The sequence below is a fragment of the Prionailurus bengalensis genome, chromosome D2 (genome assembly GCF_016509475.1).
Source record: "Prionailurus bengalensis isolate Pbe53 chromosome D2, Fcat_Pben_1.1_paternal_pri, whole genome shotgun sequence".
Taxonomy (NCBI): domain Eukaryota; kingdom Metazoa; phylum Chordata; class Mammalia; order Carnivora; family Felidae; genus Prionailurus; species Prionailurus bengalensis.
Genome location: NC_057351.1, coordinates 51,647,894 through 51,792,072, shown reverse-complemented (window position 1 = coordinate 51,792,072; position 144,179 = coordinate 51,647,894). Strand labels below are relative to the sequence as shown.

Below are 144,179 nucleotides of genomic sequence, written 5' to 3'. Positions count from 1 at the left end.
TTTTTAACAGAGCACCTGGGTGGCTCAGTTGGTTAAGCATCTGACCGGCTCAGGTCATGATCTCATAGTTCGTGAGTTTGAGCCCCTCGTCAGACTCCGTGCCAGCAGGTCAGAGCCTGGAGGCTGCTTTGGATTCTGTGTCTCCCTCTCTCTCTGCCCCTAATCCACTCGTTCATGCACTCTCTCTCTTTGTCAAAAATAAATAAACATTAAAAAAATGATTTGGTGTGCCTGGGTGGCTCAGTCGGTTAAGCAGCCAACTTCAGCTCAGGTCATGATCTCGCAGTCTGTGAGTTGGAGCCCGGCGTCAGGCTCTGTGCTGACAGCTCAGAGCCTGGAACCTCTTTCAGATTCTGTGTCTCCCTCTCTCTGACCCTCCCCCGTTCATGTTCTGTCTCTCTCTGTCTCAAAAATAAATAAACGTTAACAAATTTTTTTTTAATATTTAATTTTTAAGTAATCTCTACACCCAATATGGGGTTGAATTCATGACCCCTAGATTAAGAATCACATGCTCTACTGACTGAGCCAGCCAGGTCCCCCATTTATGATTTTATTTTATTTTTTTTTATTTTTTTAATTTTTGGGACAGAGAGAGACAGTGCATGAACGGCGGAGGGGCAGAGAGAGAGGGAGACATGGAATCAGAAACAGGCTCCAGGCTCCGAGCCATCAGCCCAGAGCCTGACGCAGGGCTCGAACTCACGGCCGCGAGATCGTGACCTGGCTGAAGTCGGACGCTTAACCGACTGTGCCACCCAGGCGCCCCTATGATTTTAAATAAAAACAGGATCAGCAACAGTACTCAGGGAGGCTATATTGGAGCCTGAGGCAAAATGAAAACCAGTAAAGAATAATACTGTCTTCACTGAAAAATTTGATGGTTTGTTTATCAGGGATTGTTTTACATTAATTTTTATTTTTTTAAATATTGCATTAAAATATCATTTATCTTGATGGAGTTTGTTGGTAATCCCTTATATTTTGCACCCTAGGCAAAGTGCCCAGGAGGCAGCTCTTGAGATGTGGGCAAGCACTGGCATTGGAGCCAGAGACAACTGGTTTGAATACTAGTTCTGCCCACCTCTTACTCCGGGTTACTTTAAGAAGATTGCTTAATCTCTTCCTGTGTCTTTCTCTTCTCTTGTTGAATAAGGCTTACCAACTTCCAGGTTTACCGTGAAGAATAGACTCTGTGACGTGTTGGATACCGCCCAGCACCACGCAAAACTTGGCACATAATAGGTACCCAAGAGATATTACATCTTCATCCCCTACAGAACGATACATTTAAAAATCAATTTAACTAAACAATGTATACTTGTTGATACTGTGCCAGATGTCCTGGACTTCGTTTGGTGCTGAGGAAGTGGGGTGGGTACACCCTGACAGAGGACTAGCCTTCGACATGCTGGAATTTAGGATTATACACGAAACCCTTCGAGAACAATGAGAACAACAATAAAAGAAATTAGGCTTCTACATGTAAGAGATTAGGAAGATGAGCTTTTTTTCAACTTTTTTTTTTTGGTGGGGGGGGGACAGAGAGAGACAGAGCATGAACGGGAGAGGGGCAGAGAGAGAGGGAGACACAGAATCGGAAACAGGCTCCAGGCTCCGAGCCATCAGCCCAGAGCCTGATGCGGGGCTCGAACTCACAGACCGAGAGATTGTGACCTGGCTGAAGTCGGACGCTTAACCGACTGCGCCACCGGAAGATGAGCTTTAAGTGTAGGTCTGGTTATCTGGGAAGCCCACTTCGAAGGTGTTAGCTTGAGGTAAACTTGGGTGTACTGTAACTCAAAAAACAGTGTGGGAAGTGAATGAAAATCTAAATGAAATGATGAAGAGAAATGATGTAAATTTAAAATTCCTGGGCCACGTCCCAGTTCTGCCTCTAGGTCTAATCTGGGCAAGTCATAATAATTTTTGTGCCTCAGTATGGCATAAGGAAAAAATATATACTATGCCGCTGAAGGCTCCAGAAAACAAGAGCTCTAAGATAACATCGGTGGGGGTGTAAATTGGTGTAACCTCAATGGAAGAGAAGTTGGCAGTTTATTTTCTCAAAATTTGAAATACCCACACCCTTTAACCTGGATAGTTCTTTTCTTTCTTTCTTTTTTTAAAGAGAGAGAGGGAGGGACACACAGCATCCAAAGCAGGCTCTGTGCTGACAGCATAGAGCCCCATATGGGGCTCAAACTCACTAACCATGAGATCATGACCTGAGTCAAAGTCAGACACTTAACCAACTAAGCCACCCAGGAGTGGCTAAAGACAAATTAATACAAGGTTTGAGAAGTGAGATGATTCATTTTCAAAAATTCCAAATAAAAGCTGTGCTGTCTAGTTAACAATAGGTTTACAATCTATTGGAAATATGTACAACTCCCCATCCCCACCCCCTTGCACACACACACACACACACACACACACACAAATGGAGTCCCAAACCCTTAGACATTTCACTTCATGGTTCTTCTTCCCCTCACCATTTCACAGGCTTATTTTTTCATGGGCTTGGCAATGAGTATGCACCAAAAAAAACTGAAGTATCTGAGTCACCTCAAGGAATGTACATTTGTTCCAATCAAAATACTTTTTACTTTACATGGGCATTGGCGGCTTCCAGGTAAGACTAACCTCAGTAGTCCTCAGCCAATGAGGAATTGGGGGAGGGACTTGCACACTAGGAGATAAATTGTCTGCCGTGACTGCCCTGAGTGTGCCTGTCCATCAGTCACCCACTTTTTTTTTTTAATGTTTATTTATTTTTGAGAGACAGAGAGACAAAGCATGAGCGCCGAGGGACAGAGAGAGAGGGAGACACAGAATCTGAAGCAGGCTACAGACTGTGAGCTGTCAGCACAGAGCCTGACAAGGGACTTAAACTCATGAACCACAAGATCATGACCTGAGCTGAAGTCAGATGCTTAACCGACAGAGCCACCCAGGTGGCCCCAGGCACCTACTCTTGCAGCAAGAGCATTGATTAAAGCCTTGCTTCTCCATGCTCCGTGTCTCATCCCTCCTTTGATTGGGTCAGTGGGCTTATTTCTCACACAAAGACACATAGAAACACATACAAAGTTATTAATAGCAACATCGTTTATATTGGCCAAAAAACAGAAATAACTTCAATCAATGGGAAAGTAAGTCGCAACTCATTTATCTTTTTAAAATTTTCATTTATTTGAGAGAGAGAGAGAGAGACAGAGAGACAGAGAGAGAGAGAGATAGCAGGGGAGGGACAGAGAGAGGGAGACAGAGGATCCGTCTCACAAACCACAAGGTCATGACCTGAGCCAAAGTCTGACCTTAACAGACTGAGCCACCCAGGTGCCCCAAGCAACCCATTTATATGGGATTGAGCCATATTGTGTGAACCAAACTAAGGCCATCTTGGACAAATCCACCTTGATGACTGTGCTGTGACCAGAAACCTTCTTGAGCATCCCTGCCCCTCCCACATTCTTTCCTTTTGTTTAACCACACTCTTAAGTACATCCCAGGAGCATAACATCCTTAATCTGCCCTGGAGCTATAACTATGACACACAATTACCCTTAAACATTTCCTCTTGGGTGGTCCCCCAACAAGTACTCTCAGCTTCTAGGGCTATAGGAGTAGGTTTTTTGTTTTTGTTTTTGTTTTAACGTTTATTCATTTTTGAGAGACAGAATGGGAGCAGGGGAGGGGCAGAGAGAGAGGGGGAGACACAGAATCTGAAATAGGCTCCAGGCTCTGAGCTGTCAGCACAGAGCCCGATGCAGGGCTTGAACCCAAGAACGGTGAGCTCATGACCTGAGCCGAAGTGGGATGCTCAACGACTGAGCCACCCAGTCACCTTAGATGAGGGTAGGTTTTAAGGGAGGCGGGGTCCAGGAGATCTACTGGTTTTGCGGAGCCCAAGACATGCTTCTGTCTGTAAGTCCCCTTAATGAGCCATTTCTTGTCAAGCTAGCTTTTTTCTTCCCTTTTATGGCTCCTTCAGCCTTTGGAAGTCATTTTTCATATTCTTCCCTTTCACAGAGTACATGTGGACCTGTTACTTGACCATTCTGACCTACAGAAAAATGTCAATTTTATGTGGTTCAACTTAATACAATACTTAATATAATGGCCATTTAAAAAATGAAAGATCTAACTGGGTGGCTCAGTGGGTTAAGCTTCTGACTCTTGATTTCAGCTCAGGTCATGATCTCATGGTTCATGGGATCGAGCCTGCATCAGGTTCTGCATCAGGGTCCTCACAGGTGTGGAGCCTGCTTGGTATTCTCCCTCTCTCCCTCCTCTGCCCCTCCCTCACTCTCTCTCTGTCTCAAAATCAAATTTAAAGAAATATCTCGGGGCATTCACTTTCGAATGTCCCCGGTCTGTAAAGACAGCTTTCCTACTATTCTTCATTTCTAATCTTACCCTGGGGTAAGGTGGCGAGGGGAGGGGAGAGGATGTCAGAATACCACTTAATGATTATTAGTGAAAAAACTTCTTGGAAGAATGCAAGGAGACCATGTGACAAATACTTACTCCCAAGCTTGAAGTTCAGCCCTCATGGTCATTTTCTTCTTAGCAAGGTGGGATAGTTTTATTCTGAACATTTGGGTCCTCCATTTGGAACATATAGCTGCATATTACATTAAAACAACAAGTTGTTGGTCCTTACAACCTAAACACCTATGACTCCAAATGCTAAACAAAACAAAATCTATCTAAAAGAAATCAAAGTTGGGGCTCCTGGCTCAGGTGGAAAAGCATGTGACTCTTGATCCTGGGATTGTGAGTTTGAGCCACATGTTGGGTGTAGAGATTACTTAAAAATAAACCTTAAAAATTAAAAAAAAAAAAAAAAGAAATCAAAGTTAAATCCAAATTCTTCAAATAAGAGTATTTATTTTATTTTATTAACTCTATGAGTTATATACTGTGGCTGATGTATATGTGAGTATATAACTAATATAATTACTTATATTATCCTGCCTCCTAGTATTCACACCCCTGTGTAATCCCTTCTCCTTGAGTGTAGGCAGGACCAGGTAGCTTGCTTCTAATCTCAAAGGAATGCAACGAAGGAGATGAAATGTCACTTCATTAAAAAAAAATTTTTTTTAATGTTCTTTGGCGGGGGGGGGGGGGGGGGGTGCGCAGAGACAGAGGCAGACACAGAATCTGAAGCAGCACAGAGCTCCACATGGGGCTTGAATGCACGAACTTCGAGATCATGAGCTGAGCCGAAGTCGGCCACTTAACCGACTGAGCCTCCCAGGCACCCCTTCATTTGTTTTTTAATGTTTATTTATTTTAGGGAGGGGGGAGGGGCAGGGAGAGAGTGTCAGAAGATCCGAAGCAGGCTCTGTGCTGACAGCAGCGAGCCCCAAGATCACGACCACAAGATCATGACCTGAACCGAAGTCAGATACTTAACCAACTGAGCCACCCTTGCACCCTGAAATGTCACTTCTGTAACTACATCACATAATACTGTATCTTCTCTCTTGCTAGCTGACTCTTTTGCTGAATTTGATGGAGTAAAGCCACCATGTGGAAAAGCCCACATGGCAAGGAACTGAAAACAGACTCTAGCCGACAGCTAGCAAGGAGCTGAGGCCCTCAGCCTGACATTCAGAAGAAATTAAATCCTGCTAACAACTATGAGTTTAGAAGCAGAACCTTCCTCAGCTGAGCCTCAGATGAGACTCCAGCCCTGTTTGAGACTCTACAGGGTCATGAAAGAATGTGAAGCAGAAGACCTTAGCTAAGCTGTGTCTGACCCACAGAATATGAGATAATAAATGTGTGTCCTTTAAGCCACTCAGTCTGGGCAATTTGGTACACAGCAATAGATAACTAATATAAGTACATATAAATAACTTTAAAATTATTTTATCGTGTATACATGCAAGTATATCTGCAAGATAAACTTAAAACAAATTTTTTTTAACATTTATTCATTTTTGAGAGTGTGAGAGAGACAGAGTGTGAGCAGGGGAGGGATAGAGAGAGAGGGAGACACAGAATCCAAGGCAGGCTCCAGGTTTTGAGCTGTCAACATAGATCCCAAAGCGGGACTTGAACTCACAAACTGTGAGACCATGACCTGAGCTGAAGTCAGATGCTTAACCCACTGAGCCCCCCAGGCCCCCCAGATAAAGTCTTATACATGGAGTTTGTGGCTTAAAGGGTATATGCACTTAGGACTTTAAAAGGTATTGATACACATCTTCATTAAAATTTCCTAAAACAAGTAAAATGTGAAAACCTCTATTCAGCTTCTTTCTCGTCTCCTTCCTCTTCACAGAAGTAACCACTGACTGTTAGAATTTGGTAGGAACCATTAGGGTTTCATTTTCCTCTCTGGATGTGATAGATACTTAGACCACTGAGAAGTGGCCTGAGGTTCTCAAATTTGGATATATGTAAAGTTTCAGACTTTGTTCAATACAAAGTGCATATATGTATTTATTATTTTTTAAATTTTTTTAATGTTTATTTATTTTTGAGACAGAGAGAGACAAAGCATGAATGGGGGAGGGTCAGAGAGAGGGAGACACAGAATCCGAAACAGGCCCCAGGCTCTGAGCTGTCAGCACAGAGCCCGACGCAGGACTCGAACCCACGGACCGCAAGATCATGACCCGAGCCGAAGTCGGCCGCTCAACTGACTGAGCCACCCAGACGCCCCTATATGTATTTAACATATATGTTGTTTCTTTCGTACATAAATGGAATCATGCTATATATATTAAGCTACAATTTACTTTTCACATAATATATTTTCAAGATCCTTCTAAATTAGCATGTGAATATAAATATACCTGAGGCTTTGTCATCGATACATAGTACACAGTATGAACATAAAATAAGTAAAGTTTTGTTTAACTACTTCTCCCATTTTTCACTGAAGTATAGTTGACACACAATGTCACATTAATTTCAGGTATACAACATAGTGAGTCAACAACTCTATAACGTTATGCTATGCTCACCACAAGTGTAACTACCATCTGTCCCCATACAATGTTATTACAATACCACTGACTATATTCCCTATGCTGTACTTTTTATCCCTGTGACTTACTCATTCCATAACTGGAAACCTGTGTCTCCCATGCTCTTTTGCCCATTTTGCCCTTCCCACAACCCCTTCCCTCTGGCAACCACCAGTTTGTTCTCTGTATTTATGGTCTGGCTCAACTTTGTTTATTTTGCTTTTTGATTCTACATGTAAATGAAATCTTATGGTATTTGTCTTTGTCTGACTTACCTAGCATCATACCCTCTAGGTCCATCCATGTTGTCACAAACGTCAAGATCTCATTCTTTTTTGGTGGCTTAGTCGGTCGAGTGTCCCACTCTTGATTTCAGCTCAGGTCGTGATCCCAGAGTCGTGGGATGGAACCCCATGTTGGGCTCTGCACTGAGCGTGGAGCCTGCTTAAGATTCTCTCTCTCTTGGGTACCTGGGTGGCTCAGTCATTAAGCATCTGACTTTGGCTCAGATCATGATCTCAAAGTTTGTGAGCTCAAGCCTCGCTTCGGGTGAGCCACGGGCCCTGCTTTGGGTAAAACACAAGCCCTGGGTAAGCCCCACTTCTCTCTCTGTCTCTCTCTTTCTCTCTCTCTCTGCTTCTTGTGGGATTCTTTCTCTCTGCCCTTCACTCACTTGTGTCCTTTCATAATCAGCATGTCTTTATCCACTCATCTATCGATAACTCAGGTTGCTTTCATATCTTGGCTCTTGTAAATAATGCTGCAACAAACATTGAGGTGCATTTATCTTTTTAAATTAGTGTTTTTGTCTTCTTTGGGTAAATATCTGGTGGTGGAATTACTGGATTGTATAGTATTTCTATTTTTAATTTTTGAGGCAACTCCACACCGTTTTCCACAGTAACCACTTCTCACTTGATGAACAAAAGCTAAATCTGTTGGGGCACCTGGCTGGCTCAGTCAGTGGAGTGTGCTACTCTTAATCTCGAGGATGTAGGGTCGAGCTCTACCTTGGGTGTAGAGATTACTTAAAAGAAAAATAAAATCTTTTTTTTTATTGAGAAAGGGGGGGATGCAAGTGAGCAAAGAGCAGAAAGAGAGAGAATCTCATGAGGGACAAAGGGAGAGAGAGAGGGGGGAAAGAGAGAGAGAGACAGACAGACAGACAAAGAAGTGGGGCTCACCTGAAGTAGGGCTCCAGGTCACCCATGCGGGACTCGAACTCATCTGACCATGAGATCATGACCTAAGCCAAAGTCAGATGCTTAACCAACCGAGCCACCCACGTGCCCAAAGAAAAATAAAATCTTAAAAAATTATTATTTAAACAAACAAACACTAAATCTCTTTAGTTGCATAGGAAATGATTACAAAGTTGATATCACCTGAGTATTTCCATAAAGTTTTATTCTCTGCTTAGATCTTTAAATAACTGGGCTAGTTTGCTAAGGCTGCTGTAACAGAATACCACAAACTGGGTGGCTTAAACAATAGAAATTTATTGCCTCATAATTCTGGAGTCTAGAAGTCCAGATTAAGGTATCAGCAAGGTTGGTTCCTTCTGAAGGCTATGAGACATGATCTGTTCCATCTCTCTGTCCAGACTTCTGGTAGTTTGTTGGCATAATATTTGACACTCCTTGGCTTTTAGAGTCCTGCCTTCTTTATATGGCATTTCCCTTGTGTGTGTCTGGCTCCAAACATCCCATTCTGATAAAGACACCAGACCTTACAAAAGGGCAGATAAGAGGCCCACCCTCCTCTAGGAGGACCTCATTTGAATGGCATCTGCTATGACTCTATTTCCAAATAAGGTCACATTCTGAGGCACTGGGGATTAGGACTTTAACTGAATTTTACAGGGGATACAATTCAACCCATTGTAGTAATAAACCTCTGTGACCCCCTCAACTGCCACACACACACACAAAAACAGTCCTTTGTTGTTATACACAAACATATTCCCTTTTCCTATGGATATTGTTTTCATTTATTTTCTCTCTCTCTCAATTTTATTTAACTACAAAGAGATATCTAAGAGTCTAGCCCAATTTGACTATAAATTTGCTTGGCACTCATGGGAACTGGCTAATCACAATATGCTTGGCATGCTGTCAGTCTGCCCTGCATTTTCAATCCAGAAAGCAAATATGTACAGGAATATTAGTAGGCTCATAAATGCCAACTTTCTACCATATCTCATTGCCTGGGCAGATTGTCACTGAAAAACGTGTCTTAATTTTCTGCATTCTGATGACTCAAAGACAATTCTAGGGGTAAACCTCAACAGGACAAAGTTCAAGGCCAAAACAAGATTCCCTAAAAAGGTCAAACTAGAAGCAATGGGCAGTCAGGCCCACCTGAGAGAAAATCCACGATGGAGAATCCATTTCCTGCCCTTTCCAGTTTCTGGAGGCTGCCCACATTCCTCGGGTCATGGACGCCTTCCATCTTCAAAGACAGCAATCACCTCACTCTGACCTCTGCTTTCATTACGGCAACTCCTATCTCCCTCTCTAGCCTCTGTCTTTTACATAAAAGGAGCCTTGTGACTATGTTGGACCCACCCAAATAATCCCGGATAGTCTCTTCATCTCAAGGTCAGTTGATTAGCAACCTCAACTCCATCTGCAGCCTTAGTTCCCTAAAGCTATCCAACATAATTTATGCGCAAATTCTGGGGATTAAGACATGGGCATCTTTGGGGGACCATTATCCTGCCTACCACAAGGGGCTATGCTAATATCCAACAAAGTAAATTCCAACACAATGACAAATGATAAAGAGTGACATTACAGGGGCGCCTGGCTGGCGCAGTTGGTAGCACGTGCTACTCTTGATCTCGGGGTTGTAAGTTTGAGCCCCATGTTGGGGAGCACCTCTGAGTCCTATGCAGGGAGAGCAGTAGGAAAGAGAATTGGACAGGAAAAGGCTTAGGTCTTGCAGCTCTGAGGAGCCCTCAGCCAGGCCGGTGGGGAGCCCCAACACTGAGGTTGGAGGAGTCCCACAGAGAACAGGGATGGCCTGGTTCTAGCACTCCGGCAGGCACAGTCATTGGCTGGGAGTGGCCTGGGAAGAACATGTTCTGGGTGTGGACGCTGTGATGGATTCTGAAGGTGTTGCAGCTGGACACGTCCCCTAACTACATTGCTCACAACAGGCTCTCGCTAGGGCAGATCCAAGCAGCGCACTGCCACTGTTATAAAATAATATTTCAGTTTGGTTGAGGCATAATTTAGGTCTCTTTTTCTTCCACCACCACAAAAAGATATTACCACTTAAAGCTACCAACACTTTAGGTGACAGAGATCAATACTCCTGGGTTCAAACTTTGCAGTGCTACTAACCAGCTGTGTGACCTTGGAACAACTTATTCATCTCTCTGAGCCTCAGTCTTCTCCTGTGTAAAATAGGAAGGAAAAGGATAATTTCCCATAGGGCTCTTGGTGGGATTCAATGAGATGCTTATGGTAAAGCACAGTTCCTGGCACATCTCAAACAAGCATTAAGTATATCCTCAGTGCTCACACATTCCTTCAGTGTGGCCATGAAAGCATCCAAAGGGAACCTACCATCTTAAAGGGCACTTACACAAAATGGTGATCAGCAATGCTGCATCTTAGCTAATAACAGTGTGAAAAAAAAAATATGCAAGAAATGTGTGGTTGTGGAAGAGAGAATGATCTGATAATGTGTACGATACACAGTGATGGCGCCCGTAATGTGGAAGCGGGGGGTACATGACACCTCCTTGGATGGGGGTGACTTGAACAGAGACAAGGATGTTTGTGGTCTCAGAAGGCTTGGGGACCACATCTGACCTCCCAGCTTCCCGGCTTTGTCACAACTTCAAAGGGCAGCTCTCCTTACTTTTCGACCAGTGCTTACAGCCGCAGGGCTTTGATGAACTTACCCCAAGTTTGTCCCTCCTGTGACCTCTAGCTCACCACATTCAAACTCTTCCCTGTTTCAGTGTTTAAAAGCAGGCCAAAGCCCTCCTCTCCCTTTTAAAGTAAGAAGACCATTTCGGCAATATTCTTGGGTGGTCATCATATCCAGACAACAGCAGTTAGAAAAGACGATGGAAAGTGCCGTTAGTAACAGCAACACAAGGTAAAGTGTCTTAGAATACACTCAAGAATTTTGCAGGAGCTATGTGAGGAACACAGAAATACTTCTGAGGCCAGAAAAGGAAGGCCTGAATAAATGAAAACATATATGCGCTTAATGCCATAATTAAACAAAGGTCCTAACATTTAAAACAATGTCCATCTGTAAATAATCTACTCATTTAAGACAATATTTACATTTACGTCACACAAAATATTTAATCATGTAGCAATGGCTACAATAAAAAACTACCAACAGGATTTTAGAGTGTGAGGCAACTGCTTCTCGAGCACTCAGGGAAAACCAAAATGAATTTGGGGGCTGGAGGGATGCAGGACTGTATGTTTCAGAAGAACAAAAAAAAAAAAAAGAGAGAGAGAGAGAGAGAGAGAGAAAGGATGCTTTCATTAAGCAGACAACTTGAAATGGCTAAATACAGAATCTCCAAAGGATTATTAGCAGCACAGTGCAAAACAATGTCAATGACGTGAGGGGACTGTTTCTAGGTAACCATAGGGACTTTCCATGAAAGGCCAGAAGCTTCCGACCAGCACTTCAGTTGACAGTTGCCTCCTTTGAGCTGGGTGGTCATGTGATCGTGGTGGGGCTGACGACCCTAAACCTTTGATCCATATGTTCTTTTGTTCCCACGCACAATGGTTACAATGAGAACGATTCTTCTCCAAATCGAGACAGGGATAGGGCCCTTGTGCATTGATTTGAAGACGTGGGGAGAGGGGTGAAGGGAAGATGGCTAGTGTGGGATCCCCCAGGAGGGTGAGATGTCACAGCTGATGTTTAACCGTGAACAAGTATTCCTTCACAGTGCCCCAGGGTGAAATATTTACCGGCATTCAGAGGAGTTACTTACCTTTCCCTCTTCTTATCCCTTCCAATGACTGCCCAAGGCTCTCTGGAACGCTCTCAATTAAAAAAAAAAAAAAAAGGCAAGGCAAAACAACACACAACAGCACACATACACAAGCACACACAGGATTGGAGTATTTTGAAAACGTACCAGCAGCAAGCGCCTAGCGGAAAGACATTTAGGACAGCCTTATCTTGAATTCCTTAGTTCACACCAACAGCCTCAACCTGTGGCTATGCAACCAGTTCTTAAAAATGTGTTAATGTTTATTTACTTTTGAGAGAGAGAGACAGTGTGCAAGCAGGGAGAGAGGGAGACACAGCATCTGAAGCTGTCTTCAGGCTCTGAGCTGTCAGCACAAACTCAGGAACCCAGGAACGGTGAGATCGTGACCCGAGCTGAAGCTGGCCGCTTAACCACCTGAGCCACCCTGGCATCCATGCACCAGTCAGTTCCTTAGATGCGTTTAGATGTTCTGCAAATCCATGTTAAACTTTGCAACATAAACCCTCCGGAAAATCTGGAGGGTGAAACCACTTTGAGTAACAGTGAATGGCTGGAGCCTACAAGTGTTCTCCAAACTCTGAGTGAGTCGCCCAGAAGGAAGGAGCACCTCACTGCAAGCATGTGTGCCTGAAAGCAAGTAGGTGCCTTAAAAAGGCTGGGGGCAGATTGAAGGCTGAGCGCTGAAGTTATTCGCCAGCAGGATAATCGGCCTTGTGGAACCAGCTGGTGGGATGTAAGAGGGGAGGGGCAGGAAGTGGCTAGTGGGGGCATTTGGCTGCAGCCTTAAGTTACCAGCAGCCTCAAATTTGACAACTGCTTAGCGGTTAATTTGTTTAAAATAGCAGAAGAGGTCGTGTCTTGTAATAGCCACCCAGTTCCATTTGCCATTAAAAAAGTAACAACTACTGTTTAATATCTAAAGTATCTTCTTTGGATTTTGAAAAGCATTTGGAAGACAATTTAGGCATGTCTGGCATGTTATTTTGGTAGTGCAGTTTTACAAAATTCAATACTGATAACATGAAAGTTCCTTTGTTTATCATTTTACTGTTTATCTCAAAGTTTGCCATGAGATCCGAATTGAAATTCATAGACTTCCCAGCACTTGCTAAATATTGAAAGGGAGCACTCAGATCTAAGCGTGGGAGGGTGCTTAATGAGCTCTGTGAGTTTGTGGATGGGCCCCGGTGGCCTGTTCTCCAGGCCTGAACCCTGCCTGTGGTTGGGGAACAATCGCTGCCTATTAACCTCCCAGGTGTAAGAGCTGGTGGGGATCAAAGGCACCCTATGCTGTGTGGTATTACTCAGATGACTGGGGTCCAACCCCCAGTAAATTGTGCCAGGTCCCCAGGGAGGGATGGGCCACCCTAAACTGAGAGGCACACGTCAAAGAAGCTCTGTCCCATTAGTGTTATCTTTGGAAACCCAAGAGGGAGAGGGCAAGACACCAGGAGAGTTCTTGGAGGTAACGGTCTGAGAGCTGTGGAAATAGGGGTGGGCAATACTGAGATTATTTAGGCAGAAACCTCACACCAAATAGCAGTTGCCTCTCTAGGTCTCCCTCCGACATTTGCAGGACCTTTGGCAAAAGTTCCAATGGAGGGTAATTCACTTATATGTCTAAATATTAATCTAAATATCACATAATCATAACAAGATCTTACATATTCCATCCTATCTTGACTATACTTTCAAACAACAATTTTAAATATTTACATACGAAAACTATGATTTTACATGGATGAAAGTTGGCAAAATGTCCAAGACAACGAAATTTAATGATTATGGTGCATGTCTGGTGTTCTGTTGACAGGGCAGTGAACATAAGATGAATAATAGCAACATATAATTCACAAATTATTATGTATTTATTTTTAATCCTCATTTCAGCAAAATGGCTAATTATGTTGTCGGGATTATAACAGCATAACCCGTGGTCTATTGCCAGAAATGCCAAATTGGAGAATAATTTTTGAGTCATTATGGTTCTTAGATGGTTTTTATTCAATTCAATTTTGAGATACTTTATTCTGCTGAGGCAGTAGCAATTTATCTGTCAGTAGATTTCTTCAATTCAGAAATGAACCCGCAGTTTTACAAATTACATTCATTGTATTGGAATTGTGCATGATAAACTGACATCCCGGAAAATGTTATTAAATAATTTAATTTCATCATGTAAATTGCTATCACTTATATTGCAATGTTTCCTTTCTTGGAGTAATATCTAGAGCCATACAATATTTCTTCCTTTAAAAGTTTTTTTAAATTGAAAACTATTTCTTTTAGTAATCTCTATACCAACGTGGGGCTCAAACTCACAACTTGGGGATTAAGAGTCGCATGCTCTTCCGACAGAGCCAGCCAGGTGCCTCCATACAATAGTTCTTAAGTTCTTCTTTCAAAGTTTCCTGTTTGTTCAAATGTCTTTTCAGTTGAGATTATACCATTCTATAATGACCAGAAAATAGGCTGTATGAAATTAGTGTAGGGGTGCCTGGGTGGCTCAGTCAGTTGAGCGTCCGACTTTGGCTCAGGTCATGATCTCACGGTTTGTGAGTTCAGGACTGGCGTCGGGCTCTGTGCTGACCGCTCAGAGCCTGGAGCCTGTTTCAGAATCTGTCTCTGCCTCTCTCTGCCCATCCCATGCTCATGCTCTGTCTCTGTCTCTCAATAATAAATAAATGTTAAAAAAAATAAAAAATAAATAAATTAGTATAGGGTGTTTATCAATAAATCTTTCTTCAGAGTCATGCAAACATTTTCTCCTCCTTGTTTTGAATTCCTTGTTTTATCGGAATGTTACTTTTATTTACATATCACATTGCAATTTCATGTAATTAAAAACCCCGATTTTCAGGGTCCCTGGGTGTTTTGCTCAGCCAGTTAAACTTCGACTTTGGCTCAGGTCACAAGTCCTGCATCAGGCTCTCTGCTGTCAGCACAGACCCCACTTCAGATCCTCTGTCCCCTCTTTCTCTGCCTCTCTCCCACTCCTGCTTTCTCTCTCTCTCTCTCAAAAATAAGCATTTAAATAAATAAATAACCGATTTTCTGAAAAATTAAAAAAGCATTTTTATTCCTTTTAAAAGTGAAATATGCTTAGAATACTCTCTAGTTCCATCCACGTTGTTGCAAACGGCAAGATTTCAATCTTTTTGATTGCTGAGTAATACTCCATTGTGTGTGTGTGTGTGTGCGTGTGTACACACGCGCGCACACACACACACACACACCACATCTTCTTTATCCATTCATCTATCAATGGACATTTGGGCTTTCTCCATATTTTGGCTGTTGTTGATAGCGCTGCTATAAACATTGGGGTGCATGTGCCCCTATCATCAGCACTCCCGTATCCCTTGGATAAATTCCTAGTAGTGCTATTTTTGGGTCATAGGGTAGTCCTATTTTTAATTTTTTGAGGAACCTCCACACTGTTTTCCAGAGTGGCTGCACCAGCTTGCAATCCCACCAACAATGCAAAAGAGATCCTCTTTCTCCGCATCCTCACCAACATCTGTCGTTGCCTGAGTTGTTAATGTTAGCCATTCTGACTGGTGTGAGGTGGTATCTCATTGTGGTTTTGATTTGTATTTCCCTGATGATGAGTGATGTTGAGCGTTTTTTCATGTGTAGGTTGGCCATCTGGATGTCTTCTTTGGAGAAGTGTCTATTCATGTCTGTTACCCATTTCTTCATTGGATTATTAATTTTTGAGGTGTTGAGTTTGATAAGGTCTTTCAAGATTTTGGATACTAACCCTTTATCTGATATGTCATTTGCAAATATCTTCTCTCATTCCATCAGTTGCCTTTTAGTTTTGCTGATTGTTTCCTTTACTGTGCAGAAGTTTTTATTTTGATGAGGTCCCACTAGTTCATTTTTGCTTTGGTTTCCCTTGCCTCCAGAGACATGTTGAGCAAGAAGTTGTTGCGGTTGAGGTCAAAGAGGTTTTTGTCTGCTTTCTCCTCGAGGAGTCTGATGGCTTCCTGTCTTGTGTTTAGGTCTTTTATCTATTTTGAGTTTCTTTTTGTGTCTGGTGTAAGAAAGTGGTCCAGGTTCATTTTTCTGCATGTCACAGTCCAGTTTTCCCAGCACCATTTGCTGAAGAGACTATCTTTATTCCATTGGATATTCTTTCCTGCTTTGTCAAAGATTAGTTGGCCATACGTTTGTGGGTCCATTTCTGGGTTCCCTATTCTGTTTCATTGATCTGAGTGTCTGTTTTTGTGCCAGTACCATACTATCTTGATGATTACAGCTTTGTAATACAGCTTGAAGTCCAGGATTGTGATGCCTCTAGCTTTGGTTTTCTTTTTCAAGGTTGCTTTGGCTATTCGTCGTCTTTTCTGGTTCCATACAAATTTTAGGATTGTTTGTTCTAGCTCTGTGAAGAATGCTGGTGTTATTTTGATAGGTATTGCATTGAATATGTAGATTGCTTTGAGTAGTATCAACATTTTAACAATATTTGTTCTTCCAATCCATGAGCATGGAATATTTTTCCTTTTTTTATGTGTCTTCAATTTCTTTCATAAGCTTTCTATAGTTTCCAGTGTATAGATTTTTCACCTCTTTGGTTAGGTTTATTCCTAGGTATTTTGACAGTCATGTTCTTTTCACAGAGAATCTAAATATGTCCTTCATTGGCCAAAGCTAATCATGAAGATGGCTGTGAAAAATGTAAGGGGAGCAACAGAATACTTTGTCTTTGTTGCCTGGAATATAAAAGTTAGTTTCATAGGTTCTCCATTGGCAGCAATTTTTATGTAAAATGAAATACTAAACTCTGCCAAGTTAATACAATGGAAAATTGGATAATCATTTATTTGAAAAAAAAATTTTTTTTGCTAGAAACATTCTCATGCTGGCACAAGAATGTGATGACCATTTTTCCAGTATTCTTACCCCCAAAACATGGTTAAGTTCTAGAGGTCCTCTCCTTGTTACCTAGCTTGCTGGTTTCGTGGATGTTAATTTTCTTCATCTCCTAATAGTCCAGAGTAGTATTTGAGCTTTTGAATTGTGATTTAAAAGTAATAATTCTCTTTTATACTTTATGCCTCTTTTTTTTTAAAGATTTTATTATTTTTTTTAAGTAATCTCTACACCCAATATGGGGCTTAAACTTACAATCCTGAGATCAAGAGTTGCATGCTCTACTGACTGAGCTAGCCAGACACCCCAGAATAATTCTCTTTTAAAATTCTCATTGCTTTGATCAGTCATTATTTCTCCCTTTAGTGAAGAATTTGGAGATGCAGAGATTTTCATCTACTTATTCAAGCTGTAGATTTGATGAGAGTAATTTTCTAACTAGATATAATTTTTTTTCAAGATCTTATTTATAAGTAATCTGTACATCCAACATGGGATTCAAACTTACAGCCCTGCGATCAAAAGTGACACATGCCAGGGCACCCTGGTGGCTCAGTCAGTTGAGCATCTTACTCTTAGTTTCGGCTCAGGTCATGATCTCACAGTTTGTGAGATCAAGCCTCAAGTCAGGCTCTGTGCTGTCAGCACAGGGATTCTCTCTCTCCCTTTCTCTCTCTCTCTCTCTGCCCCTCCCCTGTGCACATGGGCATGTTCTTTCTCTCTCAAAATAAATAAACATTAAAAAAAAAAGCTAACTTAAAAAAAAAGTCACACATGCCACCAACTAAGCCAGTCAGGCACCCCCAGATTTCATTGTTTTGATAAGTTCTATACAGATAGCTTGGATATGTCCTCTTTGCACATTTTATGTGGTTATGTCCGAAGTTAGGGTTTAATTTATAAATAAATAAATTTTTATCTTTATTTTCTTTATAAATTTATTTATTTATTTGTTTGTTTATTATTTTTTTAAATGTTTTATTTGTTTTTGAGACAGAGAGAGAGAGAGAGAGCATGAACAGGGGAGGGTCAGAGAAAGAGGGAGACACAGAATCTGAAACAGGCTCCAGGCTCTGAGCTGTCAGCACAGAGCCTGACACGGGGCTCGAACCCACAGACCGCGAGATCATGACCTGAGCCTAAGTCGGACGCTTAACTGACTGAGCCACCCAGGCACCCCTAAATTTATTTATTTTGACAGAGCACGCGAGCGAGTGGGGGAGGGGCAGAAAGAGAGAAAGGAATCCCAAGCAGGCTCCAAGCTGTCAACGCAGAGCCTTATGTGGGGCTCGATTCCATGAAACATGAGATCATAACCTGAGCTGAGATCAAGAGTTGTATGCTTAACCAACTAAATCACCCAGGCACCCCAGAGCTTAAAATTTTAAACAGATCACTCTGAAAAAAATTTTTTTTCTTTTCAGTTTTTCTTTCTTTCTTTTTTTTTTTTTTTTTTTTGCCTGCTCTGATTGCATTTCATGTTTTCTATCACAATCTTGGCTACTATTCAGTCTCAATGATCTAAGGGATTAAAATATAAAATGTAGAGGTGCCTGGCTGGCTCAGATGGTGGAGAATGCAACTTTTGATCTCCTGTTTGTGAGTTCTAGACCCATGTTGGGTGTAGAGATTACTTAAAAATAAAATCTTAAAGGAGCGCCTGGGTGGCTCAGTTGGTTAAGCGTCTGACATCTGACATCTGCTCAGGTCATGATCTCACCGTTAGTGGGTTCGGCCCGACATCGGGCTCTGTGTTGACAGCTCAGGGCTTGAAGCCTGCTTCAGATTCTCTCTCTCTCTCTCTCTCTCTCTCTCTCTCTCTCTCCCTCTCTCTCTATCCCTCTCCTGCTCACACTCTGTCTCTGTTTCTCTCAAAAATAAATATTAAAAAACAATAACTATTGTTTAAAAAATAAAATAAAACCTTAAAAATAAATAAATAAGTGTAATAATATTATTCAGTGGCTACAAAATGATATATACTTGTTTAAAACATGTACATTTTAGGAGCACTTGGGTGGCTCAGTCCTTTAAGCATCAGACTCTTGATCTTGGCTCAGTTCTTGAGTTCACATCCCTAGTCGGGCTCTGCCCTGACAGGACATCCCTCTCTCTCTGCTCCTCCCCCATGCTCTGTCTCTCCCAAAACAAACAAACTTTAAAAAATATTTCTTTTGAACTGCGAAAATGGAAGTGTGGTCTACATTTTAAGAGAAATTATTTAATTAGGGTTAATTTTCTTAAGTGTGATAGTTGTGGTTATGAAGGAAAACATCCTTATTCCTAGTTGCTGTATGTAAAAAAGATGTCCTGAGTTCAGCAATTTACTTTCAAGTAATGCAGGAGAAAGAAACCTCTCTACACAGACGATAAAGCTAAGAAGGCAAAATACTGCCAACAGGTGAATCTAGATGAAAGAGGAATGTTCACTTCTTTTATGGCACCACATTGGCAACTTTTCTGTAAGTTGACTATTTCCTAAATAAAAAGTCTGAAGAAAAACTAACTGGGGGGGAAAAAAAAACAAAACCCAAAACTAACTGGAAACTGACCATGCCTCTGTTTAGTAAGATAATTTACAGAGAAGGGGAGAAAAGTAAGAGACAGGGCTTCCGCCTCAGGGCTCCCACGTGTAAAGTGTGGAGGAGGCGCGGTTTTAAGAGCCTGCATGGTCGCTGGCTCCCCTCTGACGGGCGCTTGTGCCGGGACTTCCAGTAAGACAAGCCACCAACGTTGCATTGGCTTCCCGGGGCCCACAATGACCTTAAAATGTTTTCTAAATCATCTGAGCTGTAGTGAGACTCTAGGGTTCCGGGAGACGCGATCACAGCGATTACATGACGAGATTAAAACAAAAACAAAAAGACAACAGTGACAGAGCCACGCGTCCCCGCGGAGACAACGAAACTCGGCGGGCGCGGGCTCGGCGGGCGGGGCTCCGCCTGGGGCGCGCACAGGGTTAACGGCAGGCCGAGGGGCCCGCGCCCCCCGCCCGCCCACATTCTGCCTTTGAATGGAGGCGATGGCCTGATGCCGGTGGGGTGATGTCGCTGCTCCGCGTCCGACCTTCCCACTGGCCAGGCCCGCGCCCCTCCCGGGGCGACCCCGCGCGGCGCGGTCACGTTACCTTCGCCGCCTTTCACGCGGCCCGGCGGGGTTACAAAGCGGGACATTAGCGAGTCTGCCGGCGTCGCCGAAGCTGGAGATGCGGGGCCGAGAACGTGGAGACAATTACGGCGGTTCTGAAGGCCCCCGTCGCCCGGCGGTGTAATCTGACCCCTTCGGTGATGTTACAGGGGGCCTGTGTTTGTAGATCTGTTTCTTTGTCTGATTTTGGAAATAAAGCGTGGTTCAACTTCAGAAATGTGCGCGCGTGCGCGCGTGTGTGTACGCGCGTGCGCGCGCCCTTTCATTAAACCCGTATGGGCTGGGCAAAATGTACGTTTTTACTGATTTGCCTTTACTTTTGTAAAACATAGCCTGTAAACTTTTTTTTTTAAACAAAAGGGAAAAACCAGGTTTCGAGTCTACAGAAACCCAAGTGAAGATAAAGATGTTTCACTCATAACGCTCCTGAACCAAGTCTAATCATTTAACCCCCTCTTGTGAAAAAAACAAAAACACATTTTGGGATCTTTTGATAGCTTCAGCTGGCAGTAGTTCCTAAAATATTTAATAAGCTACAGAAAAGATAAAATACTGCAAATGCTTTTTATTACATGATCCAATGACCACGAACATTGGAAGAAAGTGTGATTAAGTGGGCCATTCACAAATTTATTGTCACCAGAGAAAGTAAATCGGCATGTTCAGGATGAGTGAAATGAACTCTCTGCCCCTCCCCTGCTCTCACAAGCTCTCTCTCCTCTCTCTCAAAATAAATAAACTTTAAAAAAAAAAATTTCCCAGTATTCCTGAGGAAGAGTGTTGGTTAAAGTGACCAGTATTAGGAAAGGCTAAGTACCAGGTGCCGCAGGAGCCCATGGGAGGGCCACCCCACAGGGTCAGGGTCAGGAGTGTATGGAGATGATAAGAGAGGGAGGGAAATCAGGGAAGTCTTCCTGAAGGAAGAAATAGAAGTTAGGGTGGTGGTTCCCATTAGAATCACCTGGGGAGCTTTTAAAACTCCTGGTGGTTTATGTCACATCCCAATTAAATCAAAATGGGGGTGAGAATGTGGTGTCAGTATATATATATTTTTTTAAGTAGTGTCTAGGTATGGGGCACCTGTGTGACAGTCGGTAAAGCATCCTACTTCATGAGTTCAAGCCCTGCATGGGGCTCTCTGCTGTCAGCACAGAGCCTGCTTCAGATCCTGTCTCCTTCTCACTCTCTGCCCCCTTCTCCGCTCTTGCATGCACTCTCTCTCTCAAAAATAAACATTAACAATTTGATTTAAAAATAAACATAAATAAAAAATAAAATAAAAACGAATAAACAAGCACCCAGGTAATTAATTCCAACATACAGCAAAATTTGGACAATTACTAAGGCAAAGGGAGGGAAGATGATGGTTTTTAATTTTCTGTAGGAAAACATTCACTGGCAGGAGCTTAATAGGTGCTAATAATTGTTCTTTGCTTCCTCCTCCTCCTCCTCAGCCTCCTTTACACCGCCAGGTCTCTAAAAAGCATTCAGGAAATGTTTCCTGAAGTTGGAACAAAAGTAAATCAAAATCTAGGTGTATAAGAAAACCAGGTCTTCTTGGGCTGCCTGGGTGGCTCAGTCAGTTAAGCTTCTGACTCTTGATTTGGGCTCCGGTCATGATCCCAGAGCCATGGGATCCAGCCCTGAGTCGGGCTGGGCTCCGAGTTGAGCATGAAGCCTGCTTAAAATTCTCTCTCTCCCTTCCCCTCTCTCCTTCTCTCTCTCTCAGGAAGGAAACCGGGTCTTCTTAAAGAATGCCCTTCCTTTCACACTCACCGTGCACTAATTAGGGCAACATAGAGACAACGGGGGAAAATGTACTCTTCTCTTGATTTCCCTGCTTCACCTTCAGCTGTGTGCTATAATTGTTGCTTCATAGGCAACAGTTGACAGTCTACTGTTCCTATCTTCAAATGGCTTCCCCCCCCCTTTTTAAGGTTTATTTATTTTTGAGAGAGAGAGAGAGAGAGAGACAGAGCTCGGAGTGGGGTAGAGGCAGAGAGAGAGGGAGACACAGAATCCAAAGCAGGCTCCAGGCTCCGAACTGTCAGCACAGAGCCCAATGCAGCGCTCGAGCCCATGAACTGTGAAATCCTGAACTGAGCCCAAGTAGGATGCCCAGCTGACTGAGCCACCCAGGCGCCTCTGGCTTCCCCTTCTTTATTGAAAAATCGCCAGGCCTGCCAAAATGATGAATACATTAGTCAAGAAAGGTCAAGAACAGCCAGCCTGAGAAGGAGGCCACATGAAGGAAGAGTCCTTCGTGTTAGTAAAGGGAAGCTACGTGGGCTGGAATCTAGTGCTCTCCCTGCCCAGGGCCACTCTCCTTGCCCATCCCTCTCTTGTCGCTAACTAACATTCTTTGAGATTCGATACCACCTTGGCATGAAATGCCCTCTTGCAATGTATCTCTGGTTTTAATGGTAGTTCCAAGTCTGCAGGCACTTTAAAAGGGAGCGAGAAAAGAAAATCTTTTAATCCAGGCTGAGGCAGGCTGCGTTTTCATTCGATGGGAGACCACAGAGTACAAACTTCTTTTCTGGGAGGAGGGTGTGCTATTACCTGACATCCTAAGAGACCCACTGAAGGCCTGACTAAACTACCTCTGACTCAACATCACACCCCTCAGACAGAGCCCCAGGGAGCAAACCTCACTCTGGCTCCATTTCATTAACCTTTAGGTACTTTGCGTCTCTCTGTAGGAAAGGGGGAGAAGCAAATTTAAGGCGTTTATTCCGTTTCATTGGTCCTCCTCTGAAGCTCTGGGCACAACTGTGACCCCATGGGATTAACAAAGGCAATTTTGTGACCTAGATTCAAGCCAGAAAGGCACCCCTAAGTCCAGGAGGTATGGACGGGCCGGGCCACCTACAGGTCTGCAGGGAGAGGACCCTTCATTGTCCCATACCTGATGCCAGAAGAAGTCTGAGCCTCTGACATCGACCAATTAGCACAAAGTCCTGAAAACGGGAAGCTGACCCAAAATGAAGTCACAGGCAAAGCCCACCGACAAAGGAAGGAGAGGAATGTTTAGTAGGAAGATAGTGTGGATTCTGAAGCAGACTTCCCAAGGGTAGCTGGGAGCTGTTGCAGAGCTCTGAAAATAAATCAGGCTCTTCCAGATATCTTCCTCTTGGGCACAGTGAGGTAATGCCTCCTCACATTTATATGCAGCTTACACTTTGTCAAATATTTTCACAGACATTACCTCATCTGAACCTCAGAGCTCCCCTGTGAGGCATGATCTTTCTCCACACTTACCATTGTGAGAAACGGAGGCTCAGAGCAGGTGTCTTGAGGGAAAGAGCTGTCTCGGAACCCGTATCTGACTCTAGAATGCTCCTCCCAGTCACTGGTATTTTCTTCAAATCTGGGCTGAGCATTAGCTCTATTTGAACCACTCAGGAAGCTTGTGAACGCAGATTTCTGCACCCCCACTCTGATCTTCTCAGAGTGACCCTGGGGGGCAGCACCTGGGAAACTACTTTTAACCTGCAAATTGCCCAGATGCTTCTGATAAGAAAACCATGATCGGGGGCACCTGGGTGGCTCACTCAGTTAAGTGACCTTGGTTTTGGCTCAGGTCATGCTTCACGGTTCCTGGGATTGAGCCCCATGGGGATTCTCTCTCCCACTTTCTCTCTGCCCCTCCCTTATGCACGCTCATCTCTCTCAAAATAAATAAGTGAACATAAAAAAGATTTAAAAAGGGGATACCATGATCAGTAACTACCGGTGAAATTCATCTGGACAAGACCCAGAAGTGTTTCATTTTGATTCACGGATCTGGCATTTCTTTGGCCTCGTACTGATTAGACTTGTAAGCTACAGGGGAGACCGGAAGTCTACCCATGGTCTTCTTCTCCTAATGTTCTCCCAGAGGTTCTGCTAGAATGCCCCGAATGTCCAGTGTTCAAGCAGGTCTTTGGGCTCAAGTGGTGTCGGCAATAACACGCACACATGCCATCTGGAGGATACTGAGTAATCTTTTTTTTTAATGTTTATTTTTTGAGCGAGGGGAGGGGCAGAGAGAGGGAGACACAGAATCTGAAGCAGGCTCTGAGCTGTCAGCACAGAGCCCCATACGGGCCTCAAACTCATGGATCAGGAGACCATGACCTGAGCAGGAGTCGGACGACCCAGGTGCCCCTGGAGGGAACTGGTTAAATCCTCTGCTGCCATCTTAGGACACAACCTGTCCTGAGAAGGTAAAGATTGTGGCATGAGGAGAGAAGAAAGATGTAGGCGTTACTTGGGAGACCCAGGTTCTGGTCCTTCATAAGAAGGACCCCAGTGGGGTGACCTTGAATAAGGTCTCTTGTCTTCACTACCCTCTTCTGAAATCCAAGGGGGTATATCAGGCACAAATCCTTATTTCTAACAAGATCTTATGCTAAACACCAATGCATAAAGTAGGTGAAGGCTGAATGGGGTAGGAGACCTGCTGCAGCTTGAAGTGATGGATGGATTCCAGGAGTCCCCAGCTCTTGGCAAGTCAGAGAGTACAGAACATTTGGGAGGCTTCATTTCAGGTTTTACCTCCTGAGTCCTTCTTCCTCTCACGTTATGGTTCAGAGATGGAAATGCAAATAGGATATTTAAATAATAAGACAAATCCCCCAAATCACACACATCTTAAAAACCTGTAAGAGGGGCGCCTGGGTGGCGCAGTCGGTTAAGCGTCCGACTTCAGCCAGGTCACGATCTCGCGGTCCGTGAGTTCGAGCCCCGCATCGGGCTCTGGGCTGATGGCTCGGAGCCTGGAGCCTGTTTCCGATTCTGTGTCTCCCTCTCTCTCTGCCCCTCCCCCGTTCATGCTCTGTCTCTCTCTGTCCCAAAAATAAAAATAAAAATGTTGAAAAAAAGAAAAAAAAATTTAAAAAAAAACGCGTAAGAGTTTTTTCTAACTCTATGAGAATCTCGGGCTTGAGCTAAATTGCTTTCTGGCTGGATGAGAAAAGAAATTAAAAAGAATGATTACAACTGTACCACACTGAGTATGGCTAGAAAATTCCCCTTTAGACTGAGGCAACATTATACTGACACGGAAATATCTTGGAGATTTATTGTAGACAGAGAGAGAGAGAGAGAGAGAGAGAGAGAAAGCAAGGTGTCTTGTGTACTACTATTTGGGATAAAAAATAAGAATAAAAGAAAGAAGATATATATATATATATGTATTTGATTATGCACATAATCTCTGGGGAAATACACAGGAAACAAATAATGCTGGCTGATTCTATGAAGGGAGCTGAGTGGCAGGGATGGTGTGGGAGGGAGGCTTGCTTTTCACTCTATACCCTTTTATACCTTTTGCATTTTTCACTAAATCCATTTGGTTCCCCCCAGCACTCCCTCTGACCGTTTGGCCAGCAATTCTACTTCTGGAAATTGATCCTAAAGATGTACTCACACAGGTAAAATGTGACCATATAGTTGTTCTGAAGCATACTGTTTTTTTTTTTTTTTTGTAATGACAAATATTTGAAACATTGTCCATGCCTATCAGTACGAGTCTGCTAACGTGGATTGTAGCACATCCACAAAATGGAATCCCATGCATTTGTCAAGAAGCTGGGGATGCTGTCTGTATACTAATATGGAAAGATCCACAAGATAGTCATTGAGAGAAAACAGGAAAAATCAGACTAGTGTGTACAGGGGCACCTGGGGGGCTTAGTTGGTTAAGCGTCTGACTCTTGATTTCGTCTCAGGTCATGATCTCAGGGTTTGTGCTTGAACTCTGTGCTGACAGAGTGGAGCCTGCTTGAAATTCTCTCTCTCCCTCTCAAAATAAATAAAGATTAAAAAAAAGAATAGTGTGTATAATACAAATTTTAAAAGGGGGTTAAAGTATATTTGTACATATACATTCGTATTTGCTTGCGTAGGTAAAAAAATCTCCCGTAGGGTTACACTAGAACCATGATAGCATTAATCAACTGTGGGAGAGCCGGGTGACTGAGGAATGAGGATAGGAGAGAGGCTTTATTGAGTATCTTTCTGTACTTTAATGATTTTGAACCATGGTAAATATAATACCTATCCAAAATTAAACAATGAATATTGCAAAACAAGCCAATATATATAAAAATCACGCCTTGGTGTCCCCCTCCCTTACACCAAGCACCGCCATTATGATTTTGCTTCAGGGCCAGAAACAAAACAAAATAACTCTTAAAGAAGCCAAGGCTTGGGCCTCCCTTCATCCTTTCAAACAGGGACTTGCAGAGAAAATCCAAAGCAGCATCTCTTCTAGTCTTTGGAACTGTTCTATGCCAGCGTTTTATCCTTCTTCCCCTACCCATCCCCCTTACTCAAGTCTCATCAATCTTCCCTGGGTGTCTACTCTGACACTGCCGTAGGCTCTACAGCTCTGATTTACAGCACAACTTCGTGCCTGGAATTACAGGAAAGCAGAAGCAGACCTCTGCACACGGGTGTCTCCACAGCTCCCTAGGTTTGGCCAACTCCTGTCTCTACTGCAGGCTCTTAGCTGGCCCCACATTTCACTTTTCTCATGCAGTTGATATCCCAGGGTCCTTCAAGGAGCAAGTAAATTCAGCCTTTCACACCGAGTCAGTTTTCCCGCACTCAAGGCCGGCTGAGCCTGCCCCCAACCCTTGCTAAAACCCCCACATACCCTGGTCAGCCATGATGTACTCATCTTCACTTGCTTCCTCCAGGTACCTCCACACTTTGCTCAAACTGGTTCTTATAGCCTACGGTCCCTCCACCTCCTCCCGCCCCTCCCCCAAAGCCAGCGCTGGATCTAAACACGCTGCCATTCAGGCTTTAAAAAAATCAGTGAACTCCAAAGGGCATCATTATATTCATTTAATACCAATGTCCCTGCCATTGGGCTGGGTGCTGGGAAGATAGTCATGAACAAGACTGATGTGGCCCCTGTCTACATGGAGCCGCGGCCCAGTTGGAAAGGCAATTTGAACAAGGAATGAAATACTGCAGCTTTCAACTCTGGCTGCACATTAGAACTGTTTGGGATTTAAAAACATACACCAATAGTCTAAGTCCATACTTTTTTTTTTTTTTTTTTAGATTAAAAAAATTTTTTTAACGTTCATTTATTTTTGAGAGACTGAGAGAGACAGAGTGTGAGCAGGGAAGGGGTAGAGAGAGAGAGGGAGACACAAATCTGAAGCTGGCTCCAGGCTTTGAGCTGTCAGCACTGAGCCTGATGCGGGGGGCTCCAACCCACAACCGTGAGATCATGACGTGAGCCGAAGTCAGATGCTTAACCGACTGAGCCACCCAGACACCCCTAGATTTTTTTTTTAAAGTGTATTTCTTAATTTTGAAAGAGAGAGAGCTGAAGGGGCAGAGAGAGGCAGAGAGAGAGAATCCCAAGCAGGCTCCACATCATCAGGAATTGACCTCGCAAACCGTGAGATCATGACATGAGCCAAAATCAAGAGTCAGATGCTCAAGTGACTGAGCCACCCAGGTGCTTCGTGTCCATTCTTGACCAACTGAATCAGAATCTCTGGAGGTGAGGCCCAGGCCCAAACAGCATTCTTTTCAAACTTTCCAGGCGATTCGAATGGCAGCTAGCATTGGGAACCCCTCTCTAGCACAATGGATTTACACAACCTCCCACTTAATCATACAATCTACATGACTCCTAGATGAAAGTCCTTATTTGACTAATAAAATTCGGGTTTATTTTCCATAGACACAAAGCTAGGAACTAGGGTAGTATTCTGAAAACCCATTTCATACCACAGACAACAATTTAATCCTGAAAATAAAAGACAAGAAGCCCAAACACGTGCTTTAAAAAATATCCAATGGCAGACATACAATCTTCTAACATGCCATAGAGTGATCGGGGCTTATGCATGAGACAGGATGGACTACCATGGTGGTAATAATGGGAGAAAAAGAAACAAAGGCCAGACTTGGCTGCAGTTCACAGTCTCCAGGGAGATTTCCTGAGGCTTACAGATTGTAACCCTCCCACAGCTCTCTCAAGGACTTCCCTGATTGCTTTACCGCTACAGCTTTGCTCTTGTTAGTGTCCCTTTCTCTGATAGCCATAAACACTCCCCAACGATATGTTAGCGATCGTCTCAAACACATGGCCCACAGAAGGATCTCAAGGCTGATGTTTTTCTAGGCAAGAGTAAATAACCTTATCTTAGCAGCAGCTAGCCCCTCATGGTCCTGAAAACTTTATTTCCAAATTCCTTCAAGACTTATGCTGTCCTTAGCCCCCATTAACTAAAACATATTTAATCAGTCACTTCTCACAAGACAAGTGAAGCTCTTTCTGAGCACGGGTCCTGCCCCCAGGCTATAGTAAAGGCACCTTTTGCACAAACACGGCTCAATAATTCTTTCTTGATCGTTCGCTCCCAGCCCGTGTTACATCATTTTGGCACACGAACGAATGTGGGCTCTGAACCTTCTTAACTGGACCCAGAGCCTCGTTGCAAAGTCGGTGAGTACATTCTCTTCTTTTCCTTTCCTTTCATTTCAGGGCCTTTTCAAGGAGTACGGTCCTAGTGGGAACACGTTCACGTCTGGTTGCTCAGGCTGCAATCCTCTAACTCTACGGGGAGGAATAAAAGCTTGCCTTTGGGCTGGAAGTTAGGACCCTGGCCTGAATGGTAATGAGACCGGGAAACTTGATGCCCTCTCTTTATTCCTATTCTTACGCAAATTGTCTTTCTGGGGCACGGGACAGCCACCTGTCACTAGGATGGCTGCCAATCTTAAGACTCCCGCGTAAGTTTTCCTCCTCGTTGGTCTAATGTGATCTTCCTATCCACATCTATGGAGGCCAAGAGACCTCCCCTGGGAACCGGCCGAAACAGTACCCGATTAAATTAAAACCCAACCAGGGACCGTTCTCTAGGAAAGTTGGCTGAAAAGGCTACATGACTTGGAATGTCGCTTACAGCATGATGGATTTCCATCCTTCCTGTTTTTCATCAATGTCCCCTACTGACTGACTAACTTGCAATATTGGGTAATTTCCCCTTCTAAAGTTTTTCTTGTGTTTTCCATGGGTTAAAACATCAGGTTCTTCTTCAGTCCATTCACTGGCACCCATTTGGAGCCTAGGATGCAATGGGGAAGCCACGGGTGGTGGGGGGGGGGGCATCCCTCCTATAGGACAAGGCGGTATTCATAGTGATTTTCTTTTTTTTTTTTTTAATTTTTTTTAACGTTTATTTATTTTTGAGACAGAGAGAGACAGAGCATGAACAGGGGAGGAGCAGAGAGAGAGGGAGACACAGAATCTGAAACAGGCTCCAGGCTCCGAGCAGTCAGCACAGAGCCCGATGCGGGGCTCAAACTCACGGACCACAAGATCATGACCTGAGCCGAAGTCACCCAGGCGCCCCCATCGTGATTTTCACTTGAGGGACGCCTCTGGTCTCTTTGACACCAGGAACCTCTGACGTATCCTGCATGGGACACCTCCCCGGAGTTGGGAGGGATTTTCTTGGTAATGGACCTTCTCTGCTTTTCTAGGATCACGGATCGTCTTCCTCAGTTCTCAAGGACCCTCCCTTGGGGTGCCTTTTAGCCCACTGGAAACAATTTGGATTGCAAGATTTAAGAAAGAAAAAAATTGGGGACGCCTGGGTGGCTTAGTCGGTTGAGCAACCAACTTGGGCTCAAGTCATCATCTCATGGTTCGTGAGTTTGCATGAACCCCTGTGTCAGGCTCTGTGCTGACAGCTCAGAGCCTGGAGCCTGATTCAAATTCTGTCTCCCTCTCTCTCTGCCTCTCCCTCACTCACGTACTCTCTGTCTCTCAAGAATGAATAAATGTTAAAAAAAATTTTAATTAAAAAAAAAACTGATCTTCTGTAACAGTGCATGGCCTCCCTACTCCTTAGGAGAGAAGAAAAAATGGCCCCGCTAATGGGACATTAAACTTCAGTACTATTTGTCAGTTAGATCTCTTCTGCAGGAGACAAGGCATATGGACTGAGGCACCCTATGTCCAGGCCTTCATGGACCTAAATCAGGACCCCGATATAATGGCCTCTTGCAGAATGTTAGCTGGTAACTAGGCTAACAAGCTCTCTCCTGATATATTGGATGATGATTGTCTCAACAGGCCTCTTCCTCCTCCTGACAAGCCCAGATTGCCGGAGGAATCACAGGCCATCCCTAATGAAGGGGATGCTGACTCTCTCACTGTTCCTCCTCCTAATGAACTCAGGTTACCAGAGGAATCTCAGGACTCTCCAAATAAAGGGGACGTTGATTCTGTCACTTCTCCTCCTCCTTACGAGCCCCCCCCCCCGCCCCCACTCCTCTGCACCTGGCCCTACTGGACACACTAGGAGTGGGACTCCTTATTTCCCTGGAACTCCCCCTAAATCAGGATTTTATCCTTGCAGGGAGGTTGCTAATGGAGAAATGGGCGGTATCAGAGTCCGTGTCCTGTTCTCCAGAGCAGACTTGGTTCAAATAAAACAACAATTAGGATAATATTCCAAAAATCCTTCTCAATTTATTTTTATTTTATTTTATTTTTTATTTTTTAAAATTTACGTCCAAATTAGTTAGCCTATGGTGCAACAATGATTTCAGGAGTAGATTCCTTAGTGCCCCTGACCCATTGAGCCCATCCCCCCTCCCACAACCCCTCCAGTAACCCTCAGTTTGGTCTCCATATTTATGAGTCTCTTCTGTCTTGTCCTCCTCCCTGTTTTTATATGATTTTTGTTTCCCTTCCCTTATGTTCTTCTGTTTTGTCTCTTAAAGTCCATACGAGTGAAGTCATATGATATTTGTCTTTCTCTGACTAATTTCACTTAGCATAATACCCTCCAGTTCCATCCACGTAGTTGCAATCTTCTCAATTTATTGAGGTTTATCAACAAAGTATCCATTATGCTTGATTTGACCTAGCAAGATATCATATACATCATATATATGATATATATATCTTACTAACTCATTTCTGCATCCCTGAGGAAAGAGCGGGGTCTGGCAGGGGCTCAAGAGTTTGCTGATGGCCTGGCAATGGCGATAGGGGACGCTTTCCAGTAGGGGGCGCTGCTGTCCCAATTACCCAACCACACTGGACCTAGCAGGAGGATAGTCAGGGAAGAAATCAGATGATCACCTGCCTGATGGAAGGAATGAAAAAAGGACTTACTAAACTTGTAAACTTTGACAAAATTTGAGAAGTTACGCCAAGAGCTGATGAAAATCCCACTCTATTTCACGGTCGCCTAATAGAGGCTATCTGTAAATACATAAACCTGGACCCAACTACATCTGAGAGAATAACTATCTAATTATTAATTATTATTTTTTTTAAGAGGGAGAGGGAATCTTAAGCAGGCTCCATGCCCACCGTGAAGCCCTATGTGGGGCTCGATCTCACAACCCTGAGATCACGACCTGAGCTAAAACCAAGAGTGTCGGACGTTTAACTGGCTGAGCCGCCCAGGTGCCCCTATTTTATTTATTTTTATTTTTAAGAGTTATTTATTTTAAGTAATTGCTACACCCAACGTGGGGCTTGACCTCACAACTCTGAGATCAAGAATTTCACGTTCCTCCAACTGAGCCCGCTAGGCACCCCAGGAGTAACTATTTTAAACATGCATTTTATGAGTCGGTCGGCACCTGACATCTGCTGAAAGTTAACTAAAAGGGCTTTAGGCCCTCAAATCCCCCACTCAACGCCTCCTAGAGGTAGCTACAGTTTTTAATAATAGAGACGTGGTATTAAGACAGGAAAAGGACCAGCGTGTGAAGTTACAGGGCAAGATACAGGCTTGAGCATTGACTGACACCCTTGCAGACTCCCTCCCCACCACATCAGAATCACCAGGGGCAAGGGCCAACTCCAGACCAGAAGTCAGGTAAGACCCCATGTTTCAGATGCGGCCAGATTGGACATTGGAGCAGAAAATGTCCCCACAGAGGCTTTGTTCCTGGGCCATGTCCTGCTTGTAAAAAAAGAAGGGCATCGGAAGAGAGACTGTCCTTGTCTTCAGGGAGAGGAGATTAGGCACTCACTCCCCCGTCTGGGTCAAAACCGGAGGGTCTGGCATGATGGGACCCTAGGCTGGTCCAGCTCCTTTTACATCAAAATGACTGAGCCCTGGGTTACCCTGGATGTGGGAGGTAAGCTCACTGATTTTCTTATTGCTACAGGAGCCACTTACTCTGTCCTTATTCAGAACTCTGGCCCTACTTGTCCTTCTAATCATAAAATTGTTGACACAGAATGGGAAACTAAAACGTGCCCACCCGACAACACCTGTAACTTGTACATCCAAAACACCATCGGTTACTCATGTTTTTCTGGTCCTTCCGTCTTGTTCCGCTCCATCACTTGGATGAGACGTGATGTAAAAACTAGGGAGCAAGTCTGCTCTTATTAAAGAAGAGGATGGCTTGTTCTCTTTAACACTTGGAGAACCAAGACCTTGTACCGATCTCCCTTCTAATATCTGGAAGGAAGTAAACCCACAGGATGGGATTGTGACGTCCCAGGCTGGGCTCTTAAAGCTCAACCAGTTAAAGGGACTTTAAAGAACCCGACCATTATACCTCACAAAAGACAATACCTTTTAAACCCTGAGGAGAAGCCTGAGTTACAATCACTTATTGATAAACTTCTTAAACATGGTATTTTAAGGCTTTGTCAATCTCCTATTAACACTCCGATTTTACTGGTAAAAAAGCCAAATGGAGAATATTGGGTGGTACAAGATTTGAGAGCTGTGAATGAGACAGTGGTGCCTATTCCATAGATCCAAATCCATATACTCTTCTCACCCAGGTCCCTGGTGATGCGAATTGGTTTACGGCACTGGATTTAAAAGACCCCTTCTCTTGCATCCCTCTAAGTGAAGAGATGCGGCCACTATCTGCCTTTGAATGGGCCTCACATTCGAGTCCACAGGCTGCTCAATTAACCTGGACGGTCTCTCCGCAGGGATTTGGAGACTACTCATTTATTGGGGGCTGTACTTAGTAAAGACCTTCGTGATATATCCCTGCCTCCGGGGACTGTAATTCAATATGTGGATGTTTTCATCTGCAGTCCCACAAAGGAAATGTCTGACAGTGATTCTGTAACCTTACTTCATTTCCTGGCAGACAGAGGGTGTCGCGTCTCCCCTAAAAAGGCACAAATATCTAAACGGAAAGTACAGCATTTAGGATATGAGCTAATAACACCAGGTCACCATACTCTAGTTACTGGCAGAAAAAAAGGCTATATTAGACCTTGAGCCCCCAACTACAAAGAAACAACCCTGCACCGTCCTAGGCATGGCAGGCTTTTGCCCTCTGTGGGTTCCTGGATTCAGGCTCTAGGCCAAACCACTATATGATTCAGTTAAGGGCCCTGATGAAGAGCCTTTACTCTGGACTAAAGGCCAGCACACAGCCTTCAAGACATTAAAAGCTAAGCTTTTATCAGCCCCAGCCTTGGCTCTACCAAATTAAGAAAAAAACCTTTCACTTTATATGTAGCAGAGAAACAGGGTCAGGCTTTGGGAGTTCTTACCCAGAAATTAGGAAATGAAACAAGAGCAGTGGGTTATTTGTCAAAGCCACTTGACAACGTAGCACAAGGGTGGCTGGCTTGTCTCTGAGCGGTGGCTGCCACAGCCCTCCCGGTAGAGGAAGCCTGAAAACTTACTATGGGACAGTCCCTGACTGATGGCTTCACATCAGGTCCCAAGTATTTCAGCAAGTAAAGGCCATTCATCAATAGATGATGGAGGTGCCGACTTAATGGCAGTCTATACTTGTAGATACACCTGAAGTCGTCTTTAAGACCTGTCAGACTTTAAACCCAGCTGCCCTTACACTTGGATCTGACCATTGTACTTCTGTAGAACATAACTGGGTAGAAGTTATTGATCTTGTTTATTCTAGCAGATCAGACTTAAAAGATTCTCCTCTTGGTAATGCAGATGACCACTGGTTGACCGATGGCAGGAGTTTCATAGAAAAGGGGATACGAAAAGCTGGGCAGGCTTTAGTCAGTCTAACCCCAGACTATTGAGGCCAAAGCCCTTCCAGCAAATACGTCCGCCCAGAAACTGGAGGTAATGGCACTCACTCGTGCTTTACGATTGGCAGAAGGGCTCAAGATTAATATCTATATTGCCTCTCACTATGCCGTCCTAGTCCCACACGAGCATGCGGCAATTTGGAAAGAGGGTCCTTAACAAGTCATAACTCTCCCATCAAACGTGGACCTAAAATAATAGCCCTTTTAGACGCTGTACACAACCCCAGCCCTAAAGAGGTGGCTGTAAGTCACCTCAGGGGACATGTCTATGGAATCTAAAGGATATAACATGGCAGAGCACACAGCCACCCAAATTGCACAAAGCCTGAGTCTCATACCAGTCCTAACACCAGTAAAAGATATATCCCCTGTCTGTTCAGATCATGAAATCCGAGTATCCCAGGAACAGGGATTTTTCAAAAAATGCACAAGGCTGGGTTTATAAATAAATGATAGAGGAAAAGTCTTCAGACCCAAAAGCAGTTAACAGAAACTAATGCAGAGGGTATACATCAGGCTACTCACCTGGGTAAAAAGGCCCTGGGACAAATGGTTAAGAACACCTTTAATGGAATTAATGTAACCACTACCAGGGCACCTGGGTGGCTCTGTTGGCTGAGCATCTGACTCTTGACTTCAGCTCAGGTCATGATCTCGTGGTTCGTGAGTTCAAGCCCCACACCCAGCTCTGCACTGACAGCACAGAGCCTGCTTAAGACTCTCTCTCTCTTCCCCTCTTTCTGTAGCTCCCCTGCTCTCAATCTCTCTCAAAATAAATAAATAAACTTAAAAAAAAAAAAAACCACTAATCACTACCATAAAACAGGTCTGTCAATCATGATCAATTCTTACCAACCCCCTTTCCAAAGGCAGGGGGCATATCCTGGGGAGCAATTAGATTTTACACAAATGCCATCTTGTAAAGAATATAAATACTTATTGGTTATGTAGACACCTTTATAGGATGGATAGAGGCCTTCCCTTGCAAAACAGAAAAGGCCACTGAAGTGACAAAAACTCTATTAAGGGAGATTGTCCTTAGGTTTGGACCTAGTTCTTACAAAGTGACAAAGAACTGTCTTTTATTGCAGAAATAACTCAGCAAATAGCTCAGGCCCTAAAAATCAACACCTATTTGCATTTGGCCTGGCATCCACAATCTTCCGGAAAGGTGGAAAAGGCTAACCACGCCTTAAAAAGACACCTTACTAAACTAAGCATTGAGACTCAAGAAAATTGGATCGCTCTGTTACTCATAGGGCGTCTCAGAATGAGAATTGCCCCCAAACAATCAATAGGGCTAAGCCACTTTGAATTATTATACAGAAAGCCTTTTCTCACTCTAGACCTATCAATAGATGCAGACTATAATGCTCCGTTAAATTATTCGAGGCTGGGTTAATTCATACTAAACAGATACTAGACCATACCCTCCCCAACCCTGATTTAACTGTTACTAACAACCCACTTCATGTAAATCCAGGAGACATGGTTTATTGAAAGGATTGGAAGTCGAGGGGCACCTGGGTGTCTCGGTCAGTTGAGCGTCTGACTTGTGATTTTGGCTCAGGTCATGAACCTAGGGTCGTGGGATAGAGCCCTGAGTTGGGCTCCGTGCGGACCATGGAACCTGCTTAAGATTCCCTCTGCCCTCTCCCCTACTCGCACTCTCTCTCTGAAGTGAATGAATGAATGAATGAATAAATAAAAAATAAATGATTGGAAGTCTAACACAGTAGGGGATTTAACTCCAAAATGGAAGGGCCCCTACGAGGTCATTTTATGTACTCTCCCGGCCATAAAATGAGAAGGACATTCCTCATGGACTCCTATATCAAGAACTAAATCTGTTATCTTTCTCACAGGGATCCAGTGTGCCAGCTAATGTGTCTTCTTACTCCTGTGAACCTGTGGAAGCTCTCACACTTCTCTTCAAAGGACAATGAAGGTTGTACCTGTCTTTCTCATTCTCTTTGCCCCGGTTTACACTGGTAATTCCTTCTTACAATGGGCTATGCAGTATGCTTCAAAATCAAACAGCTTGCTGGGTAGGTGGAATTCCGCTGGTATCGAGTACGTCCAGTCTGCCTTGTTGGGTCTCCCCATTTCAGGGCGCAGATTGGCATTCCTTATGTAACCGTGTCTTAGATGTCATCTATGACTCAGACACTTTGTGATAGCTCTGTAACAAAGCGCAATGTCACTCTCTGGCCTATAGTCAGTACCACCTGGAATCTCCCAGGCCACAAATCGGACCTTTTCATACTCTTGAACCATTAAGGTTCTGACTGGCTTCACTCACGCACAAATGCACAGGGCAATATGACGAAATAGGATGGCATCAGACGTTTTAACTCCTGTACATGGTAGAATGCGTGTTATCATAAAAACGGAATGCCGTGTATATATCCCGGCTTACCACAAAAATATTTCTGGGTTTCTAACTGTCACGAACACTCGAGTGGGTGCTCTAAAAGACCCCTCCCTTTCTCTTACTGACTGGTGAAGCTCCTGGACAGGAGGGGGATTTTGGTCATCAAAGGACTCTTGTTTGGGCTTCTTTTTCTTCTTGTTACTCTAATCATGTTTTGCTGTTTCTCCGATGCCTCTTCACCTGGTGCCGAGACTCCTCCACTGACATAATTTCAAGCTGACAGATGATCCTCTCTGTTTAAGGAGACTCCTATATGTTATCAACTCTAGTTACAGAGAGAGAGAGAGAGAGAGAGTGGGGGCGGGGGGGGCATAGAGAGAGGGAGAGAGAGAGAACCCCAAGCAGGCTCCCTGCGGTCAGCACAGAGCCTGATGTGGGGCTTGAACTCACAAATGGTGAGATCATGACTTGAGCTGAAATGGAGAGTCAGACGCTAAACTGACTGAGCCACCCAGGTGCCTCTCCATAACTCCTATTAAATTCCCAACTGACCAATGTTGACCATTAGGTAGGGACATTTCTAAGCCCCTATTCAGTAGGAGGAAGTCACAGAAGACAGGACCTTCCATTGTCAACAACCTTAAGGGTCAAAGTTGTTCAGGGGGGAAAAAGGATGGGAGAAAAGGAAACCAAGGCCAGACTTGGCTGCAGTTCACAGTCTCCAGGGAGATCTCCTGAGGCTTACAGATTGTAACCCTCCCACAGCTCTCTCAAGGACTTCCCTGATTGCTTTACCGCTATAGCTTTGCTCTTGTTAGTGTCCCTTTCTCTGATAGCCATAAACTATATATTAGCAATCATCTTTCAAACATGCGGCCCATTGAGGGGCACCTGGCTGGCTTAGTTGGAGGAACATGCAACTCTTGACCTGGGGGTTGTGAGTTCGAGCCCCATGTTGGATGTAGAGTTTACTTAAAAAAAAAATTAACAATCTTAAACAACAACAACAACAACAACAACAACAAGAAACACCATCTGGCCCACTGATATACATCTGAAGGGTCTCAAGTCTGATGTTTTTCTAGGCAGTAGTAAATATAGCCTTAACTCAGTAGCAGCTAGGCCCTCATGGGCCTGAAAGCTTTAGAGACTTATGCTATCCTTAGCCCACACTGACTAAAAGGTATTTAATCAGTCACTTCTCAGAGGCACAAGTGCAGCTCTTCCTGCCCATGGGTCCTGTCCCTGTGATATAATAATAATAACAAAAATAAAATAGTAATTTAAAAAACCCCACCTTTTTTTGCCCTGAAAACGTTTCAAGAATTCTTTCTTGACCGTTCATTCCTGGCCCACTATATCACTAAGAGTCCTGGGGAATCAGGAAGGTATTTTCCAATCCTCTTTACTCAAAGTTTTGGATTTCTTGGCTCCCCTCCATTTCTTAGAGGGTTCCAATGGAATTTAAACTACATAAATAACCTACCACCCAAATCATCCCTTGCCTCTCTGATGGGGACCCACATATATAGTGATGTCGTGATGTAACTCTTCAGTTGGGGGGGGCTCACAGTATAGAAAGTGGGTACTCTTATATGTAGGTGCGAGTATAAATTGGTGTAACCTCTCTGGAGGTTAATCTGTAAATCATAAAACAGCATTTCCCAGACTTCCTTTTTAGATATTAAAAGAAGTAATAACAAATATCATCTACTGTGTGGTATTATATATCAGACTCTTTACCTAAATGACAACCATTATTATTATTATTATTATTTAATTTGAGAGAGAAAGAGAGGGGCAGAGGGAGAAAGAGAATTGTAAGCAGGCTTCACGGTCAGTGTGGAGCCTGATGAGGGGCTCAATCCCATGACCCTGGGATCATGACCTGAGCTGAAATTAAGAGTCAGGTACACAACCAACTGAGCCACCCAGGTGCTCCGATTTTGTTAATTCTAAAGTTGAACTTTTTTTGTCATATTTCTGGTCCATTTTGAATTTCTTTTTTGTATTTATGTATTTTTTTTTACATATCAAATTCAATTTAAAAATGTAACCATATTGCTCAATCTTTTGATCTTTAACTTATTTTTTTTAAGCTTATTTATTTTGAGAGAGAGTGTAAGCAGGGGAGGCGCAGAGAGAGAAGAGAGAGAAAAATCCCAAGCTCTCATCTCAGAGCCTACCGCAGGGCTTGAACCCGTGAACCATGAGATCATGACCTGAGCTGAAACCAGGAGTCGATGCTTAACTGGCTGAGCCACCCAGGGGCCCCTTGATTTATAACTTCTTAAAGAATGCTTTTATGCTTCCTCATCTTGAGATCATATATTCACCCTTATTATTTAGTTCTATTTGAAACATTTTTTATTTTAGAAAGAGAGAAAGAGAGCACGAGCAGGGGATGGGGGCAGAGGGAGAGAGAGAGAGAGAGAGAGAGAGAGAGAGAGAGAGAAAGAATCCCAAGCAGGCTCTTCACTGTCAGTGCAGAGCCCGAATTGGGGCTCCGTCTCCCGAATGGTACGATTATGACCTGAGCAGAAATCAAGAATGTAGGTTGCTTAACCAACTGAGCCATCCAGGTGCCCCAAAGTTACCCATTTCTAAGAAACAGGATAATGGGTGATTTTCACTTTGCTGTAATTTTCAGCCTTTCTCAAAGTTTTACAATGAATGTGCTTTACAGTCAGAACAATTGGTAATTAGTATTATGTAAATGGATGTTTTTAAGGCTCAAACTCTCACACCCTCCGGGCTTGTTTGGGCAATTGGGAGGAGTCAATCCCACCCCAGAGAGGAGACGATCTCTCTCTCTCTCTCTCTCTCTCTCTCTCCCTGGGGAGTCATGCACAGTAGCTAGCCCTGAAAGGGGATGCATTTACCACTTCAGCTCAGTCCTTTTGATTGGGAGATGCTGCCATTAAAAGATGTTAAATACCAAATAACATCATCTGGAATCTCACTGTGACCCTTTGTGTTGCCAGCTCGGAGAGGGGACTGTGGTGTCACCTCCTACTCGCCCTCTCCACACCCCACCCAGAAGGGCTGGGAAGGCACAAAGACTTGCCCGCTGTATCTGGGTGGTATGCAAATGCAGCCTTGTCTCCGACTGCCTAATCCTATCAGGAATGCTTAGGGTGTTAATTTGACCATCTTTCACAGCTCATAAATCTACTTGGGGGCAAAACCAAGCTGCCAGACGCCATCAAGCAAAACTCCTCCTGAGGCTGGCAGTTTCAGTAAAGCAGTCGGGATCATGCCTCAGTAAAGTCCAATAAAGAGCTTTGTATGTGGGGGACTGGAAAGCAGCTTCTCACATTTGGATACAATAGAACAAAACAGTGGGAAATGTGAATGTCTGATTATCCGGACTGGTGGCCTCCTCTATGCTCTGCCTGCCCACCGAGCCACGGATCCTCATTCATTCGCAATTCTTTGCACGCAGATGGATCTGTCTTGCTCCCGAACAACTGCCTGCAAAGAGTCCTGTCGGATTAGTTTATTTAATCCCTGTCTATAAATACAAATTGACTATATTTGCTTCCACTGCAATCTGCTAGCCTTTTTATATTAAAATCTATTAAACTTCAGCCAGCTCATTTCTGCCTAGATTCATTCTCCCTTTATTTAGTGGTCAGAACAGAAGAAATCTTTTCTTTCTGAGACAGAACACTCCCCAGGAGAGTTCCCACTCGCTCCTGACAGGGTTGAAAGTGCCAACAGAAATCAGTTTCAACCTCTGGATTACAGCTTCATCCAGAATCCATCTGTTCTGACGATTGGTCAGTTTAAAATTCAGCTGATTAGAGATCCTCAGTAAAAATAGCCTTTCCAGGGGCACCTGGGTGACTCAGTCGGTTGTGTCCGACTTCAGCTCAGATCATGATCTCGTGGTTCGTGAGTTCAAGCCCCGCATCGGGCTCCGTGCTGACAGCTCAGAGCCTGGAGCCTGCTTCAGATTCTGTGTCTCCCTCTCTCTCTGCCCCTCCTCCCCTCATGCTCTCTCTCAAAAATAAACAAAACAAAACTCCAAAACATCCTTTCCAGCCTCTGTGAGGGAGGCACTGAGGGCACACTGGGCTGGTGTTCTGCCTGTAGGGACATGAAGCTCCTCTGAACCTGCACAGAGATGGGAGGAAGTGTTGGCTCTGGGAGAGGAACACAGCAATAACTCCGCATGACCGCAGACTGGAAGTACCAGAAAAGTCAGAGATTTATCCATCCGGCATCTCCGCACGGTTCAGGCAACAAATAGCATTCCCCCAGAGTCTCGAGGAAAGACTCCATACCGCTTGCCAAGGGCGCTTACAAGGTCGAGGAACACGGAGGGAAGGGAATCTGAAAAGATTTATCAGCTTTGGCTCTGGGCTCTAGTTCCCTTATCTGAAAGATAATCTATGTGGGATTATCTGGCTCGTGGTGTAAGGACTTAATACATGGTAACTGGGATTACTGATATTACGTTACTGGTGGTGAACTTTAAAAATAATTATTGATATTATTGCTACAGTGAATTGGATACATAATTATGACAATTGATATTATCATTATTGCTGGAAGTGGACTTGATAAATAACCATGTTGTTACAATTATTACTACTGGCAATGCCACTATTAGCTATATGATGGTAAGTAGACTTTAAAAGAATCGAGTGAAGAACATACAAGACCACTCATTAACCACATGTTTATTATGTGTGTCAGTCACTGTTCTAGGCATTGGGCTACATCACTGCAATCCATCCTTGTGAAGCTTCTCTTTCAGTGGGGGAGATGGGCAATAAATATAATAAATACACTATGTTGAATTTATAAACTGTTTAATTGGAAAAACAGAGCAGGGTAAGGAGGATTGGAGCGAGTTGGGGAAGAGGGAGGTTGCAATACATTTAAAATAAGATGGTTGCGGAAGGCTTCCCTGAGAAGGTGACATTTGAACAATAAGGAAGGAAGCAGGGGAGTAAGTCACGGGGAAAGCTGGGCATTCTGGGCAGCAGAAATAGCACCTGCAAAGGCCAGGGCTGGGGGAAACATGTTCAGAGAGAGAAGCATGTCAGCCTGTTCAGAGGCTGACATGGCCAGGGGGTAGAGTGGGACATGGTGACACAGGGGTGGCAGAGGCAGGTCATATATGTCAAGCTGTGCATTTAAAGGACTTCACCCCCCTCCCTTTTTTTTTTAGATTTATTTTAAAGTAATCTCTACATCCAATGTGTGGCTTGAACTCACAGCCTCAAGAGTCACATGCTCCACTGACTGAGCCAGACAGGTGCCCCAGGACATCATCTTTTTAAGTGATGTGGGGCGTCACTGCAGAATTTAGAACAAGAGGCACGGCATGGTTTGACTTATGCTTCAACAGGATTACTCTGGTTCCTGAGTTGAAAATAGACTAGAGTTTAATAAAAAGAAAGAAAGGAAGAAGGAAAGAAGAAAGAGAAAGAAAGAGAGAAAAAAAGAAAGAAAAAGAAAAGAGAAAGGAAGAAAGAAAGAATAAAGAAAAAGAAAGAAAGAGAAAGAAAGAAAAAGAAAGAAAGAAAGAAAATAGAGCATGGGATGTGCAATGGGGGTGGTGGACAAGGGTGAAAGCAGGGAATCTAAGTGGGATGACTCGGGCTGTGAGGGAAACATGAGGACACAGGGTTCCTGTTTTGAACAACGGGAAGAATGGAGGCTATGAACCAGGAAGGGGCAGATGGCAGATGAAGCAGGTTTGGGCGACTTCTCAGTTCGTTTTGGTCACATTTTAGCAGACTTGGAGCTTAAAAGAACCCTTCGAGGGGCGCCTGGGTGGCGCAGTCGGTTAAGCGTCCGACTTCAGCCAGGTCACGATCTCGCGGTCCGGGAGTTCGAGCCCCGCGTCAGGCTCTGGGCTGATGGCTCAGAGCCTGGAGCCTGTTTCCGATTCTGTGTCTCCCTCTCTCTCTGCCCCTCCCCCGTTCATGCTCTGTCTCTCTCTGTCCCAAAAATAAATAAACGTTGAAAAAAAAAATTAAAAAAAAAAAAAAGAACCCTTCGATATTACCTAACTTAAGCCTCATCTTTAAACAAATACTACCTATATCTTTATTTTTATGATATTATTTTTAAGTAATCTCTACATCCAACGTGGGGCTTGAGCTTAGAACGCCAAGATCAAGAATCTCATGCTCTACCGACTGAGCCAGTCAGGCAGCCCTAAACAAATTATGTTTAAATGAGCCCCTGTAGTACAAAATTCTAAGTCCAACGAATACAGCATGGAAAATTAGCTTTCATTTCCGTCTGTAGGTACCCTGCCACCCAGATCTCTCAGATTACTGTTACCATGTATTTGCCATTTATTCCCCCCAACTCCTAAGAGATAGCCTGTGGACAAATAAGTCCGCATGTTGATATTTCTCCTCTATTTTTTTTACAATGGTAAGTTACCATGCACACTGCTCTGAATCTTGCTTCCCTTCCCACTCCCTTCCTCAATAATTTGCCTTCATCAGTACACACAGGACTGACCCATTCTTTTCATGACTGCAGACTTTCTGGTGTATGCATGCACTGTAATTTACTTAACCAGTTCCCTACTGATCCATGTGTTACTTACGACTCTGTCATTTCAAATAAGGCTGCGATGTATTTCCTTACCATGGGTCCTCTCACGGAAAGGTATGTCCATTTACAATTTGGGCAAACAGTGTTTTCCGAGGTTGTTTCTCAACAATGCAAGAGAGGTACTCTCCACCAGGTCTGATAGGTAGCTGTGCTGCACCAGTGGGGTTGTACTGGTTAGGTACCATCATACTTGCATACCCACTGGCAACAAGCTCTGTCCCAAGCCCCCTAAACGATCCGTTCTCTCGGGTAGCTCAGCAGCTCCGTTCCCCCCCGCTCCCTCCCACAAGCCACCATCTAAAGGACTGGCGCCAGGCAGAAGAGGGAGTCTTGAATCTGTCCTGATTGACAAGTGTTCAGGGTGTTTATTACTTTGAGTATCACTCCTTGATCTTTGCTAATAGAGGTGGTGTTGTAGTGTATGAGTAAGCTGAATTTCTCTCCCTTAAATGGCATTATCCTTGCCTTTTCTGTATATTCATTTTCTGTTGGGTTATTGTTTTGCTTCTTGATTTTCAGGAGCTTTTTATGTAAAAGAGAACCGATTCCTTGTCTACTGTGCACACTGCCAATATTTGTCAGTTTGGCATTTATCTTTTTGTTTGCAGACGTAACATTTTTCTGAAGTTGGATTTATCAATCCTCTCGTTCATAGCTTCTGGGTTTTGTGTTACATCAGAAAGATCTTCCCTACACCCAGATTAGCAATATTGTGTTTCTCTTGTGACTCTGCGGTTTCATTTCTACCATCCCACATTTGACTCACCTGAAATATTCTGACGTAAGGAGTAAGGCTTGGGTCCAACTTTGTTTTTTCCAGATGGCTCCTCAGTTGTTGCAAGACCATTACCTTTCCCACAATTTCATAATATACTACCTTTATCACATACAGTGGATTTGAGCCTTCTGGGCTCTCTTCCATTCCACTGTGATTATCCTATGTGTCAGGATTACTGTTTTAATAATAGTTGAAGAACATTGTTAAGATGTGATACGGCCAGTAGCCCTTCACTCTTTCCTTAAATATTTAATAAGAATCCTCGTACATTCATTTTTCCATGGGAGCTTTAGAATCAATTTGTATGGGTTTCTGCTCCTTCCCTCAATAAGGTTGATCTGTAGACAGAGACAAAAACCAGATGATTTCACTTACATGTGAAATCTACAAAGCAAGTGAATAAACAAACCAGAAGCAGAAACAGACCATTAATAGAGGACAAACTGGTGGTTGCAGGAGGAGGTGGGGGATGGGCGAAATGGGTGAAGGAGGGTGGGAGACACAGGCTTCCAGTTACGGAATGAGTAAATCAGCAGGATTAAAGGTCCACCATGCAGTTGTACCGTATGGTGACACACGGTGGCCACGCTGGTGGCGCACACGGCGAAGCAGACTTGTGGAACCGCTGTGCCCTACACCTGAAACTGTCAGTTTATTTCATTAAAAAAGAAAAGGTTTGATATGTTATTAGGTCATGGGAAACTTACATGTTAATTAAGGGAGAAACGAAATCTTTGGAATAGTGAATCTTTCCGTCCGAGAACAGCATATGGTACTCTATTTGTGCCAACGTATTTTGTCTCTAAGTAGCATTAAATGTTTTACGTATTTTATATATATATATATATTTATTTATTATAAATGGGATCGTCCTTCCATTTCATCTTAAAACTGCTTTTTGTGTATAAATAGGAAGCGTTCTACTTACTGCTTATTAATTTTGTACCTACTCATCTTATTGAATTTTCTTATTCTAGCAGTTTTTCAGGTGATCTTGAGTTTTTCAGTGTATCAACTGTAAGTAAAAAGAGCTTGACTGTCCCCTTTATCATTTTCCAGAAGAGTGCTAAATAGCGATGATGGACAGCCCTCGTCTGATTCTTGACTTTTGTTTCTCTCATAAGCAGGAGGCTGGCTTTTGGCTTATATAGAAAATTGATTTAAATATATATTGATTTATATATGCAGTTTTTAGTACAGGCTGAGTTTCTCTGCCCTTTACATGTGCTGCACATGTTTTCTTCCACTTTGTGACTTGCCTTTTTACTTTCTTCACAGAGGTTATTAAATGAACAGATGTTCTTAATTTTAATATGATTTTATCAATCTTTTCTTTTAGGGCTAGCATTCATTAAAGCTCAGTTAAAAGTTCTCTTTTGTCTCCAAATCAGAAAGTCTCCCAGAGTTTCTTCTCGACATTTAACATACTTTACTTTTCCTACAGAAGCCCTATAGAAAATACATTTAGAATTTTTGTTTATGCATCCAAATACATGTGTTTTTTCATATGGTTATCCATAACAATTTGTTGACAAGGCCCTTCTTTTTGCATTATAATGCTGTCATGCTATCTCTGGTATGTATAAAAATCCTATATATACTCCATTCAATTGGTCAAATGAGCCTATCCCTGCACCAATATCACACTTAGTTGCTAGAGCATTAATTCTATTTTCCATCTCTGGCCCTCTCCCCCAACCCCCTTCAGGCACGTCTAGCCTATTCTTAGCCCTTTATAGGTATTTCCTACCAATCCTGGATTCTTTTACACCTCTGGGGACAAAAAGGACATGTGTTGCCTGTTATTTCCATTTCTACTGGAGTATTCCATTTTTTCTACCCTTTTTTCACCTTTACAATTCTATTTCCACTCTGATTATCCTTAAAAATGTAATATGCACACTGAAGTTCATCAACATTTTAAGGTTTCTCTTATCTTCCTATATCATTGTCAAGTAGTACTTTAAATTCCACCTTGTTTTTGTTTTTTAGTGTTTATTTATTTTTGAGAGAGACAGAGACAGAGCGTGAGGGGGCGAGGGGCAGAGAGAGGGAGACACTGAATCTGGAACAGGCTCCAGGCTCTGAGCTGGCAGCACAGAGCCCGACGCGGGGCTCAAATTTATGGACCGTGAGATCATGGTGTGAGCTGAAGTTTGATGCCGAACTGACTGAGCCACCCAAATGCCCCTAATTCCTTGTTTTTAAAACCTCAAATCTATTCTTTACTTCTGTAGTATTTTTATAGACAACACTTATTTTAAACAGATATATAGTGAAGTCTTTAACACCTTTGGTGTCCTCCCAAATTTATGTGTATCCTGGAGGCATTTTATGCATAAAGAATCAAATGTATATTGTATTTTTTCCTTTTATAGAAATAGCAGTAAAAAACAGGAAATCATATATACTGGTCAACCTCTTACTTTTGTTTTTCATTTGTTATTTCTTGAAGATTATTTTCTATCAGTTAATAAAACAGTCTGTTTTTACATGAGTATTTCAGTCTGTTTACCAATTTTTTCCCCCAATGTTTATTTTTTAAATGTCTATTTTTGAGAGATAGAGAGCAGTGGGGGGACACAGAGAGACACGGAATCCAAAGCAGGCTCCAGGCTCTGAGCTGTCAGCACAAGGCTGGGCGTGGGGCTCAAACCCAAACTGTGAGATCATGACCTGAGCTGAAGTCAGAGGCTCAACCAACTGAACCACCCAGGTGGCCCTACCAATTTCTTTGTTCACTCTGCTTCTTGCATTTAACTCCTTCCTTCTGGACTCAATTGCCTTTTGTCCTAAAAAACGAACCTATGAGTTCTTTCAGCAAAACCTGAAAATGTGTTTTTATCCTCCCTGCCCCCCCCCCCCTTTAAATGTCTACTCTTCCTCCTGCAGCTCATTTTAATTTCTTTTTTAATGTTTATTTTTTAGAGAAAAAGAGTGTGTGTGTGTGGGGGGGGGGGGGCGGGGCACAGAGAGAGGGAGACACAGAATCTGAAACAGGCTCCAGGCTCTGAGCTGCCAGCACAGAGCCTGATGCGGGGCTTGAACCCATGAACTGTGAGATCATGACCTGAGCCGAAGTCGGACGCCCAACCAACTTGAGCCACCCAGGCGCCCCTGTTAGGTTTTTTTTTTTTAGAAGTTTTTATTTAATTTTGAGAGAAACAGAGACGGCACACATGGGGGAGGGATCGGATCCCAAGCAGGCTCCATGCTGTCAGCACAGAGCCCTATGAGGGGCTTGATCTCACGAAACCATGAGATCATGATCTGAGCCAAAACCAAGAGTCTTAACTGACTGAGCCACCCAGGCGCCCCGTATCCTCCCTTTTAAATACTCCTTTATGTGTAGAATTCATAGCTAACACATTTTTTCCCCCTCAGCGCTTATTTTATTGTCCCCTGGCCTATATTGCTGTCACTGAAAAGCCTGCTGTTAATGTCATTATTCCTTTGCAGGTAATGTCTTTTCTCTTTGGTTGCTTTTATATTTCTTTTTTTTTTAAACATTAAAAAATTTTTTTTTATGTTTATTTTTGAGAGGGAAGAGAGAGACAGAATCCAAAGCAGGCTCCAGGCTGAGCTGTCAGCACAGAGCCCGATGTGGGGCTTGAACCCATGAACTGTGAGATCGTGACTTGAGCTGAAGTCGGACACCCAACCCACCGAGCTACCCAGGTGACCCTGACTTTTCTCGCCTTTCGTGATTCCACTACATGTCTAGAAGTAGATTTGTTTTCAGGCGCTCTCCTGGTATGTCATGCTTCAACTTTATGTCTTTAATAAACTGCACAAAAATCTGCAAATCTCTTCCCTCCTATATTCTTTTAAGTTGGATCTTCTATACTCCATCTCTCTCAGCCCTCTTCTATTTCTCATCTCTTTCCTTTATGTGGGTATTTTCCTGATTTATCTTGTAGTTCTCTCCACTTCTCTGTGGCACTGCTCCACCGGCAGACCATGTGGGGGGCTCTGTGCCTCTGTGTGACGGGGAGGGCAACTGTGGGTGGATGATGAACTAGGAAGACAGTTCTGACAGTGGTGGCTTGTGAGGAGCAAGAACCACCAAAAAGGGTGTAATTAAGTATTTTAGGTCACTGTCTGCCTAAGCTAGTAAGCATGAAAAGGAGGGGCGGGGAGGAGATTGAGCAGTGAAAAGGCCACATTATAGTCTAACTTTATGAGAATAGGACAGGTCTCCTGCCCTCCAAAGGAAGAAGGGGAGGCAGAGGATGGGTGGGGAGCTCGAGTACAAGCAACCTGGGTCTCTGAGACACCTCCATTCTGCACGCCAAGCCAGGATGCCTCCAGTGCACAGTTTTAGAAGTTTGATAATCCATAAAGCAAGTCAAATATTAAAAACTAAACCGAACTGGGGAAAGAAAAAAAGAGTCTGACCGTTCTCCTGGTGAAGAATCAGTATTCCTACTTGCTTTCTTCGTCACTTTTGTTCTCTAACAGAGAGAACAAAAGGTAAAGGGCCAGTCAGGAATACTAATTACAAAAGCTTATGGGAATTTATTTACATGTTTTCTTTCCTCACCACCATGAAAAGAACTGGATCGTATCATATAGTAGGATGCTTAGGAACTAGCAAGCAAACATATTGTCCTAACTAAAGGAGTAAGACTAAGCTGCTAAAAAATCTTCCAAAGCCAAATGACTCATAGGTTATTTGCACCATTATTCTATTATTATGGAAAGCAAAGAATTGATCACACACACACACGTGAACACTTATACTGTAATCTAAAATACATATATTACTATAATTTTTTTAAATGTTTTAATATTTTTGAGAGAGAGAGAAAGAGAGTGCGTGTGCAGGCAGGGAAAAGGCAGAGAGAGAGGGAGACAGAGGATCCAAAGCAGGCTCTATGCTGGCGGCAGAGAGCCTGATGTGGGGCTTGAACTCATGAACCATGAAATCATGACCTGAGCTGAGGTCAGACGCTTAATGGACTGAACCACCCAGATGTCCCTATACTTTGAGAGTAATAAATACCACTAACTTTAAGATTTTAAAACTTATAAAAATTGTTTTTAGGGGCACCTGGCTGGCTCTGTGAGTACAGCATGCAACTCTTGATCTTAGGATTGTGAGTACAAACCCCACGTTGGGCCTACAGTAGCTTACTTAAAAAAAAAAAAAATGTAGATATATATTCCTCTTTAGAAGAAGATAGATTTCCTGGGAATGACCTTTAAGGTTTGTTGAAAGTTGTATTGGATGGAGTGTATGTCTAAAAGCATCACATATCAAAGCATCTGAGAGATTATGGTCACAAAACTCAATATTTCAAATTTTAAACTGCATTCTATCACTGTTAGACTCAGAACTGCATTGTTTTCCTGCAATTGTGGTTTATTGCGATCTTAATCCATTTTCTCAAGACCATTCAAAACATTTATACTATTCCAGTAATTACCATGCTACCCAGAAAAGCAAATGAACACTTTATTAAGAATTAAATGAAGGTATGGAATGTGATACAGTACAAATAAGACACCCAAGATGGATATAATAGTACTACCCACACAAAAAGTTAATTCTCACTCCCCCCCCCAAAAAAATCACAAGACAAAAGAAAAAGCAATTCCATCATTATAAAGTAAGATATTTCATGCAAAAACTCCAAAAAAAAAATCCCCCCAACCACCCCCCAAAATCCCTCAAACTGTCAACAAACCAAAAGCTATTTGAAAATATTGCCATGCTAACATATTAACCACAATATAATCATTCATAGAAAAATAACACACTAATTAAGCAATGGATTAGATGAAACAATACAGGCTGCAATATCATAAACTCATAGATCTCGATGATTTTCCATGAAAAGTAATTCCAGATTCACCTACAGGGTGAGTAACGGGCTCAATGCTGAGAGATAAGGTAGGTAAATATAAATTCCATTAACTCATCTCATTAGCTTCTAATTATAAAATCTGGAAGCTTCCAGAACCTGAAAAATTATATAAAATTTGGCATACTCCATTGTGTTCCAAGAAATTACTTTAGGATCATAACTGCAATTATTAGAGAACTGTATAAAAGCACTTCCAGGTCAGGAACTGACCTCTTAAATAATGATCACAATTTACATCATAGAAACAACTCCAGATATGCATTTACTCTGATTAACTCTCACTTAGGACAAGAAACATGATTTTCTAGCACTTTATGTACAAGTTAATGCAAAGGGCCAGGTAATTTAGAGACGGAATAAAATGTAAAACAAAAGTGAACTGGCACAGAGACTGAAGAGGAACATGCCCACTTACAGAGACGTAAGTCGGTAAAAATCTTGCCTTGCTTTCTGAGGGAGCGAGAGTCAACGACTAGACTGACAAGCTATAATTCATGTCTCTGTACCAAGATGCTTTCTCCTATTTCATGGAAAAGACAGTTTTACATTAGAAAACAGGAATGGCATTTTATGGGATAGCATTCCCCTCCACAGCTGCCAAACAAGCCTGGTCACCATGTGGTGCACACACAAAGTGTATTTCCAACTGACTGTTAGTGTCATGATGAGGCAACCGAGGACCAGGAAGCAATGGCTCACAGCACCTGCCCATTCAGGCGACCTGGAGAGAACTGGGACACCTATATTTCATGGTTCTGGGTTCAGTTTACCTATGGTGTAAAGATCGGCTCTAACAGTTAGGCCAAGGAGAAAACACAACAAAAAGTTACTTAGGATAAAAAACGACCCACTCTCATTCGCTTCCCCTTCCATCCCCCCACTTTAGATTTCGGGTAATTACAATACATTGGAAAATTAGTCAGAATTACCGTTCCTACCTCTGAAATGTAATTTCCTATTTACACTCCATGAAAAGAACACCATAATTTTCACTGGCAGGATTTAGCCTCTAAAACACAGAAGCACTTGCTCTAATTTTTACAAAATGAAATGACAGAATTTTCCAATGTGAAACCCGGGAGTTTGAAGCCAGTAAAGAAGTGTCTTTAATTATCAGGACGTTCATAGTTAGAGCTCTTTGGAATGTGTCTTATACAAAGGTACCAGAAATTAAATCCCCAGAGTATTTATGAAGTAAGTTCTAAAATGGGAAAGATTTCTAATGAGAGATAAATGCTTCCATCAGCAAATTAAATCTGATATATCAATCTTTCCTAACTGACAAAGTCTTTGCTAATAATAGCTCAACATAGCCTCTGGAATCAAATGTAAAGATCACTCAATCATGATGATGCACGATGAAGTACAGATGGGCAGTACATATGAAAAACAATTTGTAAACCGCTGCAGTTCTAAAACAGATTTATATTACAAAGCAATGTAAATAAATATTGGGCTAGTACAAAAGCTCTTATTTACAGTTTTACAAATGAAATTGTATTCAGTGTAAATGCTGTGTTTTAAAGAACACAGTACTGTATTAGTAAAATGAGTTCTGTTGAGGGGATTACACTTTCTGTTAGAATCAATGCATAACATATAAAAGATTCAAGTTAACTTTGTTTATAATTTAGTACAGACAAACCCAGTTTAACCTGGAATGGCATCTGTTAAAGTGCTGAAAAACAGGAAATACTTAGAAAACACTGTACATTATTAAAGCTTTATCAAGTCAGAATGTTAAACTTCTTTCACATTTTTTTATCCTTTGGCCACAGGCTTGTGGACAAGATGATACTTCTCAGCAAAGGAGTAAAACTTAATAGGCCACCAGCTGCTTAGATGACTTTAGGTTCAGCGGATTTAGTTTCCTAAAACAACTATTTATCCATCAACCATACCTTCGGGCCTCACAATCTGGTAAGTAATTAAATATTCAGGATAAGCCTGGAAGAGAAAGATCAATTTAAACACTGGTAAACAAACTGTTTTAAACATTTTACTATAAGGATTTCCAAACTTTAGAAAAGAGGTTCTAAATTAGTGCTGTGGATCAGAATCATCTAAGGACATTTTCTCAAAACATCCTTACCTTGATTCCAATCACTTAGGTTCTGAATCAGAAGGTCTAGGATGAATACTAAGTGTGTGTTTGTTTTTAATAACTGAGGTGATTCTGCTACATTTCCTCAGTTAAGAACACTGCTCTAGAACACAAGCATCTAGAGATGCTTTTGACTGGACCTGTGTCACTAAGAGCAAGAGGGAATTGTTTGCTTCTTTGCTACAGATAGGTTAACTACTAAATACAGGATTCTGATTAACTATATTTTACAGAAGGTAAGAAACAGAAAAAAGATCCACTGTAGTTGGCAAAATCTGAATAAAGTCTGTAAGTTAGATAGAATATTGTAACAATGGTATTTTCCCGATTTTGATAATTTTAAGACAATATCCTTGTTTTGGGGAAATACACACTAAAGTACGTAAGGGTAAACCAACAAGCCTACAACTTCCCCTCAAGCAGTTCAGGAAAAACAAAACTGTATTCACACACACGCGGGAGAGAAAGATAAAATGTTGACAATGGGAAAATAAGGGACTTCTCGATTATTTTTGCAACTTTTCTGTAAATGAGAAATTATTTCCAAATAAAAGTTAAAAAAAAACAACAACAACCCAGTTCTCAGGGCAATATGCCGTGTCAGTTTAAGAGATTAGTAAGAAAAGGTTAAAGTATGGCTCTAAATAATTTCTGAAGATGAGCAAATAAAACTGAATTACCTGTTCTCCTCTGTAAATAACATATTCAGCTAAAGCTAGTCCATTTACACTGGGTCGACCAGTGACTGAGTGATGTCCTGGAGGAGAATGTGCCATTTTCATTGCACTGAACTGCAGGAAAGACTTTCCAAGGGTTACCCGGCAAAAGAGCAGCTGCCTATAACATGGAAGGGAAAAGATCTCTCTGAAGACAAGGCAGAAGACATTGTCTGTGTAGACTGCATAAGCTTTTTAATGTATTTATACATAAACACAAGTTGTTTTGTCATTTCACCCTTAAAAGAACTTTGTGAGAATGTCTTCTACTCTCATTAATGAATCTGTCACTTTAATCCTTATTTTAACTATAACAACTGAGAATGGAATGACCTTATAGAGACGGAGACTCCACTTGTTTGTATCCTAGCAAAAGCACAAACCACAGCCCAAGTGAGAAGGAGAAGCAAACTTAAGGAACCCCCATGAAGTGGCTTGCAAAGTTGGACATTTATCCAACTAAGTCTAGTTGATTCCACCTTCAAATTATATCTGAAACTCATTCTCTTAATTCTATGGCTACCATTAAATTCAGATCACCAAAATTTTCAGTTGGATTGGGAACAATGGCCTCTGAACTACTCTATTTCTACTCTAATTCCTAAACTATTTTCCATCCAAGCAACAAGTTATTTAGGGGGAAAAAAAATCCAACACATAAAACATTAATCGAATCACATCACTTTTCTGCTTAAAACCTTGTAGAGGTTACTCAGTATCCTTGGAAGAAAATCCAAATTCCTTACAACGGCTCCAAATTCTCTAATCTTACCTTGTGTTGTGTACCAGGAGCATTAATTTTCTTTCTTCACACAAACCAACTCTCTTACCTAGTGACCATCATACACAGTTTCCTTTACTATAGAGAATGGTATCTATTCTACCACTCTTCAAACTGGCTAACACTTGGTTTTTTTAGGTTTCGGCTGCAATGTTAGTTCCTCAAATATGTCTTCCCTTACCAGAAGTTTAAGTGGATTACTCTCCCGATCCCCAGGCATATATATGATTGACTTGCCTTATTTCCAATAAGCCTTTTTTTTATTACTTCATGGCTTTTCTTCTTTTCCAAGGACAGAAAGAGATTTTGGTGAATGAGTTAATTCTATTCTCCAAAGAGAGGTTATCTATACTTTTTATTCTAAATAAGCCTGTTGGAAACTTTAGCATTGCTAATCAATTTGTATTATAGTCCCAATCAGCCCTGTGATAATCCAAAGACAAAAGTCTTTTTAATGTTTATCTATTTTTGAGAGAGAGTGAGCACGAGCAGGAGAGGGGCATAGAGAGGGAGACACAGAATCCAAAGCAGGCTCCAGGCTCTGAGCTGTCAGCACAGAGCCGGACACGGGGCTCGAACCCATGAACCATGAGATCATGACCTGAGCCAAAGTCGGACACCCAACCAACTGAGCCACCCAGGCGCCCCCCAAATTTTTTCTTTAATGTTTATTTATTTTTGAGAGGGGGGGGAGGGAGAGAGGGAGGGAGACACACAGAATCTGAAGCAGGCTCCAGGCTCTGAGCTGTCAGCAGAGCCTGATGTGGGGCTCAAACCCACGAACTGTGAGATAATGACTTGAGCTGAAGTCAGATGCTTAACTGACTGAGCCACCCAGGTGCCCCTAAAAATTTTAATAAACTTATTTCCAGACAGCCAACCACTCTGTTCTAAAAAGTAATGAGAGGTGGTACTAGAACATTATTATAATCTGAACTATTTTACCTCCAGATAATATGACAGCAGAGTTGAATTTACAGAATCTCAAGAGATTACAAGCTTTCTAAACTGTCCAATTTATGATCTAAAACAGAAGTGGATGGGAGTTCATATCCAAAAGGGCTGATTTCAGGCACCTACACAAGTCTAAACTTAGGGGGAAAACAAGAGTAATACAAAAACAAATCTTGTTTCTCCCCAGGACCAGAGTTCTTTACCTCGGCAACCTTTCAAAATCAGCTGGGAAGCCTTTACAAATCCTAATGCCAGACCAATTATATGAGAACCTCTGAGAGTGGGACACATGCATCAGTTTTTAAAGCTGCCCAGGTGATTCCAATGTGTCACCAAGGCTGAGAACTACTGCTCTAGGGTTTTCTTCAAGATCAGTGATCAGAAACATTAGCATCACCTGACGACTTGGTAGAAATTCATATTCTAGGGCCTCCTCTCAGGCCTACTAAGTCAGCAACTCAGTAGGTAGGGCTCAGGAATCTGTGTTTTAGCGAGCTCTTTAGGTGATTCTCCTGCTTGCTAGTATCTGATGAAGATTGCTTCAGATCTGTATAAGCAGTACCCTAACTGTTGAGTGAATTTCAGTAATTAACCTTACTTAATTTTTCAAATGACAAAAGATAATTTATATTTACCTATGAGGATTAATTAGGGGCAAGTTATTTGAACGATTTTAACAAATGAGTTAGGCCAGAGTAAAACCGGGGGGAAAAAGTGCAAAGTAGTTATTTGATAATAATGTGCTTTTTAAAAGGAATGTGTTTCATGATAAGTTTTTCAAGTAGCAATATCACAAATTCAGGATCAGGATCATATCACAGTGGAAGAGAGACTCCTACAGGCATTCCTATGAAATACTAGACTTGGCAAAGGAATGCCATTTTAGCATTTGAATACACATTTTTTTTTTAAATTTTTTTTTCAACGTTTTTTTTTTAATTTATTTTTGGGACAGAGAGAGACAGAGCATGAACGGGGGAGGGGCAGAGAGAGAGGGAGACACAGAATCGGAAGCAGGCTCCAGTCTCTGAGCCGTCAGCCCAGAGCCTGACGCGGGGCTCGAACTCACGGACCGCGAGATCGTGACCTGGCTGAAGTCGGACGCTTAACTGACTGCGCCACCCAGGCGACCCGCATTTGAATACACATTTTTAAAGAATCCACGAGTCCTATAATATTTAAGGGCCACAATAATATCTCTCATGCCCAATGATATTTTCTGCTTCATATTGTTTAAAGCACTAGGTGTTCTAATGATTAAATGAGTTAAATAGGTCAAGTGGTTTGAACTGTGCTTGGCTCACACAGATCATTTAATAAACACTGGCTCCTGTTACAACTGGTGAGAGAGCCAAAAGCAACCTGAAAAATACCTATCTTGGAGTCCTAAAGTTGTCCAAGATGATGCCTTGCTCCCCTAATTTCTCAAATATGAAACTAGTTCTTATTAAATTCTTACCAAACTAAATGAGAACAAGTGATCTCTTACCTGTGGCAAATGTAACAAGATCTGTCTTTGTGAACTGGACACCCAGTACCTCCTCCAATTCCATATACATACTGATTGCTTTTGGAAGAGTTTTCAGCAAAATAAATCCCAGCTCCAAACATGCCACCGATGTAGGCATGCCTTTCATCAAAGCCTTTATGGATAATTGCATTCACAAAGGGAGATCCTAAAATAGATGTAGATGGATAAGAATTTAACATTATCTTAGAAGAATAAAATGAAATCTTCATTGAAGTTAAATTCCTAAACATACACACTGACCACCGATATAAAGAATATTAAAAAAACAAGGATAACAAGTTACCTGTCACCTAGTTTATTCCTTTAGAATAACTACATTATTTTATTAAATTTTTTAACGTTTATTCATTTTTGAGAGAGAGAGACAGAGCGTGAGTGGGGGAGGAGCCGAGAGAGAGGGAGACACAGAATCTGAAGCAGGCTGCAGGCTCCGAGCTGTCAGCACAGAGCCCAACATGGGGCTTGAACTCACAAATTGTGAGATCATGTCCTGAGCCGAAGTCGGACACTTAACCCACTGGGCCACCCAGGCGCCCCAATAATTAACTACTTTAAAAGAAATGCTAATGTTGATTGACGTTTCTAATAAGGGGGTGGATGAAATGCCAAAAAATAGGACACACAAAGATTCAACTAGAAAAAAAGATCACTTAAAATATAAATGCTAAAGTTACCAAATTCCAGACCTTAAATCCAGAACCAAGAGTCTCATAATTCATCTCCTATAGCAAGGCTGTATGCAATTAAGCCTTACAGTGACATCCCATGTCTGTGTGCTTTTTCTAGATATCAAGTGGCCAAAGTGGTCTTTTCATGTTTATTCTCTTCTTTATACTTCCTTCTCATCTCTCCACTTCGCTGCCTTTCATCCTGTCACACCAGATTCTATCTGCAAATGTGTGTTCCTTCACTCTCTGCATACTGACTATTCTCACCCCCTTCCGTGCATGGGTGCCAAGGAGAGCTTAGCCAAAGGAAAGGAGGTAATCATGGGAACCAGGCCAGAGAGTAGGGTGAGGGGTGGGCGTTAGGAAAAGCCAATGTAACAGTTAACTGATTCATTAAGATTAGTGTCCCTGTTCATAAAGGAATAGGAAAATACACTGAATTCCACTACAGAACTACAGAAGACCAGAATCACTTATTTCAATTAATTTGGAAAAACCAAAATCATTTATTATAAAACAGAAAAATCATTCATTATAACCATCAAGTCAGTACCTAAATGAATATTACACTCTTTGACAAGAGAGCATCATGATGATTTTTAGGGTTTTAGAATGAGAAATACCATTTAGATATTATCCACCAATTCAGTCTGCTATAGCCATTCTTCCAGGGGACTATAAAATTTAAATGTTGTGTTTCATAGAACTTTACAGGTCTCTAAAAATTTTCTGCAATCAAGGCCAAATGAAGAAAATACTGGAGTTACTATGTGTTTGAAGACTTGATAAACACTACGTTAACATTTACATTCATCTTTGCTATAAATCTCAAAGACCAATCAACACCTGTCAATTTGCAGCATAAAAGAAAACAGGAAATTTCAAGACAAATAGTGCTTTCAATCCAACAGAAGTTCTTAGAAAATTCCCTAAGTTCAATGACAATAGCTCTTTATTTTAAAGATTTCATTAAAAAAATTTTTTTAAGTAATCTCCACCCTCAAATTGGGGCTTGAATTCATGACGCTGAGATCAAGAGTCACATGCTCTACCTACTGAGCCTGCCAGCGCTGCCCCCTGCCCTGAGGAATCTTACCATGAAATAGCATTCTTTCATTTGCATGGTTGTGGTTTTCTTCAGAAACTTCTTTTCTTCTGTGGGTGTATCTTTCCCATAGTTTCTTGTTACAAACTTTCTGAATCTATAAAAAAGAAACCAGAGGAATCAAAATCTTTACGTCATAATTACTTACCTACTTTACTTGTTCATCTTAACCTAAATAGGCCACATAGTCAGAAGAGAGGCAAAACTTCTGTGAAATATAAACTATGTTTTATTTTAGTCAGCTAAAAATACTTGGTCTCAAACATAAAGATAGAAATATAGCTACATTTTGGAAATGAAAAACTTCAAAGGGAAAAAAGCTATATATGGACTTATGGGAAGGTCAAGAATACCATAAACTAAAATACTTCCATTCTCATTAATTTAGAATGATTACTAAAACAGCTCCAAATCAGGTATACTGAATTCTGTATGTAAGTATTAAAAAGAGAACGGTTATCTTTCACCTCATCCTATTTTATTTGGCTCAAAGTATCATCTGTATCTGCTTTTAATGAAAAATATTTGAAATAACCCCCAACAAAAAACATTCTTAAAACACACACACACACACAGACACGCCTCTACTACTCTCTCTATCCTTCCCTATCCCTCCAATTCCTAAAATTTTTGTCTTGAGAAGAGTTAAAGATGGATGCTGGTCTCACTGGGAGTATTTCTAGGATCAAAATTCACAACCCTAGAGCTGTTTCTTGGCTCTGCTTAAAGGTGTTACAGCCCCCTGCTGGTCCTAGAGCACATCTGGGAGCTGGTGGATTTAGTCTTGGCTTAAAAAAACTCAAATACGGCTACAGATGTAATCAAGGAACACAACTGACACAGCGATCTCACTTATATTAAGAAAATAAAAGGCATGATTATTTGCCTTATTAAAAATATTACATATGTTCATGAATGGAAATATCAAGATGTCACTCTTGTCACACTATGATATAAACTAATAAATAGGAGCTCCCAGGATTTCTTTACCTTAAATCATCTAATAGGATGAACGCAATCTCCTATAGTTTTAGTATTCACTAACTCTAAAATACAACATCTAATATAACACTTATAATAGTATATATATGACAATAATATAAAACAGCTGAAATATTTGATACTGTTCACTTTTGAGTTTAAAATTTAGGTATTAAAAAGATATTTGCCACATTTTGTTTTATTTCATAATTATTAAGAATATATCAATGTAGTTAATAAAAAGATTTATTCATCTCAAGTAGAGCGTGCATTTTTGTTTGCTGTAGTTCAAGAAAAACACAGCAAAGTTGGAAAAGGCCCTGAGAAGAGTACCTGGTATCAAGAAAAGACAGGACTCTCCTTTGAATGACTTAAAACCTCAGACAATTTTTGGAAAAGATGAAGGTACAGAGGGAGTACTATTAAAATTATAAAAAAGTTGTATAGATGGGGGACTCATGGACACACGGCGTAGTCACAGGACAAATAAGTATAAAGATGGAGTCTTTTCTTGAGCCACAAAGAATATTCAGCTTTGCTACAAAGGAGTACTTGAATAATTTATATATTTAAGGTCCTAAACCTAATGGATTTGTCATGATCTCAAGATAATTCAACAAATGCTGAATTATTTGTTACGAAAACAGCACAAAAAAAGGAAGAAAGAAAGAAAGAAAAAATGAAAAATAGTACAGGGATTTTGAGAATCTTAACCTTTAAGGATCCACCCTTTCCCCAAATATCCCTTGATGCTATGTCAAAGACTTACTAGGCTAGACAGATTATATTCTTATGAAAGTTAATTACTGTTTCAGGCTTTGAAAACTACGGTCTCAGAAAACTTTATTTTCACTAACTTATTACCTTGAGAATATTGTATCTGTTGAAGATTCCACCTGCATGACCTCCATCTCTGTGCTCTCGGACTGTACTTTGCATCTGATGGAAAAATATGTCAAATATATGTGTATTAACTTTTGTTTTTCCTTCAAAAATTTGTTTTAATGTTTATTTTTGAGAGAGCAAACAGGGGAGTGGCAGAGAAAGACACACAGTATCTGACGCAGGCTCCAGGCTCTGAGCTGTCCGCACAGAGCCCCATATGGGGCTCAAACTCAGGAACCCAGGAATTGTGAGATCATGACCTGAACCGAAGTCGGATGCTCAACTGACTGAGCCACCCAGGCACCCCCTACTTTTGCTTTTTTTGATTTGGGGAAAATGGTTCTTGACGCCTATGATTCTGTTTTTGAGAATACAAAATGAGATTTTAATATTTTTCTTGTTTATATGAGAGTTCTTCTATAACTTCACAAGTACTACTTTCTAGAGATAGCTGTTAGCTAGTCAATCTGGAAACAATACTTTTAGGCGAAAATTATATAATGCAAACTAAAGGAAGAAAAAGGAGCAGATGCATGGGTGAGTTAAACATACAAAGCTAACCACCTCACATGCTAAAAAATAAAACAATCTGGGAGTGCAAGCCGGTGCAGCCATTCTGGAAAACAGTATGGAGGTTCCTCAAAAAACTAAAAATAGAACTATCCTACAACCCAGCAATTGCACTACTAGGTATTTATCCAAGGGAGACAGGTGTGCTATATCAAATGTTTATATGTTTATAGCATATAAATGTTTATATAGCAATATCAATAATAGCAGCACTATCAATAATAGCCAAAGTATGGAAGGAGCCCAAATGTCCATTGATTGGATGAAGGGATAAAGATGTGGTATATATACACAATGGAGTATTACTCGGCAATCAAAAAGAATGAATTCTTGCCATTTGCAACTACATGGATAGAACTAGAGGGTATTATGTTAAGTGAAATGAGTCAGTCAGAGAAAGACAAATATCATATGACTTCATTCATATGAGGACTTTAAGAGACAAAACAGATGAACATAAGGGAAGGGAACCAAAAATAATATAAAAACAGGGAGGGGGACAAAACAGAGAAGACTCATAAATATGGAGAACAAACAGAAGGTTACTGGAGGGGTTGTAGGAGGCGGGATGGGCTAAATGGGTAAGGGGCACTAAGGAATCTACTCCTGAAATCACTGTTGCACTACATGCTAACTAATTTGGATGTAAATTAAAAAAAAAAAAATTAAAAGAAAAGAAAAAAAATAAAAAAATAAAACAATCATTTATTTGCTCCCATTCATTTTGCCCTAGTAAAGCACAATATGTATTTCATTGAGAGCTGGAGTTTCTGGAGTATTAGAACTCAGTTTCACTCAAGTTTCTATCCCTGTGTTCCTCACACGTACAGGATACGTGTTCTTCAAACTGTAAAGCACTATTCAAAGATTTCAGTGGATCCAAGAGTTCCGTGAAAAGAAAGCTGGAAGAAAAACTTCCTGGAAAAGTAGCATCCACATATTCTGGGTCTTGTATGAGATACTGGGGTTTGCAATTGCCTTCATGAAGGGAGGGAATATTTGCATCTCCCCCGCCCCCCACCCCCCCCAAATGACAGTTAACTCTTCTCCAACAGAATTCTGTGTCAGTATTAATTGTAGTATTGAACCAAGTTACTGGATTCAAGGTTTATTGAGGAGTGTACCTTGAACGCTGATTTTGAACATTCATCCAGGTGGTAAAGAGTTAGGGACAATTAAAATCCTATTATATTTTCAAGATCTGGAAACCTCTAGAAGTTCAGCTATTGAACCAACATTTATTTAAGGTATATGAACATACCTCTTCCTCCACAGACTGAAACTCTTTATCATCAGGAGATAGATCTATGAGAATTGTTCCACTTCCAGAGGTGTTCAGAGTTAAGTACGGGTTAAGACCTAGTAAATAAAATTTGAAGGTAAAAAAAAAATTATGCCAAGTCCCCGTCCCCTCCAATTAACATCAACCCAAAATGGCCACCTGATTTATCTGATGCTTACTACCTTTTTTTCTTGCTTACTACCTATTTTTAAAAACTTTTAATTTTGGACTAATTTACATTTTCAGAAAGACTGACATTACATAGAGAGTCCCTGTGTACCTTTTACTCAACTTCCTAATGTCACCATTAGGAATATTAATGCTCCTCCAATGTTCCCATTTTATATAGCCACAGTACAACACTGGTCACACTTGTTAAGTAAATTACAGAATTTATTTGGATTTCATTAGATTTTCCCATTAATGTCCTTTTTCTGTTTTAGGATCCAAACCAGAACACCACACTGCATCTAGGTTGCTAATTTTGACACAACAAGTTGTAAGGGTTTTGTGGGAATAATGAAGAAAAACCTTTCTATTCTTTACCCCTTATCCTTAAGGAGGTTGTCACAAAATTTCTTCTTCAGATTATTTCCTTTACTAACTACTCAGCACTTTCAGCATTTAGTCTCTTTAATTTCTGTAAATATGAGGAAGAATTATGACAGAAATTTATACAGCTTCAGGTAATTTTAAATCATCCTAGAATGACACTCCATAGTTTACCGACTACTGAATGCTTATTCTGTTTTTCATTTTTCCAATTTATTTATTTACTTAGAAGTTTGTGTGAGAGAGAATGTGTGCACGCTCAAGAGGGGGAGGGAGGGGGAGAAAGAGAGAATCCTGAGCAGGCTCTGCACTGTCAGCACAGAACCCGATGCGAGGCCTGAACCCACAAACCAGGAGATCATGACCTGAGCCAAAACCAAGAGTTGGACGCCTAACCAACTGAACCACCCAGGCGTTCCCTGAATGCTTATTCTAACCCCTCACAGTCACTAATTCAGCAATGAATGCTGTGTTTACTGAATGTCAATGGTCAAGACAACTATGTATTTTGTACCTTTACTCTCACAAAAACTTTTCAAGTGGAATTTTAAACAGAATTTTCTAATTTCTTCCATGTATTTGTAACAAACCTTTCCTTCAGTCTCTACAAGATCTCTAAAGCTCTGCTGTTTTCCCAGGTAGGGCTCAAGTCCATTACTGCTGGGTCAATGCATGGCAGTGTGAGTGTAGAGACTAAGAGCACTATTCTAGTTCTGGGTCTGGTCTGAATAACAATACCACCACCAGCATGCTAAACTCTGATAAAGACTTATCAGGTATGTAATGTGAATTACATTGTCTGAAGTACATTATCTACAGGAAGTATGGAGACTTTACAAAGAAGAATATTTCAGAGACTAAAGACTTACCAGAATAAAGACCATGACACACGCTTGACCAAAGCATCTCTGGACCACCCCAAGATGTCTTATAAACACTAAAAGATCAGGACAAGTAATGTATTGACTTGATACACTGAATGAGAGCTAAGGCTAAGCCAGCAAAATGAGAGACTGTCAGAAGACTGCCACGGGTTCCACTTTGCAAATGAGGTAGAATGTAGGTATAGAATCCTGGCTTCAAATGAAGACAAGGAAGGTGGTAACTTTATGTAGGCAAGAGACCCTGACGTGCTAGAGCAGACATAGTCATTGTGCGTCGTGACATTTCTCCTCCACGTGGGAGTGGATGATCCTTTGCGACTGCAGCTGTATGTATCAGAATGACCACAGACCAGAAGTGGCACAGAGTTACACACCTCTGCCACTTGGAGGCGGTGTGCCTGTTTCTGTCATTGTTTCCTGAGCCTTTCAATGCAGTCTTAATAACTGTGTCCCAGACACTATATGTTTAATGAACAAACACTGTCCGATTTCCTTTTTAACCTGCCTCTTTCATAAGTGACCCTTGTTATTCCAGTACTCCACCGTAATTTCTATCCTACCGGATTGGTATTATTCTAGTAGAGTCATGATGGCTGTCTACAACTGCAGGTTCTAGTTTCTCTTCATTTTTGATACTTTTGATATTGTATACTAACATTCCAGGGAGTCACAGGTTTTCTGCCTTTATCTCATACAATTTTGTCATCTATACTAGACATATCCCAGACTACCTCATATTTTAAACATTTTGCCCTAGTCCCTACCAGGAAAGTAAAGTGCATCCACTTTCAATCGATTCTATTCCAGAATTCCAGTGTAAAGTATTGCTTAGCTTCAGTCACCTACTTTTTAGAGGTAGTTTTTCCTTTTCAAGAGATGACCCCTACGCTGCCTACCATACATCCTTCCCTGAAAAGCTCTTCATTTTTGCTAGTCTTTTTCTTCAACTCCAGTTGTACAGCCAGGACTTCAATGACAGGATGTGTCTGTCCGCAGACAGGGTAAATCACACCCTTAGTTTAACAATTAAGTTAAAAATGCGGCCTTGATATTTAGAACAATTCACCTTTTCATACCTGGGACTTGGTACATGGGAAATGTTAACATCTGTTGAACAAATGCAATTTGCATTTTCTTTAAGTAATGTTCAGAAGAAATAAAGATATTATTCAATGCTGTTCTGTCAAGTGTTCTCAGTTACAACACTGTTTCCCAGTACTTTCACAGCCAAGTGCTAAAGAATTTAGCCATTTACATACAACAAAAAAAGAGAGTTACAACATTATTTTATGGGCACACCTCAATGCCTAGGCATTGCCTATTATATTATCATAAGACAGAAAGATATTCAAGTTTCTGATCTTTTAGACTCATAATTTTAGGGCTAGAATAACTTCAGAAGTAACTGAATACTTAAGAGAAATACTTCAGAGCTAAAGCAATTCCCAAACTTCTGAATAGCCCAGAAATTTTACTTAAGTTCACCTACTAACAGCAGAAGCTCAGTAAACTTAACAGTAGCAGCATTAAGACCTGATACCAGGTTTCACAAATTCTAATTACTGCTCTTCCTATTAAATGGACTCTCTCTCATAGATTTTAAATTATCATTTAGTGGGGCGCCTGGGTGGCGCAGTCGGTTAAGCGTCTGACTTCAGCCAGGTCACGATCTTGCGGTCCAGGAGTTCGAGCCCGGCGTCGGGCTCTGGGCTGATGGCTCAGAGCCTGGAGCCTGTTTCCGATTCTGTGTCTCCCTCTCTCTCTGCCCCTCCCCCGTTTATGCTCTGTCTCTCTCTGTCCCAAAAATAAATAAAAAAAAGTTGAAAAAAAAAATTATCATTTAGTAAGTTGAGCGCTGCCTTTATACCAACCATTAAATTGTTAGCACTGATTTAAAATGAAATACCTTGTTGTCCAGAGAGAAGTCTTTCAACTCCTTTGATTAGTTTGTGTCTATGTCCATAAGCATTGATTCCAATCTCCTTCAGCTCCTTGTGCCCCATCTCAACTAACACATCCAAGGTGATCTTACAAAAGAGGATGAAACTGTTTAGAAGACTTCTATTTGGTAGACATTCACATACTGGTGTTCTCACAATGTATTAGATTCAAACATTTACTTTAGATTTTTTTGAACAGCTTAGAAATGAAAGCAAACCAGTTGTTAAACAGAAACCGAAAAGTTGCAGCTAACTGAAGTTCAGTCATGCACTACCAAAAAATAGTGTTATTTTCATTTAACATAAGAACCTGAACCGAATTAAGCTGCGAAACAAAAATGTACTTTCAAGTTAATCACATTCAGGTATTCTATTTTGTCTTTTCCACTATCACTCCACAACCCACCGATTTATACAAGGCCTTCACTGGTTCCTCCAGACTCCAGACTATGCTAACTGGTACTTGTGCCTCAGGGTTCAAATTATTTCTTTACCCTCTAATATTTTATTTCCACTTTGTGAAACTGAGGACATTCTAAAGATCCTGTTTTATTTATACGTCTCCCATGAAACTTTTCCTGAGTAGTCCAGCTTGCAATAACCTTTTTTTCCCCTTTGAATTTCTAAAATCTATGCCCAAAACTTATTTCTTCATATGTTGTTAGAGCTCCATAAGTAGATCAAAAGTTCCTTAGGAGTACAAGTCTACACTAACTATGTTTTCTGAACCAAAAAAATAGAAAAAAAGAAAAAGAAAAAACGCCAGTATTCTGATGGCATAAATTGGGACTACTCTGGAAAAGCCCAGATACATACTTAGCATATCTATATACCTTCCCATAGTGGCTAGCGAAGTGTCAGACTCAGAGCAGGCAATGAGTGACACAACTGAACTAAACAAACCAAGCTCAAGGATAACTTATTTTAAGGGCTAAATAAGCTAAGCTTTCCATTTGGGAAAGCTATTTTACTATTACTACACCACAGTCCATTTTTCCATATATTTTTAAATTTCTTCTTTGATTTCCTGGTTGACCCATTCATTGTTGAATACATGTTGTCTAATCTCCATGTATTTATGGTCTTTCCAAAAATTTTCTTATGGTTGACCTGGTTTCAAAGCGCTGTGGTCAGAAAATACGCATGGTATGATTTCAATCTTTTTGCATTTGTTGAGGCCTGATGTTGTGACTTAATATGTGACCTATTCTGGCGCATGTCCCATGTGCACTTAAAAGAATGTGTATTTTCATTTGTTTCAATGTACTTCTTATTTCATGAGAGTCCATTTTTATGTGCTAATAAACTAAGCAGAAATTCCAAGATCAAGCCCAATTAGAAGAGTTAACTGATTTCCAGTCCCTTAAAAAAACATTCTCCTCTCCCCACAAACAGTTGAATGGTTTAAGGCACTTCAAGGATGTCCTAATTTTTTCTTGAGGTCTCACAGAACACCAAACCAAGCAAATCAATTCATTTACTCACCTGTTCTCTCTCAAATATATCCATCAGGTGCTCAAGCCCAAGATTCCTTACAAATTGAGTTATGCTAAAATCTACTGCTGGAACTGGAAGATAAAAAGTCCAGAACAAACAAACAGAATAAGGTATATCAACATTTTAGCAACAAGGTTATGTGGTATTACTATACACATCAAGAATGCAAAGACGAAGCAAAACATTGCATCAAAAATTGCAAAAAGAGAAAGCTACAAAATCTCAACATCATAGAAGAAACAGCCAATGGGGCACTTTCAGGTTAAAAAAAACATTTCATTTAAAAAAATTTATTTTTAACTGTATCTTTAAAATAAGTGCCCATACTGAAACTAGTGTGTCAATTATATTTCCACTCAAAAAGTTTCCTTATCTTTGAGGATATAAGCTACTTCACAAAAAAGTTTATGAAAACAAGTTCCACAATGTTACATAAGGTGAGATGAATTTTGACAGGTAAAAGGTAAAGAGAACAGCTTTATAGAGACCGCAAGTATGCTTTTTCTTTCCTTTAAAAAAAAAGATCTTCACAACTGGGTATTCTGATATGGAGTAAAGATATTTCCTAACTCTAATAATATACTGGACTAGGTAAAGGCATAACTACTCAAGCACAAGCCATCTAAACCTTTTGAAAGCATAATGTAAAGAAAACAATGAAAGACTAAAATGTTAAGGCTATGCTAATTAATCTGATACTAACAGTTGTATTTAAAACATGACTTGTTTGCATTCTAAATGACAACTAGGCGGCTACAATACAAGTTAGAAAGTTATTCTCACCCTCCTTTTTCTCCAAGCTAGAGGCACCCTCTGTTCCACTTGAACTAACTACTGAAGACAGTTCAGAAAAACTCCCAGATAAGTTGTCAAGACTGCTGGCTGCAGAAAGACTTGATGGGCTGGATGGACCTGAAGACAGAGCATCTCCGGTAGCTCCTGGGCTTCTCACACCATTGAGCACTTGAGGTTTATAACATGAAGGCAGAGCAGAAGGGGGCATGGCTGCTGTCAGGAGAGCGCTAACATCATCTGCCTAGTGTGTGTGTCAGAGAGAGATTAAATCTGTGATAAGCAAGTTTTAAAATTCTCCTGTACCCAACAGAATACATTAAAAAATATGACAAAAACTCAGATTTGCACTAGAACTGCATATAACATAAAAATGATTATTTTAAAAAGTAAAGCAAATAAGTGACATCCAGCTAAGCTGTTATTAAATATAAAACATAATTCAGAACATCTCTTCCAAGACACAGAGAATAAGAACAAACCTGTTAAATGTGGCTAAGCATAAAAAACCCTAACTTTCATACTATGATTTTCTGCAAAGCACTGAAATGAATTATAGTAACAGCAATTTTAATTTTTTTTAACGTTTATTTATTTTTGAGACAGAGACAGAGTGTGAACAGGGGAGGGGCAGAGAGAGAGGGAGACATAGAATCTGAGCTGTCAGCAGAGCCCGACGTGGGGCTCTTAGAACCCATGAACCATGAGATCGTGACCTAAGCCGAAGTCACATACTTAACCAACTGAACCACCCAGGCGCCCCTATAGTAACAGCAATTTTAAAAGGTAGGAATTTTTTAACACTATCGCAATTACTCTGAAAGAAGCAGTAAAACCCTGGATTGCGAGTAACTTGTTCTGTGAGCATTCCTCAAGATGAGCAGTACGTGATGCTGAACATCACATGATCAAAACGGAGCCAACGGTTCTTGAAATCCACTTTAATATACAAGTGCTCTGGATTATAAGCATGTTTCTGGAACGAATTATGCTCCTAAACCAAGGTTTTACTCTTATTCAATCTACATGGAACTTGAATCTACATGGTGTGTTTATATTTCCTGGAAAATATTCAGTGATACATCCTTAAAATTGAGTTATTTTTGGGGGGGAGAAAACAAAGATAACCATTTTAATCAAATCTACTAGTACGGGAAAAAATCCTCAAATTTACTAGTTTTAATTTGCTTAATTAGTGACATATATTATTTTTTTTCACAATGCTCAAGACACTAATAGCAAGAAGTAAATCAGTACTTGTTTTCATGGTTAATCACATTTATATTGCCTATTTTAATCCTTATCTTTTTTCTTCGCAAGTCTGAGGACTTCCACAGCACCCACATTTTAAAATAATATTAGCATCATCTATGGGGTGCTTTTTATGTATCTGCTATCATGCCTGGGACTTTAAGTACATTACTTTAATTCTCGTATTAACCAGACACACACACACACACACACACACTCTCTCTCTCTCTCTCTCCCCCTCCCTTTCTCTCTCTCTCTCTCTCTTTTTAAAAATTTTATTTTTAAGTAATCGCTACACCCAATGTGGGGCTCGAACTCACAACCTTCAGATTAAGAGCTGCATGCTCTTCTGACTGAGCTGGCCAGGCACCCCTTAACCAGACATTTCACCCCCATTATAGATGACATGACTGAGGCTTAGAGATTAGGCAAGGCGAAAGACCGTACAACTACAAGTGGTAGCCAGAATTCTAAGGCAAGTCTGTTAGGCTCTAAAGCCCACACCTGTTCTCTAGAGCACTTTGTTTCATGTCAATTATGTCTGGTGGACTAACAGATGGGTGGAATGAATTAGAAAAGTGCGTTCCCAAGGTAGTTTGGGATTGGAAAGACACTTCCCTGAAGAAATGTTACAAATATGGTTGGGCTGTCAGCCTGCTGAGAAAAATCTACTTAACTCCCAATGAAGCTGAACTGAATCAGCTTCTCAGTGTAACTTGTGACAGTGAAATCTCTCTCAGTAGAAAGCAATCTAAGGGACTGCTTTTCCTTTGTATCTCAACAAGAATTTCTTCTCTCTTTCCCTCCAGTGCCCTGGCCAATTTCCTCAGTGGTAGAGGTGAGAGAGGAGCCTGTGTCACACTGGCCAAAGAGGAAGTGGAGGCTACAACAGAGACTCCTACATGAGTTCCCCTGGGGGGGGGGGGGGGGGGGGACCACAACCCCAAAAACTTAAGGAACAAGCTTGTTTTATGAACACTTTTGGGGAAGTAAGCACGGAACCGGAACTCTGGGAACAGGCAGTGTGGGAGGAACTGGAATCCTGACAAGAAGCAGGCTTTGTGGCTGTAGCACTCTGAGGGCAATGAGGGGAAATTCATCAAGACCAGTGTCCTATGTGACCTTGCACAGTATGCCCCTTAACAGCCTTCACTGAGGGCCTGTATTTGGAAATTTTATTTCCAAATTAACGTAAGCAGCTATACCTCATACTTCTTTTTCCTATTTCCAAAAGCACTCAGGATACAACAGCTCATTGATAGTCCTATTATTTACATATTACATTTTAACACCAAAGAAATCCTATATTTAAACTGAGCTAAAAAAAGATTTTGCCACATTCACCATAAAGATATTTTATATGTACCAAGCAAACATTAAAAAGTTAAGAAAAGCACTGAGATTTTTCAAAGAGTCCATCACTTACTGAAACTAAATCTAAAGGCGTTTGTCCTTCCTGATTTTTAAGAGTAGGGTCGGCTCCGTGGGCCAACAACAAAGCACAAAGCTGTGTTCGTCCCTTTTGGGCTGCTTCATGCAAAGGTGTGAAAGCCCACTTGTCCGTAGCATTGACACACGCATTATACTTTATTAGTAAAGCTGCTACATCTACATGCTGTAAAAGAAAATACTCCTGTTACAGTCTGAAATGTTATCACATTTTAGTTCCTAAGAAGAAACTAGCTACATACTTATTTTTCCATATTTTCAAACCTACTCTGGAAATGAAAAAAAAAAAAAAAATCGTGTTTCTCCCCAACATCATAATTTATGGGTAGTTGATTAAAAATTACAGTAGACATTTTAATAACTTGAGAAATCAGAAAACATTTAAGAATTCTACACAGGACAGGAACTAAATAAATGAATGCGACTTAAACAACTTCTCATTTATCCAAGTGTTGTAACTGCTGAACATCAGTTTAGAAACCAGCAACCTTCCCCAATTATTCAAACTACACCTACTGAAAATGGTCAATACTAATTGTAATATTTAGGGCTGTTATAAACTCAGGAACAATGCACCTGAATCTCTATGGACTCTTAGGAGTACCAGTGGTTTTCCTGGTACCAACAAATAAACAAAATCATTAACATCTCACTGAAAATAAGAGGTGCTAAGGAAGATAATAAAATGAATGACAAATGTGCTGCATGTCACAGAGCAAGCTTACAACAGATTCAGAATTGAAACCTGGACATTATTTAATCTCTTTAGCCCTCATATTTATTCCTCTATAAAACGAAAAAGTCAAACTAAATGCCCTTTGAGAACTGCAATATTGATTTCCACTTTGAAAATTTTAGAGATTAAAAAAAAATTTTTTTAACATTTATTTTTGAGAGACAGAGTGTGAGTGGGGGAGGGGCAGAGAGAGAGAGAGAGAGAGAGAGAGAGAGAGAGAGAGAGTGAGAGAGAGAGGGAAAGAGAGAGAGAATCCAAAGCAGGCTCCAGGCTCTGAGCTGTCAGCACAGAGCCCAACTTGGGCTTGAATCCATGAACTGTGAGATCATGATCTGAGCCGAAGTCAGTCGCCTAACTGACTGAGCCATTCACGCGCCCTGAAAATTTTAGAGATTTTTTAAAGGTAATATAAAAGAACTTACCCCGTAAGATGCTGCATTATGTAAAGGAATAAGTCCTCCTTTGTCTTGGGCATTCACATCGGCTCCATGTTGCAACAAATACTCTGCAACTTCTAAATTATTATAACCAGCTAATTTAGAAAAGAATTAAAATTACTTCCACTTGTTAATATAAAAATTAAATCTACGTGTCTGTATATATCTGTATAAAAAGCATAGACATGCTTTGAAAAATAAAGCAAGTTTACAGAAATCTAAAATTCTCCACTAGAATATATTAAAACTTTATCTTATGAAAAAAACTGCCCACTGGTCTCAAGTTGGAAGCTTTCAGTGATATGCATTCCACAGCCTCTCAAAAGTTATACTGACTGATTTGCTAATATCTTTCCTTTTAAAACCTACCTAAGTCCCTGCCTTTATGGTTGTTATATACAACTTCCTGTACTCAGGTACATGGTCTCAAGGGCTACAAATAAAAGGCATTTAAGCATATAAAAGCCAAGTTAGAAACACAAGTGGCCAGCAGAATAGGAGACAGCACACCAGCATGGGTCTCAAGACTCCATTTTCCCGGAAGGCTGCAAAGACATGCTTTTTGTAGAGTGAGATCTTAGGGATATACACCTGTGCGTGTCTGATAGTAGAACCTAATGTTGCTAAAGCCATGAAGTGAAACTTAGTATTTTATAAATATACCATAACTTCTTAGCTGTCATACTGGGAACTGTTAGTTATCTTAGTACATAGTCTTATGGTAAAGTATATCTTATTTGACACACAATCATAGATTGAAAGCAAATTGGGAACTTTGCCAACATAAAACCAGGTATCACTTGAAACTTTAAAATAGTTCAAAATATCTTATTCACATTTATTTTTTTGTAGCTTTTATTCTTTTGCTAAAGGATTTAAAGCCAAAACATTTAAGATCAAGAAGGGAGAAACAAAACCACAGAACTACCATAAACTAAGTATTACAATGAATCCAAAAGTTCTCTCAGGTCTCAAGTTATAAAACTGCACAAGGAGGCAGAAATGTTTTGCATATACAACTTATTTACCACTTACAAAGACAACACAGATTTAAATAGTTATTGTTAAATGTTCTAGATAAGCTACCATAAAGATACAGAAGAGCTAATATAAATAAATATACACATCATAATTCAAATCGGATGTCACATCACATCCTGTCTTGTATGGATGAAAAACTCCTGATTACCAGTGGAAGTATAAAAGCTTTCTGTCATCATGTTAGCACTTGTGGTTATCACTACCAAAATTCTCTAAAGACATAGAGTAATTCTTTTCCTTGGACAGTGGGGTCCCAACTTACAGGTGGTGAAAGTTTAAAGGTAAAAATCACATATCACCAAAATTGTCTTAAAAAAATTTTTTTTAACGTTTATTTTTCGAGAGACAGAGAAAGACAGAACATGAGCAGGGGAAGGGCACAGAGAGAAGGAATCACAGAATCTGAAGCAAGCTCCAGGTTGTCAGCACAGAGCCCAACGTGGGGCTCAAACTCATGAACCACGAGATCATGACCGAAGCCGTAAGCTGGATGCTTAACCCAGTCGGAGCCACCCAGGCATCCCCCAAATTGTCTTTTAAATACTAAGAGCACACTCAGTTATTCACACTATGAGACTAACATAAACTGAGAGAGAGAGAGGAAAAAAAAATAAGAGTAGACATCCATCTCCCATTTTACACAAAGTGGCAGAAACACCTGCATTACTCTTTTCTCTGATTTATTTTTCTTTCTAAACTCTGTATATTTAGATAAACTTGTATGAGTCAAATTATGCCTTTAATGTGACACCAATGAAGCAACAGCGGTAAGTTCAGGGATTTTAACGGCCCGTTCCCTAGCATCTTCCACGCAGCTAAAGAAACCAGGCTGTACACCTGCACTAAAAAGCAATTGCACTGTGCCAATTTCATGAGTGAAAACTTGTAAAAATGTTATGTGCTTAACTGTCTCCCAAATTCCTATGTTGGAGCTCTAACCATCAGTACCTTAGAATGGGACTGTATTTGGAGATGAGGTCTTGAAAGAGGTAGTTATGTTAAAATGAGGCTGGTAGGGAAGGTCCTAATCCAACCTGGCTGGTGTCCTTATAAGAGGAGATTAGGACATACTGTGAGAGACACCAGGCATGTGCCCACAACAGAGAAAAGGCCATGTGACGACACAGTAAGAAGGTGGCCATCTGCAGCCCAAGGAGAGACTAATCCTGCCAACACCTTGATCTCCAGACTGTGAGAAAAAGTTTGTTGTTGAAGCCTCCAGTACCTTCCTATGGCAGGACTAACAAATACAACAAATTACTTTGGCAATAGGCTTACGTAACTTTTTAGTCTTAAGATTTTTTTCTGCTTGTGCTTAATAGCTACCCCAAGGGTGGAGAGCTTTAGCACGAGGAGGAAAGCTGGCTCAAGCAGGCTAATTTTTCAAGTTTATATGGCCAAAACTCAAACACCAAAGAGGATTTAAAAATTATAGTGACCGGCAGAGCCTCTTTCAATTGTTCTTACCGAATGAAACACACTAGCACTAAAGTGAACATGAAATACAGTTGCCCTGTACAAATATACTCAGGTATAACGGTGGTAAAAGACGACATCTGAGTTGCATCTTTTAAATTTACTTGCAGGAAATATTTTACTCCAATAAAATGAATCTTAGATGTCACCAGCTTAAAGGTATGCAACTTCATTCACTTACCTGCTAAATGTAAAGGTGTTGAATGTCGGCCTTGGGTATCACGGCAATTTACGTTATCAGGAGAAGACAACTTCTTTACTCTGGCTAAACAACCCTTCTTGGCAGCATCTAACAAAGCTGCGTCTCCCCGAAGCAGATCTTGGATGTCTGTATCTCCATCTTTAACAAGATCCAAAGGAGTATTTCCATCCCTGTTTTTCTTTGTAGGGTCCGCACCATGCTGGGCATGTGAAAAATAGACAAAGGGGTACTAGCTTAAGTTTGCCCTTAGTCAAGAAGAAAATAGTCAATGTAACTATACCAAAAAAAACCTATCCTATTTTATATGGAGAGACTCTACCTTAAAGATGAACATGGTTGTTATATTTGATTTAGTACACAGAAAATTATAATAAAAAGAATACAGAGGCAGTTAAATATTATTGGGCTTTAACAATGCAATTAAATTATTACTATTATTATTTTATTTTTTAAGTAGGCTCCACATCCAACTTGGGGCTTGAACTCACAACCCTGGGATCAAGAGTCGCATGCTCTACCAACTGAGCCACCCAGGGACCCCTATAATGCAATTTAATAAAAATTTTACATTACGTTCAAAATAAGGTAGTATTTCATTAACAACTGACTTTCATGTATGCTATTTTTAATTTTCACGAACACTGACATAAAGTATAGATTTAATTTAGTCATATGCTCTACTGACTGAGCCAGCCAAGTGCTCTAACTTTTGTTTTTAGTGTAAAATATCTACACTGGTACCTGTATTAAACCAGTACTATCACTTTTATTAGTGCCAAATAAATCTGGCTTATAAATTACACAATCCATCAAATGTCTTGAGGCTAAAGTACTATATAGAAAAAATTAAGACAATCATCAGAGAACTGTTACATGAAGATAGCTGACTTTATATAATAAACCTGTGTGTGGTAAACATCCTAGCAGATTAAGATATACAAGTGTTCATGACATTTATTCTGAAACTGAGGTAGAGAATTAGCTGTTTCATACTCCTTTACAAGTTTAAGTTTATATTAAAAGTTATTAGAAATATAAACATATTCTATGTAATTAAACCCAGTCCATAGTAAGTAAATATACCTGGAGTAGGAGTTTGCAAATTTCATACTTTCCTTTTGCTGCAGCTTCATGTAAAGGTGTAAATTTCCATAAATCAGCTACATTAACTACTGCTCCATGCTTAACAAGAAGTTCTGCAACTTCATAATGTCCATAAGAACATGCATTGTGCAAAGGTACAAGGCCTCTGAAATGAAAAATTACATAAGGAATGCAACACAAAGATATATATATATATTTAATTTTTATTAAAAAAATCTTTTAAAAAGCTTATTTATTTTAATATGAAGTTTATTGTCAAGTTGGTTTCCATACAACACCCAGTGCTCATCCCAACAGGTGCCCTCCTCAATGCCCATCGCCCACTTTCCCCTCCCTTCCACCCCCCATCAACCCTCAGTTTATTCTCAGTTTTGAAGAGTCTCTTATGGTTTGCCTTAAATGCTTATTTTTGAGAGAGTGAGCGAGAGGGAAAGCGAGCGCATGCACAAGCAGGGGAGGAGCAGAGAGAGAGGGAGACACAGAATCCAAAGCAGGCTCCGGGCTCCGAGTTGTCAGCACAGAGCCTGACACAGGGTTCGAACTTGTGAACCATGAGATCATGACGTGAGCTAAAAGCAGACGCTCAACTGACTGAGCCACTCAGGCACTATTTATTTATCTTTCGATATTTATTTATTTTGAGAGAGAGAGAGAGAGAGAGCGCGCAAGCAGGGGAGGGACAGAGAATCTGAAGCAGGCTCCTTGCTGTTGGCACAAAGCCTATGCGGGGCTCAAGCCCACGAACTTTGAGATCGTGACCTGAGCCGAAGTCGGACACTCAACCAGTGGCACCACCCAGGCGCCCCCACAAAGACAGATTTAACTTAGAATTACATATAACTGATATATTTCTTTTTATTATTTTTAAAAATTTTTAAACTTTTTTTTTGAGAGAGAGAGAGCGTGTGCGCACGCATGAGTGGGGGAGGAGCAGAGAGAGAGGAGACACAGAATCCAAAGCAGGCTCCAGGCTCTGAGCTGTCAGCACAGAGCTCAACGCGGGGCTCGAACTCACAGACCGTGAGATCATGACCTGAGCCGAAGTCAGACGCTCAACTGATTGAGTCACCCAGGCACCCCTGACATATTTCTTGAACTGCATAAGAGATTACACTGCTTATTATTATTTTATAGAACCTAAATATTTTGAAAACAGAAATGGAATTATTTTTGGAGGGTCTGGGAGGAAATTTAAAAAATTTTTTAAATTGCAGAGAATATAACAAACACCTGTAGACTATCTAGAATTGAGAACTGTATACTTCTGAAGAAAAATACACAGGAAGAATTCAAATATCCTCAATGCATACTGAAAAATTCACTATATTAAAAATCAAACACACTCATCTCCTTAGTCATTATAAGATTACAAAGCATTATACAAATAAGGCTTTATATAAATGCTAACCATTATAAAATCTATTTACTTACTTATTTTTAGAGAGAGAGAGAGAAGAGTGTGCGAGCAGGGGAGGGGCAGAGGGAGAGAGAATCTGGACATGGGGCTTGATGCCAGAATCCTAGGACCATGACCCGAGCCCAAATCAAGAGACAGACGCTCAACCGACTGAACCACCCAGGCGCCCCAGATCCCTCGTAAAATCTTAACTGAAATTAAGAAGCTACATTTAAGCCAGTGTTAGGTAACAGACTTCTCTGAAAATAAAAGCGCTACCAACCCAACTATCCGAAAAAGATTTTCAAAAAAAATTTTTTTCACACTTTCCTAGAAAGGTCAGATAAAGGAAAAGAGGCCACAGCAATTCTTGGTACTTGCCCTTTATCTTTAGCATGCACATCAGCTCCGTGTTGCAGCAGATACTCCACCACAGACACCCTATTGTAGCCAGCTGCAAAATGGAGTGGTGTAGACTGACGCCCTTCAATGTCTCTGCAGTTGACACTCTGAACAGTGCACAATTTCTGTAGGATGGAACACAGTACACATATGATGCTGACTATCCTGACTTGTTTTCATTAGTTTAGTAGAAATTTCAAATGTCTGATTTATTTTCTTGTCTCATTAAATCAATATTCTCAGAAACTACTTATTTTCTTTTTTTAAATTTACTTACTTATTTTGAGAGAGAGCTGGGGAGGGGCAGTTAGAAAGGCAGAGAGAGAATCCCAAGCTCTGCACTGTCAGCGCAGAGCCCCACACAGGGCTCAATCTCACGACCCTGGGATCATAGCCTGAGATATTAAGAGTTGGACACCCAACTGACTGAGCCACCCATACACCCCATTATTTTACCTTGTCATTTACAGGGAATTATATTCTTATTTTACCTTGTCATTTATAGGGAATCCATCCCTCTGGTCTTCTCATCTATGCCTAAAGATGAGGCTAAAGCTAGTGGGTAAATTTTATCATTATCACTACTACTATTTACACAAAGGTAATCTAAAGTACCAATTATCAGCAATCGTTCATGGCAAATATACGTAGAGGTAGACCGGGTCACAGAAGTATTGGCATCACCTGGGGTTTGTTATAAATGCAGAATCTCAGACCCTCATCTATGGAGCCAGAGCCTGCATTTTAACAAAATCCCGAGATGATCTGTAAGCACACTACAGTCTGTAGTGCTACAAGTTCTAGAAGTACTGCTCTAGACAGGGGTTCTCAAATTTTCATGCATACTGGATCCTATCTCCAGATTTTCTAATTCAGTGTGTCTGGGGTGAGGCCTGAGAACCTGCATTTCTAACAAGTTCCCAGGTGATGCTTGTAGTCAAGGAACTACACTTATAATCCTCGGGAAAATTAAGAAAAGAGTCAAATAATTTTTTTGCGTTCTTTGCTTTAGATGAGGAAGCCTAAATGAGAAAAGCTGTAAGAATAACATTTTTATTCATGCTTGTAGGAAAAGTACAAATGTTTGGGGGGAAAAAAGAAACATAATAAATTGTGGTGCTTAAAAAAAGTCCAAAGAATATCAATATTAGTAAAAACTCTTACTTTTTTACTATCTTACCTTAAAAGCAGGGATAACTTAAGCCTAATAAACCAAAGTAGGTAGCTATCCATGGGTTTAACTTCAGGGGGTTTAATCAGAGGACTGATAAAGCTTTTTTACACTTTCAAGCAAGAGGTTGACAGATCTACAGATTCAGTGTTGCATTTGAGACAGTATTTCATGGCTTTGAAAAATGAATATTTTTAATACATGTGCCATGTGCTGCTAGTTTGGGTAGTTATCACCAGCCACTTTACTCCCTACCTCTCGGTTTAGTTTTGTATACTCTGAGACAAGTTTTCTAACACCTAGGAAGAAATATCTAGCCTGATGTATTTAAACAAACACAACTGAACACATAATTGAATGTTCATTGGGTAATATGCACATGTCACTGTCCCAGTGATTCACACCAAGTCCCCTGTCTACGGACAGATAAGGACTAGGAAGGCTGTGGAAATAAATTACCATCAGGTGATTTTAAAAGCAGAGATTAAGTGAAGACGGCCTAATTCTTATTCCCAGAGAATGAGAAAGGAAGGGCTCTCCTCAATCCAATGGCATTATTTTGTTCTCTAAGTCCAATTCCTGCCCCCATCTCTTCTCTTTATCTCTTGCTCTGGACTCCTTTTATCTTTACAAAAACAAAGTCTAGTCTCCACTATTATATATACTGGATATAGCTTTATGCTCTTGAATATATGTAAGTGAATGAATAACAATTTTTTTAATGTTTATTTTTGAGAGAGAGAGAGAGAGAGAATGCGCGAGCGAGCATGAGTGGGCGAGGGGCAGAGAGAGGGATACACAGAATCCAAAGCAGGCTCCGGGCTCCAAGCTGTCAGCACAGAGCCCAACGTGGGGCTTGAACTCACAAACTGTGAGATCATGACCTGAGCTGAAGTTGGACACTTAACTGACTGAATCACCCAGGCGCCCCAAGTGTTTAAAATTAACCCAGCACCCTCACCCCCACTCAAATCAGCTGGTAGCCCTTTAACTAGTTGACTTTAATTTTTTTTTAAAGTTTATTTATTTATTCTGAGAGAATGAGTGAGCAAGAGCACATGCACAGGGGAGGGGCAGAGAGAGAGAGAGGGAGACAGAGAATCCCGAACAGGCCCCATGCTGTCAGAGCAGAGCCTGACTCAGGGCTTGATCCCACAAACCTGTGAGATCATGACCTGAGCCAAAATCAAGAGTCAATGCTTACCTGACTAAGTCACTCAGGAGCCCCGCCTTTAATTTTTTTAAGTGTTTATTTATTTTGAGACAGAGAGAGAGAGAGAGAGAGAGCACGCGAGAGCCAGTGCGAGCAGAAGGGCAGAGAGGGGGAGAGAGACAGAGAATCCCAAGTAGGCTCTGTGCCACCAGTGCAGAGGCTGGTGTGGGGCAGGGCTTATACTCACAAACTGTGAGATCGTGACCTGAGCTGAAACCAAGAGCTGGATGCTTAACTGACTAATCACCCAGGCACCTTGCTTTTACTTTTTAAATCACTTTTCCAGAAAAAAAAAGAACCAGCTCACTACTTTTAACTCAAGTGACTTGTTTTTCTATAAGTCAGCAGTATTCAGTAATAGAAACCAAATCCTCCTTTCCGTATCTTATTTAACCTCCTACTTAAATGAATGAGAATGTAAATATAAAACATACCAAACAATAAGACTGCATTATAGTGGTGTTTTTTTTCTTTGAAAAATGAAATTATTTAAAAAATAAAATCTAAAGTTACTTGGAGATGATTATACTACTATCTACCCACATAAAGCAGCAGGAAAAGATTACATGCACATTTAAATCAACTTTCAGAGGTCTCTTTTATATTTAAAAGGACAGTGAACAAGTTTCCTTAGAGCTCAAGTTCAGATGACACCAACATATTTCATTCTCAGGAAATCTTTGTGTGGTGAGTCTGTTCAGGATTGAGGACACAAAAGAAATACAGTGAAATTGTTTTATTTGGCTACTTCTGTCACACATCAACAAATTTAGTTTATAAAACTTATTACCTATCACTGTTCCCTCAAATAGGACCAGCACTGTTTTTGAAAAAGTCTGAGGGCAACAGTGAAAAAATAACACCCATTGCATTACTGAAGAATTATTTAATTCATAAAACATGTTAATTTTAACCTATATTAGGTGAATTGAAAAATAGTCTTGCTCTTTCAGAATGTTAGGCTCTGAGTTATTTACTGGGATATACCATTTCTGTAGGTAACAGAAATATCTGGTACAGGCATTCAACTACTACCTATGACTCTATGGTAAAAAGTAAAGCAAAATGTGAAGAAGGGTAATTCAACAGAGGATAACCACAGGAGATGGGCCGCGTACGAACTGAAGCTGGCTAGATGAACTGAAGATTACTAGGAGACCGTGGATCCGAAAAGTGACAACACAGTGGTAGAAAAGGGCAAAGAAATGAAACCAGAAGAAATACGTAGACACGGTGACACACTGTTTAGTTCTTTTTCCCATTCCTGTTTTATGAGTCATGTAAACAATGGACAATAATTTGTTATCTTATTCTTTTAAAGGGACAAATGAATAGGTGCTTTAAACAAAATGTACTTCCATAAACATGCAGTTTACTTAAGTTTGTGATTGTGAGGTATTTACTGAGATGAATGTGAAACTAAAGTTTTTCATTGCACAATGATCCTTACTTGGAGAGAAGAACTAGATTATCATTATTTACCTTTTTTTTTTTTAAAGGGTTTTGTCTTTTTTAATTTGAGAGAGACTGTGAGTGGGGGAGGAGCAGAGAGAGATGGAGAGTGGGAATCTCTGTGCCGTCAGCTCAATTTCGTGAACTGTGAGATCACGACCTGAGCTGGAATCAAGAGCTGGACGCTTAACCGACTGAGCCACCCAGGCGTCCCTCATTATTTACCTTTTAAAACAAGGCACATATACATAACTAGGCTCTTCATTACAACAGTATAGATACATTAAACACCGTGAAAATAAAACCCAAAAGTTAACAAAAACACAAGATCATATCTTACTTTTACAGTTTCTACATCGCCAGCCTTTGCAGCTTCCAGCAATTGTCTGTCTGCCTCTGAATTGCCTAATGGGATGCCCTCTAAAAACAGAGAAAGAAAGAGTGATTAGCTCTTATTTAGAAGGTAGGACCAAGCTTTAAGGGAGGCATCTTATCTCAAAGTAAAGTTCTTTTTGCAGTTTGGTAGATTACATAATAAATCTCCAAGGTAGTAGGGGAAAACCATTAAGACACTGTTAAAGGGGCGCCTGGGTGGCGCAGTCGGTTAAGCGTCCGACTTCAGCCAGGTCATGATCTCGCGGTCCGTGAGTTCGAGCCCCGCGTCGGGCTCTGGGCTGATGGCTCAGAGCCTGGAGCCTGTTTCCGATTCTGTGTCTCCCTCTCTGCCCCTCCCCCGTTCATGCTCTGTCTCTCTCTGTCCCAAAAAAAATAAATAAACGTTGAAAAAAAAATTTAAAAAAAAAAAAAAAAAAAAAAAAAAAAGACACTGTTAAAAACTTTCTCGAGACAAAAAAAGAATTTTGGGAAACATTAAACATATAAACAGGCAAAATGTTTATATACATATAAACAGGCAAAATGTATGTAAATGTGAATAACAACTATAAACTGTGATTTAAACAATATAACGGAATGTAAAATAGATGAAAGATGGCATATTCTACAACCAAGGCCACTGGATGGTGGAAAAGCTTTACATTAGGAGAGCAATGGCCAGAGATCTAACCACGGTTCTGCCTTTAACTAGCTATCTGAACTGGGGTGAAGGGCCTCAGATTTTTTCAGTTCTAAAAAGAGAAAAGATCGACTAGAAGATAACTAAAGTCATCTTCAGGTCTGAAATTTTGGTTTATAGCTCACTTAAAATCTCATAGAAAAGAAAGAAAACATGTACTTTGTATCTTAGAACAAAAATTCCAATGGATTGAAGACTGAAGGATAAAAAATTAAACCTTAAAAATACTCAAAGACAATCTAAGTGAATATTTTTATACCTGGAGTAAAAAAGCATCTTAGAGTAGTACACCAAGGCAGGACCCAAATCAATTAGGAAAAATATGTCAGGCAATACCATAACATTAAAATTATGAAGGCAAGGGGCGCCTGGGTGGCTCAGTCGGTTAGGCGGCCGACTTCGGCTCAGGTCACGATCTCGCGGTCCGTGAGTTCAAGCCCTGCGTCAGGCTTTGTGCTGACAGCTCATAGCCTGGAGCCTGTTTCAGATTCTGTGTCTCCCTCTCTCTGACCCTCCCCCGTTCATGCTCTGTCTCTCTCTGTCTCAAAAATAAATAAACGTTAAAAAAAAAAATAAAAAGAATAAAAATAAAAAAAATAAAATTATGAAGGCAAATAAAAAAAAAAAGGAAAAAATACTGCAACCTGTATCTTAGAAATGCAAATTAAAATACTGCAATACTAGATTTTTCTTTTTTATCCATTAGTGGCAGGGTGGAAATGGGGGAGGCTACCCTGACAATATTTCTATATTTTGCATTAAAAAAAAGCATCTATTACTTCTGAAATTCACACACATTCACCCAACAAAAAGATTAAGAATCATACTAGCGCTGACAAACAGGTCTTGTCATACACTGTCAGTAGGAGTATAAAATGGTACTTAAAAACCTTTCTAGAAGATGATTCAACAATTACATGTTATCCTTTGACCTGGAAATTCTACTTTGATAATTTAAGAAACTCGCTGGAAAGGTAAGAAATCGCTTAGCACAAAACTAGCAAGACTATAAATGTCCGTCACTATGCAAGTGAATAGGACCAGTGTTATAACCCCAAACCTGACGCCAGAACAAACATATCGTATACGGGGAACTAAAGAGAATCTTCAAAGAATCTTGTAGTTAGTTCAGCTTTGGCAGTTTCCAGGAGGTTTTACCAACCTGCCTTCATCTATTCAGTGTTTTTCTCAAAAGCTGGTTTCTAAGACCACAGGCATAAGGATCATCAAAAGTGACTGTTAAAGATATAAGAGGCTTGATCTGTTAGATTTCTTCTCATTTGAGCCCTGAGATGTCAAAGTCACTTTCAAATTTATTGGACCAGATTTTTAGGCTGAAACGTATAACCTAGGCAAAATGTAGATATTTGATCTAAATATTTAAAAATGTAATGAATATGCAGGTATTCAATAAATGTTTTAGTAAGTCAAATAGCTGGTTACCTGGTACAAATTCTACATGCCTCATATATGAAGGAGATAATAAAACAGTGAAGCGGTAGGGCAAGTCTTTAGAGTATTATTTATCATTATGGATCAACTAAGAGACACCTCCCTTTTTATGTTTTCCTTTCTTTAAAGAAATAGCAACTATTATAGCTCACTCTTAAACGTTTTCTAGATAAAAACTTAAGAGAAACTGGGCAGAAAACACTATTGGAAAATCATAACTAAGACTTCATGACATCTGGAGCACTGAGTAGAAATAGTTATGAAATAACAGCCAAATTCTACATTTTCTTTTTACTACCAACTCCCATGTAATATGTGAAAAAATTTAAAGGATAATTTTATTTTTATTATTGTTTTTTAACATATATTTATTTTTGAGACAGAGAGAGACAGAGCATGAACGGGGGACGGTCAGAGAGAAAGGGAGACACAGAATCCGAAGCAGGCTCCACGCTCTGAGCTGTCAAGCACAGAGCCTGACACAGGGCTCAAACTCACGAACCGTGAGATCGTGACCTGAGCCGAAGTCGGACGCTCAACCGACTGAGCCACCCAGGCGCCCCTAAAGGATAATTTTATTTATTTATTTATTTATTAAAAAAAATTTTTTTTTTCAACGTTGATTTATTTTTGGGACAGAGAGAGACAGAGCATGAACAGGGGAGGGGCAGAGAGAGAGGGAGACACAGAATCGGAAACAGGCTCCAGGCTCTGAGCCATCAGCCCAGAGCCCGACGCGGGGCTCGAACTCACGGACCACGAGATTGTGACCTGGCTGAAGTCGGACGCTTAACCGACTGCGCCACCCAGGCGCCCCCCTAAAGGATAATTTTAAAAAGTTGATTTCATGAAAGCATTTAATACCTTGAAGTAGTTGCTGCACGTTTTCATTTCCCATCTGTAAGGCAGTAAAGCCCTGAAGGGATATGATGTTAGGATCACACCCATAGCTCAGGAGTAGGCGGCAGGTTTGCAGATGACCACAATGTGCAGCTCTGTGCAGAGAAGTCTGACCAAGATTATCCAGGGCATTAACCTTAACAATGCAGACAAAGCCAAAATTAGCCTGCAACACAAAACTTAAAACCATCCAATTATGAATTTAACACTTGCTACTGATTTAAAAATCCTAATTATTCTCTTATGAAGCCTCTTATCTGGTGCCAAAACAAGTGTTTTTGCTCAAATCTAGAGCATAAATTCACTAATTCATGAAGGCCGATACCAGAAAAGACCTTTTTTTGGGTTAAAAGCAGGAAATGTTGAATAACAGTTGTGTTTGACATTAAAGTATTAGTAAATTTACTGCATTTTGAGGTAGACACTGCCTAAAAAAGTTTAACTCGTGTGTTCTTAAAGATCTCTGAGGTCCAGAAACGCGGAGACTAACCCTCAAGATACACGACAGTAACAAAGCCAGAGACTAAGTTAGCATTGAAAACATTTATTCCTATCGGCTTAATCTTCTACCTTTTTAAATCATCCAAATATAATCTGTATAGATACACAAACACATTACATACATTTACACAACAGAATACTTCTAAGCAATAAAAAGGAACAAGCTATTGGTACATGGATCAATCTCCAAAATATACTGAAAAGAAAGCCTTACACTGAGTATGTATTGTATGATTCCATAGACATGAAGGCCTAGAACAGGCAAATCTAATCTATATAGGAAATCATCAGAATGGTTGTTGCCTTATGGGTGGAGATTGCCTTGGATGGGGCCCTGCTTCTGCCATGAAATAACATTTTATATCTTGGTAAGTTTTGGTTACACAGGTGTTATGCGTTAGTCAAAACTCAGCAAACGTACATTTAAGATTTGTGCATTTCAGTGCACGTAAGTTTTAAATCCCACCAAAACCTGTAAACAAATACTAACCTCTAGATAATGCCTATATGGAAATATTTAGGGAGAAGTGTATAGCAATTTGCAAATTATTCTGAAATATGTAATATGTATATATACACTTATGGACAGAGGGAGAAACTGATGGGTATGTAATAAAACAACATAGTAAAATGTTAATTCCCCCATCTCATCTCTACCTGCAACCCTCCCTACCAGGGAAGTAATTCTTTAAACATAAGTGAGAAATTAAGTTCCTCAGTAATCAATCCTGTGGCCACTAGTGTGATTTGAGACACATCCAATTCATATTCATAGAATTGGAGAATATTTGAACAGGAATATATTCAGACTTTCTCAATGAATCTCAAACTAGATTATAGAGAGTTAGTCTCCATGCTTTTGGAAACTGAAAACTGATTTAAAATGCTCAGGACAATTAATCTATTTATTCCCAAAACAAAACTCACTGAAATGTGAAATACATCCCACTTGACAACTTTATTTGGGTACCACTTTGTGTGAAGATCAGGGTGACAAACTTGTCCTGGTTTGCCTGGGATTTCTCTGGTTTTAGCACCGAAAATCCTGTTTCTGGAAATCCCACAGTTCCTGAACACACCTGGATAGTTTGTCACCCTCATCAAGATTGCTTCGTTGAGTTTCACAACTCAAATTTAGTATGTATCCAGATATTCTTCTAGTAATGCACCACATGTATGAAAAAAGCAATCTATGAAAAGTTATAGAACAGACGAGATATGCCAAGCAGTCAAGTAGAAATAAACTTTATTTTATTCAGTAATTTACAATAGGAAAGACTGAGATTATACATTATCAAGAATTCCCCCAAATCAAAGAGAAATTAGAACAGTGAAAGGAAACACAAACAAGAAATTGTAGAAAGAATTCTGAGTGATTCCTTGAGTGGGATCCCACAGAAGGACAGATCAGAAAACTATTCTGGCAAAGCACATTTAGGGAAGAGCCTTGGGGCCACCCAAGGGCTAAAGGGTCTCTACTCCTTTCTTTTCCTTTCATTCAGAGCAGCTCCATTCTTTGTTACATAATGAGTTTCTACTCAAGATTCTGTTTGGAAAAGGCAAGGTTCTGTGGCTAAAAACTGTGAGAGCTGTTGAATTAGATGACTGTCATCTCTTCCAATCTGGGATGCCATGTGTATCTTTTACTGAGTGGTATTTTTTAAAGTTCCTGGGTAACAAGTGATGATCTCTAGCCTGATGAAAACATAAGTATTCTAAGAATAAAATGCTTTGTATACAAATGTCAACTAAAGAATACTGACTTCCCAATATGGGGAGCTATGAATGGGGAGTCGAATTTTTTAAATAATTTACTTCCTTCTGTTCCAAGTCCTTTGGCTTAGTCACAGAAATAACAGAGAATAAGAAAGACTGTGGCTGGGGATAACAAGAGTATCATGGTAACCAAGGAACAGAAGACATGAGTGAGAGAAGACTGGAGATGATGGGTCAGAATCAGTGTGTCTCCAGCTGAGGATATTCTCAAGAGTATTGTTAAAAAAAGACCTCAAAGGTAAACTTGACCAGTGGGGTGTGGGTAACGGGAATGGAGAAGGAAGCATGTACTTTTGAATAAATCCTTAGGTTTCCTAGCAAAAAATCAGATAAAGAAAAGTACCTGCTAGTCTATTTTTAAGTATAGATTAAGACGAAAGAAATAGCACTTGTGAGAGAGAATACAGTTTAGGAAGCCAGGTATTTCATCTGCTAAACAGGAAATAACTCACTAGATTACCAAAGATTACCAAAAAGGAAGTATACCTTTGCTTCATGTTTCACTACTACTTCGACAACATCATTATGAGCTTTCTCAGATGCCACGTGTAGAGGAGTCAAGAATCTTAAAAAGAAAAAGTCAGCCAGACAGTGAATATATTATCCAAAAAATAAAAGGTCAATAATTTTTAATTACTAAATGTATACTTACTCTTTAGTCTTTTCATTGATGTTTGCTCCTTTTCTTAGCAAGAGTTCACATATTTGCTTTCTTTTGGGGTACGGAGATGCGGCAGCACAATGCTAGATAATTTAAATTGCAGCATTAATCAAGGACTATACATGACTGATTTTTATTTAAGAACATTTGTGTTTCCAATCAAGAGCAACCAAGAAGTTATTTAATTTCTTTGTTTTATTTTTGACCTAACTTTGCTACTCAAAGACATTCTATTGGATAAAATGTACAACAGTTACCAAATTCTGGCAGGGCCTGCAAATCCTATTTACGAGAGGGTATCTGTTACTAAATATTCTGGTTGAGTTTTACAGTTGTCCTACATCTTTGAAAAAGTCAATAGTGATGTGATGAAAATTCAAAGTACTGTGACCAATGCTCCTTTTAAAACTATTCCCACATAACATGGTATTTATGTTATTTTTAAAGGTTAATTAATGAAACACCCCAAAGGTTGGAGTTTCTTTACATGAAGAAATAAAAGACACTCATCAGCTCTGGAGGCTGCTTGGTAACAGCACGGATCAAATAGCTGCCAAGATTAGTATTTACTTCTTTCTCAACTAGTTGCTTCAACAGAATAAGGAGCTTGGATTAGCTTGGATTTGTCAAAATCAATGGGAGAAGATGAAATGCTCTACAATGAAGGCTGTAGCATCTATATCTATGATACGTCAAAGAGGAAAGGAGTCAGGAAGTGGGGATTTGCCAGTTATAAACCTAGTATGTATCTCATGGTCATGTCCCAAAATCTTTGCATCTCTAATATCCAAGATAATACTCCTATACAATAGGTGTTCAACAAATGTCTGAATGTGTGAATGACAAGATCAATGTAAAGATACTAAGTTCAATTGAAGCCTGAGAATTCATGGGATAAAAGTTCTGGATAATTGTTAAGCTAAGTTGTTCTATATATCTAAATTCAAAGTACATATGAAATTTGTTCTCTTACTTTAACCTATTAATTATAAAGCTTATCTCATTCTTCATGACTGCTTCAGATTCATTCTGTGTTGCTGCTGTCACCAAAATCATTCCTTTGCTCTCAATAAAAACCATTTCTAACTGGTAAACACAGCTCCTTTGGTATGTCGGGAGTTACCATCCCAGGACATCTATCTATCAGGGTAGCACACAAAATAGAAATAGTTTATTTCCAAGAATTCTTGATCACATCCATCTCAAAACTGCACTCCTACTCCTCAGCCCCATCCTGGGGCAGCACCTGTAATTTCTGGAAGCCTGGAAAATACTGCCCCTCCCTGCACCATAACTATCCCCCAATACTTAACTCCTAGTAGGTTTTAACGTTAGTAACAGAAATAAGTTGTTTAATAGCAGACTACTTACAGGGAAAATAATATATAGTATTAGCTTTTCAGACCAGAAAATTTTCCTGTCAGTCTTTTCAGATTTCTCTGCACCATCTTGATAATTTGCACTAGCATTTCTTATTAGTCTGCAGCTTTACTATTTTTCTTGCTTAGATATTTTTTACAACTAGAGTGGCAAAAAGGCCTAAAATGTGTTATAGACAGGCTCCTACATGACCTTCACATAGTTTACATCATGGCATAAGGAAGGAAATTAGCCAATAACCAAGAAAATGAATTATCTACAAGATACTAGGTAAGTAGGACTATGAGTTAAATTTGCCCCTAGCCATATTTGTTTACTTAGGGTCCTCTTCCCTCACTCAAAGCACATTCTGCAATTCATACAGCAGCACTGACTTTGTTCCTTTTAAACCGTTAGTTCTAAGACAGTCTGATTACACCATTCTCTTCCTATCTGCCATCACTTTATCCCTACTGGATCCCATTCTTTTCTGCTTTTCCACAGACTGCCCAATTCTCATCTACTTTGTTACAGCTCCACAGAAGTGTTACTACCTCTATCTGAGAAGCAGCCTCTACTCACATAGACACATTATTCACACAGTATAGAGGGGATATATACAGACCTTAGACTGATTCTGAAAAAATTATAATACTGGAAGGAAAAGCAAGTGGTTTTTATATGGATGGCAGAATTATTTTTTTTTTCATTACCCTGACTGGGTTCAAAATTCTCAATCACAAGCATTTACAATTTATATAACAAAAGAGGAAATGATATGTACTATTATGATAGTAAAAAGGCTACCTATAATATATGTCAGTATATGAATAGTTTTTTTTTTCTGGAAGGATACTTAAATGAATAATACTATTGCCTTTTAGAGGGGTGAGGTTGTCTATTTTTCTGTACTGTTTGAAATTTTTTCTTTATACATGTTCAGGTACTAATGACAAAAAAACAAATCTTTAAAACAATTCTATTAGTAAAAGTAGGACATTATGTTATTCTGTGTCATCAAAAGAAGTATGACGTTATGATTAGTTCAGCATGTTTTTGGTTATTGCATCTTAAAAACTTTAATCTGAAACATTACCAATGCTGTTTCATGTGTTTGAGGATGCTTGAAATTCACCATTTCCAGAGAGAGATGTTTTTTGATTCGTGTAACATCAGCTTCCCGTGCAGCCTGCAGCAACGAGTGGCCTTTAAATTCATCTAGATGAAGAAAAAGCATGTAAATTATTGAGGTTCTGAAGATATTCTCCAAATATAACCCCCCAAAAGGAAGACAGTGCTATACCAGCTTTTCTCAGTTATGACCCAATTCATCCCCAAATGTATACACAGATTTAGCCCATGGCTGACTCAGGGTCTATTTTGGTCTGTAGGGACCCAGAGTACTGCAATGTATTCCCAGACCTGAGAGTTCTAAGAATTTTCCAAAGCAGAGAATTTTTCTCAGTAAACAAATAAAACAAAAAGTGATCATGGTCCCTACACTAGCATGGCAGCAGCAGGTAATTTTGCTCACACATCAGAGAACTGGTGACCAGAAAATCAAATATTTTTAAGAGCCACCTACTGATGAACAAATTAGAGTATTTTCTCAACATTCCTTTCATGCATCAGATTTGTGACACCACCCATTAGCCTTTATTGTTCCAGAAGAATACAAATGTTAACATCAGTTTCCTACTTCTATGTAGTAATACTGTATCTGAACCAGGTGGCTGTTTCTCACTACATCTGTATCAGTTATAGACCGAAAACCATAGAACTGCCTACATACTAAAGCATATTAGATGGTAAAATCTGGGGACTATGTTTACAAGACAGCAATCCTACAAATAACACTGTAACTTCATGGCAGATTAATCAGAAACTCACACCAAAGATAGGAACAAAACCCAAATTCTTTCTTTTCAAACCCATACCAACTATCTAGACTAACACATATAAAAAGCACTGAACTTGACTTGAAAAAACAAACACAAATATATTTTCTTTTCACGGCATCTTAAGACTAGAAGTTCTCGAGTAGAAACCTCCAAGTGACTAACGATACCCATGGCTAAGGGTATCATAGCTATTATTTAAAAATTTCTAAAAACAGTGAGAAAGAACAAATTTTTAGTTTATTGGTATCTTAATATTCGAGGTTGAACATTCATCATTTTATACTCACATGCTAATCTTTCTTTTAACTGTGGTGTGGGAGCCAAGTCTATAGCACTTTTATTATGACAATTCAGCAGTGTTGGATCTGCACCGTAACTTAGGAGAAGAGAACACACTTCAACCCTGTTCTTTGAAGCTGCCTCATGAAGAGGAGTGAATTGCCACAAGTCCATTGCATTTACACAGGCACCATGCTGAGGGTTTGGGAGGAGGGTAGAGCATATATTTAGTGTTCAATTTGTAAGAGAGTTTAGAATTATTAGTACTGTATAATTTAACATCATGCATACTTAAACAAGTTATGTTCTCAAAGTTCACTTTTCAAACTAATTATTTCAGAAATACATTTCTCCCCCCACGGAAAACCAGCAGCTTGTTGCTAGGCCTATGCACAAGGGCCTTATTTAACTCTTTTATTGTTAAAAACACAGTTAAGAATGAAGCTTTAACTTGCATCTTTTCCAATTTCTAATTTTTTTTCTTTTTTTGTGGTATAATTTACATATGGCAAAACACAGTTCTTCAGTGAATAATCTGACAAGTTTTGACAAATATATACAGCCATGATAATATCACCCAACTCAAGATATAGGATACTTTCATTACCCCAGAATGTTCCCTCACGCTTTTATAGATAATTCCTGGCCCCATTCTGTTAGCACCATGTTAGATTTACTTGTTCTTGAACTTCATAAAAATACAATAACACAGTATGTACTTTTGTGTCCAGCTTCTTTCACATACAGTGTTTCTGAGATTCATTCATGTTGTATCAACAGTTCATTTTTATTGAAGAGCATTCCATTGTACAGACACACCATAATTTACTTATCCATTACTCTGTTGATGGGCATTTTTTCTAGTTTTTGACTATTATGAATAAACTGTTACGAACATTCATGTACGAGTCCCTTTATGGACACATGCTATGTCCCTAGGAATGGAATTGCTGGATGATACGGTAAGTATAGGTTTACTTTTATTAGAAACTGCCAAATAGTCTTCTAAAGTGGCTGTATTACTTTTGCATTGCCATCAGCAATGTTTGAGTTCTAGTGCTCCCCCATCCTTGTCAGTCTTTTTAATTTCAGCCATTTCAGGTAATGGAGTTGGACAGAGCACAGAAGTCATTCCAGTTCAATCTCATCTCTCACAATCCCTTCCACAGTATTCCTGCACAAGACAAATGAATTCCTTACCCTTTTTGGTATTCTCAATAATGGGAAACTAATTCTCAACTAACATGATTTTTCATAATTACCAGGTAAATCTTATTACAAGTTATCTTCTATCTTAAGTTAAACATGTATTTTAAACTTTGATCTACTGATATTCGGAGCAAATGAGATCAACATTCTTTGCAGTATTTGAAAGCAACTCTTACGATTTTCTTTTTGAGTCTAAACACCTTCAGCTCCTTCACTCATCTTTCTTATCAGATGGTTTCTAGACTTCCTTTCACCCTAGCTGCCCTCAGCTAAATATACTTCAGTTTAAGAACTTCATTGAAAGGAGCTCCTGGCTGGCTCAGTTGGAAGACAATGTGACCCTTCATCTTGGGGTTGTGAGTTCGAGGCCCATGTGGAATGGAGTGATTACTTAAATAGCATACATACATAGATACGTACATACAAATACTTCATTAAAAAAAGTACTGAGAGCCGGGGTGCCTAGGTGGCTCAGTTGGTTAAGCCTCTGGCTCTTGACTTCAGCTTAGGTCATGATCTCACAGTTCGGGAGTTCGAGCCCTGTGTTGGGTTCTGTGCTAACAGCTGGGAGCCTGAAGCCAGCTTTGGATTCTGTGTCTCCCTCTCTCTCTGTCCCTCCCCTCCCTGCACCCCTCCCCTGCTTGCGCTCTGTCTCTCTCTCAAATATAAACAAACATTAAAAATTTTTTTGGAAAAAATAAAATAAAACCATATGGTACCTCATAAACCTCAAAGTGGTCAAATGCTGACCTATAAATCATCTATGTAAGGATTATACATATTCCTTCTATACCCACCAAGCACTGAAAACACATAGTGAACAGGTATACGATGTATTTCAAATTGGTTTTATAATTCTAAGAAAAACAGAAGAGAACTAACCTTGACCAGAAGTTCAGTTACTTCATAATGACCATAAGAACAGGCATTGTGTAAGGGCACCAGATCACTACAGTATGGGGTGAGGGTGAAAAGAAGTCTGTGTTACTACAGATCCCCTAGGCGTAATTGTAATTAAATTTACACTTAGATTTAAATAGCAAATGGCTTTTGTGACCTTCAAACAGAAATGAACAGAATTTAACACCCATTTAAGCACTAAGTTCTAACAATCCTAACTAACTCCCAAGTCGCTTCCAAATCCATCTTTTTTTTCCTGCACGGCTAACACCACGGCCTTTATTATTTCTTCTTATACTACTGAAACAGCCTCCACTTCAATTTACCCTCCAAACTGTAGCCAGATTTTTCTAAAAGGTAAATCTGACGTAGTTACTCCTTGTTTTAATGCCCTTCACTGGTTCTTCCTTGCTTTTGAAAGCTGGTTCCAACTGCTTACCCTGGCATGCAATGGTCTGGCCTTCTGGAACCTTACCCTTCAATGATGGTACACTCAAGCACTTGCAGTTCCCTTGATGCCTCTGCACATACTATCCCCTTGGTGTAGAACAGACTTCCCTCCCTCCTGGCTTCTACAATCTTTTCCAGACTCCGAGCTCAAAAACTGGCTCTTCTTTGAGACTTTTTTTTTCAGATTCTGTAGGGTAAATTACTTAATAAACTAAAACCCAATTCCTTCATGATGGCAATGGAGAAAGAACTTTCTGTATAGGAAGGTACGGTGGAACCTTAAAATCCTGACTTGTACCTTTAAGCTGCTCTTCCTTGGGGATCACTCATTCATTAATTACCACAGACACTATCGTGATGGCTGCTGGTGAGGAAGAGCCACTCACAGTTTAGCCTTTAATTTTACCTGTCCTCTCTTTAAAGGCTCGTGGCTTTCCTCACCATTTTTCATTGTAGGATTTCTTTCCCGAGCACCGATTTCATTCCCAACTATCTACTGGCTCTCTCTACCTGAGCCCTCATCATCATCTCATAAAACCGAGAGTTCTAAAAGTGAACTCAGGGGTGCCTGGGTGGCTCAGTCGGTTAAGTGCCCAGACTCTTGATTTTGGCTCAGGTCATGATCTCACGGTTCTTGAGTTCGAGCCCCGCACTGGCCTCTGCCCTGACTACATGGAGCCTGCTTGGGATTCTCTACCTGTCTCTGTGCACCCCCCTCCATCGCCCGTTCACGCATGCTCACTGTCTCTCTCTCAAAAATAAATAAACATAAAAAAAAAAAAAAAGGGAACTCAACGTTTTCTTCCAAGATTTCCCTCCTGGATTTTAGCATGTGTATCACTGGGTTTCAGTCATTCAGCTTCAGAATCTGAAATGTAGTTATCTTTTTATTTCTTTCTCATTCATCATATTCAGTCAACAAATCTTGGCCATACTTACCTTGTAATATATCTCCTGCACCTATGTCTTCATTTCCATTCCTCTGCAACATTATTATAGATTCTCATCGTGCCTGAACCCCTACAATGATTACTCTAACTGCCCTTTTCCTTCTGGCTCTTTGTCTCCAAACTACTCTACACATTCCTGCCAGAGTGTGTCCCCTAAAACCCCTCTTTTAGAAAAAATTTTCCCCTTACTTAAGATCCTTCAATGGCTCACAGCTCACAGCTTGAATTCTTTAGGCTAGAATACCAAGTCTTCTAAAACTTGCTTCTTACCTACTTCTCCAACCCTAAACTTCATTTCTCCCTCCTGCATAAATCATCTGCTTCAGCCATACTGGTTTAGTCACTGTTTCTTAAAGATGTTGTAATATAGGCTTCAGCACCTCCTCTCACACAGATTCTCTTGCACAAAGATGTTTCCTAAGCTCTCTGCTCTCTTGAACTGAGTCCAGGTCAAGTATCACCTCCTCCTGAAGGATTTTCCAGCCACTACAGCCATCACTGAGAGTTCCCTCCTGGGAACTCCTAAAGTACTATCTCTATTATACCTCACACTCGGTAGAGATCTCACATTGCTAGCTATCTTTCCATTCTCCCTAAATGCAGTGTAAGCCCTATGAGTGGGAGCTTTACGATTTTATAATTCTCAGATTCCTGAGAGCAATCTGCATATTGTAAAAACTCAATAATGTTTATGCTGTTTAGCAAACAGTAAGATTTTTATAAGATTACAGAGATTATTACAAGGACAGAAACATCTGAGAAATCCTCATCTGTTTCAAATGCTTACTTACCCTTTATCTTTAGCATGGACATCGGCTCCATGTTGCAGTAACAGCTGTACAATTTTTACTCTGTTGTATCCTGCTGCCAAATGCAATGGAGTTGACTGAAATATTAATCAAATTAATGAAATTAATAGCTACAGAAATGTGTGAAAAGGTAAAAATCCAAATACCAAAAATCCAGAAAAAAACTTGATAAAGGTATTAATTTGGTTTTACAGAATCCAACATATGTACTGAAGGCATAAAAGTTTGTAAGTTCGTTATTAAATAAGAAGCAAACAACTATGTATTTATGATCAATAAAGTATTACTAAATTTAAGAATCCAAACTATTACTTAAAAGAAATATTAGCATTTGCATCAAACGTTTTCTTTTTTTTAAGTTTATTTCTTTTGAAAGCGAGAGAGAGAAAGAGAGAGCGCAGGGTGGGGGTTGCAGATAGAGAGGGAGAGAGAATCCCAAGCAAGCTCTGCACTGTCAGAACAGAGCCTGATGCGGGGTTTGATCTCACAAACCATGAGATCATGAGCTGGGCCACAATCAAGAGTCGAAAGCTTAACTGACTGAGCCCCCCAGGTGCCCCTTCATCAAATGTTTTAATTTTTAGTGACACAAATGCATTTTCATGTTACCAGGAGGATGAACACAAGTTTAGTTGCAAAACGAAGTACCTTTCTGCCATCACTTGCATGGCAGTTGACATTTAATGGTGTAAGAAGAGCCATCATTTTTTCTTCATTGCCACTCCTAGCACACAAAAAAATGTATTAGTAATTTGTATTCTTTATCAGAGCCTATATGGAGGCATATATGTGACTATTAAAAAAATAATTCTCTTTTAAAGTTTGCTTGTTGTTAAAAAAAATTAATGATGAAGTTATTCATGGTACGTATTTATTACACCAGTACATACCTGGCACTTTCCAAAAGTTCATCTTTCTTATATTCACCTGTGAATTAGGGGAAAAAAGGAGATTAAAGAAAATTGAGTCACAAAAGTAGTAACAGTTTTATGCATAAAGATCCTCATGAACTATATTTAAAGTAGATAAACAAAATTTCCAAAAAATGGAAAATGGTTAATTAACAGAATATTGTACAGTTTAAAATTATATAAAGAACATGGAATAATTTTTATAAAAGTAAAAAAAAAAAATCCAATATTACATTTATGAAAACAATATTCACCAAAAAAGGAAAGCCAAGAAGAAAATAAACCAAACTTTCAAAAGTTTGTTCTAGGTGGTAGGTTATTGGTGAGCTTTTCCTTTTTTTTGTAAAGGAAAGAATTTTCCAAATTTCCTAAAACCAATTATGTTATTTATTCAACAGACAAAATGCACCCACAACTTCACTCAAAGGTAAAACAAAACAAAATTCAATATACCAACATTATAGAGATAACAAAAGATAATCTACGGCATTATCAACTGAACATATTGTTAACATTTTTATGGATCCAGAAGATTTTTCAACACTAAAATTATATTTATTATAATGCTACTTAAATATATGCAAATAAAAATTGGATCAAATATAAACTCTTTATGCCTATAGCTTTCATATTTACAAACGAATACAAACAAAATTTTAAAATGAATATAACTTAAATTAACCTAATGGATAGTGCTTACTGATTTGCTGAAATAAAATCCAAACTGCTGCCCACAGTGCAAATTATATATTGATTACTAGTGCAAGGCTTCTTTCAGCATCAAGGTGTTTAAAAAGAAAAAAGCAGGGAATAGCATGGAATAGGGAAGGGGGAAGTAAACACTGGATTTATAGTTACAGCAGTTCACTTTTCTAGAACCCCTTTGAGGGACTAGTCTAAATTTTCTCAGTAGTACCAGAAGAAATATCACAAATTCCAAGCACAAGAGCTCATAGCACAAGCCCTCAGGCTCCTGACTATTGGACTGGACATGATTCTAATGGTGATCACACAGTGAAGAAGAATCCAGAAAATAATATGGCAGAGAGCTGCTTAAAAGGAAACAGTCTGATGAAGGAGAAACATTTGAAGTGGATACTACCACTTGAAAAGGCTTGACAGTCTAAGTAAACCTAGAGACTAAGCCTTACACATCCTAAGAGGTTCCAAAGACATGAATATGTTATGCGAGAACAATAATTGACACTCTTCATGGTAATGAAATTGGTATGACCAGAATCCTCTGTCTAGAAAAGGGAATGGTTAGAGCTCTTAGAGCTTTTTGAAAGGGTTTCATAAAAAAAGAGAGAAAAAGAAAAAGATTAAAATACATTAAAAAAAAATAGTATCTTAGGGGTGCCTAGGTGCGTAGTTGGTTAAGTGTCCGACATTGGCTCAGGTCATGATCTCATGGTTTGTGGGTTTGAGCCTCATGTCAGGCTCAGAGCCTGGAGCCTGCTTGAATTCTATGTCTCTCTCTCTCTCTCTCTGCCCCTCCCCCACTCGTGCTCCACCTGTCTGTCTTTCTCTTTCTAAATAAACATTAAAAAAAAAAAAAGCTTAAAAAATAGTATATTAAAAGGGTAAACATGTTATCTTGAAAAATCAGGACATTTATTTTTTTAACTTCTTATAAACTGACAGCGTATACAGAACCTTGTAAAACCATATATATCACAAAAAAATTTTAGCAGAACAACTGCAATGCCTGGAAAAGTAGCATTTTTAGGCAGCTTTAGCTTGGAAATAGAAATTCTCTGATTTCAAAATGAGATGTTTCCTTATTCGCTGGCTAATAAAAATTTCTGAGATTTCACTTATTTTAAGCTACTCTTTTGTTGTCGTTGTTGTTGAAGCTTTTAATTACCTGATACTCCTCACAACAAGTGCACTCCTTAATCCTCATCACCTATTTAACCTGTTCCCCCACCAACCTCCCCTCTGGTAACCATCAGCTTGTTCTCTATAGTTAAGTGTCTGTTTCTTGGTTTCTTGCTCTTTTTGTCCCCTTTGCGCCCCCCCGCCTTTTTGTTTAAGTTCCTCATATGAGTCAAATCATATGATATTTGTTTTTCTCTGACTTATTCTGCTTACCATTATACTCTCTAGCTCCATCTATGTTTTTGTCAATGGCAAAATTTCATTGTTTTATGGCTCAGTAATATTGCATTGTGTGTGTTTATGTATCTATGTATGTATGTTATACGTGTGTGCGCGCGCACGCACACCACATTTTCTTTATCCGTTTATCTATTGATGGACATTTGGCCTGCTTCTGTATCTTGCCTATTGTAAATAATGCTGCTATAAACATCGAGGTGCACCTATCCCTTTGAATTAGTGTTTTTGTATTCTTTGGGTAAATACCCAGTAGTGTGATTACTGCATTGTAGGGTAGTTCTATTTTTAACCTTTTGAGTTAAATCTCCATACTGTTTTCCACAGTGGCAAGGCCAGTTTGCATTCCCACAAATGGTGCACGAGGGTTCCTTCTTCTCTACATCCTCACCAATACCTGCTGCTTCTTGTGTTGTTGATTTTAGCCATTCTGTAAGGTGTGAGGTGGTACCTCATTGTAGTTTTGATTTGTATTTCCCTGGCAATCAGTAATGCTGAGCATCATTTCACGTGTCTGTTGGTCATCAGGTATGTCTTCTTTGAAGAAATGTCTGTTCGTGTCTTCTGCTCATGTTTTAATTGGATTATTTGTTTTTTTGGGTGTTGGATTTTGTGAGTTCTTCATATATTTTGGATACTAACCCTTTATCAGATATGTCATTTGCAAATATCTGCTCCTGTTCCCTAGGGTGCCTTTTAGTTTGATTGTTTCCTTCTCTGTGCAGAAGCTTCTTATTTTGATGTTGTTCCAATTGTTTATTTTTGCTTGGAAAAATCAGGGACATTTAAAAATCCTGAATACATGATAGTAACACACAACTATCTAACACCCCTGACCCAAAATAAGGCAGAAATCACATATTTAAAGACCAATTTAAAAAGAAAAAAGAAAAGCTTTACTTTTCTTACACAAAAATCAAATATCAACTGTCCAGATGTAGAAAAGAGTTAACAACTGAACTGACAGCATTTTCAAAATCTAGTTGACATCATTAACCGCAGGAAGCAGACTGTCTACCTAGCAAGCTCAATTTTTTATATTCTTCCTGGAATACCCAAAGAGAGGACATCGGCTTACCAGTCAGCACTGCTTTGGCAGACGGGTCTGCTAAATCCAACGCTGTCCTTCCATCTGTATTTCGGATGGTTGGCTCAGCTCCGTGCTGTAAGAGCACTGCAACACAGAAACACTACCTTTCAAAATGGTAACCATGACAATATTCTTTTAGTAAATCATTTTCTCAAAAACTCTGGTCCAGAAGTCTTAGAGTTATTTAAAGACCTTTCATATCCTGACAGTATGGCAAATGTTATATTTTAAAGATAAGAATATAGAAAATATTGCATTATTTAATGTATAAGACACCTTAAATAAATGTCCTCTAAGATTAATGTCAGGTTTCCTTTGCTCTGTGACTGAAGACAGATCAGAGTATATAAAGAAATAAAAGACTAGTTTACTTAAAAGCTTGTTTTCTCATTCCAAAGGAACACTGCCTATGTTACAAAGAATGTCCTACCATAACAAAAATAGAAGTTCCAAAGCTATGAAAGCCCGGGAACAGGGATCTGTGGAATTAAAAAAGGAGGGGGAAAAAAAAAATCACACAGGTAAATTCTTTGAAAAAGAAAAGAAAAATACTCTGTAGGGTTAACAAGCCCCAAATCAAAACTGCTATGTTACATCCTAGAGCCCATGAAAATAACAGATTTGAGCTATATTCTCTACTGTTACTTGTTATATAAAGATATTCTAGGGGTGCCTGGGTGGCTCAGTTGGTTCAGCTGATGCTTGATTTCGTGAGATCCAGCCCTGCATTGGGCTCTGTGCTGTCTCTTGAAATAAATACATACATAAACATGGAAGAAAATTTTTAAAAAAAATTCTAGCATACTCTTTAAGTAAGTGCTGGTGAAAGACAGGCAAATACATGCAGAGCAGGAAGCCTACCTCCTGTTCTTTGACAGGGTTATTATATTCATTCCACTCTACCACTACCTGTAATAGTGCTGTCCGACAGAAATAAAACGTGAGCACATATGTAATTTAAAATTTACTAGTAGCCACATTAAAAACAGGATAAGTTATTTTCAATATTTTATTTAATCCAATATACCCAAAATACCATCATTTCAACATTTATATTTACATTGTGATCAATATAAAATTGAGATTTTTGCATTCCTTTCTTTCATGGTTTTTGAAATACGGTATGTTAAAAGTATACCTCCATTCAGACTAGCTGCATCACACGTGCTCAGTTACCATACTGGACAGTGCAGATCTATAACCGTATTTGGAAAATGCTACATTATTAAAGCTGATGATTTATAGGTCTATGACTCAGGAACTAGAAAAGGGCTGTGAGCAGAGGGCAGCAGCAATTTCAGATAACACACAGGAAAGCAGAACAGGGCAGAGGCCACTAGGTAAAGTGTTTTGTATCTTGATTACAAATGACCTAACTTGAGCTAGGCTGGGACTGGTATAAATAGTTATAAATAGCGATATGGGGTTTTGGGGTGAGGAGAGAGTGACTTTTTTTTTTTAATGTTTATTTATTTTTGAGATAGCGCAAGCGGGGGAGGGGCAGAGACAGCAGGAGACAGAATCCAAAGTAAGCTGCAGGCTCGGAGCTGTCTGCACACAGAGCCAGCCCAATGTGGGGCTGGAACTCACAAACAGTGAGATCATGACCTGAGCCGGAGTCGGATGCTTAACCGACTGAGACACCCAGGTGCCCCAAGAGAGCAACTTTTAAATCCAGCATAGAGCACTTGGACTTTTCCTAGTGCACTGAACTGGTTTTCTAGCTGTCTCAAGGATTTCAGCTGTCCTTGTTTTGAATCAGGAAATAGAGCTAAGGTAAGCAGAGTCTGAAACCCTTGACTGTTAGGCTCAGAAAAGTCAATACCAGGTTAATGAAAACTCTCAAATAATCTTTTCAATTACAATTTTCCGTCAGTGACCAACCAACCTATCAGGCCAATCCTGTATCATTTGTTAACTGATCATATGTCCTTCAAATGCTTCTTTACTTATCCTGCCATTTCTATTCTACAACCCTCCTTGATGCCCTCATTTCTCATCGGGATTATTTTACAGCTTCCAAGCTAGTCTCTCTGATGCCATCCATTCAACCCAGCACTGTACCAGATCGTTCTTTCAAAAATATACTACTCTTACCAGACTGTCTCCTCCAAAGTCTTCAATGATTTCACACTACCTACATAACAGTATCAAGCTCCTTAATCTGCAATTCAAAGCTTTTTACAAAGAAGTCTACCTACCTTTTCAATCTTTCTCCCACAACTTCCTGGAAAGACTCCAGGAAGGAGAAACTTGACTCCAACCCAGTCATGGTACTCAGTATCCTCTAACACTCTCTGTTCACTTCTATCATGACTTTACTTGCTTCTTCATGTGTCTTATCTAAATTTCTACAGAATGGGAATTTTGTGCTCTCTTCTTTAAGGAACTTAAGCTCAATAACATACAAAAACAGACACTCAGTAAATAATGGTTAGATTAAATCACAAAGTATTCTCTAGTATTTAAATAAAGTCTGGCAGAATTTGATCCTATTAACAAATGAATTTAACTTAGATTCAGAATAGTTACTTCAAGAATATTCTGGAAAGTAAACAGACTTACCAATGCAAACATCAATCTTTCCTTTAATTGCAGCTTCATGGAGGGGAGTATAATTCCAATTATCACGAGCATTTGGGTCCGCACCATGTCGCAAAAGGAGACCGACTACTTCAGCATGACCAAAAGAACATGCATTATGAAGAGGAATAAGCCCTCCATCATCACGTGCTTGGACATTTGCACCATTCTGAAGCAAATATTCAACCACATCTTTACGCCCAAAACCTAAAAGAAAACAAATTATCCACATTTAAGTTTGCCAAAGAGAATACATCAATTAGTGTCAATAAATACTAGCCACGCTAAAATGTCTTTGGATGAAGAATAACAAAAGATACAACAATTAAAAAAATAATTGATGATTGGGGCGCCTGGGTGGCGCAGTCGGTTAAGCGTCCGACTTCAACCAGGTCACGATCTCGCGGTCCGTGAGTTCGAGCCCCGCGTCGGGCTCTGGGCTGATGGCTCAGAGCCTGGAGCCTGTTTCCCATTCTGTGTCTCCCTCTCTCTCTGCTCCTCCCCCGTTCATGCTCTGTCTCTCTCTGTCCCAAAAATAAATAAATGTTGAAAAAAAAAAAAATTAAAAAAAAAAAAATTGATGAAAAGAGGGTCTGAAATATATCACTTACTAATCTTAATAAGAAAGCAGAGGGACTCTCCAATGCTTTAGGTAGTATAGCTGACTCTTGAACAACATTGGTTTGAATTGCATGGGTCCACTTATAAGCAGATTTTTTTACAGTACTATAAATGTATTTTATTTTCTCTTTGTTATTACTCTTAAGAATACAGTATATAATACAGATGACATATGAAATATTATTACTTGACTGTTTATGTTATCAGTAAGGTTGCTGTGGGCAACAGTAGGCTATTAGTAGTTAAGTTTTGGGGGAGTTAAAAGTTTTATGTGGATTTCTGACTGCACAGAGATCAACACCCCAACCCCCACGTTGTTCAAGGGTCAAGTGTACTACTAACTTCAGAGAAAGGTTATGAAGTAAGTGACTGAAAGCCCAGAGTTCAAATGTTTCCCACTCTCTAATGGCATTTCTAATTGCAAATATGGAGTTCTGCATATTTAGTGTGCATACATTTTCAGATATTCAAAGTATATAACTCTTGCTAGAATCTCTTTCCCACATCTATCTCAAAAAATGATTCCACTAAATTAGGGACTATGAGATAGCAACACAAAAAATATCTGCTTACAGTTAGTCTATGCAATGAAAATAGAAGCGATCTTGGGCAACAGTGTGACATCAGGTGTCTTCAAAGGAGCCCCTACGTTGTCACGTGCACAACACAAGCAACCTCTTTCTAGGTAGGAGACCTCCTTCAGAAAACCATGTTCCACAGTTCTGCTGTAACTGGCCCCATATCAAACAAAAGAAAAAAGTCTGACAACTCATTTATACTGGTTTACAGAATCAGTACTAATGAATTTCAATCTCTTACCATTCTCACATAACAACACTTAAAACCTTTTTTACAGCTAAAACAAAATGAAATGGGAAGAATTTCAGGCATATGTTAAAGCAGATGGGGAGGTTATACCTGAGTGCTAGGAGAGACAGAAGCCCCTTCTCACTCATCTAAAGTTTTACCCCAATATTCTTTTTTGCTAAAAAAATTTTTTGAAATTATTTTTGGGGAAGTGCAAGTAGGAGAGGGGCAGAGGGAGGGGGACGGAGGATCCAAAGCAGGCTCAATGCTGAAAGGCTGACAGCAATAAGCCCAACACGGGGCTTGAACTAATGAACCACGAGATCATGACCTGAGCTGAAGTAAGATGCTCAACTGACTGAGCCACCCAGATGACCCTTACCCGAATATTCTCAAAACCACCAATCCTGAATACAGTTTTTCTAAAACCAGAGTGGGAGCTGAATGAGAAAGCAGCAGTATTGGGGTGCCTGGGTGTCTCAGTTGGTTAAGTGTCCAACTCCCGATTTCAGCTCAGGTCATGGTTTCAGGGTTTGAGGAGTTCGAGCCCTGTATGGGCGGAGGTGACGGTGTGGATCCTGCTTGAGAGTCTCCTTATTTCTCTGCCTCTCCCCTGCTTGCACTCTCTTTCAAAATAAATAAACTTAAAAAAAAAAAAGCAGCAGAATCTTTTTAAGGTGTATGCCTGGGGCTGGCCTAGTTGCAGCTGACGTAAGAATTAGATGGTTGGAAAGATTAACTGGATTCTTTGTTTTAATATTGCTAGGCTCCATGTCACAAAGATAAGTATCTTCCTATCTCTGATTCTCCCTATTCTCAAAGAGCTCACAATTTAAGATGTGGAAAAACAAAAAAAGGCCATCATTTCAATACAACTGCAATAACAGAGGTATACCAAAAATGTTACTGAAGTCCAAAGAAAGGAATACCTAAATTGGGGGAAAAGCAGAGAATAGGAAGGACTACCCAAGGAGATTCCAGTGAAATCTGAATTGAAGACTTACAGAAAAATCAAGGGATCATGAAGAAAATGAGGAGAGGAGAGGTGGGTGGGAAGGATCTGAGCAAGGGTAGAACACTGCAGTCCAAGCAGAAGAGACAAAATGTACACAGACACGGAAGCATGAAAAAGCAAATCATTCACGATAAGACAGAGAATGCCAATTAGGCAGATAACCAGATGAGGAAAAATCTTTTATGTCATGCTAAGGTGGCATCTGGACTTTGTCTTATGGAATACTGTTTTTATAACTGTTTTCAGGCAGGTTTTAGTGGAATCTTTTGCCTTTAAAAAAAAATTGAGACACAACTCACAAATAATGTACTAGTTTCAAGTGTACAACATAGTAATCCAGCATTTTTATATACTGTCAAATGAACAGCACATTAAGTCTAGTTAGCATCCATCAGCACACATAAATTACAAATTTCCTTTTCTTGTGATGAGAACTTTTAAGATCTACTCTCTTAGCAACTTTCAAATATACAGTGATTAAAATAGTCAGCATACTGTACATTACATCCCCAGGACTTATTATGTAACTGGAAGCTTTTATCTTTGGACCACCTTCACTGATTCACCCACCCCTTCACCTCCCACTTCTGACAACTACCAATCTGTTCTAGGAGGGTTTTTTCGGGGGGGTGGGGTGGGGGGGGTAAGCTTTCATACATAAGTGAGATCACACAGTATTTCTTTTACTTAGCATAATGCCCTCAAGGTCAATCCATGTTACAAATGGCAAGATTTCATTCTTATGGGTGAGTAATATTCCATTAAATATACATATACCACATTTCCTTCATCCATCAATTGACACTTAGGTTGCTTCAGGTCTTGACTATTGTAAATAATGCCGCAATGAACAGGGAGGAGAGAAGGGTGTATGTATCTCTGTGAGCTTACAATTCCTAATGAAATCTTATAAAATTCATGATCACTGCAAAAATACCCAACACCTGGTACATAACTGGCACTCACAGAGTTGCAAATTAACTGAATTCAATTTAATAATACAATTCAGGTTGAATCCTCCTTGAAAAGCCCTCACAAAGACCCAAAGGAAATTATTCCTATATTACTAAGCCTCCTCTTAGAAACAGCATAAAAAAACTGCTACAACATAAAAATGGTTACTGAAGGACAAGCAAATACCTACTAGTATTTAAAAACAGCAAAGAGTTTCGCATCCTCCTTTAAAAACTCTAATAATATCCAAGAAATCAACTCCTATCATTACCTAATTTATCTGTTGGAAGTACCATAATTTAACTACAAATCTTCCTCAACTTATAATGGGGTTATTATATCCTGATAAACCCATTGAGTTGAAAATACTGTATGTCCAAAATGCACTAAATACACCTAACCCACTGAACATCAATCACAACTTAGCCTAGCCCACCTTAAACATGCTTAGAATACTTATGTATTAGCTTAAAGTTGGGCAAAATCTAACAGAAAGCCTATTTTATAATAAAGTGTTGGGTCTCTCATATAATTTACCGAACACTATACTGAAAGTGAGTAACAGAATGGTTTTAAGTGTATCGGTTGTTTACCCTTGTCATTACAGGATCACAGGCTGACTGGGAGCTGCAGCTCAATGCCTCTGCCCATCATCACCAACATGTATTGCACGGTGCCAGCCCAGCACGAGGTCAAAATTCAAAATTCGAAGTATGGATTCTACTGAACACATACCGCTTTTGCACCACTGTAAAATAGTACAATCGTAAGTCAAACCATCAACAGCTGGAGACCTGTAGGTCCTTTCTCAGGGATAAATTGGTTCCAATTCTTTCTACTGTACACAGGAGTAACTAAAGAGACAAGAAAGCACCTGGTAACTTCTTTACTCTGGGGAAAGAGGAGAAGGAAGGGGTGACCGTCAGATCTTTGAGAAACAAACAGGTTTCATGGGATAAGATCATTTGGATTTGGAAATGCTTAGTTTGAGGTGCCTGTGGAACGAATGCCAAGTAGAAAGCTCCGCAGATCTTGAACTCAGGAAACTGGTATGAGCTGGAGATGTGACCGTCAAAATTGCATCTGAAGCTAGTTTTCTGTTGTGTTGGAGTGTACTTTCTATCAAAGATCAATCCCTTTTCATCTTGTACTTTAGTCCCTTCTCAAAGTCTTTGTTCTCTCCCCACTCCCAACAATACCTCCCTCTCTCCTAGATCATTCCTGACAGTATGTAAACATGTTCTGTATCTTCCATTTTATACAAAATATTCTCCCTAAATTCAAATTTCCATTTTTCTGCTCCACTTCATAATCAAATCTCTAGAGGCTGCCACCAATTCTTTCTCTTATTCACTCCTCTTCCAAATCCAATCTGGCTTCTGCTGCTTCTTTACAACTGCTTTCATCAAGGTTACTTAAAATCTCCATGTTACCAAATCCAAGGGATATATGTCTGTTTTCATTTGACTAGACCTCTCAACAACATTTGGCAACTGACTACTCCCTTCCTTCCTGAAATAGTGTCTCCAAACCTTCCATTTCATCACACACTACTGGTTTTCCTCCTGTCTCATCCATTCATTCAACAAATGATTAGGGAATATCTACTATATGAGAGACACTTTTTCTGGTGCCTGGGACATGCTAGTGAATGAGAGACCAAATCCCTGCCTGTGAGGAACTTCTATTCTGTGGAGGTGGGAGAGATGAGCAATAAATGCAAAAAATAATTACGTTAGAAGGTAATTACAAAAAGAGCAGAATAAGAAGTGATCAGGGTGTGTGTAAGGAGATGGGTTGTAAAGTTGAACAAGGAGGTCATCATAGGTAGTGTTGTTCTTGGTTTATTTCTTTAAAAATTTTTTCTTAACATTTATTTTTGAGAGAGTGAGTGAGCACGCATGAGTAAGCAAGCGGGGGATGGGCACACAGAGGGGGACAGAGCATCTGAAGCAGACTCTAAGCTTGGATGGAGCTGTCAGCACAGAGCTGAATGCAGGGTTTGAACTCGCGAACTGTGAGATCATAACCTGAACTGAAGTCAGACCCTTAACCAACTGAGCCACCCAGGCGCCCCTTTGCTGTTGTAATTAAAATCCAAGTTAGTTAACATATAGTGCAATGATGATTTCAGGAATAAAATTTAGTGATGCATCACTTACATAGAACACCTAGTGCTCATTCCAACAAGTGCCCTCCTTTTACTTAAAAATTTTTTTAATGTTTATTTTTGAAAGAGAGAGAGAGCGAGAGAGAGCGCGTGCATGAGCACACAGGGGAGGGGGCAGAGAGAGAGGGAGACACAGAATCTGAAGCAGGCTCCAACCTATCAGCATACAGCTGGACACGGGGCTCAAATTCACAAACAGTGAGATCATAACCTGAGCCAAAGTCAGACACTTAACCAAATGAGTGATCCAGGTGTCAACAAATGCCCTCCTTAATGCCCATCACCCATTTAGCCCATCCCCCCACCCAACACCCCTCCACCAACTCTCAGTTTGTTCTATGGTTTGTCTCCCTGTTTTTATCTTGTTTTGCTTTCCTTTCCCTATGTTCATCTGTTTTACTTCTTAAATTCCACATGAGTGAAATCATTTATTTGTCTCTGACTTATTTTGCTTAGCATAATACACTCTAGTTTCACCCACATTGTTACAAATGGCAAGATTTCATTCTTTTTGACCGCTGAGTAATATTTCACACACTACATCTTCTTTATCCATTCGTCAGTTGATGGACTTTTAGGCTCTTTTCATAATTGGGCTGTTATCAAAAGTGCTGCTATAACCATAGGTATTGCTGTGATGGTAACATTTGATCAAAGACTTGAAAGAACAGCCAACAGTAAGGCCAGAGTGACTGGAGCTGAGTGAGAAAGCACTAGCAAAGTAGGAGATGAGGTCAGAATTAATGAGGGCCAGAAAGACAGGCTTGAGGACCACTCTAAGAATCTGGTGGCAATTGTGAGAGTAATTAGGGCATATTCTGGGTACTCTGAAGGCAGAAGCAGTATAGTTTCTTCATGGATTGGATGTGGGGTGAGGGTAGGGGTAAAAAGGTGAGAGAGAGAGGAGTCGTGGATGATGTTAAGGTTTTTGAACTGAGAAACAGAGGGGTGGAGCTGGCATCAACTCAGATGAGGAAGGCTACAGACAAAACAGGTCTCTGGCAGAAGAGGAGTTCAAGTCTTGGACAGTCCTATCTAGCTGAGGCCTTCTTGCTTCCTCCACCCAATTTCTAAATGTCAGCATTCCTCAAGATTCAGTTCTCTATCCTCTTTTCCCTTCCTAGGTGATCTCATCTACTCCTACAGCATTAAGTACCAACTACATACATAACTTCCAAATTTAAATCTCCAGTGTAGCTAGACTTTTCACTTGAATTACAGACAATTTACTGGACATATTTCTACCTGGATATTTCAAAGGCATCTCAAACTTAACATGTTCCAGAACTTCTCTTCATTTCCAATCACCCTGCCCCGACCCAATCACTATTGTCTCCATCCTGTATTATTACAACAGTCTTCTAATTGGGCCCCTCACTCTACTTCTGTCCCAAGGGACCTTTTGAAAACAATCATCATCGGAGCACCTGGGTGGTTCAGTTGGTTGACTTCAACTCAGGTCATGATCTCATGGTTTGTGGTTTCGAGCCCTGCACCGGGCTCTGGGCCGACAGCTCAGAGCCTAGAGCCTAGAGCCTGGAGCCTGGAGCCCGGTTCAGGTTCTGTCTGTCTTTCTCCCTCTCCCTCTGTGCCCCTTCCCTACTTGTGCTCTCTCTCTCCCAAAAATAAACTTAAAAAACAAAATAAAATCATCATTAGTAAGTTACTTAAATTTACCTAAATTATTTAAATATGTACAGGGGCGCCTGGGTGGCGCAGTCGGTTAAGCGTCTGACTTCAGCCAGGTCACGATCTCGCGGTCCGTGAGTTCGAGCCCCGCGTCCGGCTCTGTGCTGACAGCTCAGAGCCTGGAGCCTGTTTCAGATTCTGTGTCTCCCTCTCTCTCTGCCCCTCCCTTGTTCATGCTCTGTCTCTCTGTGTCTCAAAAATAAATAAACGTTAAAAAAAAAAATTTTTAAATAAAAAAATAAATATGTACCAACATTACATTATCATTATATCATCAGTGATATGATACTTTAAAATAGTTCACTGGCTAAATGTACTACATTTAAATTCTTGATTACTTCTGTTCCTGAAATGTAATAAAAGTTTGAGTAATTGGGGAAAAAAAAAAAAGCTCACTGGCTTCCCACTGATGCTCACAGAATAAAATTTAATCACTGTGCTGTGTCCTGCAAGGCCTGTTGCATGAAAACTGGCTCTTACCTACTTCTCTTAAGTAGATTTCACACCACTCTATGCTTTCTGAGCTATGATCCAGCTTTTTTTCTGTTTCAAGTGTGCCAACATTACTTCAGGGACTTGGTACATGCTGCCCTTCTGCTTGGACTGCTCCTCCCTTGTTCTCTGCATTTCTCACTACGCACGGTAGCCGTCACTCACTATTCATTCCTCCTAGTGTCTATTCTGTTCAAATATCACCATGTTAAGGAGGCCATCCCTGACCATCCTATCTAAAGCAGTCCATTCTACCCACCAGTGTTACTTTCTATCTTAACATTCTTTATTTGGTCTCCCCCTTTTGTCTAGTAGAACGCAACCTGCGGAGAAATGGAGATTTTTTTTTTTCTTGGTTGTTCATGGCAATAACCTCTGGCACTTACTAAAATCTGGATTTACCATTTACTCATCTTCTGGACTCTTAAGTTCCATAAAAGGCAGGAGCCATGTCTTTTAGTTTATTATTACTTTCCCAGTGTCCTTCACACTGTGTGGCACACAGCAATTTGTTGATATTTGCTGAATTACTATGAGAAAAGGAGCCTAAGAAGTAAAATTAAGAATAGATGGCACTGCAGAACCCAAGAGGGAAAATTTTAAGGAGGAAAAGGCCAAATATCTTGCCACTATGTTTTGACTTTAGTCTTCCTTATCTCTGCCTGAGCATTGTCGATCTTACTGTCCTCTCCAAGTAAGCCATCCACAGTTGCCCCAATTAATAGTTCTGCTTTCCCAGCCATTCAGCACCCACCTGGAGGAAATGCTTTTATAAAAGAATTCTTAAACTGGAGAGTAAGAGAAAAGGAATCAGAACAAAGAAAAATTAGTCAAAGTATCTCTTCTTAGGGAAAGCTACTTGATGTGCCCAAGCACTTTTAGAAGGAGGATCACTATTTCTTCAATGGTAATCAGCACATCTGAAGTAATCAAAATGGTAATTCACAGGCTAACTTCTCAAAAAAGAAACAGCTTTAGTTGAACATGTACTTATTACAAGATATTGTGTCAATTATGAAGGTATCTATCCCAAAGGACTGGTGATCTAGCTGAAGACGGGTCAAGTAGTAGCCTTCTGTTAAAATATCATTTGGGAATTGAAGAAGGTTGCTTAAAACCAGTTAAAGAGACTCAATACTGACATGTATGACTAAAAGCTAAAACTGAAGTTTTAGCTGGGGAAGAAACAGGGGTGGAATGGGTCAAGTTATTATACCTACACAGTTACCAACAGTCCAAGACACAGATGACTGTTCAGTAACTTTGTATTAACATGATTCTCTAGCCATTAGGATGACTAAAACCTGTCAGGAGGCTGACAGCAGATATAGGCACTTTTTACAAGTCACATAGTAATGACTATACTATGTGGGTAGAGATCATGTTGCTATCCTAAAAGAGTAGATGAGGACTCTCAGCTTTTGAATGCCTGAAGCCAGTTCCTTGGCATGGGGGGGGGGGGGATTAGAGGGGGGTCAGTAGGTAGCTATTTCAAATTCTAAGTATTTTATTGTTGGGAGTTTGGCAAAATCTTTAGATTTAAGATGCTTCCCGAACTCTGAGGGCTAATCCTTGATGAAATCTTCATTCATATGGTCTCAAGAACAGTTCAAAGTCTTCTTTTAAGTACTCAGTTCTTAAAAAAAAAAAGAAAAAAAAAAGCATTTCAGGATATATAGGATATATTCTGATAATGCTCTCACTGGCTAGGTAAAACCTGAGAAGGTATATCCTTGGAGTTAGTGCCAATCTCTAAATCCCAAGGATCTCATTGGCAGTCATGGCTGCTCAGGATACACTGGATACAATGCAGTCTATTTTATAATTATGGGACAGCACTCATCTTCAAACACTGCTCTACATTTGAGAACACTGATGAAATCAGGGGCGCCTGGGTGGCTGAATTGGTTAAGCGTCCAATTCTTGATTTTGGCTCAGGTCATGATCTCACGGTTCATGAGTTCCAACCTTGTGTCAGGCTCTGTGCTGGATTGGGATTCTCTCCCTACCCCCTCCCTCTCAAAACAAATAAACATTAAAAAAAGAAAGAAAGAAAGAAAGAAAGAAAGAAAGAAAGAAAGAAAGAAAGAAAGAAAGAAAGAAAGAAAATACTGATGAAATCATACTTGAGCTTGAATTCACTAAAAAGCACTGACAGTGAAACAAGGCAGACTTATTTGTAAAGTGAATTTACTGATCAATAAACTGTGTCACTTAATGGTAGGTATTGTATCCTGTTCATTTCTGTTCACTGGCCAAAGCCAGTATCTAGCATAAAACAGGACTTAATAAACATCTGTTTAGTGCAATGTTTAATACTTTGTTGGAACAGTAAGCAAATGACCCTCACAGAGAGTATGGAGTTGATGATTTGTGGCTATTAGGAAATCTACTCAGTTTCTTTCTTGTCAAATTTCACCACTATCTAGGTGCTATCAGTCTCGGAACTATTGCCAACTCTACTGTCAGAGCAGTATTCTCAATACTACTGTATTGTTAACAGTATCTTATTTTGCTCCCATACTAAAATATGCTTTCAGTGAATGGCTTCCAAAGTTTTTGGAATGGTTTTCCACAGTACTGTGGAAGTCACAATAGAAATCAATTTGGATGCTTAGGAATATTCACCAAAAGCCACCACCTCTCCTTCCTTTTACAGTCCGAAGGTGGGATGGGCCATTGATATAACCAGTCCAATACAAAATGATAATGCTGTCCCTGTGTCCTGCTAGTCTAAAGGTAGGCTGGTCTCTTGTAGGACTTTGCCAGAAGGAAAAGCTCAGAAACAGAAAATGTCAACAAGGCCATGAAACTGAGAAGGCTCTTGTGGTCTGAGAGTTGGGAATGTATAATCAAGCGGCCTTCAGCTTTGACTTATATAGCCAGGACTCTTACCAAATTTTTCTGAGGAATATCATTTTAATTTTTTTTTTCAACGTTTATTTATTTTTGGGACAGAGAGAGACAGAGCATGAACGGGGGAGGGGCAGAGAGAGAGGGAGACACAGAATCGGAAACAGGCTCCAGGCTCTGAGCCATCAGCCCAGAGCCTGACGCGGGGCTTGAACTCACGGACCGCAAGATCGTGACCTGGCTGAAGTCGGACGCTTAACCAACTGCGCCACCCAGGCGCCCCTGAGGAATATCATTTTAAACCTCTCATTTACTATTAACTTTACTAACATCCGGAAACGTATTTTCCACATATATTTTAGAATGAAGAATACAGGGAAAAAGGCTTTGCCTAGCTCAACTTAGGACAGATATACTACCTCTCTGGTCAGACTAGGAGAAACTTGGAAAAGAATGCCATAGCCTTTGGGTTGATCAAATCCTGATAATCTGAATGGGGAAGTACTGAAACAAGTACTCCAAACTATCGTTATTGAAGTCAATCTCTAAGTCTAGCAAGATCTGAAGAAAGTAGTACAGCTCAAGTCTTCAGAATATACTGGGAGATCTGGTAAGTCAAGAAAGGATTCTAAGGTGTTTTTTTGTTTGTTTGTTTTATTTTGTGGGGAGAGAGAGAGAGAGAGAGAGAGAATATCTTAAGCTGGACTTGATTCCACAACTCTGGGATCATGACCTGAGCCAAAAATCAAAGTTGGATGTTTAACCGACTGAGCTAACCAGGCGCCCCAAAGATTCTAAATTCTTTTTAAAAAATGCTTATTTATTCATTTCGAGAGAGAGAATCCCAAACAGGCTCCACACTGCCATCAAGGAACTTGATGTGGGGCTTGATTGCATGAACTGTGAGATAGTGACTTGAGCCAAAATCAAGAGTTGCACACAACCAACTGAGCCACCCGGGGGTTCCCTGAATTCTTATATAGACTGGTCTTTATTTCAGATTTGGGTTTTTTACTGATATAGGATTTAATCATCTCCCACAGCAAAAACCAATGCTGGAAACAATCTATAATTCTAGTCCTAGAGGCGCCTGGGTGGCTCAGTCGGTTGAGCATCCGACTTTAGCTCAGGTCATGATCTCACAGTTCATGAGTTGGAGCCCCACATTAGGCCCTGCGCTGACAGCTCAGAGCCTGGAGCCTGCTTCAGATTCTGTGTCTCCCTCTCTCTCTGCCCCTCCCCTGCTCACACTCAGTCTCTCTCTGTCTCTCAAAAATAAAAAACTTAAAAAAATTCTAGTCCTAGGTAAGGAATATGGGTATATCTTGTGTATCTCCCATAATTATGGCATTGGCCTACAGCCAAGAATAGGAAATGCTATTGAAATGTTTTTGGAGGTCTTCAACAGCACCATTTTGGGAAAGGATATGAATGGCAATCACAAAAGCTATTATATCTTTGGTAGCTGAGCTGTTAAAACCTTCAATTGGGGGTAAACATTCCACTTTCTTATACCAATCCAGATTCTGACCTGTTGGTCCAGTTGCCCACCTTTATGCAGGAATCCTTTCCACATTTCTGAAAGATGCCAATCCAACCACTGTTTGGACACTTGCAGCCAATTCCACAGTTAAACAGATTGTTAAAGTCAGTCTGACTCCTTGTAACCTTTCACCTACTGGCCCCGGTTTTGATTGCCCAAGCCACTTAAGTCATATTCAATATCCATTTCACTCTTCTACTTGTCTTCTACATATGTGAAGACAGTAACATTCTAACACTGTCTAACCTTAGTCTTCTTTCGTCCCTAAAGTAACTCTAGTTTTCGTATCTGTTGCTTTTATAATAATTTCCAGATGCTCTAATTCCACTACCCTCCTCTGAATAAAAAACCAAACTGAACCAAAAAAATAAAACAACCCTTTGCAATTCACTCCACTGAATATAAGAACTGAAATTGGGTCTGGCTAGTCCAATGTAGATGGCTGAGTAGCACACAACTGCAGAACAAGTGATACCTTGTTTAGCTAGAACTCCACAATGCAAGCTCTTTTCAACTTGTCATTCTCCAACAACATACAACTATGTACCTCATCTCTTCCCACCATTTCTACACCTGAATTCTTTAAACCTAATAAATGATTTTACATATTTCTCTACTGAATGATACCTCTCTGCACACCCCAAAGACCGAAGTCATGGAATTCTATCCCCACCCCCAACCCCATCCTAAGATTCTACAGCACGCTATGTACTTCTTTGGCTGTGACAGACAACATGACTTTTTCCTAAAGTTTCTGTCCCTCTTCTTCATCTTTCAGAAATAAATTCAGAGAACCAATCTCCTTTACTGAAAACTGCTGTTTTCTAGGGGATTACACTGTCAAGAATTTCAGGTGTTATTGCTTTTAGCAAAATTAGAGCTGCAGTCTCCCTACCGTCAACTTGCCGCTACAAGTTTTGTGATGCATTACAAAAAAATCATTCATATCCTTTGTGTGTGGTGGGGGACTGAAGAGGAAACAATTTTTCTCATAAGAAATGGCTTCTTAAAGAGTATTTATCTAGAGGAAATGCAATCTAGTTTAATAATAAAAAGCACCTAATAGGAAAAAAGTTCCTATTTATGTTATTTTCCATTAACAGAAGAACTTAACTCCTTTGGGGTTAGCAATTTATTCTTTATAGCTAAATATTTTAGACCCTTAACCGACTGAGCCATACCAAATTTTTCTAAACTGTTCTTCTATCATGATTCATTTCCTTGGTCTGCAGAGATCTCTCATTCCTATTCCCTGGACATCAAAACAGAAAGACAAAAACATGTCCCCTTCCCCCTTTAATTGGCTTAAAAGTATATATATATTTTTTTCTGGGCTCCTGGATAGTTCAGTTGATTAAACTACACATAATTCCAGCTCATGATCTCAGCTCAGGTCCTGATCTTAGGGTTGTGAGTTCAAGCCCCTCATTGGGCTCTGTGCTGGGCACGAAGCCTACTGAAAACAAAACAAAACATTTTTCCCCTTTGTACCTTACTCTATAATGTACAAACACAAGAAACTACTTGGTCAGGCAGTTACATAGTCCCCACACCTACAATGAGCTTCCAACGGCATGTTTACATGCATATCAACATGACTGACAGCTATCTACAAGAGATTATTAAATGTATTTTCCATATGTAAGAGTAAATGCAGCTAAATGCATTTATTTAAAAATTAAAACAGGTTCTGGGGTGTCTGGGCAGCTCAGTCAAGTGTCCAACTCTTAATGTTCGGCACAGGTCACAGTCTCACGGTTGATGGGATCTAGCACGAAGCCTGCTTGAGATTCTCTCTGTCCCTACCCTGTTTACGCTCTTTCTCTCTCTCTCTCTCAAAATAAATATAAACTTAAAAACAAAAAACATATTTTCTCACTAATAACTCAGATTGAATTTACAAAACTAATTTTTAAATAAGTTTCTCATATGCCTGGGTTTAAATGCAGGGCTTTTAATGCTCTGATTTAATGTACACCATTCACAATTTTTATTTTATTATTCTCCCTTTGTACCTTAAATTCTTAGTCATGTGACCTGTACCAGATAATTTGGGTAAATAGTGAGATAGATTGGTTCCTAAAACAAATTTTTTTACTTCAGTCTGAGTCACATGAAATCTATGTAAAAAAGTACTTTGAAATGTTGGGACAGAACCAAGGGTGGGATTGTGGGGGAGGAACAAGGTCAATAAGAAAAGCTAATCCCATAATCTCTAAATACTACTATTTTCAGACATGAACTCATTAATACACCAGATTCTTGAAAGGTAGCAACTAAGATCTTGCTTGGTTATTTTTATCCCACATATCAAGTGAACAGAATCTAAGTAACACTACCCTTTGGATTACTTATCAGTTGGTTATGAGTTTGCCAAATCAGTTGCTTAAATGTTGACTACATGGCCAAATGAGACAACCCAAATTAGCTGAGAAAAGACTAAAATATTAGGCAAAATGGCAAACAGGTGAGATCTGACTTCAGTGGCTTTCCCCCTTTCCTTTCTGCTGCCCACAGGCTGTTTCTAGTTCTCCCACCATTCCTTCCTCTTAAAAAGGCTCCCCAATAGGAACCCAACAAAGTTGTACCTGATATAGAAAGCATTACTTCCTAGTAGTATTTAGATTTTAAAACAGGGCAAGGTAAAGCAAACAAATCAAGTAAAAGCAATTATCTGTGAACAAGGAAATTTTTCTTACACTCTTTCTCGCTCATCATGCCTACTCTAAAAGAAGGGAATGCTTTAAAACTCATCCTTCTGCTTTTTTCAAAATTGTTTTAAACAACCATGTAATACAAAAAAAAAAAACCCAAAAACCAAGAGTATCCTAGGTATGAGAACCCACTCCCATTTTCAATCATGCATGGCTCACTTGAGGATATATACTCTTTCCTCGAAGCGAAAAGTTTGAATGCTTTATGGAAATAAACTGAGTGTCTCATTTCTAGTTCTTTTAAATTCTTCAATTAAACCTAGTACACGTTTAAAGCCAACCTAGTAAATAATTAAGAAAAAGTAACTCAAACAATCTAAACTCAGAATGAGGCGAGGTTAGTCCCAACTTCAGTTCTAGATGCAAGCTCAAGTACCTGTACCATCTTTTCCCTCATCCTACCACTGTCCACCCCAACTTGTCAGTGTTAATGTAGCAGCCACTACCCACCCGCACCCAGCCCAAGTCAGATCTCAGGTTTCCCAAACTTGACTATTTCCAGTTCTAGCCTCTCCAGAAACTTGCTAATGATTGACGACCCTGATAAACCCATTAACTCTAACGTGTCAACGGCTAATTAAGCTACTCCTCCTGAATTACAACCTCACATTTTACAAAGGCCTTTAAGACCTTTACCCAAATGATTGGTAAGAGCTGTAGTGGAACTTGCAAGAACAACAGATTTTGGAAAATCACTGGCCTTTCAAATCACAAAGTCTACTAGGTCCCCTACTCTTTCTTGTGTCTGGAAACCTTTGAGAGTAGCAAGACCGGAAGTTGGTACAGGTATTGTTGATACAAAACAAAGCAAAAAAAAAAAAAAAAAAAATTCCAGGGAGTGGGACACGCTCGCCCCCTAGCCCCAAGTCCTCGCCTCGGTCCCCAATCGGCGAGAGCGAGACGACCAGCACCGGAGTCCTACGAGGAAAAGCAGACGACCACCGTGTCTGCTTTCAGGCCTGAGAGCCCGGGTGCGCAGGTGGGGCGAGGCGAGGAGGCATTGGTCCCGGTTACCTGCGGCGAAGTGGAGCGGGGTGGATTTCCTGCCCGCCGTGTCGCGGCTGTTCACCTTCTCGGGGGTCACTAGCCTCTTGACTCGCTCCACGTCCCCGTTGCGGCACGCCTCGAACAGCTCGCGGGCAGCCGGCTCCACAGCCTCGGCCGCCGCGCCCGCGCAGGCCGCGCCCCCGCCGGCGCAGCGGCGGCCCGACATGATCCTGGCCGCCGCCGCCGCCGCCAGCAGCAGCGCCAGCAACGGCAGCAGGAGCCCCGGCCCTGCGAGCAAGAGGGCGAGGCCCCCCGGAGGAGACGCGCTCAGGGCCCGGGCCGCTGGGCTCCCTACTGTCACCGGGGTCGGCGCAGTCCCATGGCCGCGCAGCCGCGCGCCCCTCGCTTGGCCCCGCGACCCCCGGGTGCCCCGCGGCGGCGGCAGAGGCAGCACGAACCCGCCGTTCGAGCCCCGAAGCGACGCGGCGGCGGAAGCTGGCAAGGCCCCTCCTGCCAGCTCCGCTGAGCCCTGGGAGGGCACGTGACGTGGTGCCGCGCTTGCGCAGTGGTCCGAGACCGGCCCGGCAGGTTTCTGCGAGCCGGGCGGCGCGGAGGGGTTTGTGGGAAATGCGAGGCGAGGACCTTTGGCGGCGAGAGGAGAAGGGGCTTCGTCCCACCGCCATCTTTGCAGTGGGTTTTGCTGAAGTCGAATGGTTCTGTTTCTTGCCTTTTTTTTTTTTTTAAAGGCATGGTTTTCCTGAGCTGAATTTCCTTATTGTTGTACACTGAAAAGAGCGCTTGAAAGGTTTTCCCGATGTTGCATATTTTTTTTAGAAGTCTTAGTCTCCACTTTTCAGTTTCCACAATCCCTTTCTCCTGGGGGTGGGGGATTTCTTTTCTGTTTACTGTCTCTTCCCTTCCCCTACAACTGCTGTTTTGTTGCTTCTTGTAAGTCACTTCTCGAAAATGAATGAGTTGCTTTCCACTTCATGGGAAGTTTGGATGAGCTGCCCCAGGTTCATTTAAAGGAAATTAGGAGAGCGATGAAAGTTTGTTCCTATTCTAAATTATTGAGAGGGATGGCTCTGATTAATTACTCTTGCTATCGTTATTAGCTCAGAACTAACGGGCCCATACATATATCAATATTGTACTGATTTGAATGAGGTGTGGATACACCGGGTGTACGGATGGCTGACAAAGTTTAATGATTTGCGATGTATATGTAGACTACAGAAGCAAGAAAACCACAGAGATAATTGTCACGGTTGAGGTAGTGATCTAGCCAGGCGCCTGGGTGGCTTAGTCGGTTGAGCCTCTAAGTTTGGGTCATGATCCCAGGGTCGTGGGATAGAGCCCTGCCTGGGGGGCGGGTCTTTGCTCTTTGCTGATAGCACAGAGCCTGCTTGGGATTCTCTCTCCCTCTCTCTTTCAAAACTAAGAGGAAAAAAATGGTGGTGATCTAGCTATTTATCATTCCCTACTCCCTGCCCTGGCCTCTGGGAACTTTTGAAAGTTAAGATATGCTTACATGAAATGATACATGTTGACCTTTGGCATGCTGACAGGCATTTTCCCCCCTGTGGTCTTTAACTTCTTAACCTGTTTTTCAGGAAATTCAGTTTCTACTGGGTTGATTCACTACTGTGCAAGAAGACAGAGAATATGCACTTTTAGGAAGGAACCTTTGTATACATATGTAAGTTATATAATTACATATAAATAATATATTTAGTATAAATTTAAATTATGTTGCATATTAATAAAATGAATATCCATGAATACATCTAAGACCTATGACACCAATACTATTGCATCTTTTTTTCCCCGTTTCATCCACCTGCCAAATGTATTCCTAATTTTATTATTCCCTATTTACTGATTTGTTCTTATTAATCCCTTCCCATGTGTGTATCTCTCAACAACATATTGTTCAGTTTTACTCTTTTGGAAGCTTTATAAAAACGTCAGTCTTGGGGCACCTGGGTGGCATATTCGGCTAGGCAGCCGACTCTTGATCTCAGCTCAGGTCATCATCTCACTGTTTGTGGCCCCACATCAGGCTCTGCACTGATGGCTCCGAGCCTGCTTGGGATTCAATCTCTCCTTCTCTCTGCCCCTCCCTTGCTTGTGCTCTCTTTCTCAAAATAACTAAACTTAAAAAAATGTAAAAAACAAAAATAAAAAAATGTCAGTCTTTGTGGTGTTTTTTTCCCTTAAGGATACATATGTAAGTCGCATGCATGCATTTTCATTGCTTTATAGAGTTGCCTTATAGGAACACACCACAAATTTACAATTTTATGGGCCACTAGGTTTGCTTCCGATTTTTGTTACTATGAACATTCATATACATTCTCTTGGTATGCGTGTGCAAGAATTAATGAGAGGTTTTCAAACTTTTTCACCATTACTCACAGTGTAAGAAATGCAATTAGTGTCTTCCACCAGTAAACATACGTATATAAAACAAAAGTTTCACAAAATAATAAAACAACATTTGCTTCTCCAGGGCTAATTGTGACTCTTAGTAAATGGATTACAGAACTCACAAATGAGTGTGGACTCAAGGTTTAAAAAGCACTGCAGGAACCAACTACCTAGGACTGGAATTACTGAATCTTAGGGAAAATGAAATCACTTTACAAGGTAATGCCAAATTGTCCTTCAAAAGAGATTGTTAATAATTTACATGCCCTCCAGCAGCATGTTTTTTAAAAGTCTCTGTCTCATCAATTCTTAGTATTGTCAGATTAACTTTTCCAATAAATATAGTGGATGTAAATGGTATCTCAAAAAGGTCTTAGCATTTTTAAAAACCAAATGATCATTAGGAAAATGCAAATCAAAACCACAGTGGGATACTACTGCACATCCATCAGGATGACTACTATCAAAAAGCCAGAAAATAATAAGGGCTGGCGAGGATGTAGAGAAATTTTATAAGTCTTGTGCGCTGTCGGACTATAAAGTGGTGCATCTACTGGGGAAAACAGTATGGTGTTTCCTCAAAAAATTTAAAATCACACTACCGTATGATCCAGTAATGCCTCTTGCACATATACAGAAGAATTGAAAGCAGGCTCTCAACGTTTATTTATTTTTTGGGGGACAGAGAGAGACAGAGCATGAATGGGGGAGGGGTAGAGAGAGAGGGAGACACAGAATCGGAAACAGGCTCCAGGCTCCGAGCCATCAGCCCAGAGCCTGACGCGGGGCTCGAACTCACGGACCGCGAGATCGTGACCTGGCTGAAGTCGGACGCTTAACCGACTGCGCCACCCAGGCACCCCGAAAGCAGGCTCTCTAAGAGATATTTGCACACCCATGTTCACAGCAGCATTATTCACAATAGCCAGGAGGTAGAAACAACTTACGTGTTCACAGCGGATGAATGGATAAACAAAATGTGGTATATATGTACCATAGAATATTATTCCATCTTTTAAAAAAGAAGGAATTCCTGTCATATGCTGTAACATGGATGAAGCTTGAGGACAAGTGAAATAAGCTGGTAACAAAAAGGATAAACACTGTATGATCCCATTTATATAAAGTGGACTAGTTTGTTAGGGTTGCTGTAAGGTATTTTTTCTATACCTTAGAAAAAATAAGTAGAAAATATAATTTTAAAGTCTATTGTGGACAATTTCAAACATGCACAAAAATAAGGAGAATAGTATAATGAACTCCCACGTATCTATTAGCCAGCTTCAACGCTTGTCACTATTTTGCCATTCTTCTTTGAGCTCTTCCTCATTTGTAAAATAAACTATTTAAAATGATTTTTATTAACTTTTAAACAAACGAAACATCATGTCACTTTACCAGTAAATATTCAAATATAAGTTTGTAATACATAAAGGTCTTACTTTCTTTTACCATAATGAATACCATTTAAACATATTAACCTAACCAAATTCACATCAATACCTTAATATCATCTAATATTCAGCCCGTATTAAAATGTCTCCAAGTGCTTTAAAAAAATTTTTTACAGTAGTTTGATAAGCCATATTTTAAAAAAAGTTGCTACTTATGATAGCAATAAAACTAGAATGTGCAAGACCTGTATGAAGGAAACTATAAAACTTTATTGAAATTCACTAAAGAAGACCTAAATAAATGGAGAGATATGCCATGTCCAAGGATGGGAGGACTCAATAGCATTAACATAGCAATCTTTCCCAGATTGATCCATAAATTCAATGCAAGTCTCATCAAAATCCCAATGGGGTTTTCAAGGACCTTGAGATGGATCCTAAAACGTATATGGGAGACCAAATCTAAAAAAAAAAAAAAAAAAAAAAAAGCAAAGAAAAGTTAGGTGTGACGTGTGACGTTTGCCCTACCTGATATCAAAATTCATTACCAAGTTGTACTAAGATAGCATTGGAGAATGTGTTACGATGTAGTGGAGGAGGAATACCTAAATCAATCAATGGAATGAAATATAGTCCAGAAATAGACTCATGAATACATGGAGGCTTGATGTGGCCCTGCAGCTCTCATCTGAAAGGTGGGAATTCTTAATGAATGGTGACAGGACAATGCAAATATACCTAACGCTTCTGTACTGTACACATAAAAATGATTAAGATGATGTACAAATGCAAATAAAGTTGTGTATCTCTTCATATGTTTACAGTCTATTTGTATTTACTCTTCATTAAATGCTTACTTATATCTTTAGCCCATTTTTCTGTTGGGTTGTTTGCCTTCTACTGCTGAGCTCTGGGCATTCTTTATACATTCTGGATACTAATCCTTTGTCAGTGTTGAAACTACCTCCTCCCAGTTTGTGGCTTGCTTGTTTACTTTCCCAAAGAAAAGACGTCTCAATTTTAATATAGTTGAATTATGAATATTTTCATCTACTTTGTGTCCCTGTGTGTGTTTAAGAAAATTTCCCTTATCCTAGGATGGAAAACACATCCTTTATTTTCTCCTAGAAGTGAAAATTTTTGCCTTTTACATGTAAGTGTCCTTAATCCTTCTGGACTTGATTTTGGAGTACGGTATGAGATAGGTATTCAATATCCTTTATTTTTTTCATAGAGCAAGTTGATTGTTGATATTTAGACTTAGTGCTGCCATGCATTAAGGTTTGGGGGGGATTTGGAGATAGGGTAAAATGTATTTTGCACATGGGATGGGTGTGAGTTTGGGAGAGCCCGAGGGCAGACTATACATACTGAGTTGAATAGTATCTCCTCTAAAATCATGTGCAATTTGAATCTCAGTCTGTGACCTTATTTGGAAATAGGGCCTTTGCTGATGTAATTAAGTTGAGGTCATACTGGATTAAGATGGGCCCCAAGTACAACCACTAGAGCCCTTACAAGAAAGATAAGGACACATAGACACAGACACATAGGGGAAAATTCATGTGAGGATTGCTGGCAATCGCCAGTAGCTAGAAGAAACATGGGAAGTTCTTCCATAGAATGTTTCAGAGAAAGCATGGACCTGCTGAGACCTTGATTTCAAACTTCTAGCTTCCAGGATTATGAGACAATAAATTTCTGTTATTATGAGCCACTTCGTTTTGTGGTACTTCGTTACAACAGTCCTGGGAAATTAATACACAGAGCCACTGATGGTTTTAAGAAATGCTTGTCCGACATAGGTATGTATAGGATTGACAGCTCACAAGATAATGGTAGACTGGGCAGGTAGGTTGGTCAAATGAACGAGTGGTGAGGGAACTCTTTAGGCTAAGTGACCTCTGCTCAAGTGTGATGTTGCAGGAGCTTGGGAAGGAGACAGCCACTGCAAAATGATTTAGTGAGGAAGCTTTGGCTTGGTATTTAACTTGCTACCTAATGGGAACTGATTATATGCGCATTTACTTTTCATCTATGTATTCCTTTGAATTCCTCTGATTAAATAGGGATGGTATTTTGACTTTTCAATGTCTATGTATTTTCAGCTATTTTATGTTCGCCAGAGACAAAAAATCCGGCACGTTTTGTTATTGCTAAAGCCGATAGAAATACATCCTCATCATACTTTGTAAAAACAAAACCAAAAACAAAGCACACACAAAAAACTTCTGTATTTTTTCTTTTCCCAAAATGTTTGTTGCCGAAAGTTTGGAAAATGGAGGTCAGCAAAAGAGAAAAATACATCAGCAAAGGTTAACACACACGTACTTATGTTAATGTTTGTGTCACAACTTGAGTTCTTTGGGAAGCTGACTCTGAGACAGAGATTAGCGTGCAAGACATTTATTAGTCAGTGGTCTTTATTGGGGAGGTGAATGAAACAGGATTGGGTAGAGGGAGAAAGTTGAACTGAGATGCAGTCCCAACCAACCTGATGACAAAGTCTGCATCTGGAATGGCCCTTCAAAACTATCCCAAGTTCCAAGGGGAACAGATACTTATACCTCCTGCACTGATCAGTTACTGGATATGAGCTACCTTTGGAAGGAGGTATGATCTTGGGCCATTTTTCTTCAGGCCAAACAATGCCCAAAGAAAGCTGAGAGCTGAGGGCTGCTTTCCTGCAGCACTTCCAGCGGCTGAGGGAAGAAGTCCTCCATTTCTGGAGAGGGGTCTCAGTGGCAAATGCAGCATTTACCACATACAGCTACAGACCATTGAGTTCATCATAGAACACAGTTCACAGCTGCTATGGACTGAATGGGTCTCCACCAAAACTCATATGTCGAAGCCCTGATCCCCAGTGTAAAGGTTTTTGGATGTGGAGCCTTTGGGAGGTAATTAGGCCATGAGTCCTCACAATGGGATTAGTGCCCTCAGAAGAAACATAAGAGAGATGATGTCTCCACCATGTGAAGATCCAGCAAGAAGGCGGCCATCTGCAAACCAAAAAGAGGGCTTTCACTGGACGTGAATTTGCTGGCCCCAGCATCCAGAGCTGTGAGAAATACTTCTTATTTTGCATATTTCTTTTTCTCATTCGTTTCTGGACAAAATAGTCCAATGATAAGTTCTATCATTTAAATGTATATTTTGTCATAGGACACACTAATTACAGTTGGGATTTAGAGACCATCATATACCTGATTTAAGAAAAACGATTGGGGTGCCTAGGTGGTTCAGTGGGTTAAGCATCTGACTTTTGATCTTGCATCAGGTCATGATCTCAGGTTTAGTGAGTTAGAGCTCTGTGCTGACAGCTCGGACCCTGCTTGGGATTCTCTTTCTCTCTCTGCCCCTACCCTGCTTCTGCTCATGCATGCACTCAATCTCTCTCTCTCTCTCTCTCAATAATAATTAAAAAAAGATAAACTCTCTTATTCAGCGGTTTAGCTTCCCGAGTGATAATCAATAGCTTTAATGGAGGGGGAGCTCTAAAACTCTGTGGTTAGAACTTCTACTTTTATTTAGTATGATAGAGTAACTTATGGCAGAATAATGCATCCTTTAAGAATAACTAGAGAGGTTGAATTAAAAAAAAATCTTGGGGGCGCCTGCGTGGCTCAGTCGGTTGAGCATCTGACTTCGGCTCAGGTCACGATCTTGCGGGTTGTGAGTTCAAGCCCCACGTCAGGCTCTGTGCTGCTGACAGCTCAGGGCCTGGAGCCCACTCTGGATTCTGTGTCTCCCTCTCTCTCTCTGCCCCTCCCCTGCTCATGCTCTGTCTCTCCCTGTCAACAATAAATAAACATTTAAAAAAATTAAAAAAAGAATCTTGAGTCTAGGGATGCTGCTAAGGCAACTTAGAACTTGAGAGGTCAAAATTCTGATCAGGGGAAAACCATGGAGAGCTGAGCTAACATCCTGCAGTTGTGTTTTTTCCATGGGGAATTTCACAATTATGGATTCAAGGAATGTGGCTGAAAACCCATAAAATTCTTGGGGAAAGGGCCGCTGCTGGAAGGCAGAGAAACCATCAGAGCTTTTGGTGATCCTGTGGATCTAAAGAGACTGAAGCCTGGCCAGGCAGAAAACTGATCCCCATTGGTTAGTTTTTTCCAAGCTATTTTGATGAATTCTGAACCTGCAAAGTATAGGAGGCAAGAAGCTGGGCAGAGGCTTTCTGAAAAGCAGAGAGGAGATTGTGGCCATCTCAGGCTACTAAAGTATCAAGGATTAGAGTTCAAGACAGGTCTGTAGAGTTCCAACCTACAGTCTGGGCAGTTCCCTGAGGTTCTGCCTCCATGACCTGTGGGAATGATGAAGGGGTAGAAAAAGCCTTTAGGAAAACTGCAGCCCGATATTGAGTCATTTCATTCCTGAGTAGATTAAGGTGATCAGCCCTAACTCTGCCTGCCTAGCAGAGTAAATGGAGAACATTCCTTGGAGATTCCCTCATCATCCAGAGCTTCTGTAAATTTTCAAACAATATCTGACTGTCAATCAAGAGGTATCAAGCATACAAAGGAACAGTACGAAATGACCAAAAACACAAGAGAAAGCTCAGACAGGTGATTCAGAATTATAGATATCAGCCAAATTTTAAGCATAACTTTGATGAATAGATATAAGAAAATAGAGAAAAAGAAGGAGAAAATAGATTAAGAAAAAGAGAATCTCAGCAGACACAAATGGGACATAGTGAACAGGTCTGACATATAGGTAAATTGAAGATCCAGCAGACTAAGAGAAAAAGGGAAAGCAGGGGCCTGGGTGGCTCAGTGAGTTAAGCGGCCGACTTCGGCTCAGGTCATGATTTCATAGCTTGTGAGTTTGAGCCCCATGTCGGGCTCTGTGCTGACAGCTCGGAGCCTGGAGCCTGCTTCAGATTCTGTGTCTCCCTCTCTCTCTGCCCCTCCCTTGCTTGTGCTCTGTCTCTCTCTGTCTCTCAAAAATGAAGAAATGTAAAAAAAAATGTTTTTAAATATGTAGAATTAATATACAATAACAATAACACAAAAGGCAGGAAATGGTAAATGGAGTTAAAGTGTTCTAAAGTCCTGGATGTGAGGGTGATCTGGCTGCGACATCTGTCACCCCATTGATCGCCAGGGTTGATTCGGCTGATCTGGCTGGCTAGGCGGGTGTCCCCTTCCTCCCTCACCACTCCATGTGCATCCCTCCCGAAGCTGTGCGCTCAGTCCAAGAGGATGACCTTCCCCGATAGAGGAGGACATTCTTCGGTCAAGGGTATAGGAGTAGGTGTACTCCCCTGCTAGAACCTCCAAACAAGCTCTCAAGGTCCATTTGTAGGAGAACGTAGGGGAGTCAAGCTTCCAAGATTCCAGACACATCCAAATGAGGCACTGCACGTGGCAGTCTGCCTTTCTTTAAGAAAAAAAAAAAAAAAGTGTTCTAAAGTCCTAACATTGCCAGGGAAGTACTAAAAGTAATAATTAATTTAAGGCTGTGTAGTGGCTTAAATTGTGTTCTTCCAAAAAGATACAGGGAAATTTGTAGCTTTAAGTTATTTTGAAAGAGAGAATGAGAGAGTGCAAGCTGGGGAGAGAGGCAGAAAGAGGGAAGGGGAGAGAGAAAGAAAGAAAGAGAGAGAGAGAGAGAGAGAGAGAGAGAGAGAGAATTCCAAGCAGGCTCCACACTGCCTGCAAGCAGGCGGATGTGGAATGTGGGGCTCGAACCCATGAACCATGAGATCATGACCTGAGCAGAGACCAAGAGTCGGACACTGAACCAACTGAGCCACACAGGTGCCCCAGAAATCTGTAGTTGGAAATGAAAGACTGAAAATGAAGTATTTAAATATTCATCTTGAGAATTTAGAAAAACAACAGCAAGATACATCCATAAAAGTAGGAAGCAGTAATTGAAAATGTGAACAGAAATTAATTCAATAGAGAGCAAATGCATAGTAGAGAAAAATGACAGGCACAAAAGTTGGGTCTTTGAAAAGACTAGTAAATTTGAGAGACCTCTAGCAAAGTAAGTCAGGGAAAAAAGATAGAGAAAGCACAAAATTCCAATATCAGTAAAAAAAGAGGCCATTGCTATAGATTATATAGGCATTAAAATAAAATAAGATGATACATACAGCACAGAGTGTATAGTCAGTCCCATATCAACTAAATATGTTGATTCTGAAATTAAAAACTTTCTCATGAAGAAGTCTTCAGTCCCACATGGCCTTATGGGTAAATCCTTTCAAATATTTCAGGAACAAATGACATCAATTTTATACAACTCCTCCAGAGGAAAGAAAAAGATGAAACACTTCCAATTCATTTTAAACATAACTTCTGGTACCAAAGCTTGAAAAGGACATTAAGAAATGAAATGAAAATTGGCCTATAAGGACAATCTCTCCTAAGAAGAGATATGCAGGGGCGTCCGGGTGGCTCAGTCGGTTAAGCGGGTGACTCTTGAATTTAGGTCAGATCACGATATCATGGTGGTGGGACTGAGCTCCGAGTCGAACCCTGTACTGGGTGTGGAACCTGCTTAAGATTCTCTCTCTCCCTCTCCCTCTGCCCTTCCCTTGCTGGTGCATACATTTGCATGCTTTCTTCCTCTCTCTCTCAAAAAAAGAAGAGATATGCAGAAATTCTAAACAAAATATTACTAAATTTAATCGATCAATGTGTACATAGGATGATGTATAATGACCAAACTGACTTTTGTTGAGGTTGGTTTGACATTTGAAAATTACCAGTGTAACTCACCATATTAACAGAAAAAAGAAGAAACTCATGATCATCTCAGTAGATGCAGAAAAAACATTTGATCACGCAAAAACCATTCATGATAATTTTTTTAATGTTTATTTTTGAGAGAGAGAGAGAGAGAGAGAGACAGAGTATGAGCAGGGGAGGGGCAGAGAGAGAGAGAGAGGGAGAGGGAGAGAGAGACAGAATCCTAAGCAATCTCCAGGCTCTGAGCTGTCAGCACAGTTTGAGCTGGGCTCAAACTCACGAGTGTGAGATCATGACCTGAGCTGAAGTTGGACGCTTAATCGACTGAGCCACCCAGGTGCAATAAAACCATTCATGATAAAAACTCTTAGCAAATTTAGAGTAGAAGGAATTTCTTTTATCTGACAAGGAATATCTGCAAAAAACCTATGGAAAATATAATATTCAAGAGTGAGTTATTTACAAACCCTCCCTTGAGATGGGCAGTGAGACACGGTTACCTTTTTTTTTTTTAAAGGTTTATTTTTGAGAGAGAGAGAGAGCGAACAAGCAAGCGGGGGAGGGGCAGAGAGAGAAGGAGACACAGAATCCGAAACAGGCTCCAGGCTCTGAACTGAGCTGTCAGCACAGAGCCCCACACGAGTGGGGTTCGAACCCGCGAATGGTGAGATCATGTCCTGAGCTGAAGTTGGACGCTTAACCAGCTGAGCCACCCAGGCGTCCCGACAAGGTTACCTTTTATGACCACTGCTACTCAGTACTATACTAGAGGTCCCAGGCCGTCCAAAAAAGGAAAAGGAAGAAGGGAACACATTAATCTCAGATGTCATGATTGTGTATGTAGAACACCCAAAAGTGTTCATGAATTATTACAACTAAATTTAAGCAAGGTTGTAGGATACATGATCGAAATGTAAAAATCAACTTGTATTTTTATCTACCAGCCACAGACAGTAGCAAATGAAATTTAAAAAGATGAAATCTCCAATTGCGTCAACAACATCACATACCTGGCAATAGATATAATAAAAGTTGGGCAAGGCCATCACACCAAAGAACTACCAATCCTTATTGAGAGAAACTAAAGACGATCAAATTAACAGAAGTCAGAGGAGGTGAAAGAGGAGTCACAGGAAGTCTGAACAACCGCAGGCCCCACGCGGTTCCCAGGTCAACAAGGGGAGCCGTGAGGTAAGAGAGAGAAGGGAAAACGTGTACCAGCTAGAACAGTGCCTGCTGCGGAGTTCTAAACATGAAAATCATGGCTGCTGCGTCGCTTCTGCCCTCCAAATCTCAGGGTGGGGGGGGGGGGGCGCGGGGGGAAAGAAAAGTAGGGGCACCTGGGTGGTGCAGTCGGTTGAGCGTCCAACTTCAGCTCAGGTCATGATCCCACGGTTCATGAGTTCGAGCCCCTCGTCAGGCCCTGTGCTGACAGCTCAGAGCCTGGAACCTACTTCGGATTCTGCTCTCTCGCTCTCTCTCTCTGCCCTTCCCCTGCTCGTACTCTCTCTCTCTCTCTTTCTCAAATAAATAAACATAAAATTTTTTTAAAGAATTATTTCTACTAATCAAATAACAAGTCATTAAATAGTAATACATAACAAAGCATTTAAAGGGAAGAAACAATCTCATTGATAATGAGAGGAGAAACTGTGTAGCACATGATAAATTCTACTAGGTAGATTATATTTTAACTTAAAAATACTATCACTTGGAGAAAAGATATAAAACAAATGCCAACTATAAATAGCAATAGCCAATTGCTTCTCCCAAATGTCGTGCACAATTTTTAGAACCAACAAGTACTTTAAAAGTTAAAAAAAAATATTTAATTTAATTTACTTATTCTTTTAATGTTTTTATTTATTTTCGAGAGAGAGAGAGACAGAGCATGAGCTGGGGGGGGGGGGGTGGGGGTGGGGAGGGGAGAGGCAGAGAGAGAGGGAGACACAGGATTCGAAGCAGGTTCCAGGCTCTGAGCTGTCAGGACAGAGCCTCATATGGGGCTCCAACTCACAAACCATGAGATCATGACCTGAGCCGAAGTCGTACACCCAACCAACTGAGCCACCCAGGAGCCCCTAAAAAAAAAATTAATGTTTATTCATTTATTTTGAGAGAGAGAGAGAGAGAGAGAGAGAGAGAATCCCAAGCTTGCTCCGTGCTGTCAGCACAGAATCAGATGTGGGGCTCAATCCCACAAACTGTGAAATCATGTCCTGATCTGAAATCAAGAGTCAGATGCTTAACCGACTGAGCCACTCAGGTGCTCAACAGGTATTTTTTGTTCTGAGACTATGAACGACAATTACAAGAGATAATTTTTTATATATGTCTTTCAGTCTTTCTTCTGGGAGAAAGTCCTTATTTCTTCAAGAATATTTTCAGGTGCTGTTTAAGGCAACAAACCAGAGAATGGTAAAGAAGTCCCAAAGGTCTAATGCACAGGACAGTGACCAGAAACAGCAATATTGTTTTACCATCATCAAACTTGCTATGAGACTGGAACTTAACTATCCCACTTAAATGACAAACACGTAACATGATAGAGGTGCTAATTATCACTACAGTCATATTACAGCATATGAATGTAACAGATTAACGTGTTGACGCCTTAAATTGACACAGTTAAAGGTCAAATATGTTTCAACCCAAAAAAGAAAATAACAAAGAAAAATTTCAACTTGAAACACGATTTCTCTTCTGTTTTTAAAAAGCACATTATATTTGCATTTATTGGCTTTTTCCACAGTGGGGGCTAAAAAAATGGAATCACAGACAGAAGGTTTGTATAAGTATACTCACCTCTCTGAAAGTCAGGCTTTATAACTTGTAAATTGCCACAAGCTGGCATAGCTCTTACAGTTCTTGGTAAAGACCGCCATCTAGTGGAAACAGTTCTGCTGAGTTTTAAAGACCCGTTAAATAGGATGAATATGAACCTTCAGCCCACTGCAATCCATAATGTTGGTTCAAGGTATAGAAAAAAAAAGTATTCAGTTTTCAGCCGCTTCCTTGTTTTACGTGCAGGTCTGGAAGTGAAGTGGGAGGCAGGCTGTGGGGTAGGGAGAGAAACTGGTGCTTTGCACTAATACATACGAAAGAGAGAACAGGTGCTTTGCAGTTAGTTGTGATGTAGGAACTTCAGTTAGCTAAGTGGCCATCAACTCAGAGATCTAGGATAATTAGCATTCCTTTAAGTTGAGGGTTTAAATAACCAGAGCAATGTGTCAACTATACTAAAAAAAAACACAGAAAAAAAGAATACTAAATAAGAAAACAAAAACAAAAACAAAAAACAAAGCCAGGGGTGCCTGGGTGGCTCAGTTGGTTAAGTGTCAGATTTCAGCTCAGGTCATGATTTCACAGGTTGGTGAGTTTGAGACCCGCATGGGGCTCTGTGCTGACAGCTCAGAGCCTGGAGCCCGCTTTGGATTCTCTGTCTCCCTTTCTCTCTGCCCCTCCCCGGCTCGCGCTCTTTCTCTCTCTCTCAAAAAATGATTTAAAAGGAAAAATCAAGAAATACTTAAAAATAAAAACAAACCAAAAAGCATTGTACTATGCCAAATGTACCCAAAGTCTCCAATGCTGAGAAAGAATGGGGTAAATCGGACTCTGAATTAGGGGTGAGAAGATCTGTGTTCGGTCTGCTTCTCGTGTGTCTAATCTATATGACTTTGCTCATTTTACTTACCCAAATTACAGTTTTCTTATTTATAAAAATAGTATGGCATAGTAATAATATCCACTTCGATGACTCGTAAGTAGGAAGAGAATGACTCTGCCTCTGGTTCCTGCCTGAAACCTTGGATGCTAGCTGTAGATCAGTGGTATGCAGGAACAGAGTAAAACACTCTCTCGTCATAACTTATTATAAGTCTGTGTTTCTCTTTTTGGGGGGGAGAGGAAGGGAAGAGAATCTTTAGCAGGCTGGGAGCCTGATGTGGGGCTCGATCTCATGACCGTGAGATCCGTGACCTGAGCCATAATTGAGGGTCAAATGCTTAACCGACTGAGCCCCCCGGGCACCTCTCTCTAACTTTTAATGTCCATGGCCAACTTAATGGAGTTTTAGAGCATATACAATGAGTCAATTTTAAGTTTACAGTCTATTAGCATTTTAAAAAGTAAAGCATATTAAAATTAGTAATCTCTGACAGGTTTGATCATGGCTGACCTGAACTGCAGTTCGGGTTTTATGTAGCTGTTTTCTTACTCTTTATTTTCTTCTAAGTTAGAACATGCTAATTCACAATTACAAGTCATCAGAAGTGGGAACAAATGTTTGCAGACTTTGTCAGATAGTTTTGGATTTTTGGACTGAATACAGATCCAAAACTGTGGGGAGATCCAAAAGTGTGGGGAGATTTTTCTCTGAACAGCACATTTGGTTCTCAGTCAGATGCTAATGTTTCAAGTGTTTCAAACATTTGAATATCTAATAACACTCTTTGGTTGTGTGTGGCTCTAAGAAATATTTCTTGATGGGGCACCTGGGTGGCTCAGTTGGTTGAGCGTCCGACTTGGGCTCAGGTCATGATCTCCCAGTTTGTGAGTTCGAGACCCATGTCAGGCTCTGTGCTCACAGCTCAGAGCCTAGAGCCTGCTTCGGATTCTGTGTCTCCCTCTCTCTAGCCCCTGCTCTGCTCGTGCTCTGCCTCCCCACCCCTCCCTCAAAAAAAAACATTTAAAAAAGAGAGAAATATTTCTTGATGTTCTCTTGTAGCATCTGGTTGCAGTTTTAAGATCTGCCCATTAATATACCATAGGTTTCTTTCTTTGAAGAATAAAGAGAATCAAGGGCTGGCAGAGTGGAATTCTTGACTATTGAATCATTTTCACTGCAATTCAGTTTTCTTATGAAATCTTAGCATGTTAACTTCAGCATTATGACCATCATGATATTTTAAACCTTAAAATAAGAGGTTCTGGCTATTCAAGATACTAGGTATATTTCTGAGATGTGCAGCTTAAGGAAGCCATTTGAAATCTTAAAAAGGGTCTTTACAAGCATGATGAGAATCTAGAACAATATTTTATTCTCAGCATTTAAAAAAAATTTTTTTGTTTAATGTTTATTTATTTTTGAGACAGAGAGAGACAGAGCATGAACAGGGGAGGGGCAGAGAGAGAGGGAGACACAGAATCTGAAACAGGCTCCAGGCTCTGAGCTGTCAGCACAGAGCCCGACACGGGGCTCGAACTCACGGACTGTGAGATCATGACCTGAGCCGAAGTCGGACCAAGCCACCCAGGCGCCCCTATTCTCAGCATTTTAAACACTGTGTGATCAAACGGCTACTTTGACACGAAAAAACAATTTTACTCTTAAAATTTCCTCTCATCACAAACATGAAATATTAGCTGCACCTTGGGGCGCCTGGGTGGCTCAGTCGGTTAAGCATCCAACTCTCCATTTTGGCTCAGGTCGTGATTTCACGGTTCGTGGGTTCAAGCCCCATGTTGGGCTCTGTGCTGACAGTGCAGGGCCTGCTTAGGATTCTCTTTTCCTCTCTCTCTGTCCCTCCCCTGCTCATGCTCTCTCTCTCTCTCTCTCAAAATAAACAAACAAAAAAATATTAGCTGCACCTTGATGATTGTCACACTTGTCACCATTTCCTTTACACTGAGTAAAGACTGGGAGGCAGGAGTACATAGCTGGCTGGGCTCTGTGGCTGGCCATGGCAGCCTGTGGATTGGCTCTGGGCTGCCGCGTCTTTGATTTGCACAGAAGCACATCCCCTGCTCTAACGTATAGCTGCTACTCCGTCACTACCAGATCCGTTATCCATTTTCCGTTTCACACTACAGACTCCCAAAATATTTGTTAACCACAGTCTCGTTCCGTGTAGCATGCATTTGCTGTGATAAACACATGAAGCCATCAAGGGCCTCTCCATTATCTAATATATACCTAATATATATTATCTATCTATTATCTGTCTATCATCATAATGTATAGAATCATGTAATATAATGTGTACAATGTTAAAGGTGATTCATAATTTCAGTGATTTTGAGCAACTGTAATTTTTTTTTTTTGAGAGAGGGCACAAGTGAACGAGGGGCAGAGAGAGAGAGGGAGAGAGAGAGAATCCCACAAGGGGCAGAGAAAGAGAGAGAGAGAGAGACAGAGAGAGAGAGAGAAGCGGGGCTTGTGCTCACCTGAAGTGGGGCTCAAGCTCACAAACCATGAGATCACGAACTACGCTGACGTCAGGCATTTAACCGACTGAGCCACCCAGGCGTCCCGGTTTTGAGCAACTACAGAGTGAAATATCTTCTGGCATGGATATGTGATAGTAATGGCCTTCTACAACTGTGTTCCAGATATTCAGACTTCAGTAGTCTTATTTGATAAAGAAATTTTGCCAGTAGGTTGTTATGCTTTATTCTAAGAGAAAAACACCACTTTTACTGATCGTGGTTCTTGTCACAAAGTTCCTATCAGCTGTATAACTTACACCTGCTTTTACTACAAGAAATGCAACTTGGAGCAAGGCCTCTGTAATGTCAGCCTCTTTTTCGCCTTTAGCAACCAAAATTCCTCATTTTAGGACAATTTAAGCATTATCTTACGCACATTTGGCTTACTGAAAAGACCTGGGTGCTTTAATCGAAAACAACCCTAATGTTTCAAAGGCGTGAACTATTTGACACATTGCTTTAACAGATGCTGCTCTGGAAACTAAGCAAATGGATTGCCAGTTTTCAGAAATCTTATATTCAGATACCAACCATACTTAATTGTGATTTTCTTTTGCAGTTCTTGTATGGAATAATCATGCTCAGCGATGCCTCTGAACCAACTCTAGTTGTTTTTTTTTTTAACTTTATTTGTTTAATTTACATACAAGTTAGTTAGCATGTGGTGCAACCATGATTTCAGGAGTAGATTCTTTAATGCCCCTTTCCCAGTCTGACCATTCCACCTCCTGCTACCTCTCCGGCAACGCTCTGAACCAATTCTAGTTATGTATTCACGCTGTAGACTTGTGGTATAGGTTTTTAAAGTTTTTTTTTTTAAGTTTTTATTTAAATTCTAGTTACCTAACAGTGTAATATTAGTTAAGGTGTATAATGCAATGATGCAACACTTCCATAGGTCACCTGATGCTCATCACAGCAAGTGCACTCCTTGATCCCCACCAGCTACTTAACCCATCGCTGCCCCCCTCCCCCATCCCCTCTGGTAACCATCAGTTTGTTTGCTATAACTACGAGTCTGTTTCTTGGTTTCCCTCTCTCTCTCTCTCTCTTCCCCTCTTTTTCCTTTGCTTGTTTGTTTTGTTTCTAAGATTTCACCTATGAGTGAAATCATATGGCATTTGACTTTCTCTGACTTATTTCGCTAAGCATAATACTTGCTAGCTCCATCCATGTCATTGCAAATGGCCAGATATCATTCTTTTTTATGGCTGAGTAATATTCCGTTGTATATAGATACTACATCTTCTTTATCCATTCACCAGTTGATGGATACTTGGTCTGTTTACACAGTTTGGCTATTGTAAATAATGCTGCTTATAAACATTGAGGTTCATGTATCCTTTTTTTTAAAAAAAAATTATTCTGAGAGGGGGAGAGAGAGAGAGAGAGAGAGAGAGAGAATCCCAAGCAGGCTCTTCACTGTCAGAGCAGAGCCCGACTTGAGGCTCAAACCCATGAACCATGAGATCATGACCTGAGCTGAAATAACCGACTGAGCCACCCAGGTGCCCCTGCATGTATCCCTTTGAATTAGGATTTTTGGATTCTTTGGGTAAGTAGCCAGTAGTACACTTGCTCCATCATAGGATAGTTCTATTTTTAACTTTTTACTGTTTCCCACGATGGCTGCACCAGTTTGCAAGGAATAGTTATTTATCATAGCACATGATTTCTTTGATTTTATAAGATTATGGATTTTGATAGAACCTTCTTTATTTACTTAGAAATGAGTCTAAAATGTCATTTACTCCATCTTTATTTTCAGAATGAATTGCCTTTTCACTATGGGCAAACTACATATGGCAAAAATATAAAATGGTAGGACGTTTTTGGGGGGGTAGCTTTTACTTTCCAAAAATTAATTTTTAAAAGCTTTTATCGTAAATTACTAAATTTTGGTTTGTTAATTTTGCACTAAAGCTGGCTTTTGATGCTGTAGTTTTTGCTTAAAAAAACTAAGTAGCTTTGTTAAAATAGATGAGTGGAATTCTTTCTAAACACCACTTTCTTATGATGAAGACAAACGGTTTTTTTTTAAGTTTTAAAATTTATTTTGAGATAGAGGAAGCACACATGAATGAGGGATAGTCAGAGAGACAGGAAGAGAGAGAATCCCAAGCAGGCTCCATACTGTCAGTGCAGAGCCTGACGTTGACCTTGAACTCATGGAATCGTGAGATCATGACTTCAGCCAAAGTCGGATGCTTAACTGACTGAGCCACCCAGGCGCCCCCCAAATATTTTTTTAAAGTAACATTTAAAATTTTTACCATTTCTGTTCTTTTTTTTTATTTTTTTAACATTTATTTATTTTTGAGACAGAGAGAGACAGAGCATGAACGGGGGAGACTCAGAGAGAGGGAGACACAGAATCTGAAACAGGCTCCAGGCTCTGAGCTGTCAGCACAGAGCCCGACGCGGGGCTCAAACCCACGGACCGCGAGATCATGACCTGAGCTGAAGTCGGCCGCTTAACCGACTGAGCCACCCAGGTGCCCCACCATTTCTGTTCTTAAAACAAATAAAGAAACAAAATTATTATGATCCCTAGGTTCATTTCCCTAACTGGTTCAATTACCAGCTACTCTAGAATCCTTAGGTTTGCTCACGGCTGTGTCCATAGTCTCATGTCATGGCCCTGTGTTTATATATCTTTCCTCATAATTCTTCACCTGTAAACTACATAAATAAACAAAAAGCTCTTCTCTTTTGCAACTATAAAGGGACTTTTAATTTTTTTAAATCTTTTTCAAAACATTTATTCATTTTTGAGAGACAGAGTGAGACAGAGCATGAGTTGGGAAGGGGCAGAGAGAAGGAGACACATAATCCAAAGCAGGCTCCAAGCTGTCAGCAGAAAGCCCGATGCGGGGCTCGAACCCATGGACCAGGAGACCATGATCTGAGCCAAAGTCAGATGCTTAAACGACTGAGCCACCCAGGCACCCCCATACAGGGACTTTTTAGATTGGTCTCATTCTCAAAGACCAGCTGTTAGCTTCCCTCTTAAGGTAGAAATTAAAAAAGAGCTGATAGTCCTATAAAACATTTCTACAGTGTTTTTTTTTCTTTTAAAAATCAAGAAATGGTTCTTCAACTGTTAGTGAAAACTTGGATTAAAAAAAGACTTTACCTCTGTTCATTTGCTTTGACTACTTGCTTTCCATGGACATCTATAGTCTTCTTTAGGTAAAGTTGTCCTGGGTATGTTTCCTTGACTGGTTGCTTTAGTATTATAATGATGTCAATGATCCCAAACTTCATATGTAAATTCAGTGCAATCCCAATAAAAATTCCAGTTGGCTATTTTGAGGAATTTGATCAATGTTTGAAGTTGTATGGGAGAATAAAGATCCACAAGTAGCTAAGATAGGAATAAAAAAAAAAAAGACTCTTCCTTTGAGATATAAAGACAAACCACAAACTATAATAATAAAAGTGCAATATTGGCACAAGAATAAACAGACCAAAAGGACATAACAGAGATCATAGACAGACCCATGTATACCGAGTATTTAATATATAATGAAGGTGACACCATAAACCAGTGGTGAAAAATGGATTTAATTAGCAGTGGTATTGGGAAAATTGGCTCAGTACATGACGAAAAATAAAACTGGATCCTTACCTAAGCTCATATACAGATTTGGATTCCAGATGGTTCAAAGACCTAAATGAGAAAGGTAAGTTACAAAGCTAATAGAAGAAAACTTAAGAGGATATTCTTTTGTAACCCAGGGAGAAGGAAAGGCTTAACAAAACTCCAAAAGCACAAATCATAAGACAAAGATATGACATCAAAATTAAGGATTCCCACAAGGGATATTGTGGAGAAAATTAATAGGTGACACAATATATTTTCAAATTTTAAAATTGACAAGGAAAATTATATTTAATATATCCAAAGAACTACAAATCACCAAGACAAAGACAATCATTCCAATAGGAAAATGTGCAAAGGATATGAACAGAAATGGCCTTACTTATAGTACAGGAAATTCCAATGAGCAAATGAAGAAATGCATCAGGATCTGAGAAGTGCAGGTTAAAACAATGAGATATCAGTTTCCATTTATTAGAAAGCCATGTCATGCCTAGTGTGATGTTACAGGAACTCCCAGGTACTGTTAGACAGTTGTTACCCAGCAGTATTTGATAAAATTAGAGGCTTACAGCAAGTATATTATACATATATACTAGTACGTGGTATAGAGTCATATTGCTAGTATATGCAGTTCTGCTCTTGGGTATATATGTCAAAGAAATTTCACACAGGTAAATATGGGAACTCATCTAAAAAATTAAAAAGAATTCTTTTAATGTTTTTATTTATTTTTGAGACAGAGACAGAGCATGAGCAGGGAGGGGCAGAGAGAGAGGGAGACACAGAATCGGAAGCAGACTCCAGGCTCCGAGCTGTCAGCACAGAGCTCGATGCAGGGCTCGAACCCATGGACTGTGAGATCATGGACCTGAGCCGAAGTTGGACGCCCAACCAACTGAGCCACCCAGGCACCCCACACATAAAGACTTTCATTTCAGCATTATTTGTAGTGGTAGGTGGCTGGATGCTCTCTTGAGTGCCCATCGTTGGGAAAGCGGTTAGGTAAAACATGGTGGTTGTACACCATGGGAACAAAGCAAGAATTGGAAATAACTAAGTAGATTTACACCTGGAAATAGAGATGAATTTAAAAAGCATAGTGCAGGGGTGCCTGGGTGGCTCAGTAAGTGAAGCGTCTGACTTCGGCTCAGGTCATCATATCACGGTCCGTGAGTTCGAGCCCCGCATCGGGCTCTGTGCTAACAGCTCAGAACCTGGATCTTGCTTCAAATTCTGTGTCTCCCTCTCTCTCTGACCCTCCCCCGTTCATGCTCTGTCTCTCTCTGTCTCAAAAATAAATAAACAGTAAAAAGAAAAGCATAGTGCAGAGTGACAAAATAAGAAATGAAAACATACAGAGTAATACTATTTAAATAAATTAAAATCATCTCTCACACAAAACAATATATTTCACAAGTACACTTAACAAACAAAAAGATACGCATCCAACTCATTGGTATGGCTGCCTCTCAGAGGAGAGAGGAGAGAGGCATGAAGAATGGGGATTAAAGGGAATCAATAAATAAAATAAGGGTGAGGCCTTGCACAGACATCTGATGATAATGGACCATGAAGTGAAGAATATGATTAACTCAACCCTGGGGCGTTTACCATATCCTCCCACCTCCGCAGATTAAAAAAAACTCCCTCACCCTTTCATCATGTATTTGCTTTGCATGTATGTCTAATCTCTTCAGATAAAGTTGTTCCAAGCAAGTTTGGGCACACCTGATTTAGAAAGTCTCGCTTGTGAACAGGAGCTGTGAAGGACTACGTGGTAAGTTTTATATTTTCCCCAAACGACAACAATAAGAAACAAAGCAATCCTCCAACCCCAAACCAAAAAATAAATAGAATAAGAAAGGGTGAGATATACTAAGCAATGCTATTTACATAAATTAAAATTACATGCCCACAAAACAATATCTTATGCAAGAACACCGATAAACAAAGATATTCGTTTAACTCATTGCTCTACAGGAGTGGAAAGAATGCTCACATACATCCCTTTTGGCTCATAATAGTAAGAATGGAAATTTGAAGGTGAAGAGGGGGTTTGAAGGAAATTCACGGAATTCTAGGCACTGAACTAGATGTTTCACATACATTCTCTCATTTCATCCTCACAACAGTCTTGTGAAGGGAGTTATTATCGCTATTTTACAAAGGAAGAAAACGGAAACCCAGAAAAGCTAATGTCACAGCAATGGAGTGGTAGAATTGGGACTCGAATCTTGATTAATTCTTAGGAAAAGGTCAATAAAAATTAGGGGCATGCTTGAATCTTTTTGGCCTGGTCTTCATACTAGACAGCTAAGCCGTAAATAATAGGATGTTGGTAGAAGTTATTTATTGTTTCTGCAGCTTGATATATCACATTATATCCTTCTAAGACCCTAAGGAAAAATGAAGCCCAGAAGGGGAGTAACTTAACCTGTAATTAGAAGCATTTATTTTTTCAGTTTCCCTAGCTTATGTGGTATTTTTCCATGGCCTTTGAAAAGAAATTCGTTACTCTTTAACTGTATTAAAAATAGAAAGAAACAGTGGTCTGGTTTGTACATATCATGCTGCAATCGAAGAGATCTCACTCTCCAGCTAGTTACTCATTAAATGGAGCATATGATAATCGGATATTTGACACCGGAACTGATTAGAGTTGAAGTTGGCGCTCCGGATTGCCTATTAAAACTCATGTCATTGAATCCAGTAGAAAAGAGTTTAGGGGCGCCAGGGTGGCTCAGTTGGTTAAGCTTCTGACTTAGGCTCAGGCCATGATCTCACAGTTTGTGAGTTCAAGCCCCACATTGGACTCTCTGCAGTCAGTACAGAGCCCGCTTCAGATCCTGTCTCCCTCTCTCTGCCTCTCTCTCTCTCTCAAAAATTAATAAACATTAAAAAAAGAAGAGTTTATAATAGTTCTATTGTATTACCCTATCATAATGTGATATAGGCATAATGTGAATATGCAACTTTCCAGAAGAAAAGTTGCCTGTGAAAATTTTTACATTTCTCTTTATATAATAATAAATATTAAATGCATCTGTATTCAGACTCATAAGGAAATAAATGATCTATTGAGTCGAGTCCTATTCACATCCAGTTTTTAATATACTGATCTTAAAATCTCAATTTTATATTACTCAAAATTCAGTTTAGTTTTAAAAATTTCTGTTTGTTCAGGTAGAGGAAAGGAAAAAGTGAGGCCAGGGAACAGAAAAGGGCAACTGGAAAATGCAGTAGCTACTGGTGACAAAAAATATTTCTTTTCGTTGAGAAGGGAAAGAAAATAGGCCAAAAAGAAACGTAAAAATCAGAAACGTAAAAATTTGTCATCGGCACGGGGGGTAGAGGGAACATGAATTTGGCTTTTGCTTTGTTAAAAAATTTGTTTTCAAGTGAAGTGTCTTGGCGAGTGTGTGGGTGCAAGATGAGAAACAATCAGAAGTTTGGCTTTTTGTTTTGGGTGATGTATTTCCAAGGCTACCGGCCCACCCTGGAAAAGCTTACTCGATATATTCTCTGCCAAAGACAGCAGCTAATGACTGCAGTAAAGGGAAACAGGCAGTGTCCACATTTGCAGAAGAATATCGTCTTCCTTTTACATCACGGACTGGCACCCTTCTGAAACTAGGGTGCCAAGCTTCCTCCTCCCTTCCCTTTGGCGTGTTGGAGGCAGCTCATGGAGAAGAGTCTTTGGACATGATTTCCAAAGAGGGAGGGAGCAAGATGGCCCGCTAACACTGAGGTGGAGGAAGAAGCGCGCGGGTTGCCAAGTTTGGTCAGCGAGGCAGGTAGCGGACGGTCACAGGCAGCAGGGAGGTGGGCACGTGTTGGCAGCCAATTCCGATAAGGCATAGATGCTATTGGTTGCCAATCCATGTTCTGATTTAAAACAGACATAGTTTTGATGATGGGGGGAGTAGCAGCGCTGGGTTAGCGGGGAGAGGAGTGGGACTGGGTAGGGATGGTTAATGTCCAACCGAATGAGGTCTTGGGTGGCTCTTCCCTTGCCCGTTAGGAGACACTGTGCCAGGAGCGATTCGTTAAGATCGGTGGGCTCCTGCCGAACTTCATAAAGGAACATTTGGTTCTTCATTTATTGATGCTGATGATAGTACTGTACTTTACAACTTAATCCAAGATTTACCTCTAGCCTCACAGTTTGCTGAGAACTCTTGAAACATAAAATAATTTTCTTCACACATTCATTTGCACACTGCTCATGTAAACCGGCAGGTCAGGGGCTCAAAAGTTATTCGTTGCATTCTTACTGTTCTAGGTGCAATGTGGGAGATTAAAACAGAAGTACGACGCATTCTCGAAGATTTACTTGTGAGTGGGAAATTTTGAGTCTAATAAGAGAGAGAAGCTGTAACTCACAAAGAGCAGTTTACAATAAATATACATATGTAAATGAAAGTGTGAATCTAAAAACTAAAAACTCAATTAAAAACAGATCCTATTGTGGTTTTGGGTTATTTGGAGGAGATTGGATTTTGACTTGCACTCAAGGTAGGGAGCAGGCTTTAGATAGGAGGAGAAAAGATGTGTTCCATTTGGAAAACAGATGAACCTAAGGGAAGGGAAACAAAAATAATATAAAAACTGGGAGAGGGGCGCCTGGGTGGTTCAGTCTGTTGGGCGTCTGACTTCGGCTCAGGTCATGATCTCACAGTCTGTGAGTTTGAGCCCCGAATCGGGCTCTGTGCTGACAGCTCAGAGCCGGGAGCCTGCTTCGCATTCTGTGTCTCCCTCTCTCTGCCCCTCCCCTGCTCATGCTCTGTCTCTCTCTGTCTCAAAATAAATAAAAAAAAAAAATTAAAAAAAATAAAAAAAAAACAGGGAGGGGAACAAAACATAAGAGACTCATAAATATGGAGAACAAACTGAGGGTTACTGGAAGGGTTGTGGGAGGGGGGATGGGCTAAATGGGTAAGGGGCACTAAGGAATCTAGTCCTGAAATTGTTGCATTATATGCTAACTAATTTGGATGTAAATTTAAAAAAAATTAAAAATAAAATAAATGGTCAGGGCTTAATTTTAACCTTTAGAAGAAAATATATGATGTACATATACCAGATACAATTCAAAGTAAACAATTTTAGGGGCGTCTGGGTGGCTCAGCCCGTTAAGCGTCTGACTTCAGCTCAGGTCATGATCTCGTGGTCTGTGGGTTTGAGCCCCGTGCTGGGCTCTGTGCTGACAGCTTGGAGCCTGAAGCTTGCTTCGGATTCTGGGTCTCCCTTTCTATCTACCCCTCACCTGCTCACACTCTGTCTCTCTCTCAAAAATAAATAAACATTAAAAAAATAAAAAAGTAAACAATTCTAAAACTGTAAAACACAAAACCTGCATATATGATGAAATTAAAATGGTTTATTCCAGATATTCTGGTTGCAGAATTCTGGATAAGTCCATTATAGTTGAATCTCTCTCTGTCTCTGCCTCTCTCTCCTTTGCCTTGCTTGTGTTTTTAAATACTTACTTTGTCTATTGGGTCATCCAGCAATTGGGAATGTCAAGATCAATTACTTAGCTATAATAAAGAATAAGAATAAAATAAGGAGAGTTTGTTCTTATTTAGTTGAGTGGGAAACCTTAGATTAGGAGATAGTGGGAGGTAAATTCAATGAATTGGTGTGGTTGGGTTTTAGAATCTTTAAATGCTCACTAGATGAAGATTATCTGATAAATTATGAGAAGCCATTAAAGGGTGGTGGTAGATGTATAAAGACAGTGGCTTAGTTTATGATCCTTCAATATCAGTGGGAAGATTGGATAAAGACAGCAGAGGATGGGGTTCCTGGGTGGCTCAGTCAGCTAAGTGTCCGACTTCAGCTCAGGTCATGATCTCACGGTCCATGGGTTTGAGCCCTGCATCGGGCTCTATGCTGACAGTTCAGAGCCTGGAGCCTGCTTCAGATTCTGTGTCTTCCTCTCTCTGCCCCTCCCCCTCGTACTCTGTCTCTCTTTCTCTCAAAAATAAATAAACATTAAAACAAAAATTAAAAAAAAAGAGCAGGGGAAGTTGAGACTAGGTGATGAGTGAGTGAGATATTGATACACACACACACACACACACACACCCTTCTTGTAATTTACTCCACTTCTAGGATTATGTCATCCACAATTTTCTCCCTTTCCTCCTTCCCTTCTTACCTTTTCTTATCTAGAATGTTCCATGTAAGAAAAAATACATTTGTCCTCACAAACACATCTGTAAATAAAAAGATTGAATCAGGATTTCATTTGGCAGTTAATCAGGGGAAACCTAATTACAATAGTTTAAGCCATAAGAATATTTATTGTTCATTTAATAAGAACTTTGGACACAGGCAGTTCCAGTTTATTCACTGGCTCAATGATGTCATCAAGGACCTACGGTCTTTCTACTTTTCCATTTTACTATCCTCACTGAGTGACTTTTAGCCTTCATGCATGTCACCTCATGGCTGCAAGAGAACTGCTACAACTCTGAATCTTATTTCTTCACACCCATGTCCCAAGGCGGAAGGAAGAGACAAGGCACAAAAGATCGGCTACTTCTAAGACTGTCTTTCTATTTGAGAAGCGAAATCTTTGAGTTGCCTTTCCTTTGAAAAAATCAGATCACATGTCTACTGCGTAACAATTGGTGGCAAAGTGGAACAGGATGACCATGTCTAGCCCAGGAAGACCAGGATTCATTAGTTGAGATTGGGCTAAATCGATGGCTCTATGCTTACCCAAACAGATCAGAGCTTTGTTATGGAAGGAGGGTATGAGGCTTAAGTGATGGGTAGACAATGAACACTGTCTGCCATAACTATTAGCTTAGAAAAGTAAAAGAAATGATAAAAC

General features: G+C 40.4%; 1 protein-coding gene across 3 annotated transcripts; it reads right to left on the bottom strand.

The window, feature by feature from the left end:
- Positions 1 to 49,222: 49,222 nt before the first annotated feature.
- On the bottom strand, positions 49,223 to 117,548 carry TNKS2 (tankyrase 2). Of its 3 annotated transcripts, none has more exons than XM_043596967.1 (27): positions 117,015 to 117,548; positions 101,125 to 101,349; positions 98,548 to 98,643; positions 95,331 to 95,367; positions 95,089 to 95,164; positions 94,423 to 94,517; positions 92,214 to 92,280; positions 90,131 to 90,317; positions 89,039 to 89,160; positions 86,575 to 86,666; positions 86,409 to 86,487; positions 83,610 to 83,781; positions 80,559 to 80,638; positions 76,362 to 76,507; positions 74,564 to 74,729; positions 73,460 to 73,679; positions 70,747 to 70,856; positions 69,566 to 69,754; positions 66,880 to 67,132; positions 66,085 to 66,167; positions 64,566 to 64,686; positions 61,203 to 61,300; positions 59,351 to 59,425; positions 57,497 to 57,602; positions 55,691 to 55,877; positions 52,431 to 52,587; positions 49,223 to 51,593 (listed from the first exon to the last, which is right to left on the bottom strand). In XM_043596967.1, exons 1-27 carry the CDS (start codon positions 117,211 to 117,213, stop codon positions 51,531 to 51,533), a joined length of 3,501 nt encoding a protein of 1,166 aa, XP_043452902.1. In that variant the 5' UTR covers positions 117,214 to 117,548; the 3' UTR covers positions 49,223 to 51,530. The 3 variants fall into 3 exon arrangements, with proteins under 3 accessions (XP_043452902.1, XP_043452903.1, XP_043452904.1); XM_043596968.1 differs by having other exon boundaries at positions 66,880 to 67,060; positions 117,015 to 117,285; XM_043596969.1 differs by lacking the exons at positions 86,409 to 86,487; positions 86,575 to 86,666 and having other exon boundaries at positions 117,015 to 117,286.
- Positions 117,549 to 144,179: the final 26,631 nt, after the last annotated feature.

Bases quoted from the DNA above. Each gene is read 5' to 3' on its own strand.
- TNKS2 (XM_043596967.1), bottom strand. From the start codon at position 117,213: ATGTCGGGCCGCCGCTGCGCCGGCGGGGGCGCGGCCTGCGCGGGCGCG. The intron at 74,730-76,361 runs GCAAGTACCAAG...TTTTCATTTCAG, and splicing joins GTGCATGCTAAAGATAAAGG to AGGCCTTGTACCTTTGCACA. The intron at 52,588-55,690 runs GTAAGAGATCAC...TCCATGTTATAG, and splicing joins TCTTGTTACATTTGCCACAG to GCAGCTGCTCTTTTGCCGGG.